Source organism: Oncorhynchus gorbuscha, linkage group LG22 (genome assembly GCF_021184085.1).
Source record: "Oncorhynchus gorbuscha isolate QuinsamMale2020 ecotype Even-year linkage group LG22, OgorEven_v1.0, whole genome shotgun sequence".
Lineage (NCBI taxonomy): Eukaryota > Metazoa > Chordata > Actinopteri > Salmoniformes > Salmonidae > Oncorhynchus > Oncorhynchus gorbuscha.
In genome coordinates, this window is record NC_060194.1 from 6,309,469 (window position 1) to 6,453,143 (window position 143,675).

The window sequence follows — 143,675 nt, forward strand, 5'->3', positions numbered from 1 at the left end:
AAAAAAAAGATCTCCGCTGTCAAGATTTCGCTTTGGGTCTCCAAAATGCTACGGCTGGTTCTGACTGCATATGTGAGTATGGATGAGGGTACGCAGCCCCTCATGATGAGTGCAGATGTTTCGTGGCTCCCATCCCTTTTAAAGTTGCCCATCCCTGGTCTACATCTATGTAGGCTGGCATGTACCCTGGCAGGCTATATTACTTTCATAGTGCAAAGCCAGTTCATCTTGAAACATGTGGAGCATGGATACCGTATTTCACTGGCTCACTGAAATGGGATCAATTATCAGCCTTTCATAGGTCAATGGCCAGTCTAATGCTGAGATCACAGGTGGCTTTGCACTTAGCCTATCTAGTTCATGGGGTCAAGTGACAGATACACTTTTCCACTTCCTGGTGAAATCCTGACTTGGCTTCCCTGTTAGCACTTCTGATCTCATCCCATCAAGCAGCTTAGTGGTCTTGCTTGAGGACAGACTTCCTTCACAGCAACCCTGTCATCAAATTACATCTGGAAAATATTCACAACAATGTACAAAATGAATGAATGGACAATGGCAGTGCTTTAAAGAGCAACTTAATGCAAGAACCAACTTCTCTGGTTCAAAATGGTCCGTGGAATCAATATTAGTCTGAAATATTTATTCCAGTGCCAACATTGACAAAGTGTAATAATAACTTGTCACAACTCAATTTTGGAATAATAATAATGACTTTTTGTCAGATTTGTGTAACTGACTTTGTCACGGTTTACATGGGGTTGGGGTTGGGTTTGGGGTTGGGTTTTGAGCATGCCCACTTGGGATTGTAACATCTAGGGATAATTATCGGAGAAACAGCAGTGCTGATTGTGTTCTATCCAATGCTACGGCAGAACAGACAGTAGCCACGTTTCCATCCAACAATTAAATGCAGATGAATTACCTGACACATGAAAAAAGTCACGACTGGGCTGATGGACACAACATGAAATTCTATAGATGCTGACAGACAATTTGTTTGTTCGATGTGGTGGGTTATTTATTTTTTTTGTGAAATTAATTATGCGAGAAATGCCAGTGGAAACTCCTTTATGGTCTAATAAACCATACAGTTACAAATAATTTATGAGGAACTTCACAGGCCGGTGAAAGTGCACGGTGACATGATGTAACTGTAGATGCTTGGCTGCCATTTGACAAATAAAAATATTCTCACTCTCATCCATAATAACCTCATGTAGACTAGCCTACCCGCACTGTATCTGTGAGCTGTTGGCAAGAGCACACGTGTCAACCAGAGTAGGTACATTTGTTATTTTACGCAACAGTTTTTGTGACAACTATCGGTGATGGAAACACAGGAGAACTTAAGCGAAAAAGTACATTTTTTTTTAGCACTACGTCATCACGCACTGATTTTAAAAAATCAATAACAAGTCCATTCGGTGGAAATACGCCACTGGTGGGGGGAAAACATGCATATTTTCTTTATGCTGATTTTGGAATATCCGCATGAAAATCTTAGCGCCAATTGGATTGATACCTAGCTAGTTAGAAAGACCTGTCCACGCTACGCAGTGCCACGGACTTGTTTACATAACACATCACCAATGTTATGTTGAAAGAACACTTGACCCCTAACCCTTTATGGAGTGGCCACCTGTCGATGTGTTTGATAGCGATCACTCCAGTCTGCCCAGTGCTTGACTTGGACTGAAATGGGTGGAAGCCCGGTAGCCTACTCATTTTGGGTGTCGGTACTGTTTACATTTAGGTGCAAGAACTCCATAATACCGATTAGCTAATACTCTATAAGAGGAGCAGGAAGTCGAGCAGTAGAAATTGACGTGTCAGTATTCAGTTCTATGACTTCCTGCCCAAGTCAAGCACTGAGTCCTCCACCGTTTTGGGCAAAATGAGAATCAACTGAGACAATGCTCACTTACTTGAATCCCAACTCGTACCCGGATCCCATCAGTTGAAACTCTTGCCACCTCAGTTTTAGTTTAATGTCCTTTTATAAAATTAGTAAAAAATATTAAATGATTGAGTGACAGGTTGGCACAAAATCTGTTTCTCCACTGCTCTGTGTCAGCACAATGGACATAGCACACAGTGGTGTGTGTAGGGGGCCTGTGGAATTCCACTGGGGCACAGGGTTTCCGTTAGCTGGTCATTTCTGGCTTTTGGCAGATAAAATAAATGAAAAACCAGATTAAATAAAATGATAGCAGGCCAAATTGTCCAGGGCTTCCCTGCTGCTGAGGAAAGAAAACGTGAAAGTGGAACCTTGGCCTAGGCTACTGTTGATTGTGCCTTTTTCATTCAAGTAAAACAAAGGTTTGAGTATGCCTAGAGTGAAAAGCCTACAAGGTAGGGCTCTAGACTGCGATCATTTAGTCACGTTTTGCGACCCTTTGACACCTGGCTATGGGAGTAAAACAAATATTGGTTGAATCGGTGTGTGCTGCGCATCCATTCACCTCACTAAAACGTCCTATTTTTTTAAGAGGCTGAAACCATGATTTGGTCAAACAGTTTTAGGTTGTAGTTATTATAGGAATATTTCTCTCCATACCATTTGTATTTCATATACCTTTGACTATTGGATGTTCTTATAGGCACTATAGTATTGCCAGCCTAATCTTGGGAGTTGATAGGCTTGAAGTCATAAACAGCACAATGCTTGAAGCACAGGAAAGAGCTGCTGGCAAACGCAGGAAAGTGCTGTTTGAATGGATGCTTACGAGCCTGCGGCTGCCTACCATCGCTCAGTCAGACTGCTCTATCAAATCATAGACTTAATTATAATAACACACAGAAATACGAGTCTTAGGTCATTAATATGGTCAAATCCGGAAACTATCATTTCGAAAAACAAAACAATTATTCTTTCAGTGAAATACGGAACCGTTCTGTATTTTAAGTCTGTAAGTCTAAATATTGCTGTTACATTGCACAACCTTAAATGTTATGTCATAATTATGTAAAAATTCTGGCAAATTAATTACGGTCTTTAGGAGTTAGGAAGAAATGGTCTTCACACAGTTCGCAACGAGCCAGGCAGCCCAAACTGCTGCATATACCCTGACTCTGCTTGCACAGAATGCAAGAGAAGTGACACAATTTCCCTAGTTAGAGAACTTCATGTTAGCAGGCAATATTAACTAAATATACAGGTTTAAAAATATATACTTTTGTATTGATTTTAAGAAAGGCATTGATGTTTATGGTTAGGTACACATTGGTGCAACGACAGTTCTTTTTTCGCAAATGCACTTGTTAAATCATCACCCGTTTGTTGAAGTAGGCTGTGATTCAATGATAAATTAACAGGTACCACATCGATTATATGCAACGCAGGACAAGCTATATAAACTAGTAATAACTACACATGGTTGATGATAACTAGTGATTATGTTAAGATTGATTTTTCTAAGATAAGTTTAATGCTAGCTCGCAACTTACCTTGGCTCCTTGCTAGCAACTTACCTTGGCTCCTTGCTGCACTCGCATAACAGGTAGTCAGTCTGCCACGCAGTCTCCTCGTGGAGTGCAATGTAATCGGCCTTTCTGATTTAATCGGTCGACCTCTAGTAGGAAGCTCTCTCATCCATTTATATGCAGATGATAGTCTTAGACTCAGCTGGCCCCTCCCAGGATTTTGTGTTAAACGCTCTACAACAAAGCTTTCCTAGTGTCCAACAAACCTTCTCTGTCCTTAACCATGTTCTGAACACCTCCAAAACAAAGGTCATGTGGTTTGGAAAGAAGAATGCCCCTCTTCCCACAGGTGTTATTGCTACCTCTGAAGGTTTAGAGCTTGAGAGTATGGCTAGACGGTACTTGGGAGTATGGCTAGACGGTGAGGCTAGGAGGCTGAAACCATGATTTGGTCCAACAGTAAAGAGCACTATCATTATGAAACCTGTTATGAAAGTGTCTGCCAGCCTGCCCCTTTATCTGTTTCGCCTGGGCCTTCTGCTGTGTTTAGAGAGCCACTCTGCTTTCCCAGGGCAAAAAAATGCTCTGGGAGAAAAGTGTTCTTATTTGTATAACATTTTAAAATCCAATTGCTGGGAATCCTGTTGTCGCAGATGGAGAGAGAATGTTCTCAGCTTTCTGTAGGTATACTTTTTAAAACACCTCCAAAACAAAGGTCATGTGGTTTGGTAAGAATGCCCCTCTCCCCGCAGTTGTGACTACTACCTCTGAGGGTTTAGAGCTTGAGGTAGTCACCTCATACAAGTACTTGGGAGTATGGCTAGACGGGGCACTGTGCATCTCTAAGGACATATCCAAGCTGCAGGCTAAGGTCACATCTAGACTTGGTTTCCTCTATCATAATCGCTCCTCTCTCACCCAAGCTGCCCAACTAACCCTGATTCAGATGACCATCATGCCCATGCTAGATTACGGAGAAGTCATTTATAGATCGGCAGGTAAGAGTGCTCTTAAGCGGCTAGATGTGCTTTAATATTCGGCCATAAGATTTGCCACCAATTCTCCTTATATGACACATCACTGCACTCTACTCCTCTGTAACCTGGTCATCTCTGTATACCTGACGCAAGACCCACTGGTAGATTGGCCTAAGGCCTATCTGAGATACCCCTTATCCTCCACATACAACATCCGTTCTGCCAGTCACATTCTGTTAAAGGAAAGTACACACATCCCTGGGTCGCTCTTTTCAGTTCGCTGCAGCTAGTGACTGGAACGAGCTGCAAAAAAACATTAAAACTGGACTGTTTTACCTCAATCTCTTCAAAGACTCAATCATGGACACTCTTACTGACAGTTGTGGCTGCTCTGTATGATGTACTGTTGTCTCTACCTTTATGCCCATTGTTGTGGTCTGTGCGCAATGTTTGTGCTGCTATCATGTTGTGTTGCTGCCGTGTCCTTGTGTTGCTACCATTCTGTGTTGTCTTAAGAGTCTCTCTTTATGTAGTGTTGTGGTGTCTCATCCTGATGTGTTTTTGCCTTGATCATCCTGAATCTGTATTTTGCCCCACAAATAACCCCTTGTTTCCCCCATTCATCATAAAGCTACCTCTGTCGTCTGATTTCACCCCCAGCTAAATCAGTTGGGCCTTGGTTTACAAGCATACGTCTACCGTGTGACAGCTGTTGGACAGAGCATGCTAGAGTCATGGACGGAATACATGGCCTTGTGCCATTTATTGAGCTCTGTGAGCAAGTATCAGTTTACATAAACAAACCATGTTTGAGCACACAAATACAGGTCAGTGTTCATGTCAACGTAGGTTTCCATCTGAGGGTCTTTCCTCAGTAACCTGAGACAATTCAGTGTGAAAGCTTGTGTGAAACAATTTGTTTGGATAAGGAGGCCTGGTAGTTTTACAATGTTACATTTTGTCAATTGTTCTCACTGATATGTTTCTTCAAAGATGAGAACGTTTGGAAGTCTAGGAACTTATCAATAGGGCCATTGCACAACTTGTACCCCCTTCATGTGGCCTATAATCTCCTGACAAAGTTGTCAAATACGTTGCTGTAACATACAGCTCATCATGTACACTATGTTTCCAGGTTGGTGAAGGTATATCATTCTGACATGATGGGCTCAAGATGAAATCCAAACACTTTGGGAAACATATAGAAAATATTGGATATTATCATTACTCAAGTGGAATAAGGTGTGTTTGATCCCTCTTGGAACCAGCCAATGCTCATGCGCCCTGAAACATGTTGTGGCTAAACAACCTGGCCTCAGAGCCATACGGAGCATACTTTACGTATTTCTGTGCAAAGCTGTCATCAATGCATCAGGGTGGCTACTTTGAAGAATCTAAAATATATTTTGTTACGTTTAACACTTTTTTGTTTACTACATATTTCCATGTGTCATTTCATAGTTTTGATGTATTCACTATTATTCTACAATGTAGAAAATAGTCAAACGAAAAGAAACCTTTCAATGAGTAGGTGTCCAAACTTTTGACTGGTACTGTTTATTATACTAAATGGATTGTCACAGATTTATGTACAGAAAAATACAAATTGCCCTGAGCCCACGTTGGGGTAAAGGTGATGGAAAATGTGAACAAGAACACTATATTTCCCTTGTCGTCTTGTCAATCACCATCTTCTCAAAGTGAGCCAAACAAGCAAACAGAGGTTAGCAATTAAAGCGGAAGAGAATTGAGACAAACAAACACGGGCCAGTGAGAGTGTGAAGAATGACTGAAATCATTGATTCTCCATGTGTTTTTCTGTTGCTCATAAAGAAAAATGAGATTTCAGTCCTGGGGGTGTGGTTCGATGTGGGTATGTTATCATACCCTGGCAGTTACTGTTGTTGGTTACTCTTGAGACATCGTAGCAAAAACATAGCCACTAGCCTACCACTTCCTCAAAATAGTCAGAATGATTCTAAACTAAATTTTAAAAATCTGGAATTCCTTTGTTTTTTTTAGTCATGCAATTTTACATCTAGCTAAGGTGTTTGACACAGTATTTCTCAAATGTGCTCGAACTGGTAGTGGATTGCAGACTATTGAGCAAGCTGTGAAACTATCCTAAATAACACACAAGCTACTCGCTGTTTATCAGTGCCCAAAATCCAACACTATCACAGCTTATTGTGAAATAGACACAAATTGGCTAAGCTAGGAGGCTAATGTTAGCTAGGCTAGGGGTTAGAGTTTAAGGTTGGGTTAACGTTAGCTAGCATGTTAGCTAACCCTAACTCTAGCCTTAGACTTAGATGGTGTCATGATGTTGCCCTGTTGGTGAGGTTTATGATCCCCATAAATACCTTTCACCCTTTTCTCTCTCTACTCCACAGAATGGACTATTGGAAAGCCCTTTGCTACCACAGAGAAAGTATGGCAACATCAAAAGGTTGGGAATGGAACATTCCAATGGAATATTTTGGGAATCCAACCAGTTGAAAGTATCCGTTGGTACTTAAAGAATATGATGTCAGATCAGTTGTCATCTGAGAAATTATTACTGATGATAGGATGACATAAACTGTATCTTGGAAAGTCTGCACATCAGATTCACATGGAATTGTTGTGCAATTTAAATGTTTAAATATGAAACTATTTGTCAAAAGATTAAATGTAATTTTCTTTTTAAAATAAGATAATTGTTTTCATAAGTAAAATATGCTCAGTGGCCACACCCACGTGAATAGGCATTGGTTGGAAATGATGACCCAACCCCTTTCCTATAAGAGACCCGTAACCCAAATCACAGTGAACTAAGCCAATCTCAGCGTGAGCTCTAATTGCACGACTACAACCTAACAAAATTAATATTGTGTTCCCGATGACGTGAGGACTGATGTCCATACGTTTAGAAGGGAGAATTTCAATGTGGAGGTGGCAATCGCCACGCTGGAAGGATGAATTTCGACTAAACCAGCCAGAATCGAGCATGAGCTTATAGTATGGTAACTTGGTATGAACTTTGAACTCTTCACTAAAGAAGTGATACATCCTAGACGTCGAGTTATCAGCTGCAGCTGTAAACGTGCGTGGCCTAGGAAAGGTTGGACAATCTCTCCAGACAACAGGGTACTACAAAATATCCGTTCGACCACAAGACGACAGGGTACTACAACATATCCGCCCAGAAATATTCTTCAAAGGACAAGAGACATCTCTGCTGGGCAACCCAGCCTTCCATCTACGACCATTCTATTGAAGAGGAGCTCAGAGTAAATATTTCTTGCATTTTCCTTTTCCAAATGGGCGTTTTTTTAGAATGCATAAGATTCTGTATTTACGATGGCTTTGCTTCATAAGTTCCGATAGAGACTCAATCCTTTTCTTCCTCAGTCTTCCCGCGCTTTCATTTAAACCCAACCCCCTTTCTTTGTGTAAACAGCCGTCATATCGGTTTTGTCCGCTAGGGATGTTTTATTTAATGACATAATTAGTAAATAATGTATGATCCATCCTGTGTACATATAATTGTGTGTGATTATTTAGTAAATAAATCATTAAACCAAATTTTGTATTGCTGATTCAACTTGTTAGCCAGGGTTCGTGAAGATAACCAAGAATTTTACGACGTTCAGATGAGACTGAATAAGGTGATTAATAATTGACTGTTATTGATATAAAATATTACCAGGTCTTTAAGAGTTTATTCGGAAGACAACAGCTCTATAAACATTTGTACGTGGTGCCCTGACTTCCTAGTTAATTACATTTACATGATTAGTTTAATCAGGTCATATCAATTACAGAGAATTGATTTTATAAAATAGCATGTCATATAATTTAATCCATAGTAAAGACACGACACCAGCATGTTACCTAACCCTAAATTGTTAAAGGGTTATTAAGGTTAGAGTTAGGGTTAGCTAACATGCTAGCTATTTAAAACCCTCTAAGGACACTAGCCTGTCATTTTATTTAAACCTTGGAATGACCCATATACCTTTGACGTGGAAATGCCCTTTTCCCTTCCATAAATGTTTCAGACCAGTAATGTTTTACTTTCAGGGTCTTGTGGGGCTTGTGGGCATCATACGGCTGGACACGAGATGCTCGCAAATGGGTTTAAAAATGTTGAATATTCATAAGTGGCAGTTGGGACAGACCCAGTGCCGGGATAAAGTCACTAAGGGGGGCAGTTGAAGTCAGCGACACCATAGAGTGCTTTTGAAGTTACAGGTAAACTACAGATTTCACAACGGACAACACCCTACACAGTAAAGCGAGGCAGTTTTGGTAATGAATATAGGCCAAAAGACAGCTGGGGTAATTCACCAATTACTAAACAGCCTATGAGAATGCAACCAAAATAATGGAACTAAATCAGGCCTAGTCATTCATGCAACCTAGCCTAGTATACTGAGTAGCAGTTTGGTTTAAAATACCAACAAATGTGAATGAATGCAAACAGAACAACAGTGGAACCAAATAGTAGGCCTACTCAACAAAATATCAGATCGATAAAAGGCACGACAATCCATATTTAAGCTGGTTACATTAACGGTGAACAAACACAGCAAACAAAAGGGTGAACGGGGATCCAATGGAGCCATGCACAGCTGTCTTGCCAAATAAATAGGTCTATAGGCCCACTTCAAACACGTTGTTGTCACGACTTCGGCCGAAGTCATTGCCTCTCCTTGTTCGGGCGGTGCTCGGCGTTCGACGTCACCGGTCTTCTAGCCATCATTGATCCATTTTTCATTTTCCATTGGTTTTGTCTTGTTTACATTTACATTTACATTTAAGTCACTTAGCAGACGCTCTTATCTAGAGCGACTTACAAATTGGTGCATTCACCTTATGACATCCAGTGGAACAGTCACTTTACAATAGTGCATCTAAATCTTAAAGGGGGGTGAGAGGGATTACTTATCCTATCCTAGGTATTCCTTAAAGAGGTGGGGTTTCAGGTGTCTCCGGAAGGTGGTGATTGACTCCGCTGTCCTGGCGTCGTGAGGGAGTTTGTTCCACCATTGGGGGGCCAGAGCAGCGAACAGTTTTGACTGGGCTGAGCGGGAACTGTACTTCCTCAGTGGTAGGGAGGCGAGCAGGCCAGAGGTGGATGAACGCAGTGCCCTTGTTTAGGTGTAGGGCCTGATCAGAGCCTGGAGGTACTGAGGTGCCGTTCCCCTCACAGCTCCGTAGGCAAGCACCATGGTCTTGTAGCGGATGCGAGCTTCAACTGGAAGCCAGTGGAGAGAGCGGAGGAGGGGGTGACGTGAGAGAAACTTGGGAAGGTTGAACACCAGACGGGCTGCGGCGTTCTGGATGAGTTGTAGGGGTTTAATGGCACAGGCAGGGAGCCCAGCCAACAGCGAGTTGCAGTAATCCAGACGGGAGATGACAAGTGCCTGGATTAGGACCTGCGCCGCTTCCTGTGTGAGGCAGGGTCGTACTCTGCGGATGTTGTAGAGCATGAACCTACAGGAACGGGCCATCGCCTTGATGTTAGTTGAGAACGACAGGGTGTTGTCCAGGATCACGCCAAGGTTCTTAGCGCTCTGGGAGGAGAACACAATGGAGTTGTCAACCGTGATGGCGAGATCATGGAACGGGCAGTCCTTCCCCGGGAGGAAGAGTAGCTCCGTCTTGCCGAGGTTCAGCTTGAGGTGATGATCCGTCATCCACACTGATATGTCTGCCAGACATGCAGAGATGCGATTCGCCACCTGGTCATCAGAAGGGGGAAAGGAGAAGATTCATTGTGTGTCGTCTGCATAGCAATGATAGGAGAGACCATGTGAGATTATGACAGAGCCAAGTGACTTGGTGTATAGTGAGAATAGGAGAGGGCCTAGAACAGAGCCCTGGGGGACACCAGTGGTGAGAGCGCGTGGTGAGGAGACAGATTCTCGCCACGCCACCTGGTAGGAGCGACCTGTCAGGTAGGACGCAATCCAAGCGTGGGCCGCGCCGGAGATGCCCAACTCGGAGAGGGTGGAGAGGAGGATCTGATGGTTCACAGTATCGAAGGCAGCCGATAGGTCTAGAAGGATGAGAGCAGAGGAGAGAGAGTTAGCTTTAGCAGTGCGGAGCGCCTCCGTGATACAGTGAAGAGCAGTCTCAGTTGAATGACTAGTCTTGAAACCTGACTGATTTGGATCAAGAAGGTCATTCTGAGAGAGATAGCGGGAGAGCTGGCCAAGGACGGCACGTTCAAGAGTTTTGGAGAGAAAAGAAAGAAGGGATACTGGTCTGTAGTTGTTGACATCGGAGGGATCGAGTGTAGGTTTTTTCAGAAGGGGTGCAACTCTCGCTCTCTTGAAGACGGAAGGGACGTAGCCAGCGGTCAGGGATGAGTTGATGAGCGAGGTGAGGTAAGGGAGAAGGTCTCCGGAAATGGTCTGGAGAAGAGAGGAGGGGATAGGGTCAAGCGGGCAGGTTGTTGGGCGGCCGGCCGTCACAAGACGCGAGATTTCCTCTGGAGAGAGAGGGGAGAAAGAGGTCAGAGCACAGGGTAGGGCAGTGTGAGCAGAACCAGCGGTGTCGTTTGACTTAGCAAACGAGGATCGGATGTCGTCGACCTTCTTTTCAAAATGGGTCTTGTCTTCCCACACACCTGTTTTCAATCCCATTCATTACCTGTTGTGTATTTTACCCTCTGTTTCCCCTCATGTCTTTGTCAGAGATTTGTTTATTGTCAGTGTAGTGTTTTTGTTGTATAGGTGCGCGACGGGTCTTCGTACCCATATTTGATCATATTCTTTTTCCTGTTTAGTGTTATGGAGCATGTTACTATGACATTATTAAAAGACTCCATTTTACACTCCGTTTGACTCTCCTGCGCCTGACTTCCCTGCCAACTATACACATATGCCTGACAGTTGTGATATCGCACAATACCCTTCTGTGGCTCAAATTCAAACACGTTTCCAATACATACTGTTCCATTTACAACCACGAAAACAAATAGGCTACCAAGAAAACCATAACAGATTGTATCCATTTCTATGATGAAACATACCGATATGTACCGATATACCTAGGGGCGTCATTTGGTTTCTTGCAATGGAATTATTATATTCTGCTTATATCGCACTATAATAAACATAACAGTTCAAATACTTTTGACCAAGAAGTGACAGGTTGGTGTGAAATCTCAGCGGTGCTCGATCTGCACCATGGACACGCCCTACAAACGAAAGCAAAATATTGATTAAAAAACAACCAGCGGGACTGTTTCTTACCTTTTCAGAAGAGCCACATTTACATGCCTTTAAAAACAGCCGAAACTAATAACAAAAACACTATTCCTTGTGCTTCTATCTGTAGCATATGCAAAACTGTATAGCCTTTATTGTCCACCTCAGGTTTAGCTCTAAATACATCAAGCCATTGCATGCATAGGCATCCACTGCATATGAGGGAAGAGAAGCGAAGGCCTAGAGAGAGAAGAGAGAGAAGCTAAGGCCTAGAGAGAGGGGAGATATATGCTGGTGGCATGCTACGACCCCGACATTAATTTCTTTATACATGCCATATAAAGGAGTAGAAGAATGTTCATTTGTACATTTTCTATTAGAATATGCTTTTATTAAAGTTAAGCATTATATTGTTAGGTTATAGGCCTAAACCATTCTTCAACACCTCAAGTTCAAGTGTCGGAGTCATTTGGAGCACCTGTGCACACTGCCTTCATACCATAGACCTGCATATAATAGGCTAATAGCCATACCACACCAAACCTTCACAAAAGTTTGTAAACTTCATTAGGGTAATATAATAATAATAATAATATATGCCATTTAAGTTTTATCAAGCCATTGTTTCTACGTATAGGGTGGTCCCGGAAATTGAACCCACTACCCTGGCATTACAAGCGCCAAAAGTAAGTCAAGCCATTGTTTATAGGGAAAATACGAGAAGGATATTATATTGCGGCAAACACAACACTATAGTTGGAACTTAATTTGGCCAAAGAAAATGGCTCAACAGAATGAAACAAAACACTTGCAAACTGGTTTAAAACTCGTCACAAAAAAATGTAACAGGCTAGTTTGCAGCAATAAGCAAGCAAGACTAGTGCCTACCGGACACAACAAATGACAGCAATATGCTAATGATATTAATTTTACAAACAGGCCTACTTAACCTATCTTAAAATAAATATGGAGCACACACATTTTTCCAACGAAAACGTCTCAGAATGAAACAAAATACATTTGTAATATTTAAAGAACTGGTTTGGATTCATAAATAGGCCTACAATAAAGACAATGATATGCAATAATAATACTATAGTGATAAAACAAATGATTATAAATACAAACAAAGTTCCAAAATGACATCCTTCCTGAATACCTAGTTGCACAATAGCATGCTTGGGCCGGGCCAACATTCCTCTTTGTCCACTACAAAATTCAAACTTTTCCATACGGAGGAAAAGTTTTTCAATTGGTGGCACCGGACCATAAATTGGTCGCACCAATTGTTTTTGTGGCATCACGCAATAGAACAAATTACTATGTCTATCATCTTATAAAGTCATTCACAGTGCTTTATTAAAAAGTGTAATAGACTACTGAGATGGTATTGAAGTTATCGTCTTGTGATGTTGCGATATAAATATTTTAATGTGCAACCAAATCCAGTGATTGTCATGCATATTGGGTAGACAATTATCCCATTGTTGTTATATTGTACTGTTAAAATAGGGCACCAGAATTTCAGATTATTTTGGGGTTCAATAGATATAAATATGCCTGCATTTTATGTGCTCTAATATCATAGGCACATTTATTTGGGGCTAATTTACCACCTGAGTAAGTGGAAACTCAAAATACATTAGCTAGATCACTAACTCCTAGGAAAAGACCCACTCATGGTAGCGATCTATAAATCAAACAGTACATTTTTTATTTAACCTTTATTTAGCTAGGCAAGTAAGTAAAGAACCAATTTTTTATTTACAATGACAAACTACCAAGATGCAAAAGGCCCCATGAGGGGACAGGTACTGGGATTTATTCTTTTACTAAAGGCTCTTACTCGCAAATTTGATTGTAAATTGTGCTTAGCCTATGTCACAATCAACCGTAATGCTTTAGAAACCCTGAACTTTGTGATGGTTGGTTTGATTTTGTATGTACATTTGTGATCTGACTGTAACCTGTAACTGTAACTTGTTTAACTTTATTAATGCGTTTAGAGACCTTAGTAAAACGTATTTCCTCACTTTTTAAGAAAATTATATTTTGCCTACATGTTGTATATCATAAAGCACTTAGTCAGTTTTTGGTGCTACTGTAAAGTAAGTGTAAACAATTAAGTGTTACCACAAAGTCAAAATCATAATTAAAATTATAGAGCGCAATCAGCATGGCTGTTTCTCCATGCAATACCATGTTCGTGGGAATGATCGAAATCAAAAACCCAACCCCATGTAAATCGTGACGACTTTAATTCACAAATCTCACAAAGCTCTGTTTTGGAATATACTGACTTTATGACAAATGTCCTACTTACACTTCTTAGTCCATTTTGACACTGGAACAAACTCATATCGATGCCACGTAGTCCGTTTTGAACCAGATATGTTGTTTCTTGCATTCAGTTCCCCTTTAAAGCATGAAGTCTAAACTACAGCATGAAATGACTTAATACCGTGGGAAACATTTTAATTGACTGTTGGTTTTAATACATGGTTGATGGTCCAACATATGGGCCTGGTCTCATTAGCTCTGATTATAGGTACTTGTGTTGTGGCCTTTTGAGTGAGAAGAGAGAAATCCTGTGGACAAGCAGCGTTGCATTTGAACTAGACATATTGGCAACCCACAGATATGTCGTCAGCATAAAGACGGGATGTTTCAGCTAGCTCCAGTTTGTAAAGTATGTGGCCGTTGGGGTGTTGTGTTGCTGCGGTTGTTTTACCTTGGCGAAGGCGTTCATTCTACAATGACATTACTGGTCATATCAAATATGGACAACTTTGAATACTGTTCAAATGAATTGCTATGAAACGCCATTTTAATCTGTAATTAGCAGTTGAAACGACGACAAAGTGCACTCCCCGCCCCTTAAAGTAGTCAGAAGTGTTGTGTTTGGTCCCATATTCCTAGCATGATTACATCGAGCTTGTGACAAACTTGTTGGATGCATGGGCAGTTTGCTTTGGTTGTGTTTCAAATTATTTTGGGCCCGATTTTAAAAATGATTCTTAAATAATGTATTGTGTCATTTTGGAGTCACCTTTATTGTTTATGAGAATAGAATATGTTTCTGAACACTTCAATATTAATGTGAAGGCTACCATGATTATGGATTATCCAGAATGAATTGTGAATAATGAGTGAGAAAGTTAGAGGCACAAAGATCATATTGTCCCTGTCAGGAGCCCAGACTTTTCCCATATATGGGTGAGTTCTTGTCTCTGACCAGGGTGGGATCCTTTCGATACACCTATGGGGCTTGGGCACATGAATGGTCCTAGAGAGAAGGGGGAATACTGAAGCATGCATTGATGACAGTTCTACTGTCTCCGTAAGAGGCTCAGGCTTTTGGAATAGACTGTAACATTGTAAGATTGCGCCCCCCACCACACTTCTCTCGCTGTATAAATTGATGGGTAAGTTACATTATATTTACAGTGCCTTCGGAAAGTATTCAGACCCCTTGACTTTTTCCAGATTTTGTTACGTTACAGCCTTATTCTAAAATGGATAACTTTATTTTTTTCCCCTCAGCAATCGACACAAAATACCCCATAATGACAAAGCTAAAACAAAACAATTTTTTTTTGCAAATGTATTAAAAATAAATCAAATAAATATCTTGTTTACATAAGTATTCAGACCCTTTGCTATGAGACTTGAAATTGACCTCAGGTGCAACCTGTTTTCATTAAGCATCTTTGAGATGTTTCTACAACTTGATTGGAGTCTGGAGTCTACCTGTGGTAAATTTAAATTGATTGGACATGATTTGGAAAGGCACACACCTGTCTATATAAGGTCCCACCGTTGACAGTTCATGTCAAGGCAAAAACCAAGCCATGAGGTTGAAGGAATTGTCTATAGAGCTCCAAGACAGGATTGTGTCGAGGCACAGATCTGAGGAATTTATACAGCATTAAAGGTCCCCAAGAACACAGTGGCCTCCATCATTCTAAAATGGAAGACGTTTGGAACCACCAAGACTCTTCCTAGAGCTGGCCACCTGGGCAAACTAAGTAATCGGCGGAGAAGGGCCTTGGTCAGGGAGGTGACCAAGAACCCGATGGAGCTCAAGAGTTCCTCTGTGGAGATGGGAGAACCATCCAGAAGGACAACCTCTCTGCGGCACTACCAAAAAGGCCTTTATGGTCGTGTGGCCAGACGGAAGCCACTCCTCAGTAAAATGCACATGACAGCCCGCTTGGAGTTTGCCAAAAGGCACCTAAAGAAGCAAGATTCTCTAGTCTGATGAAACCAAGATTGAACGCTTTGGTCTGAATGCCAAGCGCCACGTCGGGAGGAAATCTGGCACCATCCCTACGGTGAAGCATGAAGAGTGGCAGCATCATGCTGTGGGGATGTATTTCAGCGGCAGGGACAGGGAGGTTAGTCAGGATCGAGGCAAAGATTAATAGAGATCCTTGATGAAAACCTGCTCCAGAGCTCTCAGGATCTCAGACCGGGGCCAAGGTTCACTTTCCAACAGGACAACGACCCTAAGCACAGAGCCAAGACAATGCAGGAGTGGCTTTGGGACAAGTCTCTGAATGTCCTTGAGTGGCCCAGCCAGAGCCCGGACTTGAACCCGATCGAACATCTCTGAAGAGACCTGAAAATAGCTGTGCAGCAGCACTCCGCATCAAATCTGACAGAGCTTGAGAGGATCTGCAGAGAAGAATGGGAGAAACTCCATAAATACAGGTGTATCAAGTTTGTACCCAAGAAGACTCGAGGCTATACTCGCTGCCAAAGGTCCTTTAACAAAGCACTGAGTAAAGGGTCTGAATACTTATGTAAATGTGATATTTCAGTTTAATACATTTTCAAACATTTCTAAAAATATGTTTTTGCTTTATCATTATGGGGTATTGTGTGTAGATTAATAAGGGGTTTAAAACGATTTAATACATTTGATCATTTTACCCAGCAGCATACCATCCTGCATACCACTGCTGGCTTGCTTCTGAAGCTAAGCAGGGTTGGTCCTGGTCAGTCCCTGGATGGGAGACCAGATGCTGCTGGAAGTGGTGTTGGAGGGCCAGTAGGAGGCACTCTTTCCTCTGGTCTAAAAAAATATCCCAATGCCCCAGGGCAGTGATTGGGGACACTGCCCTGTGTAGGGTGCTGTCTTTTGGATGGGACGTTAAACGGGTGTCCTGACTCTGAGGTCATTAAAGAATGAAAAATGAAATACAGAAATATATCATTTACATGAGTGTTCACAGTCAATAATTTGTAGAAGCACTTTTGGCTGCATTTGATATGCTGATAAAGATGAGGGAGCCTTGTTTTCAGATTAGCCTTGTTATAATCCCCAGCTACAATAAATGCAGCCTCAGGATATGTAGTTTCCCGTTTACATAGAGTTCAATTAAGTTATTTCAGGGCCGTCGAGGTGTCTGCTTGGGGGGGATATACACGACTGTGATTATAATCGAAGAGAATTCTCTTGGTAGATAATGCGGTCGGCATTTGATTGTAAGGAATTCTAGGTCAGGTGAACAAAAGGACTTGAGTTCCAGTATGTTGTTATGATCACACCATGACTCGTTAATCATAAGGCATACACCCCCACCCTTCTTCTTACCAGAGAGATGTTTGTTTCTGTCAGCTCAATGCATGAAGAAACCGGGTGGCTGTACCGACTCTGATAACGTATCCCCAGTGAGCCATGTTTCCGTGAAACAGAGAATGTTACAATCGCTGATGTCTCTCTGGAAGGCAACCCTCGCTCGGTTTTCTGTCTACCTTGTTGTCAAGAGACTGGACATTGGCGAGTTGTATACTCTGGAGCGGTGGGTGATGTGCCCGTCTACGGAGCCTGTCCAGAAGACCGCTCCGTCTGCCCCTTCTGCGGCGCCATTGTATTGGGTCGCCTGCTGAGATCCGATCCATTGTCCTGGGTGGTGGACCAAACAGAGGATCCGCTTTAGGAAAGTTGTATTCCTGGTCATAATGTTGGTAAGTTGACGCTGCTCTTATATCCAATAGTTCCTCCCGGCTGTATGTAATAACACAAGATTTCAGGAAGCTGAAGAAATTTGTCTTGAAACCAAAAACACTCACAAACTTTTACAGATGCACAATCGAGAGCATCCTGTCGGGCTGTATCACCGCCTGGTACGGCAACTGCACCGCCCACAACCGTAAGGCTCTCCAGAGGGTGAGTCTGCACAATGCATCACCGGGGGCAAACAACCTGCCCTCCGGGACACCTACACCCCCCCGGTGTCACAGGAAGGTCAAAAAAGATCATCAAAGACAACAACCACCCGAGTCACACACCCGAGTGTGTAATTGTTTATTGTTAATGGTGTATGTTCATATACTTTTGTTTATTTGTGTTTTTTGGGCACTTAGATGTCATTTTGTGCCTATTTCATGACTCAACAGATGCAGCAACTGCTGATCGCCCCTTTTAAGTCAGGGTCAATGGATGGGATAACTTGATATCTTGGTGAGTGTCATGTGAGGCAACTGTGAGTAGGCCAAGTTAATCTGGTATCATTGAGTGGAAACCAACTGCTGGTCTGGGGATTGACGTAAGATTGGACATCCTGTGACGGCCATCTTGTGCACTGCTTATGGGAAGGATCTTCAAAATTGTCTGTAGCGTCCGAACAGTTTGGGCTACACGTTAATATTATGACCCCTTTGTAAAGGTGAGACTCTCACATGCCTCACAAGACTCGTCGGGAAGGTCCCCCTGGTACCACTTGAAAAAATTTGCAAACTATTAATAGCTCATTTGGAAACGTGAAAGAATAATTACAGGGGAAAGTGATTCTGGGCAGATCGGGCACATCGGGAATTCAGTTAATCACTTTTCTCATTTTAAACTTTTTTTTATTACAGACCTTTATTATTATTATTATTATTATTATTATTAGGTTAAGCAAAGGCTATTCTAAACTCTGGTAACAACCTGTTGATTGGGATCACTTTAAAGACTCTTTTTTGGAAAATCTAGCAAGAAGGTGCCTGTATTTTTGTCTGTAAACATGCAAAACCAACTCTAAAGGCCTACTGGTGGCAAACGTCAGCTAACTTTAGCTACCGCTAGATAACAATCAATGCAAGTAAAAGGGGCATGCGGCACATGTTTAAAAAAGGAGACAAATCACCTTTTTAAGTAACGTTAAATCAAATAATTGAGTTGATTTTCAGTTGATTTGTCCATGATGTTTTTAACATAGGCTGCGTGACTCCCATTGAATCTTAGCCAGCATTTAGTTGAAATTGGCTGAAATTTGTAGTGGCTTTTTAAAGAACCAAACCATGGATTACAGCTGACCATTGAATACTCAGTGTGAATAACGATCTAACATAACGTTAAATACTGAACTTCCCCTTTAAGTAACTTTCAATTAACATTGTGTCTACTTGGGGCACATGATGACTTGCAACTAAGGGGAAGAATTTAGTCAGCTGCGAATTCAATGCATCAATAGAGAATAGAAATATGTTTTAATATGTTAGTAACCGTTTTATAAAAGCTAGGCGGCACCTCAGGCGTTTGATATACGGCCAGTTATATTGAGTTGCCCTCATAACAGCCTTAATTTGTTGGGGCATGGACTTTACAATGTGCCGAAAGCGTTCCACAGGGATCCTGGCCCATGTTGACTCCAATGCTTCCCACAGTTGTGTCAAGTTGGCGGTCCACCTTTGGGTGGTGGACCACGGAAAACTGTTGCGTGTGGAAAAACCCAGCAACGTTGCAGCTCTTCACACAAACCGGTGCGCCTGGCACCTACTGCCATAGCCCGTTCAAAGGTTTTGTCTTGCCCATTCACCCTCGGAATGGCACACATAGACAATCCATTTCTAATTTGTCTCAAGGCTTAAACATCCTTCTTTAATCTGACTCCTCCACTTTGTCAACACTGATTGAAGTGGATTTAACAAGTGACATCAATAAGGGATCATAGCTTTCACCTGGTCAGTCTGTCATGGAAAGAGCAGGTGTTCTTAATGTTTTGTACACTCATTGTACACAAGGCAGAAACATTGTTTCCTTGCTGAAAACATCAATGCAACTTTGTAAAAGCTGACCCCGTTTTTCCAAAGTCAAACCCTCCCATTAGCCTCTGAGTCGACATTTTAAGGTGGGAAAATGATATTTGTTTAGCAATTGTTTTCAGTATCCTAATGTTTTTATGTTGTGTTTTCTGTTTCAGTGCAAATCTGCTTGAAAATTTATAGCAAGACTTGAAAATGGTTGTCTGGATATGATCAGCAACCAATTTGACAGAGCTTGAAGAATTCTGAAAATAATAATGGCCAAATATTGTACAGTCCAAGTTTGCAAGCTCTTAGAAATGTACCCAGAAAGACTCACAGCTGTAATCACTGCCAAAAAGTGATTCTAACATGTATTGACTCAGGGGTGTGAATACTTATGTACATTAGATATCGATGTATTTATTTTTCAACACATTTGCAAACATTTCAAAAACACGTTTTCACTTTGTCATGATGGGGTGTTGTCTGTGTGTGTGTGGACGAGTAAGAAAAAATATACATGTGTATTTCATCCATTTTGAGTTCAAGCTGTAACGCAACAAAATGTGGATGAATACTTTCTGAAGGCTCTGTATATCAGCCTGATTGAAGTGTAGGTTACATCACACATTCCAATGTTCAAACTTGCAACACGGCTGCATGAGATTTCTACTAATGCAATTCGGTGCATCCAACAGCCATGTCCGTAATAGGTATAACGCCGCAATGATATGTTATGCATTTGCCGCTTTGAATCCTGGCCATAGTTGAATACCGTGAGCAACTTATGACCAAGAATGTATCAGTTGCTCCTCGTCTTGTTTGTGTGCGGCAGGGTAGCCTTGTGGTTAGAGCATTGGACTAGTAAACAAGGAAGGTTGCAAATTCAAATCCCCGAGCTGACGAGGTACAAAATCTGTCGTTCTTCCCCTGAACAGGCAGTTAACCCACTGTTCCTAAGCCGTCATTGAAAATAAGAATTTGTTCTTAACTGACTTGCCTAGTAAAATATATATATTTTTTTAAATACACCTCAGAGACACAATCGCACACCTGCTTTGGAGTTGATTTGTCACCCTACTTTCCACACTCCACTCTAGAAGAACCTTCACTTATGGCCAACACATATCGCTGGCATATATTCCTACAAATACAAGTGATAAAAGTCCAAGTTGCGTTGGTCTCTGGTCTTTAGGCTGTTTTACCAGATGTCAGGCTGCTTTAAGTGACTTGAATTACGGGACAGCCATGCTAGATTGCGCCAGTCACATTCCACCCTCATCAACGCATTGGAAACACCCCTGGTGGTTTTCCACTGGCAATTATAAAATACAGTGCATTCGGAAAGTATTCAGACCCCTTGACTTTTTCCAAATTCTGTTACGTTATAGCCTTATTCTAAAGTGGAATAAATAGTTTTTCTCCCTCATCAATCTACACACAATACAATATTTTTTGCACATTTATAACAAAAATAAAACAGAAATATCACATTTACATAAGTATTCAGACCCTTTACTCAGTACTTTGTTGAAGCACCTTTGGCAGCGATTACAGCCTAGAGTCTGACTTGTCGCAAAGCCACTCCTGCGTTGTCTTGGCTGTGTACTTAGGGTCATTATCCTGTTGGAAAGTGAACCTTCGCCCCAGTCTGAGGTCCTGAGCAGGTTTTCATCAAGTATCCCTCTATACTTTGCTCCGTTCAACTTTCCTTCGCTGAAAGACATCCCCACAGCATGATGCTGCCACCACCATGCTTCACCGTAGGGATGGTGCCATGTTTCCTTCCGCCTGGCATTCAGGCCAAAGAGTTCAACCGTGGTTGCATCAGACCAGATAATCTTGTTTCTCATGTTCTGAGAGTCCTTTAGGTGCCTTTTGACAAACTCCAAGCCGGCTGTCGTGAGGCCCTTCTCCCCCGATTGCTCCGAGTTTGGCCGGGCAGCCAGCTCTAAGAAAAGTCTTTGTGGTTCCAAATGGAGGCCACTGTGTTCTTGGGGATTTTCAATGTTGCAGAACGTTTTTTGGCACCCTTCCCCAGATCTGTGCCTTGTCTCGGAGTTCTACGGACAATTCCTTCAACCTCATGGCTTGGATTTTGCTCTGACATGCACTGTCCACTGTGGGACCTTATATAGACAGTGATGTGCCTTCCCAAATAGTGTCCAATCAATAAAATGTACCACAGGTGGACTCCAATCAAGTTGTAGAAACATCTCAAGGATGATCACTGGAAACAGGATGCACCTGTTTTTGAGTCTCATGTCAAAGTGTTTGAATACTTATATAAATAATGTATTTCCATTTTATATTTTGAACACATTTTGCAAAAATGTCAAAAAACCTGTTTTCACTTTGTCATTATGGGGTATCGTGTGTAGATTGATGAGGGAAAAAAATATATGTAATCAATTTTAGAATAAGGCTGTAATGAAACAAAATGTGGAAAAAGGGAAGCTGTATTGTTAGCTCATGTCTGTATAGGACCCTTAAGGCCAAGTGATAAAGCAGCTCAAATAGCATGTGCTATATCATGGGGAAAATCTTAACTTCTACGGTTTAACTGATGGCCAGATTTACTAGGCGTTTGCAGATGAGTCATCACAGTCTGCCTCTTACATTATGAGGCATTAAAGTCTGCTTCCTGTTATCTCATATACTTAGAAGGTAAATAATAAAGTTTATGAGAAGGAAGAGGATGTGAAGTTTCATGTTTTGGCTTTGTTTTTTATATTGTACCCAGTGTAAATGCTCTCCTTTTTGCTATGTGAAAGGACAAATAGATAGCGTGTAAAAGTCTTTCTCACAGTTCAAATTGTAAAAAAAAAAATCTGTATATAGTGTGTCTGAAATGAAGTTTATGGGGGAGTTGTGATAAGCCAAGAAAGTAATACTAACCTATTTGAGACATTTTTAGATCCCATTCTTCAAAACAACAAGGGAAAGTATTTTCACAAGATGAAATAGATGAAATATTGCAGGTGACTCCAACACCTGTCTGTAGGTCTCCTGAGGACACGATCAATGCAGGTTAAAGTTAAATCCATATAGATTGCATATGGCTTATTATGGGTAAATAAACTCAGCAAAAAAAGGATCGTCCCTTTTTCAGGACCCTGTGTTTAAAAGATAATTGCTAAAAATCCAAATAACTTCACAGATCTTCATTGTAAGGGGTTTAAACACTGTTTCCCATGCTTGTTCAATGACCCATAAACAATTCATGAACATGCACCTGTGTAACGGTTGTTCAGACACGAACAGCTTACAGATGGTAGGCAATTAAGGTCACAGTTATAAAAACTTAGGACACTAAAGAGGCCTTTCTACTGACTCTGAAAAACACCAAAAGAAAGATGCCCAGGGTCCCTGCTCATCTGCGTGAATGTGCCTTAGGCATGCTGCAAGGAGGCATGAGGACTGCTGACGTGGCCAGAGCAATAAATTGCAATGTCCCTACAGTGAGACGCCTAAGACAGCGCTACAGGGAGACAGGACGGACAGCTGATCATCCTCACAGTGGCAGACCATGTGTATCAACACCTGCACAGGATCGGTACATCCAAACATCACACCTGCGGGACAGGTACAGGATGGAAACAACAACTACCAGAGTTACACCAGGAACGTACAATCCCTCCATCAGTGCTCAGACTGTCCACAATAGGCTGAGAGAGGCTGGACTGGGGGCTTGTAGGACTGTTGTAAGGCAGACATCACTGGCAGTTTTGTCTCACCAAGGGTGATGGTCGGATTCACGTTTATCATCGAAGGAATGAGCATAACACCGAGGCCTGTACTCTGGAGCGGGATCGATTTGGAGGTGGAGGGTCCGTCATGGTCAGGGGCGATGTGTCACAGCATCATCGGACTGAGCTTGTTGTCATTGCAGGCAATCTCAACGCTGTGCGTTACAGGGAAGACGTCCTCCCTCATGTGGTACCCTTCCTGCAGGCTCATCCTGACATGACTCTCCAGCATGACAATGCCACCGGCCATACTGCTCGTTCTGCGCGTGATTTCCTGTAAGACAGGAATGTCAGGGTTCTGCCATGGCCAGCGACAAGCCCGGATCTCAATCCCATTGAGCACGTCTGGGACCTGTTGGATCGGAGGGTGAGGGCTAGGACCATTCCCCCCCAGAAATGTCCAGGAACTTGCAGGTGCCTTGGTGGAAGAGTGAGGTAACATCTCAGCAAGAACTGGCAAATCTGGTGCAGTCCACGAGGAGGAGATGCACTGCAGGACTTAATGCAGCTGGTGGCCACACCAGTTACTGACTGTTACTTTTGATTTTGACACCCCCCCTTTGTTCAGGGACACATTATTCCATTTCTGTTAGTCACATGTCTGAGGAACTTGTTCAGTTTACGTCTTAGTTGTTGAATCATATGTTCATACAAATATTTGCACCTGTTAAGTAAACGCAACTGACAGTGAGAGGACGTTTCTTTTCTTGCTGAGTTTATATCTTTCCCATATCTTTTTTATGGCTATAATAACTGTTAAAGACAGTTGAACAAAGGCTGGCATTCGGCGTAATGATACACTATTATAATGTTTTTTTTGTGTGGCCGTTGCCCTTTATTTATTTTACTATAAATCCCCGACATTTAAAAGCTTTTTTTTACAGCCCAGTTTAAAGTAGGGCTTAATTGTTATTTGGCATGTTAACAATGTATACTTTCTGGTCCTTATTTAAATGTCTGAAATATAGTTACTTCATGTAATTAAAATAAAATATTAGGTCAAAAAAGAAGCATTACCACATGACTGTAAAAAAAGAAATGGCATATATTATTATTATTATATTATTAAAAAGGATCAACTTTGTGGCTTCTTGAGGTACGATTTCATCAAGAGAATTAAACAAGATATCACTTTCAAATGGACTTCTTACCTTCACACTATCTGCGGTGACGGAGCTGAGCCCTATACTACCGTGTGTGGGTTGAGGAGTTAGCGAGGGTAACTTTGGTCAACTCTGCGTTTAACTCCGGATTACAGGTACCACAAAAGTGGCTCACCTTTTAGCCAGGTACATTTCTATGGCAAAGAATCGTTCAGAGCTAACCTCTTCCCGGGCAGACAAAACTCAGGGCTAACTCCAATTGTCAGATTCCCTCCCCCTCGCCAAGGTCCCGTCATCATCCCCTTCATTTGAGGAAGAGGACTGATTTAAATAGTTTATTAATCAAATGTTGTTTTGTATTGAAAAAAACATGAACGTTAAAGTACCTATCACATTTTACATTTCGTGATGACAGAATGCATTTGAAACTCCACGCACGGTAAAACTCGTGTATGACAATTGCAATTATTTGATCAATAGGAGAGGCAAAAAAGGTGCGTGTGCATTGATTAAGACGTTACTAACGATAAGTAATCAAATAAAGACGGCATTTCAACAAGCCTATTTCACGCCATAGCCTGCTGAGTTTGCTAGATAACTTGGCTGTCATTTTGACCTCGGCACAAATGAAAATGTGGCGCTGAATCGCACATGGATTGATGTTTCAGCGTTGTCTCAATGAAGAGTTCGACATTCGACTTGCCACGTGTGACATGCAAGTGCATTTTACAAGCCTGCTCGGGTTGGCGGAAGAGCAATATCCACCTCCATAGTACGGATTAAGCCTCTGAGCTGGAATATGAAGCCAACTAAAGCTGGATAGCTTTAGAAAACCCTGAGTAGATCTCGCTTCAATCGTAGTGTTTTTCCAAGATGTTTTGTAAACATGACCTTTGACCCCTGTCAGGTAACTATGCACCTGGGAAGTAGCGGTACGTGGGTAAAATAACTGGGGAAGCTAAGCCAGCCTATGTGTTGTGATAAGTGAGTTGTTTGCTCTATAACCTGTTAGTTGATATGCCTTGCCACTGTGATATATAGACCTAAGGCTGGTAAAAATCTGTCGTTCTGCCACTGAACAAGGGAGTTAACCCACTGTTCGTAACTGACTTGCCTAGTCAAATAAAGGTAAAATAAATAAAGGCCAAGACAATAAGAATACACAGTGGCAAAATAAATTCAACCACACCTTTGTTTAATCACAAAACCGGAGAGTAACCTCTATCTGGTGAAGTTCACAAAGCATATTGTATGTAACAAACAGTTACATGACTTTTAGCATGGTCAAGTGTAACAGTATAACTTTAGACCGTCCCCTCTCCCATACCCGGGCGTGAACCAGGGACCCTCTGCACACATCAACAACAGTCACCCACGAAGCATCGTTACCCATCGCTCCACAAAAGCCGCAGCCCTTGCAGAGCAAGGGGAACCACTACTTCAATGTCTCAGAGCAAGTGACGTCACCGATTGAAACGCTATTTTAGCGCGCACCACCGCTAACTAAGCTAGCCGTTTCACATCCGGTACACAAGCAAGTTAAAGTTTTCAACATTTTCGTACTACTTAACAACTATTGATTTAGAACCACAGAGAGTTACCGCAAGTCGTAAAGAAAACAGGAGGTGCCTCCAATATTCCAGCAGTATTTCAACATCATCAAATCACCTATGCTTAGTCTAATACAGTGACAACTAAAAGATACCAGTTTTTGTTGTCCTAGTAGGCCACCTGCCTAAAATGCTTGCTCGCTAGCCTAACTTCCTTTCATGGGCAACGATGAGCCAGCTAGTTAACATTAGCCCACTACATCTAGCTACATAGTGAACCTCCATCCTCTCAAGCCAAGGGCACGATGTATGAATTTACGGTTGGATCAGAATCGCCGATTGCCGTTTACAATAATTAGCCAGTACAGAGAATTAAGTAAATCCACAAGTCCAAATCCCTATCTCCATCCATGACTAATTTAGAAAAGCTAGCGAGCCACCGGAGGACAACGACAATGAGACGCAACTATTTTTTTTAAAATTCGGTCAATGACGTTTTGTTTTTGATGTGATTGGAGCTGGCTTCCCTTGACACTTTTTTTGGGTGCGCCAGGACCATTCACAGTTGAGCTCGATGCTGATTGGCTATAAATGCTTGCTGGCTTCCTTTGCATTCAATGCTACGGTCAACAACAATGGCATACTCTTTTTGACCAGACACACCAGATAGGTGGGCTACACACGCAGAGACAGAGGAGTGCTTTTACGGCCCAATCGGAAGCTTTCTCCAGTGAGATACATTTAGCCTCTTGCGGATTGAAAGAAAATGATGAAACACAGAGAGAAAATAAAAACAGTTTTTTTTGGGGGGGGAGGGGCAGGTTTGATCTCATGTGAAATGTGACATTGGGATGCAAAACTTCAACATGTGATAACATGAAACTACACGTGACAACATTTGAGCAGATGTGAAAACCCAGGGCTCAAATGTGATTTCAAATATTTGACTTTGAAAGGCATAATTTACATTAATTCAATTGGTCATGGTCCCCTGCAGGTTTTGTCTATCTCCCGGGTTTGTTCCAAGGACGTCTTTAGGATGTTCTTAGAACATTGTGTCATGGTCCCATGGAGGTTTGTGTCTAGTTGTAGATTTACCGTATTTTCACCACAACTAGTTACTGTATTTTTACAGATAAATTCAGGTGTTAACAGACAGTATGCTGCTGTATACTAATTACTTGGGACTCTTGGTTGCTTGGTTGCTAACAATCTGAAATGTCCCGCAAACTGTGCAGCTACACCATCAGATCTGTGAGCATGCAAGAGATTTGGCCACATACTTATTGACAAGAATGGATTTCTGCACTTTGCTAAAAGCTGCCCAGAATCAAGTAAATAATTGTCAAATTATCATCAACGTTGAACGATCAGTGCTCAAGGACACTTGACGTAGAGGATAGAATCATGATTTGGGGATTTCAACGTGCAACCTTTTGACTAGGAGTGTATCGATGTTTCTGCAGTGCCACCTAGTTCATAAACTGTCAAAAAAGAAGGTTATGGGCAGTGTGCACTACAGTGTTGTAACCTGGGGGACAAAAACGTCAAAGGTACACTTCACAGGTACATACGGTTGAAGTCGGAAGTTTACATACACCTTAGCCAAATACATTTTATACTCAGTTTTTCACAATTCCTGACATTTAGTCCTAGTAACAATTCCCTGTCTTAGGTCAGTTAGGATCACCACTTTATTTTAAGAACGTGAAATGTCTGAATAATAGTAGAGAAAATTATTTATTTCAGACCCAGTGGGTCAGAATTTTACATACACTCAATTAGTATTAGCCTTTAAATTGTTTAGCTTGGGTCAAACGTTTTGGGTAGCCTTCCACAAGTTTCCAACAATAAGTTGGGTGAATTTTGGCCCATTCCTCCTGACAGAGCTAGTGTAACTGAGTCAGGTTTGTAGGCCTCCTTGCTCGCACACACTTTTTCAGTTCTGCCCACAAATGTTCTATAGGATTGAGGTCAGGGCTTTGTGATGGCCACTCCAATACCTTGACTTTGTTGTCCTTAAGCCATTTTGCCATAACTTTGGAAGTCTGTTTGGGGTCATTGTCCATTTGGAAGACCCATTTGCGACCAAGCTTTATCTTCCTGGCTGATGTCTTGAGATGTTGCTTCAATATATCCACATCATTTTCCTGCCTCATGATGCCAACTATTTTGTGAAGTGTGCCAGTCCCTTCTGCAGCAAAGCACCTCCACAACATGATGCTGCCACCCCCGTGCTTCACGGTTGGGATGGTGTCCTTCGGCCTGCAAGCCCCCCCCTTTTCCTTCAACAGAACGATGGTCATTATGGCCAAACAGTTCTCTTTTTGTTTCATCAGACCAGAGGATATTTCTCCAAAAAGTACAATCTTTGTCCACATGTGCAGTTGCAAACCGGAGTCAGGCTTTTTTATGGCGGTTGTGGAGCAGTGGCTTCTTTCTTGCTGAGTGGCCTTTCAGGTTATGTCGATATAGGACTCATTTTACTGTGGATATAGATTCTTTGTACCGGTTTCCTCCAGCATCTTCACAAGTTCCTTTGATGTTGGTCTGGGATTGATTTTCACTTTTCACACCAAAGTACGTTCATCTCTAGGAGACAGAACACGTCTCCTTCCTGAGTGGTATGACTGCTGTGTGGTCCCATGGTATTTATACTTGCATACTATTGTTTGTACAGATGAATGTGGTACCGTCAGGCGTTTGGAAATTGCTCCCAAGGATAAACCAGCCTTGTGGAGGTCTACAATTTGTTTTCTGAGATCTTGGCTGATTTCTTTTGATTTTCCCATGATGTCAAGCAGAGGCACTGAGTTTGATGGTAGACCTTGAAATACATCCACAGGTACACCTCCAATTGACTCAAATGGTGTCAATTATCCCTATCAGAAGCTTCTAAAGCCATGACATAATTTTCTGGAATTTTCCAAGCTGTTTAAAGGCACAGTCAACTTAGTGTATGTAAACTTCTGACCCACTGGAATTGTGATACAGTGAATAATAAGTGAAATAATCTGTCTATAAACAATTGTTGGAAAAAGGACTTGTCGTGCATAAAGAAGATGTCCTAACCGACTTGCCAAAACTATAGTTTGTTAACAAGAAATTTGTGGAGTGGTTGAAAAATGAGTTTTAATGACTCCAACCTAAATGTATGTTAACTTCCGACTTCAACTGTATATGAACTTACACCGTACAGCTTGGTACCTTGTAGGTATAACGGGACATGTTTCTGCCCAATATTTAGAATTTAAGGTATGATTATCACTGCGCTTTGATAGGTGGGGGCAATGTACCGGTGAGGCTCATCAGCATATTTGGGGGCATGGTCAAATATATGTGTATTTTTGCCTATCGTCAGTAGGGGTGGAGTAGCAGTTTAAGTGGTTGATGGTTATTCTGCCAGTAGAGCACCTCCTTTGACACTGTCTGCTCTGCAAATGGTGTACGAGAATATGTCAGTAATGAGCTGCACTGTGAAGAGGTAATTGTGCATTTTCTAGTAACATAATTGTAACAATATTTTTTTTCTTCCGTTTTTGTATTTTTCACCACTTTTTTCGTGGTATCCAATTGGTAGTTACAGTCTTGTCTCATCACTGCAACTCCTGTACAGACTCGGGAGAGTCGAAGGTCGAGAGCCATGCGTCCTCCGAAACACAACACAACCAAGCCGCACTGCTTCTTGACACAATGCCCATCCAACCTGGAAGCCAGGCGCGCCAATGTGTCAGAGGAAACACTGTACACCTGGCGACCGTGTTAGCGTGCTCTGTGCCTGGCCTGCCACAGGAGTTGCTAGTGCGCGATGAGACAAGGATATCCCTGCCGACCAAACCCTCCCTAACCCAGACGACGCTGGGCCAATTTTTGGGCCGCCCCATGCGCCTCCCGGTCGGGGCCAGCTGCGACAGAGCCTGGACTCAAACCCAGAATCTCTAGTTAACACTGCGATGCAGTGCCTTAGACCACTGCGCCATTCGGGAGGCCCATAATTGTAACTTTTTGCTGTGAATTTGTCCTCTCTTAACTGGAAACTACTTGTTAGTAACTCATTGTAAAAGTCACATTAACTTTCTGGCAAAATCAGATCAGTAACCTACAGGACACACTTGCTAGTAACATACTGTGCCTTCACTGACGCTTATGTTTACAACATACACATCACTTGCTGATAGTCACTGTTACAGTATGCTGCCAATCAGAAGATTGGTTTGTTCGAGCCTTTGCTTTCAGCTAGCTCTTTTTGGTCTCACATCAGTGGGAATGTTCCCCCAGTTAATGTGCTCTGTTCATAAACATCAAGGTTGGTGCATGTGATACCAAAGAACCATTTTATGTTTAATTTATAGCTAATCACAATGTAATTGTAATACTCACATTCCTACCAGAAATTCAGGTAAGTGAGTGTGATGGATTAGCTACAGTAAGTTACTGTGAGTTTTACAATAGCCCAGTTGTTGACAGTAGGTCATTGAAAATGCACTTCCTGTGAACAAGCTGCAATTAAGAGTCTGGAAAATGAACATGCCACTCTTGATTGTTACAAGTTCGTACAAAGACAAAGGAACTGGCAATGTCAAAAAATATGCTCAACCTTAATTAACAGAACAATCAAACAACTTAAACTGGTACAACATTTCCACTAATGGATAGCACAAAACAAAATATTTTAGACCATACCCCAAAATATGCTAATGAGCCCCCGCCAGTACATTGCTGGCCCTACCTACATTTCAAAGTGCAGTGACAATTGTACCTAATGCTGCATTCGTAACCAAGTGGGGATTTACCACATACGACTGGGAAAAACCCACTTGAATGGTCCTCCAACTCGTTATTACTATTGGGAAACGTGTCTCTCATCCCTGAAATCCGACTTCTCACACATGCTGACCTCTGACGTAACCTACTAAGGTAATTACCACAATAACCACATTTAGGTCTACAATTTTGTTTCTGGTGTCCTTTGACAGCTCTTTGGTCTTGGCCATAGTGGAGTTTGGAGTGTGACTGTTTGAGGTTGTGGACAGGTGTCTTTTATACTGATAACAAGTTCAAACAGGTGCCATTAATACAGGTAACGAGTGAAGGACAGAGGAGCCTCTTAAAGAAGAAGTTACAGTTCTGTGAGAGCCAGAAATCTTGCTTGTTTGTAGGTGACCAAATACTTATTTTCCACCATAATTTGCAAATAAATTCATAAAAAATCCTATAATGTGATTTTCTGGAGAAAAAAATATCATTTTGTCTGTCATAGTTGAAGTGTATGATGAAAATTACAGACCTCTCTCATCTTTTTAAGTGGGAGAACTTGCACAATTGGTGGCTGACTAAATACTTTTTTGCCCCACTGTAGGTTCTTGTAGAATACGTTTCATATTCTTCCATATTGTTATAGTGTCCTTAACTATGAAGTCATTAATGTTCTTAGGTTTATCCTTTAACAATAGACACATAAACAGATTCTGGGGATGAGCATGTGCATCTTCAATATGTACCCATTGTTCCTCTTTAATACATTTAACTATATGTCGCAAGTAAAAGTCTTGGGTAGCGAGTTGATACAATTCCAAGTCGGGAAGGTTAAATCCAGCCTTTAGGAGCCATGCCAATGAGGTTTATTTTACCTGTAAGATTTATGGGAAGATTGTTCCATTTAATTAGATCTGCTTTCATATAGTTGAGCAATGGAATATAGTTATCTTAATATACGCAACCTTGATCGAAAGTATGTGGACACCTGCTCTTCAAACATCTCACTCCAAAATCATGAGGATTAATATGGAGTGGTCCCGCCTTTGCTGCGATAACATCCTCCACACTTAAGGGAAGGCTTTCCACTAGATGCTGGAACATTGCTGCAGGGACCTGCTTCCATTCAGCCACGAGCATTAGTGAGGTTGGGCACTGATGTTGGGCGATTTGGTCTGGCTCGCAGTCATCATTCCAATTCATCCCAAAGGTGTTCAGGGCTCTGTGCAGGCCAGTCAAGTTCTTCCACACCGATCTCCACAAACTATTTCTGCAGTGGTGATTTAAGCATGTTAATCTTGGTGAGGCAAAAAAAAAATCTAAGGTTTTAGATGCATTCCAGCAAACCCACGACACAACACAATACTAAACAATACATGAGTTGTACTATAACGGTGACACAGTGCCCACAAACTGTTAGGGCCTACGTCAAGCTGTCCCAACAGCAAAGCTTTCTTTTCAGCACCAAGGAGTGAATCCTTACCACCGCTACCACTGGCTATTAGCGGAGCCTTGTCTGGCAGGTAAACAGTTCATTCAGCCTCATTTACTGCCTTTTTAACAAATGTGGTTCCTAATGGCAATTGAGATGCGCAAACTATGACAAGGGATGAGAAGCGGATAAGTGGCAATCCGTAAATTCGATTGACATTAATGAGCGAGCTGAGACGGACGTAGTCAATATAACTATTTGCTCAGCACTTTGAAATGTACAGCAACAAAATTCAGAACAATTCAGACCTTCTTACAGTATTCTCCCTGTACACTAAGTCAGAACTGTAGGATAAATAAAGTGGGCATATAAGTAGACAATGAAAGCTCTTACAATATTGGAATTGGATGACTGTTCAAAATGTATTTTCCCAGTCGGAGCTCATTTTGTCCAGAGTTCCCAGGTGTCTTGAACTCACTGAAGCCTGAGATTTCTCAGTTCCAGTTTCCAATTGTTTTGAATATGGCAGAAGTCATGCTGTATTGACAGCATGGCCAATGTATTGAACATTTTCTGGCCCATGGTGTTGCCTGTGCATGATTTTCCTTTTAAGCTTGGAAAAGAGACCTTTAAACACAAACTTGGACCACACACATTTTTCCACCAAATAGCAGGCAGGGGAAGCAAAATAGGGATTGCTTTGCAACGCTTGCAGTTAGCCACTGATTCCTTCCAAACCACTCATTGCTTAATTTGTCATTTTCAACTTGTTGTGTAATGTTTGTCGAATGAACACATATACACTTTTATCTATAATTTCTCTTCATATGACAAGGATTCGGGTTAAGGAATGGGAGGGCGCCCGTTGGACGAGAAAGGAGTTGGGTCCTTTCGGCTTTCCTCCGACCATGGTCTCCAATCGTGCTTCATCAAGAGTCTGGGGGACGAGTGAGATATTCCGTTCTTTTGATGCCGTTTCATTTCCTCCGGTGCGTCCGTACTGGAAGCAGATAGAGACATGACTCTTTGTTTTTGTCTATCTTGACTGATATCCTGATCTGCTTTTCTCCGTCCTGAGATTCATGTTCAGCACGTTCCTCCGTGTTGTCTGAGAGGTGAGGTCTGCATTCAGAAGTGAGATGTCTCCTCCGTTACTTTTCTCGGTTCCGTTATTTTGCGAAGGCATTCAGATGGATTCCTCTTCACGACAGCTGTCGTGATTGGCCCGTCCAAGGTCACGTGTCGAGTTGCAGCGCTTTAGGTTTCGCTAATTTTCTATCGGCGTTTTATTCGTCTTCGGTCGCCATGCCCCTCTCACAGCTCCTTCTGTCAAGACGTGTTTTAAGTGGTCCGTTCGTTCCCCCAGGGGAGCTTTTGATCTTCTAAAAGAACGTTTTACGTCCATAAGCTCTCCTGACCTCCGTTCCCTGACGTCACTAGACAATTCATTGTCGAGGTTGACGGTCAGGAGAGGCGTGGGAGCCATTCTATGCAGCGCTTCCTCTTGATGATTTCATCCTTGCGCTTATTTTTCTCTCGCCTGTGCGCCATTTGCCAGTAGATTGTCTACATGATTCATGATGATGACTGCTTGCCTAGCTTGCTAGCTACGGTAGATATAACGTGATTTGAAGTTATTTCATTTGTAGACAATGACCTTGAACCTTCTTGGATGGGCATTTCTAATGTATATTTTTTGCAGCGCCCAAGGGGGCTTGAACTTTCTAGCTCCCTGTTGATTTTGCGGTGACGTAGTGTACCCATGAGTGACAGAACACTGAGCCAATCACGGCACAACTAGAGAAGATTACAGCTTTATTAACTCAATGTTGTTGTTTTTTTTTACATTGTTTGCAAACTGATTTGTGACACGTATCAATGCCAAAATAACATGTAAAACAGGGGGGCGCTAGAGAGCGTGCTATGAAGTAGACGTGCTTTGCTAGAGCTCTGCTCCTTTTTGAAACAAATGAGTATTTATCTTAACCTCTCACGACCTATAACTTCAAACAAATATGACAAAGGGAAAAGGCACCAGAAAAGGGAGCGCTAAACAAGATAATTTGAATGAGATAGACAACGAACCAATTTCAACGTCGCCAACCCACGAGGAGTTAGCTGAAGAGGCTAGCTTCCAAGAGTTCCCCACAGAGCCTACGCAAAGTGACATACTGGCTGCCATAAACTCACTAAGCAAGAAGGTGGACACAGGGTTGGCTGATATCTCAAAGAGTATTGGGACTTTGGCCGAAACTGTGAAGGCAACTCGGAGAAGGGTGCATGAGGTTGAGCAAACGACAGTCGACCACGAGGCCAGGCTACAGGACATAGAGAAACAGTGCGCAATGTTCAAAAATGACAACAAAACCCTGAAAGCCCGACTGGAAATGCTCGAGTCGCATTCAAGACGCCAGAACATCCGAATATGTGGCATCCAGGAGGACACTGAGAAAGGGAAACCCACTGAATGTGTCTCGGAGCTGATACCGGCCCTGCTGGGGAGTGAACATTTCAAAACGGCCATCCTGATCGACCGCGCACACAGATCTCAGGCAACGAAGCCGGCCAAGGGCGGGTCACCAAGGCCATTCATTGTACGGCTGCACTATCCCCAGACCAGGGATCTCATCCTCAAGCTGGCTAGTCAAAAGTTCCCCCTTAACTTCAACGGAGCCAGGGTGTCTTTCTACCCAGATCTTACCTTGGAGGTGAGGAACCAACGGAAAGAGTATGATGAGGTGCGCAACAAATGCAGGGCGGCCAACATCCGATATGGATTTCTCTTCCCAGCCCGGTTTAAGGTGACAGTCGAAGGATCAGCATGTACATTTGACAACCCAAAAGAGGCCGATCTGTTCTTGACAAGCTCCCTGGCTGAGGATACAGAACGGCTGTCAGCCGGCTAAATGACCAAATACAGGCCAGGAATGGGTTAGGATCTCCGGACAACGTCTTTTTGATTAGAAGATCAAAATTTGGGACTTATGATTGGTGAGATGTTGTGGCTATTATATCATTGTTTGGCACATCATGTTTTAGCACCACTCACCCCCTAACGTGAGAGTTAAGTTAAGTGTTAAGTGTATTTAATATTAGCGTATATGTGGAGCAAATCAAATCAAATCAAATCAAAATGTATTTGTCACATACACATGGTTAGCAGATGTTAAATGCGAGTGTAGCGAAATGCTTGTGCTTCTAGTTCCGACAATGCAGTGATAACCAACAAGTAATCTAACTAACAATTCCAAAACTACTGTCTTATACACAGTGTAAGAGGATAAGGAACATGTACATAAGGATAGATGAATGAGTGATGGTACAGAGCAGCATACAGTAGATGGTATCGAGTACAGTATATACATATGAGATGAGTGTGTAGACAAAGTAAACAAAGTGGCATAGTTAAAGTGGCTAGTGATACATGTGTTACATAAGGATGCAGTCGATGATGTAGAGTACAGTATATACATATGCATATGAGATGAATAATGTAGGGTAAGTAACATTATATAAGGTAGCATTGTTTAAAGTGGCTAGTGATATATTTACATCATCTATAGACTACGAGTTAGTTCAAGCTGTATGTCTAGACACCCTAAGGTTTTTGTGTTAGCCAAGGAGTGCTTCGTTTGGGGAAGTCACTCAGTAAAGGTACGGGAGGGGGGATGGGGTATGTGTTTTATGTTCACGTTTATTATTAGTACAGGTGGCACGACAAGCTCCCGCACGGCGGGACGTTTTTCTTCTGAGTTTTGTACGACAGCAACAATTTGCTCTAAAATAAGAAATGCCACATAGTGACAGAGCACAGAGTAGACCAGGTGGAATAAAGATAGTCAGCTGGAACTGTAATGGCTTAGGGCATGTGGTGAAACGAGCGAAGGTTTTCTCTCATCTTAAATCACTGGGTGCTGACATAGTGTTTCTTCAAGAAACTCATATTAAACGCTCCGCTCAGGCCAAGCTACGAGTCGGCTGGATCGGTCAGATATACCAGTCTAACTTTGATGCAAAAGCGAGAGGGGTAGCAATCCTGATAAGGAAAAACATTCCGTTTGTTTACTCATCCTCGATTTCAGATCCTAATGGTCGGTATATTATTGTGGCTGGCACACTGAATTCGAAACCAGTAACCTTGGTCAATTTATATGGACCCAACTTCGATGATCCATTATTTTTTCAAAGGGTATTTAAGGACACACCAAATATCTCGGATACAAGTGTTATTGTTGGAGGGGACTTTAACTGTACGTTAGATCCTCTTTTAGATAAACAGCTATCAAGGTCACTTCGACAATCAAATGCCAGTGTCTGTCTAAATACATTGATGACAAACCTTAACATTGTCGATATTTGGAGACTGACGCACCCAACAGACAGGGATTACTCTTTCTTTTCATCAGTTCATAAATCATATTCCAGAATTGACTATTTTTTGTTGGACTCCAAACTAATTTCAGCAGCTGAGTCGGTTACCTATCACCCTATTCTAATTACAGACCACTCTCCTCTGTCCATGGTGCTGAAACTCGACAAACTAATTTCAGCAGCTGAGTCGGTTACCTATCACCCTATTCTAATTACAGACCACTCTCCTCTGTCCATGGTGCTGAAACTCGACAATATGTCGAGAGGTCGGTGACCGTGGCGCTTAGACTCATACCTGCTGAAAGATGAGGCTTTTTGTCAGTATTTGAAGGAGCAGATTGCCTTTTTCCTCGGAACTAACGACACGGGGGATGTTGACGACTCCACCCTTTGGGAATCTCTAAAGGCTGTGATTAGAGGTTACATTATTTCTTATACATCAGAGAGGAAGAAACACACCAATACTAGGCTGAGAGAAATTGAAAGAGAGTTAGGGGAACAGGAGAACGTTTTTAGGACGAATTCCTCGTATACAGTCCTTGAGAAGATCACAAAGTTAAAATATGAATACAATACCATCCTTTCGAAACGGGTGGGCTCTTTACTTGCTAGAACGCAACGAAGTTATTTTGAACTGGGTGACAAACCACATAAATTATTAGCAAGACAGCTAAGGCATGTACAGGCATCTAGAGCTATTCACAAAATAAAAGACAAGAAGGGTCAAATAGTAACAGATCCGCAGGATATTAATAAATGCTTTGCACAGTTTTCCTCAGAGCTACAGTATACCAATCAACATGCGATGCTACTGATCCACAAACTATGGAACGCTTTCTCGCTGAATGTGAACTTCCTAAACTAGACAGGGGGAAGCTGCTGCACTCGATGCAGGGATAACTTTAGAGGAAATTAACACAGCAATAGCACAATTTCCAAACAGCAAGGCCCCTGGGCCCGATGGATATGTAATAGAATTCTATAAGAAGTACTGCGCCAGTCTATCTCCACTTATGCTGTGAATGTTTAAACAATCCAAAGAAAATGCCAAACTCCCACCAACACTGTATGAGGCTACAATAGCACTGATCTTGAAAAAAGATAGAGATTCCATGGAGATGTCGTCTTATCGCCCCGTGTCGTTACTCCCCATAGAAAACAAGGTGTTGACAAAGATATTGGCAAACCGATTGAAAACATATATTTCTGACATCATACACCCTGACCAGACAGGTTTTATCCCGGGCCGACATATATACTACAATTTGAGACGTCTTTTCAACGTAATGTATCACGATCATAAGGTTGAGGCTGTGGTAATAGCTCTTGATGCAGAGAAGGCGTTTGATCGGATTGAGTGGAAGTATATGATGTCGGTTCTGGAGCACTTCGGGTTCGGAAAGGAATTTATTAATTGGATAAAAATGATTTATGCACACCCAATGGCGTCCGTGGTAACCAATCAAGAAATGCCGCAGTCATTCCGCTTGTTCAAGGGGTGCTGACAGGGGTGCCCTATTTCGCCTGTTCTCTTCGCTATAGCAATGGAACTCCTTGCTACTTGCATTCGGGCAAGTGCTGATATAGCTTCTGTTAAAATAAAGGACACACTGCACAAAATGTCCCTATATGCAGACGATGTTCTTTTGTTTTTGTCCAAGCCTAAAACTTCTATTCCACCCTTACTTAACTTGATAAACACATTTGGCTCCTTCTCTGGCTACAAGATAAACTGGCAAAAAAGTGAGTTGATGCCAATATCACGGCCTGTGGATATGCAATTTCTGCAATCGCAAGCCTTGGCATTGTAGTGACAAGACAACTTGATCAGCTATTGAAAGCGAATTGGGACATGAAAATATATCAGCTTAAACAAAATATAGATTTTTGGAAAACTCTGCCTATCTCCTTGGTTGGTCGTATAAACGCTATTAAAATGGTTGTCCTACCCAGGTTTCTTTACCTCTTCCAATGTCTACCCAACTTCATACCACAAAGATATTTTAAGAAACTGGATTCAATAGTAACTCCATTTTTATGGGATAACAAGGCAGACAGAATTTCAAAGAAGCATTTATGCAAGTACAAAATAGAGGGGGGCTTTGGCCTTCCTCACTTTAAACTGTATTATTGGGCTGCTAATCTGAACATTGTGTCTTTCTGGAGGGAAAGTTTACGTGCGATGAGACAGAAGGATATGCCTGCATGGCTTGGGATTGAGCAGGCCTCCTGTCAATGTTCCTCACTCCCTGCACTTGTTAATAGCCCATCATATGTGAAAAAATCCACTTATGACTCTAACCCAGTCATTTGTCATACGCTTAGGATCTGGAAACAGATTAGGTATTTTCTTAACATACCCACTGTATACATTGACAGCCCGATTTGCCTGAATCATGCTTTCCACCCCGCATTGGATGATGTGGTGTTTTCACAGTGGAGGGAGAAGGGGCTCACAACAATTGGTAATCTATACGTAGATGGTCAGTTAGCTTCATTTCAACAACTACAGGGAAAGTTCAACATGCCAACAACACATTTTTTCAGATACCTCCAAATCAGGAATTTCGTAAGGACAGATATCCCACTGTATGGCATGAAGCCAAATAGTCCTACATTAGATAGCTTGATCCTTGTCAAACCCCATTCAAAAGGGTCGGTCTCTAGACTGTATGATGTCCTATAGGCCCACATATAGGTATCCACAGACACCATTAAAGGGGCTTGGGAACAAGAACTTGGGTCAGATTCGAGGCGCATCGTCGCTTTTCCCACAGATTGGTTCACTCTTGAATTGAATGTTAATTTCACTTCCATAAGCTGCCTCCAATGTCATTATAGAGAAATTGGCAGTACATCCAACCGGCCTCACAACCACAAACCACGTGTATGGCGTCATGTGGGTGAGCGGTTTTCTGATGTGAACAGAGTGCCGCATGGTAGTGGTGGGATTATGCTATGGGCAGGCATAAACTATGGACAAGTCCCACTCATATTCTGAAATTCCATTTATGTCCCAGTCAATTAAGAAAGTAAACAAAGGAGCAATTCCTACTTTTCTGGTATTGAAAATAATTGAATTAGAATTAGAATATTTGTGTACTTCCTGAATCCAGTTTGTTGTTGTATATTTAGTAACAAAATATAGTTCAGCTGTAAAAATACATTAAAAGTTGTTTCCACTAAGATTACAGGAATTATTATTGTTATTATAATTTTTTACCATTTTGTGCCGTAAGAGCATCTAAAGTTTAAATGGAATTGCAAGGGAGGCATGCCAAGTTCATTTGCAGGATGGGCCAAAAAGTACCCAAGTGCATTATTCTAAAATGGATTAAATATTTTGTTCCCCTCATCAATCTACACACAATACCACATAATGACAAAGAGAAAACAGTTTTTTAGACATTTTTGCAAATGTATTCCAAATTAAAACTGAAATACCTTATTTACATATGTTTTCGGACCCTTTGCTTTGAGACTTGAAATTGAGGTCAGGTGCATCCTGTTTCCATTGATCATCCATTGATTGGAGTCCACCTGGGGTGAATGTAATTGATTGGACATGATTTGTTAAAGGCACACACCTGTCTATATATATATATATATATATATATATATATATATATATATATATATATATAAATTCGAGGGAATTTTCTGTAGAGCGCCAAGACAGGATTGTGTCGAGGCACAGCTCTGGGGAAGGGTACCAAAACATTTCTGCAGCATTGAAAGTCTCCAAGAACACAGTGGTCTCCTCCATGCTTTAATGGAAGTAGTTTGGAACCAGAGCATTCAGGATCTCAGTCTGGGGGCGAAGGGTCACCTTCCAACAGGGCAGCAGCCCTAAGCACACATCCAAGACAACGCAGGAGTGGCTTCAGGACAATGTCCTTGAGTGACCCAGCCAGAGCCTGGGCTTGAACCCGATCGAACGTCTCTGGAGAGGCAGTGACGCTCCCCATCCAACCTGACAGCGCTTGAGAGGATCTGCAGAGAAGGGGAGAAACTCCCTAAATACAGGTGTGCCAAGCTTGTAGCGTCATACCCAAGAAGAGTCTGTAATCGCTGCCAAAGGTGCTTCAACAAAGTGCTGAATAAAGTGTCTGAACTTGTTTTTCCTTTTTTATAAATTTGCTAAAATTTCTAAACCTGTTTTCTCTTTGTCATGATGGGGTATTGTGTGTAGATTGATTAAAATTATTTTTTCCCCTCATCAATCTTAGAATAAGGCTGTAACATAACAAAATGTGGGAAAAGTCAAGGTCTGAATACTTAACAGAAAGCACTGTCACAATACACGAATACAGTATTATATTACTGTATGACTGTAAAATCTACCACAAAATGAATAGCAATGGCTGATGGTGTCATTTCAGGTTTTCACAAGTTGAATCACATTATTTCATTTATGGGAAATCATATGATATCACACGTGAAGTTTCACATATGAAATCATGTAAAAACGTATTTTTGGAGCACACTTCTGAAATGTGACAAAAACACATGATTTCACTTGTGCAAAATGTGGAAATGTCACGTGAAATCATGTGGTTTTTCCATCAGGGAAGACCTGATAATTGGTCTTTGTTTAAGTAAGTATTTACCACAAGCTGTTTGTGTGTGTGGGCTTGTTCTTTCCCGTGTCCAATTTACACCAAAGGGTACATCGCGTCTCGGAACGATGCCGCTAAGATGATTACACTGCATGATATTTCAACTACTGAAGATAACAGCGAGTACGACAGACCTACAGATTAGGCATCACATCTTAAAATAGACCTCTTAGTTGCCATGGTCACCTAAACCTCTTTACCTTTTGTTAAGTCTGTAGGCTTGAGAACAGCTGGAGATGTTCCAGCTTCAAATGCCTTAATTAAGATATTACAGGGTAGCGTTTTATTTTAGTCTAGTTTCAGCTGGTGTTTGTCTGTTATTTACTAAGCAATAATGTAGTAACAATGAGTACTTGCTGTTAGTTGCTTTTAAACACAGTTAACTATAGGTATGAAATGGTAAGTCATAGTTTATTCTTTACATCATTATGTAAATAAATACCCCTTTCACAAGGTTATACCATTACCTTCACCTCCTCAGTTTTACCACATCATTGGGCTTAGATTAGCCTACTCCGGAATCACAATATAGATTAGAATGCAAATCAAATTGACAACCCAGAGAGTGCTTTTCCAAATGTTTCATAACTCACGGCTAGAATTGCATCACTGCCATACGTTGCACGCAGCTTCTTGCCAAAGGCTTTGAATGGAAACATATATTAAATCTGTTTTAAAGAATGCGGAAACATGTTTGGAGTCCCATTGGACTCTGTTTAAAAATGAAAAAAAGATTTGACCAAAAATGAAACCTCTGCGATACTAGAGTGAGGTCAATAGATGAAACATATTTTGATGTGCCCTTGAGCAAGACTTTAACCCTCATTGCTCCTCTAATTAAGATAAGAGTGTCTCTGGATAAGAGTGTCTGCTAAATGACTAAAATGTTAGTGGCTTTAACTAGACAGCATAAATCTATGATAAAACACAATTGTATTGTATCTTTGTTTGGGGTTGGCCTGGTTATTTAAAAAAATATTTAGTACAAATATGTAAATGTTTTCCTATTGGGCTATCTGCTTATCTGAATAGATTGATTCTAGTATTTTACTTTGCAATAATTTACAATTAGCATGATTGTATTCTTGTTTCTATTATTCTGTCACAATGCGTAATAATGTATGTTGTCCAAATGAAAATGTAATAGAGCTTTCATCACTAATAAAGTTAACACATTTCAAAATGATAACGACGTTCGATGAATGTGATCTAATAACATGAAATAGGCCACAGTTGTTGCTGTTGTCTTACATACATTTGAAAATCTTTGCATCTAGAGGATGTGTGGTTAGAGAGAGAACATTGCTATATGATCGTAACATTGATTAGTTATGGCCTTTTTCAAAGACAAGTCTTGGTTCGTCCACCTCAACGAGGCCAATAGGAGAACAGTTAGCCCAGCTGATAGGTTAAATTATTGTTTCATTAAATGATACAAGTATCAAACTTGGTACACTAATACTAGATACTTTCTAATACTAAATACCTGCAGATAATATAGATATGAATTCTGATTATAAAGTACTATTAAGACATTAATCGGGGTCTGTCCCACACACCCCATTAAAGAAGTTATATTGAAATGGCTTCATGTCCGTTGTTCCATTTTCACATTTTTAACTACAGGGAAGTAAGCACAGGGAAGGTTTCTTGTCACAGTTCTTGAAATTGACAAAACACAGAATATTATATTTTATGTCATTGTAATTAGTAGACTTTATGGAACACCCATTTGACAGTTTTAGGTGTTTAAATGAAAAAAATATAGAAAATTAGGATGAAAGTATGTTCAAGAATCAGGACATTTGGTAGATTTTTGGGCACTTCACCGGTTTTCTACTAATATCTAAAGGATACATAGATATGGCATACTTGGGCCATTTTATTGGGTTCTCCAGACCCCCTCAAACATTTTAAGCTATCATTGGTCTGTGTACCAACTATTTATGGAGATACGACCATATGAATCTTGTCCAATATGGAACCGGTTGGTGGACATTTTGGAAAACGATGTGTAATCAGCGATGCAGTGCTGCCAGAGCTTAATGAAGGATTCATTAGTATTCTGCACAACAGCCTGAATATAATAGCATACTTTAAAGTTACTGTAAGACCAAAAAACACCATGTAATTTCTAATAAGTATTTAAGGATGATTGTGCTGAATGGTCATGTTTTCTTCTCATGACGCAGCCAAAACTAAACAGTGTGTGCCATTGGCTGAATGTGCTCTGGTGGAAACAATACAGGCAGGCTAGTCTGTAGCGTGTTCACATCATCTGCTCAAAGTGCATTTACTCCCGCAAGAAGATCCGAATGCATATTCGGATGAGACTGAATGAGATCAAATGTTTATGGTTGGCATTCAGATGCAGCTTGGACGTTTCGCCTGTAAAAACGAGAATAATTATCATTCACGACTGGCAGAGATGATGGCCTATTTTGAAGTTAGTTAGGTCTTTATATGGTGGAAACGTTGGTTGAGAAATTATGACCTCATATTTTTTGGCCCACTACACCACTGACTATAGTAAGTTACATCTAGAATGCCACTAAAGCTAGACATCTTTGTTTAGACGTTTATTTACTTTTTGTAAAGGCTGAAAGGTCTCATCATCACAGCATTTCTAATGGACATAATATTTGGTTCTTATCCGCTGGACTAAATCTTGTGACTTGAAACACCCTGGCCAACAATAAATGTGTGATCACGTCAACTGCTGTGCATGTAGTGATTACTAATGATTGAACCAGTGATCCTGCATCTGATAGACTCGAGTATTGAGTGAGATGAACGGATGTGAAACGGCTAGCTAGTTAGCGGTGGTGCGCGCTAAACAGCGTTTCAATCGGTGACGTCACTTGCTCTGAGACCTTGAAGTAGTGGTTCCCCTTGCTCGGCTTTTGTGGAGCGATGGGTAACGATGCTTCGTGGGTGACCGTTGTTGATGTGTGCAGAGGGTCCCTGGTTCGCGCCCGGGTATGGGCGAGGGGACGGTCTATAGTTATACTGTTACAGATGCAGTTGGCCTATATTGACTAGAGCCTACAGTTAGCCAAGTATGAGACTGTTGATGTTGCCAAATGTTTTGGATCCTATCTGAAACTCTCACTCACTCACACACACAATGTTACTGGATTTCAAGTATACATCGTAGCCTACTAAACAGGGAATTCCAGAAAAACCTATGGGAGAGTTAACTAGGCAAAATAGTCCAATGTTGTATATCTCCTTTAAGTGTTCCTGAAACTTGTATTTTCTGGGTAAAACCAAACGTGAAATTCAGAAGGATTTGTGAGCGTAAGAGCTCCATTCGCAAACATAATGAAAAATCACCTGTTGCCAGGCATTTCAAAAGCCTGAATTATGAACTAAGTGCCTTGTGGTCATTGAAGGGTGAAGGTGAGACATAAGGGAGGAGATGGGGATAAATGACTTCTCCAAAAGAGAGATGCATTGGATAGGCTGCTTGGGCACTCTTGCCCCAGCAGGTCTCGGTGTGGACTGTTTTTGTCGTCATTTTTTTGTAGGCTATAAATACCCCGCTGACATTTAGGCTTTATTTTGTGTTTGCGTATAGATTTTGTATGTATTTGATTTTATTGCCCCCCCCCCCAGCTCCCATTGCTTGGATCTTTTGATTGGGCCATTACTGACTTTGTGAATCTGTAAGTATGCCCACCTGTGTGTGGCCTGTATTATTGTTGTAACATTGATTGCCATTGCGTCTTATGCACGCTGAAGAAGAGCACATACCCCAAACGTTAGTGCCGAAATAGAACTGTTAATTTAAGTTTATTCACCGGAGTGCTGTCCTATTTTAGATACTTTTGTATGTGTATGTGAAAACCCCTTCAAATATGTGGATTCAGCTATTTCAGCCACACCCGTTGCTGACAGGTGTATAAAATTGAGCACACAGCCATGCTTTCTCCGCAGACAAACATTGGCAGTAGAATGGCCTTACTGATGAGCTCAGTGACTTTCAATGTAGCACCGTCACAGCTTGCCACCTTTCAAACAAGTCAATTCATAAAATGTCTTCCCTGCTAGAGCTGCCCCGGTCAACTGTGTGCTGTTATTGTGAAGTAGAAACGTCTAGGAGCAACAATGGCTCAGCTGCGAAGTGGCAGGCTACACAAGTTCACAGAACAGGACCGACGAGTGCTGAAGCGCGTAGTGCGTAAAAATCATCTGTCTTCGTTTGCCACTCGCTACCAAGTTCCAAACTGCCTCTGGAAGCAATGTCAGCACAATAACTGTTCATCTGGAACTTCATGAAATGGGATTCCATGGCCAAATTGTCTGGGGCTGTTTGGCATAGTTTGGGCTAGGCCCCTTAGTTCCAGTGAAGGGAAATCTTAATGCTACAGCATACAATGACACTCTAGACGATTCTCTGCTTCAAACTTTGCGGCAACATTTTGGGGAAGGCCCTTTCCTGTTTCAGAATGACATTTTGTTTCTCCGTGCACAAAGTGAGGTCCATACAGAAATGGTTTGTCGAGATCGGTGTGGAAGAACTTAACTGGCCTGCACAGAGCTCTGACCTCAAACCCATCGAACACCTGTTGGATGAATTGGAACACTGACTGCGAACCAGGCCTAATCGCCCAACATCAGTGCCCGACCTCACGAATGCTCTTGTAGCTGAATGGAAGCAAGTCTCCACAGCAATGTTCCAGCATCTAGGGTAAAGCCTTCCCAGAAGAGTGGAGGCTGTTATAGCGACAAAGGGTGGACCAACTCCATATTAATGCCAATGATTTTGGAATGAGATGTTCGATGAGCAGGTGTCCACATACTTTTGGTCATGTAGCGTAAGTAGGCCTAAGGTATTGTTTAGCCTACATTTTGCCTGGCACCTGCACTTCATAGGTTAGGCTACTTAAAGCAGCTATCAGCAGTTGAAACAATAACAAAGTGAATTCCCCACCCGTTTTTGTAACAAGCTGGGTGATGGGGCTGGAGAAATGTAACCACTCTAAAATTCATAGACAGAGCAATGTATGCAAGGACTGACCGTACATTTTTTTTTACATTTACTTACTTTACAAACATTGGAGTGAAACATTTTGGGGTCCTGTTGGGGTATGACAGTTGAACTAACCCCATTAGGCATTTCTAAGTTATATTCTTCAAGAATCAATGGGTTCATATCATCAATTTCAAGTCCAAAAAATGGATGTATCAACTTCAGATTGCCCCTTTAAGTTACATCGATGGAATAGCCTAAACACAGGCAAAAGTTCACACCTAATTTTGTGTCTCAAGCAGCCTACTCGTCGGGCAGTATGCTATCCCTAAAGGAATGATCTCATCTTCGAGTCCCAAATCTCTTTATTGACTGCGCGTGCTATGGGATATTGTAAACGAGTCATGTAACAGTAGGTTAAATAAAATAGGGTTCAAGTGTAAATCCATTCCAACATGTGTATTACAATGTATTACAATGTAATAAATAGATAAGCAACACAGAGCGGTTCCGCATGACGCCTCGCCTATAGCCATATAACGTTAGCGCATAACCATTGCTGCCTTTGTAGCACTTGCGCAAAAGTTTTATTCACGCCTATGTAGGTGGAGATTTCTATACATGTTTTTGCCTATACTTACTATTAAATTACGACTAATAGAGTACAACCACCTTAGACTACAACGTTGGGCATTGTGGTGCTATAAACTACCATTTCCTGAAACTAGCGTGCGTTTCCGTCAAAAAGATTATAACTGTTTTTGTCCCCCACAATACAAAAATGAATGTAATTTCTCCTACTTCCACACAACAGTGAACGGAAAAAGGTTTTTACAATCCAAAGTGGATAGCTGAAACTGAAGACGTCTCCAAAAAGTAGTCTGAACATGTTCGGCAACAAATAGTAGTAATGGTAGGGTTGCGCATAAAATAAAATAAAACAAAGCATCTAATGACAGGCAACCCACCTACCTATCGCCTGATTTATAGATCAAATCTCTTTACGCAAAACCTTGCTCGTGTCCATCCTCGTGAACGAGCTCGTTTTCTTCGAGGTCTATATAGAATGGTCAGGTGACCTTGTATGTGGACAGTTACACTAAAGAGGTATAATAGAGCAAGAATGAAATAGTTGTCATAGTTAAAAATCCATGTCACCGTTTATTTTTTAAACTTAATCAATAGTATATCGTCTCTAATTTACGGTCTAAATAGAATATCCAAATATATGTCTTGTAATGACGATAAAAAAGACACACACAACACCATGTACCCTCCCCACTGATTTGGAAATGGTATGGCCCACTGGTAGAATTCCGAGAATTAAACCCTTGAGTTTCTTAGAACTTGATTCTCAGAACTGGTGATGCACGAAGTTTCCAGGAAAGTTTTATAAGGTGAATTTTTTCCCCTCATTATTTTACAGTATAACGATAGAAGTTGCTTGTAGTGGTAGACATTCGTTGTGGCTCATTGACCTCTATTGATACACTTGAAATACTTAAATTCTTATGATGGTTTTATGTTTTCTTTCGTTTTGGGAACAGTAGGGTCTCTTAGGCTGCAGTTGCTAGACTTCTTGCTGATGTTTATACTTGATTAATGGTCAAATCGTCTAGGATCTCCTCTGCTCAAGCAGCATGCTTGCCAGATATTCAGTCGGAAGTTCCTGGTCCATTCTGTCATTGGGAAACTGTATTGCCACATTATGCTTACTTTTTAGCATGTTGGTTAAATCGAATATCTAGATATTATCGAGAGATAATATATTAGGGCGAAAGTGCAATTCCTTTATAGCCTATCCTACTGTACATAAATATTACTTTTGGGTTTATGTAGTCAGAATGTTTTTGATTTATCAACAACAACAAAAAATCCAGATAAAATGAATTTGATATGATCAAAAAGTGCATCTTTAATAGTCGTTAAATATCAGTAAACTTAAGAGCAAGAAAATTCGCGCAACAGGGCGAGTCTGTCTTGTTAGATCACTGCGTACTACATTTGAGCTTTGAGCACTGTACTTTTCTCTCTCTTGATGTTGGTTTAACTTCGCTGGTAGATATCTACTAAGGATCTGTCGAATACTTTTTCGTTCAATGTTGAGACAAAACAAACAATATTTTGATGTAGTTCTACATTCTTGATTTGTTTTAATGGACCGTTATTATCAATAACTGCCTACTCGTTTTGTACTACATTTACAGTGGGAGCCTCTGTGCAATGTGTAGTCCTGTGGGTACATGCATTTGAAACTCCTAAAAATCCCACAACCTATTATTCCAATTTTTCTCGTTTATTTTTCTAGTTAAAATAAATTGGGTATAAGCCGTGTTAAATGTCATATGTTAAACAGGCTGGCTTTCCGCGTACAGACCTATCGAAGAGAACAGGAAGCGTATTTAGAAGCAACCTAATCTGTGCGCACCCCAAAACGGAATGTACTAAATGCGAAACATGTTCCACGCGTGAGCCGTCAGCATTTATGGGCTTGGCTATAGGTCAAAAGCAAATAGGAAACGGGGTTTAAATGTGTATTTTATTATTGTGTTTCTTAAGTAATGTATAGTAAAATATTTGCAGTGAAATAAAGGTCATAATTCCTAAATGTACAAATACTTTATTTGTACGTTTATTGTAAGGGTTAATCATATCTATGGTAAGTCTAATAGCAATATGTAATATTTGGGTACCAGCAAATGGCCTAACTTGTTTACTGTAGCCTGTATGAAGTCTACTTTTCCACAACAGTCATGGCTTGTCACTATCTTTATGTCATTAACATGAGTCCAATGCCTCGGAGTTAGCTATAGTTGACATAGTATTTTAGATCTGTAGCCTCCCTCAGACGTGGTCCCATTTCCAGCAATGCTTTTGACTTCGTTGGACATTGAAATGGTGCCGCCTACACCAAGTTCAATGGTAATAGGATTACAATGGTAATAGGATTATGATGCTACAGTATGTCCTCATATACACTATATATACAGAAGTATGTGGACACCCCTTTCAATTAGTGGATTCTGCTATTTCAGCCACTCCAGTTGCTAACAGATGTATAAAATCGAGCACACCGCTATGCAATCTCTATAGACAAACATTGCCAGTAGAATGGCCTTACTGAAGAGCTCAGTGACTTTCAACGTGGCACCGTCATTGGATGCCACCTTAAAAACAAGTCAGTTTGTCAAGTTTCTGCCCTGCTAGAGCTGCCCTGGTCAACTGTAAGAGCTGTTATTGTGAAGTGGAAATTTCTAGGAGCAACAACGGCTCAGCCGTGAAGTCGTAGTTCACACAAGCTCACAGAAAGGAAGCGTAGCACTCGGAAGCTTCATGAAATGGGCTTCCATGGCCGAGCAGTCGCACACAAACCTAAGATCACCATGTGCAATGCCAAGTGTCAGCTGGAGTGGTGGACTCTGGAGCAGTGGATGAATCACGCTTCACCACTTGGCAGTCCATCAGGCTGGGTTTGGCGGATGCCAGGAGAATGCTACCTGCCCCAATGCATAGTGCCAACTGCAAAGTGTGGTGGAGGAGGAATAATGGTCTGGGGATGTTTTTCATGTTTCGGGCTAGGCCCCTTAGTTCCAGTGAAGGGAAATATTAATGCTACAGCATACAATTACATTCTAGACGATTCTCTGCTTCCAACTTTGTAGCAACAATTTGGGGAAGGCCCTTTCCTGTTTCAGAATGACAATGCCCCTGTGCAAGCCAGGCCTAATCGCCCGACCTCACTAATACTCTTGTGACTGTGGAAGCAAGTCCCCGCAGCAATGTTGCAACATCTAGAGGAAAGGGGGGGACAAACTTCATATTAATGCCCATGATTTTGGAAAGAGATGTTCTACGAGCAGCTGTCCAAATACTTTTGGTCGTGTAGCGTATAACATATGACAAATATATGACTAGAGCAGCTTTGCATACTTTATGTTTACGTTAATCAGCAACTCTCACAGTCTGAGCTTGACGGATGGTCCTTTATCAATACTGTATTTTTCCATGTTTCTCCAGATTCTAACATCATGGCCTCATTGGCAGATGGCTGCATTCAATTCACCCGCCATGCTGGTGATGTTCTGCTCAACTTCAACCGCCTCCGCAGCAGAAATATCCTGACGGATGTCACAATCCAGATTGACGGTCAGCGCTTCTGCGCTCACAGGGCAGTCCTCGTGGCCTGCAGGTACGTTCAAGGCCCAACTACGTGTTTTTCGGCCAACCGTCCTTCTTGTGCTATGCGACTTCCATTGTGAGAGAAAAGGGCACAATCCTAACATGCGATTTTCACATTTTTTCCCGTTTTACAGTGGGCTCTTTTACTCCATATTCACCGACCCCCTGAAGAGTAACCTGAGTGCCATCAGCCTGGACCCCACGGTGGACCCTGATGGTTTTGCCATCCTGCTGGACTTCATGTACACCTCCACCCTGACCCTGAAGGACAGCCTGGTTTTGGTTACCATGAACACTGCGTCATACCTCCAGATGGAACATGTGGTGGACACCTGCCGCAGGTTCATCAAGTCCAGGTACAAACGACATTTACATAATTCCTCGTCCATTTATACTTGGTTGGTAGCCTCCTAGTGCCTGGAACATTTCCTGGTCGGGTCTGTGAATATTCCAGGCCCTATTATTTTTATTTTTTTACTTATTCACATCTGAATAGTATCTGTTTGGAACTAAATGGGTGTTTCTCCTTCTTTCCTGGTCCTTTTAGAGAGCAGTCTGTGACTCTGCAGAGAGATGAGGTACTGACTAGCCCGATGCGTCTCTCTCAGGACCTCTCTGCTTTCAGGGCTCTGGATGGGTTGGCGACCAGCCCCAGCCACACATCCATGTCTCCCCTCAGAGACCGGAGGAGCTACTGCCCCAGTGTATTCACTGGTATCAATGCCTCGGGTAGCTCCCACCACGTCCACGGAAAACACATCCCAATGCCCATCGGAAAGCTGCCAGACACCCTCAATTTCAGTGACCTCCACAAAGGGGATTCCATCTCTCAGAAGCTCTTCTCTCCCGCGAATCGCACAGAGGCCACCACCATCGTCCACCACCCTCTTTCATCCCAGTCCTCATCCTCCTCCGTTACGATCCTCCGCCCCCTCCCCTGCTCCAGCCGCCGGTCGGGGCCCTTTATGGGGCTCCAGGGACCTAAACACAGAGGGGCCTCCCCCATGGAGGAGGACAGCATCCAGCCCCCCCAGCCAGACTCCCTCAGCCTGTCCCCAGGCTGCAGCAAAGGTGTGATCTGCAGCCCGCAGAGCCCCCTCCGCTCTGACTGCCAGCCCAACTCCCCCACCGAGTCCAGCGGCTGCAGCAGGAATGCGACCCAGCCCTCTGGCTGCTCCCAGGAGCCCAAGGCCCGCAACTGGAAGAAGTACAAGTTCATCGTGATGAACCAGACCTCCAGGGAGAAGGACGATGATGAGGCCCAGGGAGGGAGCGCTGAGGCTGGGGACTGCACCACTCCTCAGGGCTCTAACAGGACTAGTGGATCAGAGGGACCGATGAAGGAGCTGCAGGCTGCAGAGATGGTCAATGTGCACGGAGAAGAGATCCTTGTCCCACAGGCCAGCCATCACAACATTAACCAACTGAGATGCTCCTCCTGTGGTACAGATGCCCCTCAGCACCTGATGGTGTGTCCCCGCTCCCCTGGCACCTACAGCGGGGAGGACAATGAGCTGCACTCTGAGTACTCCGACTCAAGCGGTGGTGAGTACTGTACTTCAATTAGTGGGGACAGTGCTATAAACATTGACGCAGTACATTTACATTCATGCTGTTCTACTTTTCATTGACTAAATCTCAATGTTTCTGTTGTAGAGAATGGTTGCAACTTCTGCAACTCAAAGTTTGCGGAAGCGGACTCCCTGAAAGGCCACATGCTCCAGGCCCATGCTGACAAGCCATACAAGTGTGACCGGTGCCAGGCTGCCTTCCGTTACAAAGGGAACCTCGCCAGCCACAAGACTGTCCACACCGGTAAGACATCTTAAAGGAGAGATTCGCCCATTTTCAAGGGTTTATCGTATTTGTGCATCTCTGTGCGACGCACCAGGATTCACCTGGTCAGTCTGTTATGGAAAGAGTCGTTCCTAATGTGTTGTGTGCTCAAGCACACATACAAGGTCCTGGAATGGTATCAGTGTTTCATGTTTTTTTATTTTTTATACTTCTTGCAATCCAGGCGAGAAACCGTACCGCTGTAACATCTGCGGTGCTCAGTTCAACCGGCCGGCCAACCTCAAGACCCACACCCGAATCCACTCAGGAGAAAAGCCATACAAGTGTGAAACATGTGGCTCTCGCTTCATACAGGTGAGGAAACCGCTATGAACTGTGATTCACTCATGAAGGACAGCTATGTCCAAAACTGTATGTGTTATTGTAATATAATTCATGTATTATTTTATATTTACTTATAATATATAATATAATATAATATAATATAATAATAATATAATATAATAATATAATATATGCCATTTAGCAGACGCTTTTATCCAAAGCGACTTACAGTCATGCGTGCATACATTCTACGTATGGGTGGTCCCGGGGATCGAACCCACTACCCTGGCATTACAAGCGCCATGCTCTACCAACTGAGCTACACAGGACCACGCAGAGCCCCCTTTATCTCCGACAAATCTAAAGTATCTTATGGATTTTCTTCCTAGGTCGCGCACCTCCGCGCCCACGTGCTGATACATACGGGGGAGAAGCCGTATCCCTGTGAGATCTGTGGGACACACTTCCGCCATCTTCAGACCCTCAAGAGCCACTTGCGCATCCACACAGGAGAAAAGCCCTACCATGTAAACACCTTGTCTTTCCGTTCACTTGACCCAGTGTGTATCGGCTAAAATGGGACTGGTCCACTTCCTCAATCCCTTCCTGGCTTCCTGTGACTGTCTATCAATAGCATAAGCAGAGTATCGCTATATACAAGCCAGGGCATCAGCTTAAATGAATATCGGCTATAGCCTCTGTCCTCCCGCTAACCCTTCATTGAATGCATGAATGAACCCGTTGACAGACAGTTTGATTGAATTAGTGACTCATTTAGTTCAATTCTTTTCTTCCTCAGTGCGAAAAATGTGACCTCCACTTTCGCCACAAGAGCCAGTTGAGGCTGCATCTCCGGCAGAAGCACGGCGCGGTCACCAACACCAAGGCTCAGTACCGCCGGGCGAACACGGACATGCTCGTTGGCTTGGCCAAGGCCTGCTAAATGGACACTGGGAAGATGGAGTTTGATTGGCAAACAACCGTCTTACGGTTGTAGTAACACATCATAGCGTCTCTGTACGTCTCTGTACGTCTCTGTACGTCTCTGTACGTCTCTGTACGTCTCTGTACGTCTCTGTACGTCTTAGTACCACACTGTCAGAGATTGTTGTGTTTGTTGGCAAATGGCAGATGGCTTCCCTCCAAATGTGAACATAGAACCATATTGTATAATTCATAGACATTCTACATTATGTTTGTATAGAAGTCCGGTACGTACTGATGGAATGTACATTTAGAAAATTATAGTTTTGGAATATGAATTCTTATATCGTGTACTACTTTTTTGCTGAATGTTTTCAATTGAAGGACAGTGTTCTTTTAGAAGACACTCACAACTGTTAGAGAATGAGAAACACTGTTACATGGGGTACAATTATATTATAGATAAAGTATATTGGGGCATGTTCAGCTGAAGATAAGCTAATTTATTATCCAGTTCTTTGTAGTTTCTTATATCTTGTATATTGTGAATACATATATATATATATAATATATAAAATATATATATATAAAATATATATATATATATTATATATATTAAATATATATATATATAATATAAAATATATATATATATTTTATATATTATATATGTATATTATATATTATATATAATATATATATTTTATATATTATATATATATATATATATATTTTATATATATATTTTTTATATATATATATATTTTATATATATATATATTATATATATATATATATTTATATATATATATATATATATATATAAAATATATATATATATAAAATATATATATTATATATATAATATATATATATAATATATAAAATATATATATTATATATAATATATAATATACATATATATATATATAAATATATATATATATTTTATATATAATATAAAATATATATATATATTATGTATATTATATATAATATAAAATATATATATATATAATATTATATATATATTATATTTTATATATATAATTATATATATATAATTATGTAATATCTATCCAGATTACCCTCTGCTGGCAGAGTATATGTCTGTAATTACTAAGGTACCAGCCGCTTTTGTCTTTCTACCTAGTGAAAGTTTGTTATTGCGTCTGTCATTTGGTCAAAATAATATATTATCCGACACGGGTACATATGCAATGTATTTAAGGTGCCTTACACTAAGTTTTTTTTTTTTTGTCTATTCAGTTCATTACCGCAAAGTCCTACGTCAGCACTTTCTACCATATTTGTTTTGTCTGCTTTTTGTCTCAGGCCAACAAGCTGTAAATGCGCCAGCTCTCAAGCTACAAGTCCTCAGGACCGTTATCAACATTTGTCTTTGTAAACTGCAGAGCTTTATGTGACATAGAAATAAAGGAATGTGTTATGAAAACACGAGTGCGTCTTTTGGTATCATTTGTCAATGTGACGATGCAAATAAGAACGTCTCGGAAATATCACATCCTATCATGATCTGGATTGATATGTGATAAACTTGATAGTATGTGTGGGGAGACGCAGACCGATGTATTACCCAGGGGGAAGGGAAACGGGTTAACCATGTATGTTTAAGAACCATATTTAAGTAGTTTCTTTTGTTTGTACTGATATTCTACCTTTGACCTGTTTCTTCTGCCAGTATCAAATGTCTGCCAGTGTTGACTGTTATGGTTCAAGTTTGATGCCAGACTGAGCAAAGGGCACACTGATAATGTTTTGGCGACACTGTTTCTGTAGCCACTGATGTGACTTCCTATACAAGCCTCTCGGTTTCTCGTTAAATTCACCTTTTAAAATCTCTATTACACAGTGTATTTCATTAAACTAAATAATGTGCATTCACAGAAAATCAATTTTTGGCAACCCAAGTTTATCATTGAAAAGTTATTTTGTTGCATTGGGAAAGATTCTGAAGATTTGTATTTATTTAAATGTGATTAGTGATTAATTTACATGTGTCAATCAAGTTTAAGGTCAACTCTGTAAGGTGAAAAAAAAAGCTTTTTTTTTTCTCCTTCCCAAAAGAAACATTGAACATCTAAGAGTCAAATGAGTGTCAAATTAAGAGTGCTAATTCTAATTTTGGCAATTGTCTGTTTTGTGGTGGAAAACTGAGTGTGCCGAGCATAACACGTCAACCCTGTTACCCATAGATAAGTAGGCTAGAAATGTTTAGTGAAGCTTGCATTCAATTGTCCATACCTGTTGCACACAAGCTTCCGTTCCCCCTGTTACAAGGGAATTTATGGCTGATTTAACTTTAATTTGAGTTTTTCTTAATTGAACCTTTTGAGATGGGAAAGCATGTTTAATATTAAGTTGTTATTAAGTGGAATGAAGTTAATGACAGAATGTCAAAATTAGGTGAATAAATGGTTATTTTTCACAAAATGACACTGCCCAAAAGGCACTCTATTCGTGGAATGACACAGGTAGTGAAAGGAAACAGGTACAGTTTGGCATTATAGTTGACTTATGATTGTGTAACAATATTGAATGTCATTGACCTCATTGGTCATAGACAGACAACACATTTTGTTGTCGAGGCTCTAGTCTTTGTTTTACATTTACTTTGTTCAGAAACATTGGAGAAAAACAAGCTTGTATTTTGGGTTCTGATAGGGTACGGCTATTAAACTAAGCTTATGAGGCATTTCTAAGTTATATTCTTCAAGAAACAATGGGTACATAGCACTAAGTCAAAAAAACGGATGTTCTGTAGCAACTGCCGATTGCCCGTTTAAATTGAGAAATTGACATGAAAAACTCGAATAACAAATAAAGTCAAAATGGCGACGTGACATTTCTCAACAAGTGAACCACTGGTGATGTCAGTCTGCCCTCTGCTGGCTTATTGGGTTGACTGACATGGAAGTGATTCCTATCTGTACCCATCAGTATTTCCATTGTGGTTACATGGTTAGGTAGTGTTGCAGTGGAGCTGTACATTGTTACATAATACTTACTATGATGGCTGTTTGTACACTTAAATAACACAATTGCATTCTCAGTAAAAAAAATAAAAAATAACTATAACTGGCTATAACCACTCACCCTTGAATTGAGCAATAACACACCAGGAGTTTAGCTAAAACTTCCTAAATGGCATATATTATATAAGCACATTTGTGATCATGGTAGCTGACAGAAAGCTTGGATGAAATCAAATAAATGTAATGTAAACAACGTCGAAGGAGTTTGGTCCGATACGGCAAACTAGTTATACCAACAACAACCGTTAGTACAAGGCTTGTGGTAGGCACAAAATGAAGAGATTATAAAATAGTTCAAAAGATATCAAAATCTCAGTGAGGAACAATTATATTGAGCTCTGTAGAACTAGCCACATTAGTCTCAGGGACCCGTCAGAAAACAGTTGAGAGACACCCTTGAAACAGCGTGACCTGTCTGACTGGAACTACTGGTGAGTTTGTCTGGCTCCGTAAATTTTCACCTGTCGGAAGTCTAGATTCTTAGGTTGACTGTTCCCTTGAAATTAGTGTGACCTTCTGTGAATGCTGGAATTACCTGTTTTGAGTGGCTCTATAAGTATTCACCTGTCAAAGGAAATAAAGCACAGACAGACACAGAGGGGGGGTATATTTGGTTTGTTTCTATTTGACGTTTTCTCCCACTTTACATGGCAACATACTCCGATTCGACAAAACTGGTCCTTCATCCTTTGTCGCATAATCAAAGATTTAACAAATAACACACAACAGAAACTTAACTGTCGGGAGCTGATCTTTGTGCACTTTTGTAATGACACATACATAACACAGCCATGTCCTTGTTGGAGAACAAGGTAAGCATTGGACTTCACATTTTCAGCCACACTACATGGGGCGACAAAACTTGTCCGTATTTCAGCATTCGGGAGAACACCAAATACTCTTTCATGTGCAGTGACACAAACTTGCAGATAGTCCCAAGTTTAAACTTGATTTAACAAGTTTAAGTTCAAAATTGGTCCCACACCGTATGTGCAGTAACAACTATCGTTGCCATGCCAGTTTAATCCACAAATTTGTAATACTGCAATCACGGCTGCTGTGACTTGATTCCCTGTGGTCCTATAGGACTGCTGTTCATATTTCTTCCAACATGAGACTGGTGCTTTCTATATTTTATTAGTACACAGGGGAAGGTCATAAGACAATGTTCATCTCTGAGTACCTGTTCCTCGAGCTCTACCGTCCTGTAGTTTCAGTCCAACCCTAATCTAAAACAAGGTTCCCAACTCAGTCCTGCCCCCCCCTGGGTGCAACCCTGATCTAATTAGCTGGTTAATAAACTGAATAAGGTTAGTTATAACTGGGGTTGGAGTGAAAATGGACAGGATGGTAGCTCTCCAGGAACAGGGTTGGAGAGCTCTGATTTAGTCCATAGAAGTGCTTGGTCGGTGAAAATGCACGTTTTCGCTTAGGGAACGGCTAACAATGGTGTTTACGCAGATTTTATCACAAAAAAACAACAACATTAATTTAACATACAGTACTGTATATGCCTCTGCTTGACAACAAAAATAAGTGCCTCGCCAAGCTAAGAGCAATTCTATAAGTCTTGTCCCTATACAAAGCCACTCGACTACAATGACAGGCTTGTCAGTTGGTGTACAACTACCGTAGTGAAACCCAGTGCGGTTGGTCAGTAGAGCATCTTACTACCCATCTTATTCACTCTTACACACACATTCAATTACACCCTTGGAAGAGCAGCTCGGCACTGACAAAAAAAAATATTTTTTTATTTTTATGTAAAAAGTAATTTGAATGGACATGTAAACTGAGTATAGTGTTGCTGCAGTTGATACAAAGACAAACGAAACGTAACTGTGAATGTTACAGTTGTTGGCAGTTGGCAGTTGGCGGGGATTTCAACCCTCTTTGTCCAGGATGGCTTTGACGTTGTCAAAAACCTGAAACGGAGAGGGAGAGAAAGAGATGCATTAGAGAAAACAAGAGAGACATTGTGTTTTTTGACAAGTGTGTGATTGCCGGAGGGTGCAGGGGAACAGAGAGAAAACCAATAGGGAAAGAAAACCCAGACAGAGGGAATTAACACAAAACTAAAATATAAGTTAAGAGTGAATAACTTTGCACTAATGAGTGTGTTCCAACTGGCCATCTTGTGTGCCTTCAATGGCTGTAAACTCTTTTGCTTACCTCGTCCACACCGCACGAGGCATCCACGGTGCGCACCTTGCCCTGTTTCTCATACAGTGAGATGATAGGCCGTGTCGACTGCAGGTATGTCTGGATCCTTCAGGGGAGGAAATGGAAGCTCAGAAACATGCCTGACCAGCACCCAGGACTCAGAAGAGACCCAAAATGGGGTCACAATGACGTATATACAGCCAAGCTAAAAACAAAAATCGCAATCTCAAAAGCAATGTTTTTTTCACTAGAAAGTTAATTATTAAAAGGTCCATTATGTCGTTTAGTGTACAACCCAACTGATTTCATACAGAAATACACGTTATAGATCTGTCACACTCATTGAAATAGTCTGATGAATGGTAGATCTGTTGTATATGCAATATTTCTATGCTTCCCATCTGTAAATTGTTTTAACGTCTTATTACTTTCAGTTTTGTATCACACCTTACAACTGCAGACTAAACTGGTGACTAAAAATATATTTCACAGCGGTTTAGATGGTACAATGATTCTCTACACTTCGCTTATGTGTCGTATGAACTGAAATCAGGCAAACATTTTAGAAACCAGGAAATGTAAGTACCCTTTTTTTTTTTATGAACAAGAGCGGTGTCTTCCAGTTCATATGAAAGAGGTCAATGGTCAGTGATCATTGAAAGCCTTAGTGTTTGGGCGCTACCTTTTCTCCAGGCTCGCTCGGTTGTCATCGGTGCGTCCGCTGCTCTTCCCTCTTTCTAGACATCGGTCGATACAGACCTGTAGACAAGCAAAAACACAGAGCTCTCAGCATAAAACAGTACACTGTCAGCTAAGCAATAAAGACATTAACAGTAGGATTAACACAAATGTGGCTTATATCTGTGGTATGTCTTCCCCTTCCATTTCATCCCCTCCCCTTCCTCTTGGGAGATCCCCCCCCCCCCCCCCCCAAGGCGTTTTATTACCTCACTAGTACAGTCGAAGAAAAGCACAAATTTGACGTTAGCCTTCCCTTCCATGACAGTGGTCCACCCCTGGAGGTTGTCTTCATTTCTGGGGAAGCCGTCGATGAGGAAGCGGAACTTCTTCTCGTCCGTCTCCATGGTTTCCTCCATGGCCTGAGGACAAAGGAAAGTGACCGTTAAAAAAGGGACATTCCGCCCCAAATCAAAGGCAGACTGTTTTTTATGTCTAAAACACGGTGAGTCTTTATTACACACCAGCTGTAGACCTTCCTGTAGATCGGACATCAAAAATATTTTGAGTTGAACTATTTCTTTAGAGTATGGATTAATTCAGCCCATGGAGCAATGAGAGAAACTATTTCAGTAAGAGGAGGGGGGAGAAAGACTTACTCAGACCACAATGACTGCATAGTGCTACTACGCTCTACCCCATGTTTGCTAAGCGAATAGTAATTCTGATTCCTAACTTACTGTACGTCAACAGCCAACACAAACCTTGTAGCCATAGGTACCTGGAGTTGGTGCATACCTTCCTGAGTAAGTTAATGGTGATCTCGACAGGGACGATCTTGCCATCCTTGATGTAACTGTCAATGAGCTGTCCGAACTCTGACCCCTCTCGGCTTCGCTCGGCCCTCAGCAGGTCTCCGGCAGACAGGTGAGTGTAACTGTAGTTCTGTGAAAAACGCAAATTAATGCTAGATTTTACTAAAACAACACACTCTGAAAATAATCACTGATCCAACCGCTTACGTGGGACAATAGTACAGAACAGGTATGTTTCTGTACTAACAAAGTATGTTACTTTCCATAGGAATCAATCGGATATGAGAATTCAATTGTCTGGGACTAATGTCATTCATAAAAAGGAGTCCAATAGTAACAATGAATTAAGTAGAGAATACACAGAAAATAACATTGTCATAGGCATCGTGGGTTATTGTTCTAAAATTACGCTGCTGTGCTCCATTGACACTGAAAGCAAGGGGAGGGATTTTTATATTTCGCTGTATGAAGACAGGCTTTATAAGTGGGTGGCTGGCTTAAGAACGCGTGTGGTTTCGTCATGCTGGAACAGGATGCTTGCGCAAACACAAGTGGCCCAGCTCTGTTTGAATATAGGTCTAAACAAAGTCATTTGCAAATGCAGGAAACAGAAGAAAGCCCATGGGGAGCTACAATGTAGTGGGTTAACAGTCAGACAGCTGAATAGCAGTTTATCTTTTGACTAAAACCCCACCCGGACTCAGATACACGTCAGCCTTCATTTCTCAAGAATACTTGTTCAAGGGCATTGGCTGGAGGTTTGGAGTAGGTGCATTGCAGATAAACTGAACTTTACATAATGTGAATTGCAAAACAGATGTAGACTACACATGGGTGTGACATCAAGAGCAGTGCATAGGTTACTCTGTGTATGTAGCTAGAAGCCTTTCACAACGAACATAGAGCTAGCCCATTCCGAGACGGTATATACCGTCCATTCACGAACCTGTCTGCCGGCTGAGGACAGCGCCCCGACGATGCCAAAATGCTCGGTCTAAAAAGTAAACACGTCTCCCACGGAAGACCGAGGCGACTACAGTTGCTAATGAGCTTTCTGCGGGCGCCGCACACCTGTGTGTAACGGAAGAAGGACGCCCACAAAAACGTTGTAACTGAAAAATAAGTGTCAGCTGCAACTGTTAAAACCGCTTATTAAAAAAGTGTACATTCTATCTCTGGGAAATTATTTTTGATGTCATATCTAAGTAGAGGGCTTTATGTATCTATGTACTGCAATTGAGAAGCACATTTAAATGGAGTATTTGGCTGCCAGAGGCAATTCGCCTCTGGACATAATAGGTCTTTGGACTAAAAGGAGTAGGCCTCTTCTGTCACTTGGTGAGTCATAGCCCACTGACTCCTGAGGGGTATACTACCAAGCAGGATCAATTAGTTTTCCAGATAAAATGTACTAAATATATACTAAATACTAAATATTCTGAAAGAGTTCATTTTTAAGAAAAACTAGAAATGGGCATGGTCTAATATACTCAACAACCAATAACAAAAAAAAACATTTCTGGATGTTTATCAATGTTTGCTAGCTAACACATTGGTTCTGCTTTGTAGTACACCCTTCTGATATTCAGGAAACATCTTCAGATAGTTTGCTTGTTGAAAGGTTGACTGATTGAAATATAATGTATTAATTTCTCACATGACTGGCTAGCTAGTGTAGTCTTGCATAGCTATGCTAGCTAACATAACAAGTAGATGACATTGAGGACAAGAAAGGGAAGTTGATCCATTTAGCTGGTCTCGCGTGGACAGAAGCCAACAAAAGTGAGCACAAACCCCTCATATCTGTTAGTGTTTCCCCCCCAACACAATTCAATGCCCTGTCAAATGATCTTTGTCCTTTTCATTGTTCTTTTCTCGCCATCTTACCTCAACGATTCTGGCACACTGGGTCCCTTTCCCCGCCCCAGGCCCTCCCAACACGAACACAACCTGCGGCTTCATGATCAATGCGGCCCTGTACACAACGCTCGGCACCTTCGCTGATAACCTACTCAGTAAATGGAAAATCATAAACCGACAAACCAAACAATACACTAAGTGAACCCGGTTCGATGAAGAACAGATCTAATGCCCGGTTGATGCGTGTCAGTGGGAAGTCCGCCAAAGCAACACCACTTCCGCGTTTGACGTGGCCAACCAATGGCAACAAATGGGGGAGTGTCCAATGGGTGTAAATCACGCCCACATTATGTAAACTTTTCAATACAGGCGTCTAATGACGCCTCTCCCTCTGTGGTTGCCGCTGTCTTATCCTCCCAGCATCAGCACCTAGCCGAACTGAACAGCGGCCGTTGTCGAGGAAATGATGCTCTACCAAGCGAGGGAGTTGGAGCAATAATGCTCAATCGGGAGACGGAGGTATTATATATGGATGATTCGTGTCACCAAAACATTTTAGGGATGTCTGTGCGTCTGGGTATCACACCTAGTCGCGGGCACGTTTGTGAATCTCTCTTTGCGTTCTCTCACCATTTATGATGCACCATTCATGATGCGAGCTTCCCTCATCATTGATCCCAAGAATGGAATGAAGAAAACGTTGAAATAGCGCTACGGCGATTTATTGTCTCAACAGGGAACCATAGCCTGCCACGCGCCGTTTCGTTGATTTATATAGCCTATAGGCTATACTTAGCCTACTATCATCGGTTTTTAGGTAGGATATGAGCCATTGTATAACGTCTTCTTGTTGTGACGACCAAGACTATCTCATTTGAGGGCGCCGTACAGATAACAGGGCTATGCAAGCCACCCAAACAAAGGCACCCGAACAACCCCATTGACACACCTGCTGCCCCGTCGCCACTGACATGACAACGCTGAGTCGAAGAAGCAGGTGCAAAGGGCACCGACCTGCAGCCGGACGCGTGGACTCGAAAAGGAAGTGGGACTTCGGGCTCGCAGAGAGTAAGCAGCATCCCGGAGGGGGACCTATTGCAGTTTCTGGGGACAAGCACCAAGGGCAGTGCGGCACACAACAGTCACACCGGGGAAGGCTGCAGGGGGCTGTTCAGTGTACCTTCCCCACACTCACTCTCCATACCGCATTAACGTTCCGTTTTCCCAGTGCAGAAAAATGCTTAACTACTGCTGTATTGATTTGATATCGAATGTTGCCTCAATGTCTGTATTCAAAATGATGCCTCTATTTCGTTTTCTTCAACCCAGTAATTTGACCGTATCAGTGATGGGTAAATGAAAAGATTGATACTGATTTAAAAGCTGGATGGGATCCGAGAGGGACTGATGTGCATACTGGTCAGGTATCGTCTTCTCCCTTCGTCTCTGGTTCTGCTTACTCTGCTACTTGCCAGCACCATGGGCTGTATCCAGAGCATCTCCTGCAAGCCTCGCATTAGAAGGGAGAACATTGTAGTCTACGAGGTATCGGCCTCCATTGACCAGTGCCCAACGGCGATAGAGGAGAACTCGCCCATAGTGCTGCGGTATAAGACACCTTACTTCAGGGCCTCCGCAGGGATCGTGATGCCTCCGGTGCCCCGCAATGAGACCTGGGTGGTGGGTTGGATCCAGGCTTGTACACAAATGGAGTTCTACAATACTTATGGGGACATTGGCATGTAAGTTCTGAGTTGATGCCATCCACCATCAGTCATCTCGAAGTGCCACTCATTCAATCTCTGACACACACACTCTCTCTCTCTCTATGACACACACACACACTACGCCCACAGCACTTAAGTGTATTGGCCTAGGATTTAGTTCAGTGGGCTAACATAGTCTTGAGTCACTTGGCCAGACAATCCTAGTCTGTCACATGTGAGCTGTAATATTGTCTGTTTGTATCAGTTGTAGACCTTGGTGAATTTCGAGCGCCGGTGAAATTCTAGCCGTGCATGGCCTACTATAAAAACAGAGTCCCATTAAGTAAGGTCTTTGCACATGTATCATGTTCTGTTGTATTGTTTTGTGTATTACTAAAGACATTCTGCATGTCCACTACCCCAGGTCCAGCTGGGAGTTACCAGAGCTCCGTGAGGGCCGGGTCAAGGCCATCAGCGACTCAGACGGGGTCAGCTACCCATGGTACGGCAACACCACTGAGACGGTCACCCTTACGGGTCCCACGTCCAAACCGTCGCACCTCACAGTCAGCATGAATGACAACTTCTACCCCAGTGTGACCTGGGCCGTTCCCATCAGCAACAGCAACACGCCAATGCTGTCACACATCACCCGAGACCAGAGCTTCATCACCTGGTTGGTTGCCATCAACTCTGTCACCAAGGTATGCTTCAGAAGATGGACTTTCTTGGATTTTGTGAACTGCTAAGTTAAATTGTATGTTTTTTTTATCTTAAAGGGATATTTCACTTAAATATCTAAGTTTGTCAGATGTTTTCAGACCTCTAAAGTGATCTAATCTCAAGATAAATCCACATCCCACACCATATGTTGTGTGGATCCAACAATATGTACCTCAATCCCAAATGAATGGTAAAGAGCCCCATCTAACTAGTTTGAGCGACACAACGGATGGTGTGCAATGTGGACTCATCCCAACATATTTGAGGTCTGACTTTTGTCTGAAAACATCTGACAAACTGTGATTTTGAGGTGAACAATCCCTGTACATTTTTTGTTGTCGCTCAGTGTTAATTCTAGACAAGAACAGAAATGTACAGCCTTGGGGTCAAAGTAGTTCCAAGATGGCGTAGCAGTAAGTCGTCCTGTCGTGTCGTGTCCCCTGTTTATATCGTTTCTTTGTCGTTTTTTACATATTTTTCTTCGCATATCTCTTTAAAAACTTTTTGCTAAACCTAAGCTTCCAAATACTCTCCTGCAACCCGCCTCACCCAATGTAGCTATTTTTCCTAAAGTATTTATGTTTACTTCGGAACCGGAACCCCTCAACTGAAGCTCAACTGAAGCTAACCAGCTAACCAACAGCCATGCTAGCAGTCTTCAGCTAATCGGTCATCAGCTAACCTTCAGCCCGGAAAGCTCTCGACAGTTCGAACAACGCGACTCTAACCAGAGCATAACGGACCTATGTATTTTTCATCCCCGGATTCTTCCCCGGATTCCCACCGCAAACGGAACATTTTTCAGCTGGATCTTCACAACTAGCTATCTAGCTATCTACGAACTGTTAGCTTGCTAGCACAGGCCTGCTAACCGTCTGCATCGCCGCGTCCCAAACACCCATATTTACTTTCTATCTCTTTTTGATTTTGAATTTGTTTATACCTTCCGGAAACCTGCCTCACCCAATGTGATACGGAATCGCTATTATTTTTAATTTTTTAGAACACACTCAAGAACCTCCAGAAGCTAACCAGCTAACTAGCTACAAGCTATTTAGTCATTGTTAGTTTTTTTTACCTGGATAACACTCGCCAGTCCAGCCCCCCTGCCCCATCCACCGCTGCCCCTGGACTCTGATCACTTGGCTACATAGCTGATGCACGCTGGACTGTCCATTAATCACGGTACTCCATTCTGCTTGTTTGTTTTATCTGTTGGCCCCGTTGCCTAGTCAACGCCATTTTACCTGCTGTTGTCGTGCAAGCTGATTGGCTGTTGCTGTCTAACCTACTGTTTTAGCTAGCTTTCCCAATTCAACACCTGTGATTACTGTATGCCTCGCTGTATGTCTCTCTCAAATGTCAATATGCCTTGTATACTGTTGTTCAGGTTAGTTATCATTGTTTTAGTTCACAATGGAGCCCCTAGTTCCACTCTTCATACCCCTGATAACTCCTTTGTCCCACCTCCCACACATGCGGTGACCTCACCCATTACAACCAGCATGTCCAGAGATACAACCTCTCTCATCATCACCCGGGGCCTGGGCTTACCTCCGCTGTACCCGCACCCCACCATACCCCTGTCTGCGCATTATGCCCTGAATATATTCTACCATGCCCAGAATCCTGCTCCTCTTATTCTCTGTCCCCAACGCTCTAGGCGACCAGTTTTGATAGCCTTTAGCCTCATACTACTCCTCTGTTCCGCGGGTGATGTGGAGGTAAACCCAGGCCCTGCATGTCCTCAGGCACCCTCATTTGTTGACTTCTGTGATCGAAAAAGCCTTGGTTTCATGCATGTCAACATCAGAAGCCTCCTCCCTAAGTTTGTTTTACTCACTGCTTTATCACACTCTGCTAACCCTGATGTCCTTGCTGTGTCTGAATCCTGGCTCAGGAAGGCCACCAAAAATTCAGAGATTTCCATACCCAACTATAACATCTTCCGTCAAGATAGAACTGCCAAAGGGGGAGGAGTTGCAGTCTACTGCAGAGATAGCCTGCAAAGTAATGTCATACTTTCCAGGTCCATACCCAAACAGTTCGAACTACTAATTTTGAAAATTACTCTCTCCAGAAATAAGTCTCTCACTGTTGCCGCCTGCTACCGACCCCCCTCAGCTCCCAGCTGTGCCCTGGACACCATTTGTGAATTGATCGCCCCCCATCTAGCTTCAGAGTTTGTTCTGTTAGGTGACCTAACCTGGGATATGCTTAACACCCCGGCAGTCCTACAATCTAAGCTAGATGCCCTCAATCTCACACAAATAATCAAGGAACCCACCAGGTACAACCCTAACTCTGTAAACAAGGGCACCCTCATAGACGTCATCCTGACCAACTGGCCCTCCAAATACACCTCCGCTGTCATCAACCAGTATCTCAGCGATCACTGCCTCATTGCCTGTATCCGCTACGGAGCCGCAGTCAAACGACCACCCCTCATCACTGTCAAACGCTCCCTAAAACACTTCTGTGAGCAGGCCTTCCTAATCGACCTGGCCCGGGTATCCTGGAAGGACATTGACCTCATCCCGTCAGTTGAGGATGCCTGGTCATTCTTTAAAAGTAACTTCCTCTCCATTTTAGATAAGCATGCTCCGTTCAAAAAATGCAGAACTAAGAACAGATACAGCCCTTGGTTCATTCCAGACCTGACTGCCCTAGACCAGCACAAAAACATCCTGTGGCGGACTGCAATAGCATCGAATAGTCCCCGTGATATGCAACTGTTCAGGGAAGTCAGGAACCAATACACGCAGTCAGTCAGGGAATCTAAGGCCAGCTTCTTCAGGCAGAAGTTTGCATCCTGTAGCTCCAACTCCAAAAAGTTCTGGGACACTGTGAAGTCCATGGAGAACAAGAGCACCTCCTCCCAGCTGCCCACTGCACTGAGGCTAGGTAACACGGTCACCACCGATAAATCCATGATTATCGAAAACTTCAATAAGCATTTCTCAACGGCTAGCCATGCCTTCCGCCTGGCTACTCCAACCTCGGCCAACAGCTCCACCCCCCCCCCCGCAGCTCCTCGCCCAAGCCTCTCCAGGTTCTCCTTTACCCAAATCCAGATAGCAGATGTTCTGAAAGAGCTCCAAAACCTGGACCCGTACAAATCAGCTGGGCTTGACAATCTGGACCCTCTATTTCTGAAACTATCCGCCGCCATTGTCGTAACCCCTATTACCAGCCTGTTCAACCTCCCTTTCATATCGTCCGAGATCCCCAAGGATTGGAAAGCTGCCGCAGTCATCCCCCTCTTCAAAGGGGGAGACACCCTGGACCCAAACTGTTACAGACCTATATCCATCCTGCCCTGCCTATCTAAGGTCTTCGAAAGCCAAGTCAACAAACAGGTCACTGACCATCTCGAATCCCAACATACCTTCTCCGTTGTGCAATCTGGTTTCCGAGCCGGTCACGGGTGCACCTCAGCCACACTCAAGGTACTAAACGATATCATAACCGCCATCGATAAAAGACAGTACTGTGCAGCCGTCTTCATCGACCTTGCCAAGGCCTTCGACTCTGTCAATCACCATATTCTTATCGGCAGACTCAGTAGCCTCGGTTTTTCGGATGACTGCCTTGCCTGGTTCACCAGTTACTTTGCAGACAGAGTTCAGTGTGTCAAATCGGAGGGCATGCTGTCCGGTCCTCTGGCAGTCTCTATGGGGGTGCCACAGGGTTCAATTCTCGGGCCGACTCTTTTCTCTGTATATATCAATGATGTTGCTCTTGCTGCGGGCGATTTCCTGATCCACCTCTACGCAGACGACACCATTCTATATACTTTCGGCCTGTCATTGGACACTGTGCTATCTAACCTCCAAACGAGCTTCAATGCCATACAACACTCCTTCCGTGGCCTCCAACTGCTCTTAAACGCTAGTAAAACCGAATGCATGCTTTTCAACCGATCGCTGCCTGCACCCGCATGCCTGACTAGCATCACCACCCTGGATGGTTCCGACCTTGAATATGTGGACATCTATAAGTACCTAGGTGTCTGGCTAGACTGCAAACTCTCCTTCCAGACTCATATCAAACATCTCCAATCGAAAATCAAATCAAGAGTCGGCTTTCTATTCCGCAACAAAGCCTCCTTCACTCACGCCGCCAAGCTTACCCTAGTAAAACTGACTATCCTACTGATCCTCGACTTCGGCGATGTCATCTACAAAATGGCTTCCAACACTCTACTCAGCAAACTGGATGCAGTCTATCACAGTGCCATCCGTTTTGTCACTAAAGCACCTTATACCACCCACCACTGCGACTTGTATGCTCTAGTCGGCTCGCTACATATTCGTCGCCAGACCCACTGGCTCCAGGTCATCTACAATTCCATGCTAGGTAAATCTCCGCCTTATCTCAGTTCACTGGTCACGATGGCAACACCCATCCGTAGCACGCGCTCCTGCAGGTGTATCTCATTGATCATCCCTAAAGCCAACATCTCATTTGGCCGCCTTTCGTTCCAGTACTCTGCTGCATGTGACTGGAACGAATTGCAAAAAATCGCTGAAGTTGGAGACTTTTATCTCCCTCACCAACTTCAAACATCAGCTATCTGAGCAGCTAACCAATCGCTGCAGCTGTACATAGTCTATTGGTAAATAGCCCACCCATTTTCACCTACCTCATCCCCATACTGTTTTATTTATTTACTTTTCTGCTCTTTTGCACACCAATATCTCTACCTGTACATGACCATCTGATCATTTATCACTCCAGTGTTAATCTGCAAAATTGTAATTATTCGCCTACCTCATGCCTTTTGCACACATTGTATATAGACTCCCCCTTTTTTTTCTACTGTGTTATTGACTTGTTAATTGTTTACTCCATGTGTAACTCTGTGTTGTCTGTTCACACTGCTATGCTTTATCTTGGCCAGGTCGCAGTTGCAAATGAGAACTTGTTCTCAACTAGCCTACCTGGTTAAATAAAGGTGAAATGAAAAAATAAAATAAATAAATAAAGGCTACAGATTGTGAAGCAATGCTCTAAGTGCTAACTGTAAAGCACTTTGGGTTGCAGCATATTACATATAAGTTGCTATAATAGTTAACTTCACTATTATGTTTCGGACTATCCAGGAGCGCATCGTGCTGCAGACTGTGCGGTGGCGGATGCGGGTGGACATCGCCGTGGACCCTGACATGCCCCTGGGCTCCCGGTCCTCCCTAGTAGGCCGTCCTCACCAGGAGCAGCCCCATATTCTCAACTACCAGGAACCAATACCCCCCAACGCCCTGGGACGACCCAATGCCAATGACGCCCAAGTGCTGATGTGGAGGCCCCGCAGAGGGGCACCCCTAGTGGTGATACCGCCCAAATAAGGTTGTAAAGACTGAGAAAACACAATGTGATTCGTTCATGGTAATGAGGAAGTGTGGCCCATCGAAGGAGAAGGAAATTAGGGAAATTTGATAAGGGAAGTTCCCTTATCAAACATGGCAGCTGCAGCTCTTCACTCGCACCTACTGTCAGGGTTCAATGGATGATAGAAATCGTGAAAAAGTTTAGGTCTTTTCTCTGGACTGGACTGCATTGGAATTGACACAGCGGAAGTCTATAGAGCTAGACTGGTTTCAGAGGCAGGTTCAGCACTGCATCAGCGTTCGATTGAGTCCGACTGTTTTTGGACGGCCACAGTGCTGTACTAGAGTTCTATCTATCTGCCTTTGGAAAGAAAGGGACAGAGCTATCGGAGTTCTACTGAGGTGGACTGAACACAGAATCTATCGTACAAGTAGGTCTTATTGCATGAGAGAGAAAACGGCCTTTGACTGGAATAAGAATAGTATTTTGTATCAGCTGATCACACTTAGGACATGGAATGGAACTTCTTACATTGGCCATGATATCCTGAAAGCTGGAAAACTCCCTCAGAGCCAATTATGGACGTAACAGCCTTTGACATAGAACATTTTAAGAACACTTTGTTAAGATATTTCAGTGATGAGGCAAATCAGATTATATGAATCTTCTGTTAGTTTAAGATAAACTCAACCATCAATCAGATTTTATTAAGAGCGTCTACTTGGCATAAAGGTCTAAAACTAAATGGGCTGATTGTGGTCTGATTTAAATGTGCCATGTCTATGCACTGTCTATGCACTCACATAGAAAGGTTTAAACGGTGTGGCTTTTCTGGTGTGAGTTGAGTATCTACATGGATGTCCAATGTCTCAATCCAACCTGCTAGCCCCTAACCATATTGCTTATCTATACAATCGTTTCAGATCTACACCAAGTGCCTTGTGTTAGGGGCAAGTGGTTGGATTTTGTGATTGGGCCATAGCGCCACAGGACACTATCAAGGCAATAGCCTGGGCAAGCGGGTTCATTCAGAGGGGCCCCTGCCATATGACACAATGTCACAAGACTCGTGCTCCATCTGTGCTGCTCACCAGTTTCAGTCGTCACCTTCCCATCTGTCTGTCCATCCCTTTTCATCGCTCCATCATTTTCTCCCCTCTCTGCATGCCTCCAATCCCTCATCTCCACTTCAAGACTATGCAAACACAGAGGGACTGTTGACCGAGAGAGATAGAAGGATACATGATCAGGAAAGACAGGGTGGTGGTAATGTTCACAATGACGGCTTTGTCGTGTCCCCAAAATAGCTGCCGTTGATTGGGTCTCTTTCTATCCACATTCACAAATTGTCCTTCTTGTGTAAGATGGAAGCTATTTCCATGTTAGATACACAATGAAATGAAAATTTATTATATGAACAGTTTATGAACTTTTGCATTGGTACCAAACATATTCAGTGATCTCGGGCTCGATAGGAACCAGGATTGCCTTCATTAGGGCACACCACAGCAAAATGTTTTTCCAACACAAAACGCATTTCTTATTGGACGGGTTCGGGCAGTCTGTCCCTGTTTCCGCCCATTTTGTTCCATTCAGTGCCTCATGAATATGACCCAGCTGTTGAGAAACATCAAACAATGTATGACCTCTTACTCATCAAACAATCCTGCTTTGGGATTTCATACCTAGATGAAACAACGTCCACAATACAAGCTCTTTCAATACAAAACATCGGTTTAAACCCTTATTTGACATTTGATCACTTAATTTTATTCATTTTATCTTGCACAACAGGCCATTTTTTAATAAAAACATCAGCAACTGGACGTGTAATTCTTTGGATCTGAATGGCCGGACAATGAGCAGCAAGTTTAAAGCATTCCTTCCTTTAATCTTTTTCTTCCTTGTCCCCAATAAAAGGACATCCAGTATCTCTACAGTCATTGGTCTCAACCCCTCCCCTCTGCAGTAAATGTGCTACAACCCAACGCTCCCACTAGGTGGAGCTGTCACTCAAAAACAAATGAGGGGCTGTAACCTGTGAGGCATTACATTCATTTAAATGTCCTCCCCCTTACTGACCATCAGTACCCCTAAAATACATTCATACTACAAATTCCCATTCCACTACTCCCCAAATACATGATCAAATATTTTTTTTAAATAGAGCATTAAAAAAACAGTAACGTTGGCAGTGAATTCTTGGATTCGTCGATGAATTCTCGTTGTTCCCTGTAAAATCCATTTTCCTATGATTCCATGCTTTGGTGAGTTTGGCTCTATCACCCCTGAGGTGAGAGGTCACATGTGAGCATAACCCTTCATATGCCCTGCATAGGCATCATAGTTTCTTCAGCTCCATGACGTGTGTGTGTGTGTGTGTGTGTGTGTGTGTGTGTGTGTGTGTGTGTGTGTGTGTGTGTGTGTGTGTGTGTGTGTGTGTGTGTGTGTGTGTGTGTGTGTGTGTGTGTGTGTGTGTGTGTGTGTGTGTGTGTGTGTGTGTGTGTGACGTGAATACAAGTGTGAACTGTGGAGTCACATTCATGAGCCTGTTCGGTCAAGAACTTGATGGCGTCACTATGGGAGAGTGTGGTTGCATTACTAACCCCATGCAACGTAAGGCGCTTCGAATTTCAACAAAGAGCTTTAGAAATGCTATGACCTCCATCTTGACTACTAGTACCAGTATTGGACAATCAAAACCTTGTTTTGAAACCAGGCGACTCCCACCTGTTGTTGTGTACATGAAACATCTTACGACTCCTTCCGCCTAGACTCCTTTCCCAGGAGTTCTGTTCCTCCTTGACTACGCGGACCTTCTCAGTAGCTCTGAGTGATTATTGCTTTTCGAGGTCGTTTTGGTTTCAGATTTTCAAAGAAAAATTCAAATAAAAGAAATGACATTAAATGCACTATGCATTACATCGAATCAAATGTTATTAGTTGCATACAGATATTTAGCAGGTATGTTATCTGGGTTGAATGCTGGAACGCAGAATATTAAAAAATAAAAAATAAAATAAAAAAGACCTATGATGGTAGTGACTGCACATTACTGCTTATTAACTATCAGTTATTCACATGACTTTAATAAAATATTTTAGTTGTGTATATTGCATTTGTTTTATTTGATGACTTTATTATTTCATTCCAAGTCATCATCTCATCTCTATAGAGCTGCTGCCTATGCTCTCTGACAAATCTCTATTTTGTAGATCTTCACAGTAAATAAGGCATGCTTTTATGACCACTAAATACCAATACCTCACGAAGCAACTACTCTCGGATGTATGCACTCTTGATCACTCATCCCTCTGTCTCTTACGTTGCAGGCGTAAAAAGAAACAGACCAGAAAACTAGCCGCGCAATGAATTATGGTCTTTGTAGTTAATTATCACGTTTTCTGCACTAAACTATGAAGAACATTGGCCTGTTGGAAACTACAACTCCTTACTACATCGCACAGTTCTGGCATGGTCTTATTTATCTCTATAGAAACTGCGGCGCATTGTGTGTATTGAGCAAAGAAATTAAAAATAAAATGGAATGAAATTCAAATAATTGAACTAAGGTCGGTCAGTTAGTTGTTTTAAAACTGAAAAATAACCGACATTTTGGTTAATTGCTCAGCACCACTTCCTGGCAACATATTCCTCCCTCCATCTTGCTCCGTGTGTCTCTTCTTTGGGGTTCCTGGGCTGTGGGGTGGTGGAGGGGAGACCCTCTATACTTTGCTGTGGTTGATGGCAGGCCTCTTGCCCTCATAGCCATAGAGGAAGGTGGCAGCAATGACCAGCATTGCTCCCAGGAAAAACACACTGGGAGAGAGAGAAAGAAGACGTTGTTAGAGCTATGGGCAGAGATGCATAATCAGGGCGTTTTCACATATGAATTCAGCTTCCTGGTGCGGATGCCTTGAAGAACTGCTGGTACTCTGGTCCTGGAAATTGGGCAGGGACAGGGATTGGTTTAGGCCAGGATTTGTTTGCGTTTCAAATATGCTTCATAGCACAGATCAGGGTATCAAATGCTCCAGGATCTAGATAATACAGGTATGTGTGAAAATGTCCTTGATTTGTATCGTTTCTTCTTCTTATTATTATTATCTATATTTTACCCCTGAAGTCTGTGGAGACGTGAACCTTTAGTCCAACATGGACCTGCCCAAATGATTTATGAAAGTGTGTTTGTGTACCTGGTAGGGTCAAAGTCCTTCAAGCAGAAGTAGGATATGAGTGTCGACAGGATGATGGAGAGTGACGTGGCGAAGCCCTTCAGGATGTTGTCTGCATACTTAATGACTGCTGCTATGACCAACCCGCCCAGAGCCTGGAAACACACAAGAGGACATGGGTTTGATGGAAGACACAATACACACAACCAGTCACACATAAAAATACACACAAATACATAGGCGTTCATGCATGAACACACGTACACTTACTTTGCCTCTTTCTCATTTACTCTTGCTTTCTCTCTCACACACACAAGTGTGTACACACACACCTAGAGTGAATAGTCAGAATAGGCAGAGTAAAGGTTGTTAAGGTATTTTTTATAAGGAGGTTCACTTCCTTTTACGCTGGCTTACCTCACTTTACAGTAAATCAGGTTTGTATGGGCTACGTCAGGGGTCGGCAACGTAAGGCAAGCGTGCCAGCCTTGGCATGCGACGGTATTTGCCTTGGCACACCAAGGCTTGGCACACCAAGGCTTGGCAAGCAACCCCACAAAATTAAAACAGTGGTATAGATATTTTTTCCTCACTTATTTTTGCCAGTTTATTTTTTTAACTGGAGAAAATATTTGAAATTGAATGCAATGGTTTTGATATTGCATTGGTACTGCAATGTAGTAGTTCCCAAGGTATGTAATTCCTGATTAGCCAATGGGCTTTCATGATTTTGCAGGAGTTTCATATTATTAGTTCAAGGCAAGACGACCCACCTCGCCTCTCCCGCCAAATTTAAATCCCAAGGCAGCGCTGAAGATGAGGTTCATTTTCACATTGCTAGCAACTAGTAAGCCTTCTTTAGTTATTTTGAAAAGTTCAGGGCACAAAATGTCATCAGCAAAGAAAAATGTAAATGCTTCTTGGACAAAGGAATATGGATTCGTTGAACTGAAGGACCGGTCTGTTGTAAACCTTGTTTGTTGGGCATTAAGTGTGTTCCCCATCCTTTTGAAAGGAGACATGAGGAAAAACGTCAAGGATGAGGGGGACAAGGCAGAATGAATCACAAGGGCGTTGTCCAGGTATGAAAAGCAAAGCAGTGTGTTTAGAAATCTACATGCAGTCAAAAATCAAGCGCTCTAGTGACTCCCAGTGGTGGGCTGGGCGCTTGCAGGCTGACCCCAGGCATCAGTTGAACTGTGTTTCCTCCGACACATTGTTGTGGCTGCTTTGATTAGTGTGGCTCTTGATGAGAGTGTGGATGTGAATGACATTCCACGTCTGACAGTTGTTGCAAGACACTGTGACTCCGAGCAGGTACGTGAGGAGCTGCTTTGTCTTAAACCCATGCATGGTACTACTGAAGGAGAAGACGTAGCAAGAGCCTTCACCGATCATTTTGAGAGGGGTTGTCGATATTAAAAACACATTCGCTATTACAACTGATGGTGCCCCCGCTATGGTGGGGAAACAAAGGATTCGCAAAGCTGATTGAAGAGAAGATTGGCCACCCCGTGGTTAAATGCCACTGCGTCACTCACCAAGAGAATCTGTGTTCCAAGATGAAGTCCGTGGAGCTAAAGGACAGCGCGCCTCTGTTCAGCAAGCTATGGAATTGTCAAATTGGCACTCCACACAAAAAAAGATTGTCGACCCCTGGCCTACGTTATAATTAAATGTATGCGCTTTTTGAAACTAGAACTTAAGCATATTTACAGTACCTGCAGGGCTACAACGGTCCAGGTGAGTGAGTTGTAGCCTTGGAACACTCCGGACTCCCTCACTCTCTCTCCATCGTACACAAACACTCCAATAAGACCAAACACCAGACCAAACAAACCTAGGAGAGGGAGATCAAATCAAAGTTTATTTGTCACATGCACAGGATACTTTATTTGCATCTATTTATATAACCTTTATTTAACTAGGTAAGTAAGTTAAGAACAAATTCTTATTTACAATGACGGCCTACCAAAAGGCCTCCTGCGGGGACGGGGGCTTGGATTAAAAATAAATGAAATAAAAAATATAGGACAAAACACACATCACGACAAGAGAGACAACACAACACTACATAAAGAGAGACCTAAGACGACAACATGAGGCCGCAAAACATGACAACACAGCATGGTAGCAACACAACATGACAACAACATGGTAGCAACACAACATTGTAGCAGCACAAAAACATGGTACAAACATTACTGGGCAAAGTCCACAGCACAAAGGTCAAGAAGGTAGAGACACCAATACATCATACAAAGCAGCCACAACTGTCAGTAAGAGCGTCCATGATTGAGTCTTTGAATGGAGAGATAAAACTGTCCAGTTTGAGTGTTTGTTGCAGCTCGTTCCAGTCGCTAGCTGCAGTGAATTGAAAAGAGGAGCGACCCAGGGATGTGTGTGCTTTGGGGACCTTTAACAGAATGTGACTGGCAGAATGGGTGTTGTATGTGGAGGATGAGGGTTGCAGTAGATATCTCAGATAGGGAGGAGTGAGGCCTAAGAGGGTTTTATAAATAAGCATCAACCAGTGGGTTTTGCGACAGGTATACAGAGATGACCAAAAACACTCAAACTTTTATAGGTGCACAATCGAGAGCACACTGTTGGGCTGTATCACTGCCTGGTACGGCAACTGCTCCACCCACAACCGTAAGGCTCTCCAGAGGGTAGTGAGGTCTGCACAATGCATCACCGGGGGTAAACTACCTGCCCTCCGGGACACCTACACCACCCGATGTCACAGGAAGGCCATAAAGATCATCAAGGACAACAACCACCCGAGCCACTGCCTGTTCACGCCGCTATCATCCAGAAGGTGAGGTCAGTACAGGTGCATCAAAGCTGGGACCAAGAGACTGAAAAATAGCTTCTATCTCAAGGCCATCAGACTGTTAGACAGCCGTCACGAACATTGAGTTGCTGCTGCCAACATACTGACTCAAATCTCTGGCCACTTTAATAATACAAAATTGGATGTAATAAATGTATCACTAGCCACTTTATATAATGTTTACATACCCTACATTACTCATCTCATATTTAAATACTGTACCATCTACTGCATCTTGCCTATGCCGTTCGGCTATCGCTCATTCCTTTACACTTGGGTGTATACGGTAGTTGTTATGAAATTGTTAGATCACTTGTTAGATATTACTGCATGGTCGGAACAAGAAGCACATGCATTTCGCTACACTCACATTAACATCTGCTAACCATGTGTATGTGACAAGTAAAATTTGATTTGACCAGTTTACAGAGGAGTGTAGAGTGCAGTGACGTGTCCAATAAGGAGCGTTGGTGGCTAATCTGATGGCCGAATGGTAAAGAACATCTAGCCGCTCGAGAGCATCCTTACATGCCAATCTATAAATTATGTCTCCGTAATCTAGCATGGGTAGGAAGGTCATCTGAATCAGGGTTAGTTTGGCAGCTGGGGTGAAAGAGGAGCAATTACGATAGAGGAAACCAAGTCGAGATTTAACTTTAGCCTGCAGCTTTGATATGTGCTGAGAGAAGGACAGTGCACCGTCTAGTCATACTCCCAAGTACTTGTATGAGGTGACTAACTCAAGCTCTAAACCCTCAGAGGTAGCAATAACACCTGTGGGAAGAGGGGCATTCTTCTTACCAAACCACATGACCTTTGTTTTGGAGGTGTTCAGAACAAGGTTAAGGGTAGAGAAAGCTTGTTGGACACTAAGAAAGCTTTGTTGTAGAGCATTTAACACAAAATCCAGGGAGGGGCCAGCTGAGTATAAGACTGTATCATCTGCATATAAATGGAGAGCTTCCTACTGCCTGAGCTATGTTGTTGATATAAATTGAGAAGATTGTGGGGCCTAGGATTGAGCCTTGGGCTACTCCCTTGGTGACAGGCAGTGGCTGAGACAGCAGATTTTTCTGACTTTATTACACTGCACTCATTGAGAGAGATAGTTAGCAAAACAGGCCAAAGTCCTCTCAGAGACACCAATACTCCTTAGCCAGCACACAAGAATGGAATGGTCTACCGTATCAAAAGCTTTGGCCAAGTCAATAAAAATAGCAGCACAATTTTGCTTAGAATCAAGGGCAATGGTGACATCATTGAGGACCTTTAAGGTTGCAGTGACACATCCATAACCTGAGCGGAAACCAGATTGCATACCCGAGAGGTTACTACCGACATCAAGAAAGCCAGTCAGTTGATTATTGACAAGTTTTTCCAACACTTTTGATATACAGGGCAAAATAGAAATAGGCCTATAACATTTAGGATCAGCTTGATCTCCCCTTTAAATAAAGGACGAACTGGAGATAGGCTTTGCGATGATAGGAGCAGCAACCTTAAAGGGTCTAAATCATCTGACCCAGATGCAGCAGGTGAAAAACAGTACAGTGAAATGCTTACTTGCAAGCTCTTACTCAACAATGCAGTATTCAATAAAAAAACGATATCGAAAAGTGTCTTAAAAAGAGCATAGAATCAATAATACTAAGTCAGGTAAAATACACACAAGAAAAAACGAGAATATACACTATATACAAGGTCAATAGCAGTACCAATATCAATGTGCAAGGATACTGGTGATAGTTGAGGTAGTTATAGTATGTAGATGTAATCAGAGGTAGAAGTGACTTAGCAGCAGGATAAATATTATAAATAGTATCAGCGGCGTATATGGTGATTGTGTGTGTGTGTGTGTGTGTGTGTGTGTGTGTGTGTGTGTGTGTGTGTGTGTGTGTGTGTGTGTGTGTGTGTGTGTGTGTGTGTGTGTGTGTGTGTGTGTGTGTGTGTGTGTGTGTGTGTGTGTGTGTGTGTGTGTGTGTGTGTGTGTGTGTGTGTGTGTGTGTGTGTGTGTGTGTGTGTGCGGGCACACACACACACACAGATTTCAGTGATGCTGACCTAACTGGATGTTGCGGACCCATACACTCTGTTTGGTTTCTTTGAGGATCTTCTCAAAGTAGACTCCAGCGAAGCCACTGGAGAAGCAGGCTATTAGTACGGCTATCACACCGACTAACTGGGAGCCTGCAGACAGAGGCTTCGAAGATGGCCCACCCAGAGACTCTGTAGGCCACTGTGGAGACAAACACACAGTACATCAACAACATTCAGTATGTAACATCCACAAACAAGGATGCGCATGTGGAGTATGGTTGCAAAATCCTGGAAACCTTTCATGGAGATCGTGTTACCACTGATTTATGCAAATGATTCGGAAAAACCTGTGAACCTGTGAAAAGTTTAGACTTCTGCCTCCCTAATGTGAACACTTGACTAGTCTGACAAAAACACATCCAAACAGACCAACCAATTAGATTTGGTATGAATGAGAAGTTATTGACTTGTGGGGTGTGTTTAATCTTGTCACCTGTACGAGAGCGATACCAGTCATGAGGATGAGCAGAGATAGCCACTGGTAGAGCCCCAGTCTCTTCCCGAGCATGGACACTGAGAACAGGGCCGTGGTCAGGATTTTCAGCTGGTACGTCACCTGGTTGGGGACAATATCAATTTAAATTCCTGCCAGTCAAAACTGGTCAAGAAATGCAGTGTGGAGTCCCTCAGGGCGCCATTCTTGGTCCACTTTTGTTCCCCTTATACATGTTGCTACACACAAGCGCGCACACGTCACGTCTCTCACCTGGTAGGTAGCAGCATCCAGGTTGGACAGGGCGACATAAAGCAGGTTGTTCTGGAGTGTGTAGATGCCTGATGGGATGGCCAGCTTCAACGTCTCCATGGGCTTGTTGAGAATCTCTTCATTCAGCACACGATTCAATGCCCGAACACTGAAGCCTGACAGGAAGAGAAACAGAGATTTAACACCCATACACTGAATCCTAAGAAAGAGATAGATAGACAAAGAGACTGTAGCATAGATCCTATAGATAGACAAAGAGACTGTATTTTCTGTGTTGTCATTGTTTATCCATTCACTGTGTCACAGACAGAAAGCCAGGCGGCCGGACAGCCAGATCGATCACTATACCCACTGTGGTCGTAGAAGACGAGCAGCAGGCAGGTGAGGATCTTGAGCAGCTCGGCCGAAACCACGGCTGAGGAGGCTAGGTAGCGCGGCCCCTCGCCCAGCAGCGTGCGCGAGTACCTCATGGTGAGCACCAACGAGGTGGTCTGCAGCACCAGCACTCCCAGGGACACGTACTTCAGCCGCGACTGGGACTGGGAGGCTGAGGGCAACGACATGGAGACGTGGCAGGACGACTCCTCAGAGCCAGGGGGCGAGGCCAGAGGGGACAAACCCTGGGTTAGGCTGTGGGAGAGATGGACAGTGAGACAGGCTGTGGGACACACATACAGGACAGTGAGGACACAGGCTGGGTTAGGCTGGAAGGCGGCTATTTAACACACGCAATCCCTTGGTAATTATAAATAAAAGTTCTGAATTTTCATAGCATTTCGAAAAGATTTTGTTTACGCGTGACCAAAAATCTAATTTATGTTATAGTGAGTTTAAGGCAGTTGGGTGGAATACTACGAAGCTGTGTTGTTCGTTTCGAGAAGTGCTACCAACTGATTGATTTGACTCGGTATGGTTTATGCATCAATATCCAATGAAAAATGTTGCTGAGAAGTCAAGCTGCCAAATACACATATTCGCAGGGAACATTGTTCATCAACCCAAATTGCACAATCACTTGTATTTAGGCCTTACACAGTAAACATGTGAATTAACGGTGGAGGAGTCTAACCCACAAGAAACATGGTGAACACCAAAAAAAGAGCTTGCCACTAGAAATGGAGGACAGACTATCCTGGGTGCCAGTTTCTGCTCTTTTTTCCCAACTCCTTATGGAATTGTCATGCTATGTTTGGCTTGACGATGACAACAGAGTAGGCAAAACACAAACAGACCACATGCATACTTGAAATACCAGTATGCATGGCATGCCAACTCAAACATGCATACAGTAAGTACTATAACATTCAGTCTCATCTGTGTACAGTGGTTCAAAAGCCCAAAAAAGACAAAACAGTCATTCAACTATTAACTACTGAGAGTTAGAACTTAATTACATAAATACAATGATAGACTTCAGGGCAATTCCACGGAAACAGAATGACACACAGAGACTCAAGATTGATTTTTTTATGAGAAAAGTATGCCAAACAAGAACCGTTGATAGCAAAGCTAAACCATACAACTGCCCATTTTACACAAACACATTTACTAAAAAAAAACAATGCAGATGTGAAGTTTGGTAACAGAATGACGGTCAAATCTCACTCAGTTTTTAACGTGACCATGTTTTCCCAAAAACTCTTAAATATCTACTCCAAATTAAGATTGAAAATATGTCTCAGATCACAGTACAGCATATTTCAGTACAGTACAGTACTGTGCTGTCCAAAATTGTGAAACGGATGTCTATGATTGGTTCAGAGTTGGACTGATAAAATGTCAACTTTTCCTTTGTCAGTTGGTGCTCAGTGGGTGAGAGGGGTGGTTACATAAAACAAAGGGGGGCCTCATGGGTAGGTGTCAATAAGAGCCATGGGTAGGTGTCAATAAGAGCCATGGGTAGGTGTCAATAAGAGTCATGGGTAGGTGTCAATAAGAGCCATGGGTAGGTGTCAATAAGAGCCATGGGTAGGTGTCAATAAGAGCCATGGGTAGGTGTCAATAAGAGCCATGGGTAGGTGTCAATAAGAGCCATTGGTAGGTGTCAATAAGAGCCATGGGTAGGTGTCAATAAGAGCCGGGAGAGGTGACATTAACTGGGGAAAGAGAAGAGAGAAAGGGGGAGGGGTTGTCCAGACTCACACTCTTGCTTTGACCACCACATAACAGAAAGAGAACAGTTATGAGCTGAACATAACAGTATTACAATGGAAGGGAGGACAGTAGCAAGTGACCAAAGGCGATTTGTGATTACCATGAATTCCCATTGTAGCCAATTCAGTCATTCTGTTACCGATTTCTTGGTGATTCTGTTATTACAAGTTTTAAATCACTTCATAGATCATAAACCAAATGATCAGTAAAAATACTATAACTATTTGGTAGGTCTACCTTTATATGTTACTTGTTTGAACTTTTCTTTATCCTCCCTGAAAAAAAATCCCAAAATGATGTGGGTTTTTGGTAACAGACAACAAGGCAAAATCTCTCAAACCTATAGAAGACAAATAAGGGCCCTGGTACAATGGTGACGCTGGGGGAGTGGTGTCAGGAAAATGACATCTCCATCAACGTCAAGTTTGGACACACCTACTCGTTCAACGGTTTATCTTTATTTTTACTATGTTCTACATTGTAGAATAATAGTGAAGACATCAAAATGATGAAATAACACATATCGAAATCATGTAGTAACCAAAAAATGTGTTAAACATATCCAAATATATTTGGGATTTTAGATTCTTCAAGTAGCCACCCTTTGCCTTCACGACAGCTTTGCACAATCTTGGCATTCTCTCAACCAGCTTCATCAGTTAATCACCTGGAATGCATTTCAATTAACAGGTGTGCCTTGTCAAAAGTTAATTTATGGAATTTCTTTCCTTCTTAATGTGTTTGAGCCAAATGAGCTATGGAACCATATGCAGCGGTCTAACACACTACCCAAACTGGACGTGTCGCGTGCGCAAGCGCTGCAAAATAAATGTTCACATACATGTTATTCAATCATTGCACCCACACTGCTTGTGCACGCCAACGATGCATCTGCGTTGCCAGGCGCTAAAATAGAAGTTGCTTCTATTTGTGACGCCAAACGCGATACAAGTCCTGCCTCTCCCATCTCCTCATTGGCTTTTAGAAAAATCCTGGAAGGAGGAGAGATGACTAGAAACGATTCGGCTAACCGTTTTATATATCCCATGATAAATTAGCTAGCAACAGCAAGCTAGCTAGCTAAATTGCCATATATGTTTAATGCTTTTCAACCTGTCCACAAATGAATATAATTGGTTCAGTGTTTGTTTTGATATTTCAACCTGCATGTCGCGATCGCGTTTGACGTGGGGGGGACAAAATCAAGTTGCCGGTTTGGGCATGGTGTTAAGACACTGCATCGGAGTGCAAACTGCATTGCTACAGATGCTGGTTCGAGACCCGTGCCGGCCACGACCGGGAGACGACCGGGAAACCCAAAAAGCGACGCACAATTGGCCCAGCGTCGTCCGAGTTAGGGGAGGGTTTGGCCGGCAGGGATGTCTTTGTCCTATCGCGCTGTAGCGACTCCTGTGACAGTGAATTAAATAGTTTCTTTGTCATCTTGCTAGGTAGACATCTAGCTGTAGCCATCTGGCTACGATCAACAAGGGCTTTCTACAAAATAGCAACATTAGCACAGCTAGCTAACATTTGTGATGGGGGGGGGGAGAAGAAAAAAAAACCTATACAGTTACATATCAGGATATTATTTTTGACGATATATCAAATGGACAATACCAAATATTATTTTTGCGCTAGTTGGCAGTACATGAACCAAAAGTTCAGTATGTTTCCTTCATAGCTTGTTCTCAATCTCAATCTTGGCTCTCGCTTATCCCTCTGCAGCAGACATTTGGTGAGCAATGTATTTGGAACATCGAATCGCAATAAAAACACGGTATTGAACCCCAATACATATAGTATCGGCACGTAAATATCATAATAATATCATACTGTTCAGTCGCTGGTAATTCTCTGCAATAGCTAATATTGGAATCCAGAACATAAGCAACACACACAGACTTGCATTGCCAAACAAAGGTACTGCCACCTTCTGGTTTGGAGTATTCTAACACGGCTGAGTGGCTGACGACTTCAGGTCTTTGCTGTGTGAACACAGAAGAGTACTGTCAGCAGGAAAATGTTTGACAATCCTACCGGTGTGTCTTGAGCTACAAAAAAACTCCCCAAACCTTTCCTGAGCAACTCATAACCTTAGGCTACGGTTGGCCTCACCTAGGAACATCCACTCCTGAGCTAATACCCTTCCGTCAACCCCCTACCCCACCCCCAATCAATAAAACAAGACAAACCATAGAAGGACGGCTGAGGAGGCAACGTGGCTCCTGGAGGTAAAGTCAGCTGTGTCACCTTGGCCAGCTAGAGAAGAGATTTGAGCAGAGGAGAGAGGCAGGCTGCCACTCCTTCCCATGTGCTTAGCGCTCGGTGACTGGTGAGCCGGATGGGAGAAGGATATTCAGTGGTGTTGCAAGAGCTATGTCAAAATCCTGTAAGGGCAGGGCCCCAGTCGTGGACTGTAAGTTGTTTACGCATGCTGACTGGGCCAGCTGTAAGCACACTCACAGGCAGGCACTGTTTTTAACTCTGTTACCCATAGTCCTAGTTTATTTCAGGCTCCCCTGTCTCAACCCACCACTACAATGTCACCAACCAAGATTGTCAGGCGTTGGGTTTCTTTTGAGTGCATTCAGGGAACTTAATTTCAAGGGCAAAATGTGATGCTCTGATGAAGGTCGACCGACCGAAAGCTTAGCAACCATTTGTGCACGGGGGCATTGTCATGCTGAAACAGGAAAGGGCCTTCCCAAAACTTGCCACAAAGTTGGAATCACAGATCATCTAGAATGTCATTGTATGCTGTAGAGTTATGTCCCCTTCACTGGAGCTAATGGGCCTAGCCTGAACCATGAAACCATTATTCCTAGCCGGAACCCCAGACCATTATTCCTTCTCCACCAAACTTTACAGTTGGCACTATGCATTTGGGAAGGTAGCATTCTCCTGGCATCCGCCAATCCCAGATTCAGCCGTTGGACTGCCAGATGGTGAAGCGTGATTCATCACTCCAGAGAACATATTTCTCTGCTCCGGAGGAGTCCAACGATGGCAAGTTTTACACCACACCAACCAATGCTTGGCATCGCGCATGGTGATCTTAGGCTTGTGTGCAGCTCCTCGGCCATGAAAATCAATTTCATGAAGCTCCTGACGAACAGTTCTTGTGCTGACGTTGCTTCCAGAGGCAATTTGGAACTCGTTAGTGAGTGTTGCAACCGAGGACATACGATTTTCACACGCTACGCTCTTCAGCACTCGGTGGCCACGTTCTGTGGGCTTGTGTGGCCTACCACTTCATGGCTGAGCCGTTGGTGATCCTAGACGTTTCCACAATACCAGCACTTACAGTTGACCGGGGCAGATCTAGCAGGGCAGAAATTTGAAGAACTGACTTGATGGAAAGGTGGCATCCTATGCCGGTGCCACGTTGAAAAAGTCAATGAGCTCTTCAGTACGGGCCATTCTACTGCCAATGTTTGACTATGGAGATTGCATGGCTGTGTGCCCAATTTTATACACTCGTGAGCAACTAATATGAAAGCGTATCCACATCCCTTTGTCTATGTAGTGTATATGCAAACGATGGAAATGAGTGCTCAACTATTTGTAAATCATCTCAGTTAAGTCTCACTCTCACTCTCAGTAAACCCAGTTGTGTAGGCTAAGTAATCTCCAGTTTAACTGCACACAACAGCCACTGGAACTTCATCTGGGAGAGAAGCAGCAATTTCATAAGTACATTTACATTTACATTTAAGTCATTTAGCAGACGCTCTTATCCAGAGCGACTTATATTAGTTAGGCCTACTTTGTAGCATAAAATGGAAAATAAATGTGTACATGCTCTAATATTAGTGAGTAGGTAACGTAGGTGCAGAGAGCAAGTCGGGCTAACGGTGAGAGAGCAGAGTGGTGACGAGGCAACAACACAGTGGCCTCATTATGTAGACACTCTCCAGCTGCTGCTAGTGGGGAGTGGCCACATAATCCCTCTCTGTGTGTGTATACCGGGAAGGGGAGGGGAAGGGGTGTAGGGATGTCAAAGCACTGGGTTGCAAGAAAGCTGACCTTCACACACACATATGCATACACAGTCATCTTAACACACACACACACACACACACACCACTCTGCCTTCTTAGGAACCAGACCTGGGTTCAAATACTGTATTCATTTCTTTCAAACATTTTGAAGTACAGTGCATTCGGAAAATATTCAGACCCCTTGACTTTTTCCACATTTTGTTACGTTACAGCCTTTTCTAAAATGGATTTAAAAATATATATTTCAACAACCTACACAATACCCTATAATGACAAAGCAAAAACAGGTTTTTAGACATTTTTTCAAATGTATAAACTGAAATATCACATTTACATAAATATTTAGGTCGGCAGGTGGTTAGAGCGTTGGGTCAGTAAGTGAAAGGTCGCTAGATCGAATTCCCGAGTTGACAAGGTAAAAATCTGTCGTTCTGCCCCTAAACAAGGCAGTTAACCCACTGTTCCTAGGCAGTCACTGTAAATAAGAATTTCTTAACTGACTTGCCTGGTTAAATTTAAAAAATTCAGACCATTTTCTCAATACTTTGCTGAAGCACCTTTGGCAGCGATTACAGCCTAGAGTCTTATTCGGTATGACGCTACAAGTTTGGCACACCTGTATTTGGGGAGATTCTCCCATTCTCCTCTGCGGTTCCTCTCATGCTCTGTCAGGATGGATGGGGAACGTCGTTGCACAGCTATTTTCAGGTCCGGGCTCTGGCTGGGCCACTCAAGGACATTCAGAGACTTGCCCCAAAGCCACTCCTGCGTTGTCTTGGCTGTGTGCTTAGGGTTGTTGTCCTGTTGGAAGGTGAACCTTCACCCCAGTCTGAGATCCTGAGCGCTCTGGAGTTGTTTTTCATCAAGGGTCTCTCTGTACTTTGCTCCGTTCATCTTTCCCTTGATCCCAGTCCCTACCGCTGAAAAACATCCGCACAGCATGATGCTGCCACCACCATGCTTCACCAGACCAGAGAATCTTGTTTCCTATGGTCTGGGAGTCCTTTCGCCATTTACTGAGGAGTGGCTTCTGTCTGGCCACTCTTCCATAAAGGCCTGATTGGTGGAGTGCTGCAGAGATGGTTGCCTCCATCTCCACAGAGGATCTCTGGAGCTCTGTCAGAGTGACCTTCGGGTTCTTGGTCACCTCCCTGACCAAGGTCCTTCTCCCCCAATTGCTCAGTTAGGCCGGGCAGACAGCTCTAGGAAGAGTCTTGGTGGTTCCAAACTTCTTACACTTATTACGAATGATGGAGTGCCTTTCCAAATCATGTCCAATCAACTGAATTTACTACAGGTGGACTTCAATCACGTTGTAGAAACATCTCAAGGATGATCAATGGAAACAGGATACATCTGAGCTCAATTTGGAGTGTCATAGCAAAGGGTCTGAATACTTATGTAAATAAGGTATTTTAGTTTATTTTTAATACATTTCTAAAAATGTCTAAAAACCTGTTTTCGGTTTGTCATTATGGAGTATTGTGTGTAGATTGATGAGGAAAAACATTTATTTAATCAGTTTTAGGATAAGGCTGTAACCTAACAAAATGTTGAAAAGGGGAAGGGGTCTGAATACTTTCCTAATACACTGTAAGTATTTAGATATTTAATGTGATTGAAATATTGTACCTTATTATTATTTGGAACTACATTTGTCGTACACCATTTAAAGCTGGAATCCTCAAAGAAAAATTCCACCCCAAAACTATTAGTGCATTGTTGACGTAGTTCAAAAATGTTTTGCTTGTCAGCAATCAAGTTGTCATGATATGTAACTTTCTAAATAGAGAAATCATTCCCGTATGATACATTTTGCGTCATATGATGCAAAAAGCTTCATACAGGGATGACTGTATTTTGAAAGTAAAGGCAGCGGAGTGCAACTGCGCCCTCGCCACGAAGATTTGACGTTGAAGGCAGTCCGCGGTACTGCAGGCATTGTTCCATAAAACAGGATGCCCCATTATCGTGATTGGGGAAATGGTGATCTTCATGGTCAATATTCTTGGATATAAAACAAATCATCAAACACAATCATGGTAACAATAATTGCTTCTATTTCACCAGATGTATGTCCTTGAACCGATCACTTTAAAATCACACACAGACTAAGTTAGGCCGTCATTGTAAATAAGAATTTGTTCTTAACGGACTTGCCAAGTTAAACAAAGGTTAAATAAAACAAAGTTTGAATAATTTAGTTGCTAATGGCAGCCTGCAGTACCTCAGTCGGCCAACTTGAGATACTCAATGAGAGGGGGAGCACTGAGCTGGCCTGCAACATAACTTCCTACAACTAGAACTGCGCATGTGATGATTCCAAAATCTCCTCCATATAACAAGATGGTGACATGCTAAAATGACACTTCCTGATCTTCAAATGGGCCACTGAGTATCCCAATAGGAAACAATTGGGTGACTTCATCGATGGCGGACAAGCAATATTTTTTTTACAGTCTATGAGTAAAGGCGAGGCACCTCCCGTTGGCGGCATTCAGTTTCATTCTCTATGCTAAAACTCACAATTCGCTCACTCCTACCAATTGATGCATTGACGTCAGTCTTTATTATGGCAATTCAAGACGGCGCTACCCATACCTGTTTCTATTCCCCTTTTAAGTCCCATCAGGCAGCCTGATTTTAGATGTGTCCATGTAAACAGGGTTATTATGGAAATCGTCCTTCTTGCAAAGCATGTAAACGTTTCAAACCAACTATGATATTAATCTGACTAACCACAATAATCGTGTTACTGTGTGCATGTAACCGTACTCATGTTGCAGATACAACAGTAGGCTTCTTGCTGGCGTGCGAATCTTGACATATACACGTGTTGAGAATGACAGTAAACACTTGAATAGAGTCGCAACATACCTGTAGTAGGAGAGGTGAGCAGGGGGAAATACTTATGATGACGACAATTTATTCAAATAACTCTCTCTCACTGTCTCACTCTTCCGACTGGTCTAACAGACTTCTGGCAGAAATAAATAGTCTAAATGGCAGAGATGCTGATGTCAAGACGTTCATTCCAGGAATGTGGGGTTTCTTTCTCAGTGTTTCTCTTTGCACATCTGGCTGAAACCTTCCTCCACAAACCATCAACATGTTTCAGTTTACTTTTCCCTAACCGAGGTTTAGAAACTATGTGCCTGATCGGAGTTCCCTCATCCGTTTTTCAGGGGAAACGTAAAGTCGGTTGAAAATACTTTATCCTTAAAAAAATATATTTTAAAAAGCGACACCAGAGTGGTATACTGCGAAAACGAGCTAGATGTACTCAGGCTTTTATGAAGCTACCCGGCTTCAGTTAGCGTCACATTCCAGGTCAGGCTTCATCCGTTCTACAATGGTGAATATTGCTTGTCCGCCTGCCGCAAACTCTAGCAGGGGACACACCCTTTTCGCGCTATTTCGCCCGTTGTTGGGCAATGTTAAAAGTCATATGGTGGACGTAAATTTCAGCGCGCACACGGTTATGCTGGCGATGTGCTGTACGCAAGTGACTCGTTCTTTTTGAACGACTCTTTTTACTGACTCAAGAGGCATGATTCGTTTTTCAGAGTGACCCGTTCATTTCAGTCATCTGTTTGACCAGCTGGCTGACCGCAATTACATGGAGTGTCTGAAAGTGTGTGTGGGGGGGGGGGGGGGGGTCGACTCACAAGTGTCCCATTGGAAACATCAAAGTGCGGTCTATCTTGGGTCAGTTGTAAACGTCTATGGTGGTGGGGATGGTGCCAGGTTTCCTCTAGACGTGACTCAATCTTGGTTCCATCAGTTCAAACTTGGTTTCATCAGACCAGAGGATATTGTTTCTCACGGTCTGAGAATCATTTAGCCTCTGGTCACTACCATAAACTCTACCATAAAAGCCTGATTGGTGGAGTGCTGCAAAGATGGTTGTCCTTCTGGAAGTTTCTCCTATCTCCACAGATGAACTCAGGAGCTTTTTTCAGAGTGATCAACAGGTTCTTGGTCACCTCCCTGACCAAGTCCCTTCTCCACCAATTGCTCAGTTTGGCCGGACAGCCAGCATTAGGAAGAGTCTTGGTGGTCTTCCATTTAAGAATGATGGAGGCCCCTGTGTTCTCAGGGACATTCAATGTTGCAGACACCTGCACCTGAGCTCAAATTCGAGTCTCATAGCAAAGCGTCTGAATACTTGTGTAAACAAGGTATTTTTGTTTTTTATTTGTAATACATTTTCAAACATTTCTAAAAATCTGTTTTCGCTTTGTCATTATGGGGTATAAGTGTGTAGATTGATAAGACATGTTTTTATTTAATCAATTTTAGAATAAGGCTGTAATGTAAGAAAATGTGGGGAAAATCAAGGGGGTCTGAATACTTTTGAAATAGCTCAATCCTGTGTAACACCTAGTAATTACATTGTATTTATACAGATATAACATGTGCTCTGTGATGTACTAGTGTGTTTATTCTCCCACTTGGATGGCACGTCCATAAGCTTTAAATTGAGGGCCAGGTTGTGAGGATGGGTAATGTACTGTAAAGTACACATTAATTACAAGTAAGTACTCCTCAAGATACACAGGATTTAGCTAGTTAAAATGAAGTGTAACACCTAGTAACTACATTGTACTTATGTAGATATTTCATGTACTCTGGTGTACTAGTGTCTTTATTTTTCACTTGGAATGGCGCTTTCAGAACGTACTTTGCAGGTACACTATAATTACTAGTAAGTACCCTCAAGATATACTTCATTTGAACTAGCTAAATCCTGTGTAAAAACTAGTAATTACATTGTACTTATGTGAATTTTGCATGTACTCAATGGTGTACTAGTGTGTTTATTCTCACAGTTGGATGGCGCTTCCAGAAATGTAAAAAATGAGGGTCAGGATGTCTGGATGGGTATAAGATCCCTTTTAGTTACAAGTAAGTACCCCGCATGATACACTTCATTTTAATTAGTAATTAGTGATTACATTGTACTTAGGCAAACATTAAATGTACTATGCTTTGAAATAGTATCTTAATAGTATCTTATTCTCGCTATACACCAAGTCACTTGGCTCTGTCATAACCTCACATGGTCTCTCCTATCATTGCTATGCAGACGACACACAATTAATCTTCTCCTTTCCCCCTTCTGATGACCAGGTGGCGAATCGCATCTCTGCATGTCTGGCAGACATATCAGTGTGGATGACGGATCACCGCCTCAAGCTGAACCTCGGCAAGACGGAGCTGCTCTTCCTCCCGGGGAAGGACTGCCCGTTCCATGATCTCGCCATCACGGTTGACAACTCCATTGTGTCCTCCTCCCAGAGCGCTAAGAACCTTGGCGTGATCCTGGACAACACCCTGTCGTTCTCAACTAACATCAAGGCGGTGGCCCGTTCCTGTAGGTTCATGCTCTACAACATCCGCAGAGTACGACCCTGCCTCACACAGGAAGCGGCGCAGGTCCTAATCCAGGCACTTGTCATCTCCCGTCTGGATTACTGCAACTCGCTGTTGGCTGGGCTCCCTGCCTGTGCCATTAAACCCCTACAACTCATCCAGAATGCCGCAGCCCGTCTGGTGTTCAACCTTCCCAAGTTCTCTCACGTCACCCCGCTCCTCCGCTCTCTCCACTGGCTTCCAGTTGAAGCTCGCATCCGCTACAAGACCATGGTGCTTGCCTACGGAGCTGTGAGGGGAACGGTACCCCAGTACCTCCAGGCTCTGATCAGGCCCTACACCCAAACAAGGGCACTGCGTTCATCCACCTCTGGCCTGCTCGCCTCCCTACCACTGACGAAGTACAGTTCCCGCTCAGCCCAGTCAAAACTGTTCGCTGCTCTGGCCCCCCAATGGTGGAACAAACTCCCTCACGACGCCAGGACAGCGGAGTCAATCACCACCTTCCGGAGACACCTGAAACCCCACCTTGTCATGTTTGTCATTTATTATCATGTCTTGTCCCTGTGCTCCCCATTCTGTTCGTTTCCCTCTGCTGGTCTTATTGGGTTCTTTCCCTCCTTCTATCCCTCTCTCTCCCCCTCCCTCTCTCACTCTCTCGCTCTCTCTTCTCTCTATCGTTCCGTTCCTGCTCCCAGCTGTTCCTATTCCCCTAATCATCATTTAGTCTTCCCACACCTGTTCCCGATCCTTTCCCCTGATTAGAGTCCCTATTTATTCCTTTGTGTTCCGTTCCTGTCCCGTCGGTTCCTTGTTTTGTATTCACCATGCTGTGATTGTGTTTCGCCCTGTCCTGTCGTGTTTTTTGCCTTCATCAGATGCTGCGTGTGAGCAGGTGTCTCTGTCTACTACGGCCTGCGCCTACCCGGCGACCTGCAGTCTGTGGCCGCTTCTCTTGTTATTCCCCTCTACAGACTAGAGGATTTCTGTTATTCCCTGTTTGGACTTGAATAAACTCTGTTTCTGTTAAGTCGCTTTTGGGTCCTCTATCACCTGCATGACAGAAGGAACCGACCAAGGAATGGACCCAGCGACTTCAGACGCTCGTTACACTGCCGTCGAGATCCAAGGAGCCATGCTCGGCAGACACGAGCAGGAATTGTCTGCTGCTCGCCATGCCGTGGAGAACCTGGCCGCTCAGGTTTCCGACCTCTCTGGACAGTTCCAGAGTCTACGTCTCGTGCCACCTGTTACTTCCTGGCCTGCCGAGCCTCCAGAACCTAGGGTTAATAACCCACCTTGCTACTCCGGGCAGCCCACTGAGTGCCGCTCCTTTCTCACGCAGTGTGAGATTGTGTTCTCTCTCCAACCCAACACATACTCTAGAGAGAGCTCGGGTTGCTTACGTCATTTCACTCCTTACTGGCCGGGCTCGAGAATGGGGCACAGCTATCTGGGAGGCAAGGGCTGATTGCTCTAACAAGTTCCAGAACTTTAAAGAGGAGATGATTCGGGTTTTTGACCGTTCAGTTTTTGGTAGGGAGGCTTCTAGGGCCCTGGCTTCCTTATGCCAAGGTGAACGGTCCATAACGGATTATTCTATTGAGTTTCGCACTCTTGCTGCCTCTAGTGAGTGGAACGAGCCGGCGCTGCTCGCTCGTTTTCTGGAGGGACTCCACGCAGTGGTTAAGGATGAGATTCTCTCCCGGGAGGTTCCATCAGATGTGGACTCTTTGATTGCTCTCGCCATCCGCATAGAACGACGGGTAGATCTTCGTCACCGGGCTCGTGGAAGAGAGCTCGCATCAACGGTGTTTCCCTGCTCCGCATCGCAACCATCTCCCTCCTCTGGCTTTGAGACTGAGCCCATGCAGCTGGGAGGGATTCGCATCTCGACTAAGGAGAGGGAACGGAGGATCACCAACCGCCTGTGCCTCTATTGCGGAGTTGCTGGACATTTTGTTAATTCATGTCCAGTAAGAGGCCAGAGCCCATCAGTAAGCGGAGGGCTACTGGTGAGCGCTACTACTCAGGTCCCTTCATCTAGATCTTGTACTACTATGTCGGTCCATCTACGCTGGACCGGTTCGGGTGCTACATGCAGTGCCTTGATTGACTCTGGGGCTGAGGGTTGTTTCATGGACGAAGCATGGGTTCGGAAACATAACATTCCTTTCAGACCGTTAGACAGGCCTACGCCCATGTTTGCCTTAGATGGTAGTCATCTTCCCAGTATCAAATTTGAGACACTACCTTAACTCTCACAGTATCTGGTAACCACAGTGAGACTATTTCTTTTTTTGATTTTCCGTTCACCGTTTACACCTGTTGTTTTGGGTCATCCCTGGCTAGTATGTCATAATCCTTCTATTAATTGGTCTAGTAATTCTATCCTATCCTGGAACGTTTCTTGTCATGTGAAGTGTTTAATGTCTGCCATCCCTCCCGTTTCTTCTGTCCCTACTTCTCAGGAGGAACCTGGCGATTTGACAGGAGTGCCGGAGGAATATCATGATCTGCGCACGGTCTTCAGTCGGTCCCGAGCCAACTCCCTTCCTCCTCACCGGTCGTATGATTGTAGTATTGATCTCCTTCCGGGGACCACTCCTCCTCGAGGTAGACTATACTCTCTGTCGGCTCCCGAACGTAAGGCTCTCGAGGATTATTTGTCTGTGTCTCTTGACGCCGGTACCATAGTGCCTTCTTCTTCTCCGGCCGGGCGGGGTTCTTTTTGTTAAGAAGAAGGACGGTACTCTGCGCCCCTGCGTGGATTATCGAGGGCTGAATGACATAACGGTTAAGAATCGTTATCCGCTTCCCCTTATGTCATCAGCCTTCGAGATTCTGCAGGGAGCCAGGTGCTTTACTAAGTTGGACCTTCGTAACGCTTACCATCTCGTGCGCATCAGAGAGGGGGACGAGTGGAAAACGGCGTTTAACACTCCGTTAGGGCATTTTGAGTACCGGGTTCTGCCGTTCGGTCTCGCCAATGCGCCAGCTGTTTTTCAGGCATTAGTTAATGATGTTCTGAGAGACATGCTGAACATTTTTGTTTTTGTCTATCTTGACGATATCCTGATTTTTTCTCCGTCACTCGAGATTCATGTTCAGCACGTTCGACGTGTTCTACAGCGCCTTTTAGAGAATTGTCTCTACGTAAAGGCTGAGAAGTGCTCTTTTCATGTCTCCTCCGTTACTTTTCTCGGTTCCGTTATTTCCGCTGAAGGCATTCAGATGGATTCCGCTAAGGTCCAAGCTGTCAGTGATTGGCCCGTTCCAAGGTCACGTGTCGAGTTGCAGCGCTTTTTAGGTTTCGCTAATTTCTATCGGCGTTTCATTCGTAATTTCGGTCAAGTTGCTGCCCCTCTCACAGCTCTTACTTCTGTCAAGACGTGTTTTAAGTGGTCCGGTTCCGCCCAGGGAGCTTTTGATCTTCTAAAAGAACGTTTTACGTCCGCTCCTATCCTCGTTACTCCTGACGTCACTAGACAATTCATTGTCGAGGTTGACGCTTCAGAGGTAGGCGTGGGAGCCATTCTATCCCAGCGCTTCCAGTCTGACGATAAGGTTCATCCTTGCGCTTATTTTTCTCATCGCCTGTCGCCATCTGAGCGCAACTATGATGTGGGTAACCGTGAACTGCTCGCCATCCGCTTAGCCCTAGGCGAATGGCGACAGTGGTTGGAGGGGGCGACCGTTCCTTTTGTCGTTTGGACAGACCATAAGAACCTTGAGTACATCCGTTCTGCCAAACGACTTAATGCCCGTCAAGCTCGTTGGGCGTTGTTTTTCGCTCGTTTCGAGTTTGTGATTTCTTACCGTCCGGGTAGCAAGAACACCAAGCCTGATGCCTTATCCCGTCTGTTTAGTTCTTCTGTGGCTTCTACTGATCCCGAGGGGATTCTTCCTTATGGGCGTGTTGTCGGGTTAACAGTCTGGGGAATTGAAAGACAGGTTAAGCAAGCACTCACGCACACTGCGTCGCCGCGCGCTGTCCTAGTAACCTCCTTTTCGTTCCTGTTTCCACTCGTCTGGCTGTTCTTCAGTGGGCTCACTCTGCCAAGTTAGCTGGTCATCCCGGTGTTCGAGGCACTCTTGCGTCTATTCGCCAGCGCTTTTGGTGGCCGACTCAGGAGCGTGACACGCGCCGTTTCGTGGCTGCTTGTTCGGACTGCGCGCAGACTAAGTCGGGTAACTCTCCTCCTGCCGGTCGTCTCAGACCGCTCCCCATTCCTTCTCGACCATGGTCTCACATTGCCTTAGACTTCATTACCGGTCTGCCTTTGTCTGCGGGGAAGACTGTGATTCTGACGGTTGTCGATAGGTTCTCTAAGGCGGCACATTTCATTCCCCTCGCTAAACTTCCTTCCGCTAAGGAGACGGCACAAATCATTATTGAGAATGTATTCAGAATTCATGGCCTCCCGTTAGACGCCGTTTCAGACAGAGGCCCGCAATTCACGTCACAGTTTTGGAGGGAGTTCTGTCGTTTGATTGGTGCGTCCGTCAGTCTCTCTTCCGGGTTTCATCCCCAGTCTAACGGTCAAGCAGAGAGGGCCAATCAGACGATTGGTCGCATACTACGCAGCCTTTCTTTCAGAAACCCTGCGTCTTGGGCAGAACAGCTCCCCTGGGCAGAATACGCTCACAATTCGCTTCCTTCGTCTGCTACCGGGTTATCTCCGTTTCAGAGTAGTCTGGGTTACCAGCCTCCTCTGTTCTCATCCCAGCTTGCCGAGTCCAGCGTTCCCTCCGCTCAAGCGTTTGTCCAACGTTGTGAGCGCACCTGGAGGAGGGTGAGGTCTGCACTTTGCCGTTACAGGGCACAGACGGTGAGAGCCGCCAATAAACGCAGGATTAAGAGTCCAAGGTATTGTTGCGGCCAGAGAGTGTGGCTTTCCACTCGCAACCTTCCTCTTACGACAGCTTCTCGTAAGTTGACTCCGCGGTTCATTGGTCCGTTCCGTGTCTCCCAGGTCGTCAATCCTGTCGCTGTGCGACTGCTTCTTCCGCGACATCTTCGTCGCGTCCATCCTGTCTTCCATGTCTCCTGTGTTAAGCCCTTTCTTCGCACCCCCGTTCGTCTTCCCTCCCCCCTCCCGTCCTTGTCGAGAGCGCACCTATTTACAAGGTACATAAGATCATGGACATGCGTTCTCGGGACGGGGTCACCAATACTTAGTGGATTGGGAGGGTTACGGTCCTGAGGAGAGGAGTTGGGTTCCGTCTCGGGACGTGCTGGACCGTTCACTCATCGATGATTTCCTCCGTTGCCGCCAGGATTCCTCCTCGAGTGCGCCAGGAGGCGCTCGGTGAGTGGGGGGGTACTGTCATGTTTGTCATTTATTATCATGTCTTGTCCCTGTGCTCCCCATTCTGTTCGTTTCCCTCTGCTGGTCTTATTGGGTTCTTTCCCTCCTTCTATCCCTCTCTCTCCCCCTCCCTCTCTCACTCTCTCGCTCTCTCTTCTCTCTATCGTTCCGTTCCTGCTCCCAGCTGTTCCTATTCCCCTAATCATCATTTAGTCTTCCCACACCTGTTCCCGATCCTTTCCCCTGATTAGAGTCCCTATTTATTCCTTTGTGTTCCGTTCCTGTCCCGTCGGTTCCTTGTTTTGTATTCACCATGCTGTGATTGTGTTTCGCCCTGTCCTGTCGTGTTTTTTGCCTTCATCAGATGCTGCGTGTGAGCAGGTGTCTCTGTCTACTACGGCCTGCGCCTACCCGAAAAGCGACCTGCAGTCTGTGGCCGCTTCTCTTGTTATTCCCCTCTACAGACTAGAGGATTTCTGTTATTCCCTGTTTGGACTTGAATAAACTCTGTTTCTGTTAAGTCGCTTTTGGGTCCTCTATCACCTGCATGACACACCTCTTTAAGGAATACCTAGGATAGGATAAGTAATCCTTCTCACCCCCCCCCCTTTTAAGATTTAGATGCACTATTGTAAAGTGACTGATCCACTGGATGTCATAAGGTGAATGCACCAATTTGTAAGTCGCTCTGGATAAGAGCGTCTGCTAAATGACTTAAATGTAAATGTTTAACCTGGGTCAAACGTTTTTTTGGGTAGCCTTCCACAAGCTTCCCACAATAAGTTGGGTGAATTTTGGTTCATTCGTCCTGACAGAGCTGATGTAACTGAGTCAGGTTCATAGGTCTCCTTGCTCACGCACGCTTTTTCAGTTCTGCCCACAAATCTTCTATAGGAATGAAGTCAGGTCTTTGTGATGGCCACTCCAAAATCTTGACTCGGTTGGCCTTAAGCCATTTTGTCACAACATTGGAAGTATGCTTGGGGTCAATGGCCATTTGGAAGACCCATTTGCGAACAAGCTTTAACTGATGTCTTGAGATGTTGCTTCAATATATCCATATAATTTTTCTACCTCATGATGCCATCTATTTTGTGAATTGCACCAGTCCCTCCTGCAGCAAAACACACCCATAACATGATGCTGCCACCCCCGTGCTTCACGGATGGGATGGTGTTCTTCGGCTTGCAAGCAACCCCCTTCTTCCTCTAAACATAACGATGGTCATTATGGCCAAAAAGTTCTATTTTTGTTTCATCAGACCAGAGGACATTTCTCCAAAAAGTATAATCTTAGTCCCCATGTGCAGTTGCAAACCGTTGTCTGTCTTTTTTATGGCGGTTGTGGAGCAGTGGCTTCTTCCTTGCTGAGCGGCCTTTCAGGTTATGTTGATGTAGGACTCGTTTTACTGTGGATATAGATACTTTGTACCCATTTCCTCCAGCATCTTTGCAAGGTCCTTTGCTGTTGTTCTGGGATTGATTTGCCCTGTTCGCACCAAAGTAATTTCATCTCTAGGAGACAGAATGCGTCTCCTTCCCGAGCGGTATGAGGGCTGCATGGTCCCATGCTGTTTATACTTGCGTACTGTTGTTTGTACAGATGAACGTGAAGGTAGGCCTTGAAATACATCCACAGGTACACCTCCAATTGACTCAAATTATGTCAATTAGCCTATCAGAGGCTTCTAATGCCATGACATTTCTTCTAAAGCCATTTACAAGCTGTTTAAAGGCACAGTCCACTTGGAAAGGCACACAGAACCCAAACTGGCAATGCTCGTGCGCCATCGTGCATAAATTTATTTTGTCCCCCCCACACCAAACGCGATCACGACACGCAGGTTAAAATATCAAAACAAACTCTGAACCAATTATATTCAATTAGGGACAGGTCAAAAAGCATTAAACATTTATGGCAATTTAGCTAACTAGCTTGTACTTGCATGCTAATTTGTCCTATTTATCTTGCTTACTGTTGCTAGCTGATTTGTCCTGGGATATAAACATTGAGTTGTTATTTTACCTGAAATGCACAAGGTCCTCTACCCCGACAATTAATAAAACGGTCAACTGAATCGTTTCTATTCATCTCTCCACCTTCCAGGCTTTTTCATCTTTGAACTTATATGGTGATTGGCATCTAAACTTTCATAGTATTACCACGACGACCGGCAACAAAGTTCATATTTCAATCACCCACGTGGGTATAACCAATGAGGAGATGGAACGTGGGTACCTGCTTCTATATACCAATGAGGAGATGGGAGAGGCAGGTCTTGCAGCGCGATCTGCATCAGAAATAGGAATGACTTTTATTTTAACCATTGGCAAAGCAGATGCGCGAGCAGTGTGGGTGAAATAATTGAGTAACATAGATTCCTAAATTTATTTTGCAACGCGAGCGGTGCAGTCAGGGTATTAGGCGTTCAACAAGCCATGTGCGACATGCACGCGCAGTTACAAGCCTGCTAGAGTTAGTGGCAGGCGGACGAGCAATATCCACCGGTATAGTACAGATGAAGCCTGATCTGGAATGTGAAGCTAACTGAAGCTGATTATCTTTATAAAAGACTGAGTAGACCTAGCTTGCTTCGTAGTATGCCACTCTGGAGTGGCCCTATAACATGAACTGTCTGTCTGCAGCAGAGGAGACTGTGGGAGGAGCTATAGGAGGAAGGGATGATTGTAAAGATTGGAATGGAGTAAATGGAACAGTAACAAACAAATCAAACATATGGAAACCATGTATTCCGTTCCTGCCATTACGATTCACCTGTCTTCCTAAAGATCCTCCCACCAGCCTCTTCTGGTCTGCAGTGTAGTTGAGTCTCTCACATTACATTGTCTTGAAGTCTATTCCCAGAGCCCTGTACTACATATGTGGTTTGAGGAGTTTGTGAGGTAACTTTGGTCAACTCTGAGTTCAAATTGGGATAACCGGTACCAAGACATTGGCTCAACTTTTAGCCAGGTACATTTCTATGATAAAAAATCCTTCAGAAATAATCTGCTCCCGGGCAGGCTAACTCCATTTCTTGTATTTTTTTAAATTTTATTTACGGATAGCCAGGGGCACACTCCAACATTTAGACATCCTTTACAAATGAAGCATGTGTGTTTAGTGAGTCCGCCAGATCAGAGGCAGTAGGGATGACCAGGGATGTTCTGTTGATAAGTGCGTGAATTGGACCTTTTTTTTTACTAGTACTTTTGGATGTCAAGGAAAATGTATGGAGTAAAAAGTACAATATTTTCTTAAGGAATATAGTGAAGTAAAAGTGCACGTAGTCAAAAATAATACATAAGTAGTACCTTAATTAAAGTATTTTTACTTAAGCACTTTACACCATTGGAATTAATACAATTATTATAATGATAGGAGTGGGGCAAAAGAGTACTTGTGCATTGATAAGCACACCAAAGGACCTCAAACACGTTATTAATGTTAAGTAATAATAAAAAGAAGACAGCATTTCAACAAGCCTATTTCACATCACACCACAGCCTGCTGAATTAGCCAGATAACTTTTATTTTATTTAAATTTAGGCACAAATGAAAATGGGGCACTCACTCGTCCACGGATTGGGGTTTCTGCATTGTCTTCATAAAGAGTTCGGCGTTCGACATGTACGTGCAGTTACAAGTACATACTCCTGCGCAGTAGATGGCGGTAATCACACAATTGATTAATTTATTTTTGGAGGTATGATTCTCTTTGTTTGCGAATCAGCACCAGGTCGCCGAAGAAGAAAAACATGCGCTTCCTTTTGGTCCGGAAAGCGTGGAAGTAAATGTATCTTGATAAATACATGTTAGTTTTCTAGTCACAAAATTATTACGGCAAAATGGTTCGAAAATTGAAATTTCATGAGCAGAAGCTTTTGAAGAAGGTTGACTTTATCAACTGGGAGGTAGACAACAACCTGCACGAGGTGAAAGTATTGCGGAGGTATCACATCGAGAAGAGAGAAGACTACACCAAGTGAGTATGCAGTTTTATGGCCTTTAGTTTGTCTCCAGCTATATGTAAAATGTGTTTGAAGTTTATCAGTTTAGGTTTTGATGCGGAAGTTATTGTTAATTTGGTATATAGTATAATAAGGGTGACTATTCCTAATTCTAAAATGGCCTACCTACAGGAAGCATTCCAGTTTAATTATGATGGCTTCGATATGAGCAAACAACCAACCATATTATTCCATCTATTGTATTCAAATTTGTTCTATGTGGAGGCATTTTTAGCACATTGACAACCCCTAGAAGACTGTCCCTACTCAGCAGCCTCCGTGTGTTTTGATTAGCCACAAACTGCTGACGTTATATCCATAGGTACAATAAGTTGAGCCGTAACATCAGAGAGCTTGCTCAGAAGATACGTGATCTGGACGAGAAGGATGGCTTCAGAGCCCACAGCACAGGTCAACTACTTGAGAAACTGTGAGTATCAGTGGAACTGAATTCGAACCCGGGCCCATAGGAAATTGTCTGTCCTCTAAAAGTAATGTGGGTAACACACGTACTAGAGTGATGATGGTGTCGAGCATTTTGCATCTCTTAAAGGTACGGTACTGGGCTGATCCCCACCAAACAGAACCTGGCCCTTACAGAGAAAGTCACCGCCTCTTCATTCTGCAGGTGAATAAACAAACCCATTCCATCTCCCAATAACAACAGTAAAAGTAGATGTTGCATTCTATCCATCGCTTGCAATACCTCTGGCTCAATTCGGTCCTATCTCCATCTCTCTGATTTCCAGGAGGCGGCTACCCACCATAATGGTAAGCTTACGAATGGCTCAAAACCTGAAGACAGCCATCACCTTCATCGAACAGGGACGTATCCTTCACATGGTAACAGTACTAGTGATGTAGCGCCTGTGCACATGCTGTGGCAATGGTGTTTTTTTTTTACCCTCTTGTAGGGATCATAGACTGAAATGTCAATTAGATTGTTATTCTGTGTTGGATTATCTATGTAGTGCTTTGTGGCCTTGACTGTACCTTAGATGTACGTGTGGGACCAGAGATTGTCACAGATGCAGCTTTCCTTGTCACTAGGTAAGTGTAGGGTTTTGTCTGACTACTTTTGGTACTTTTCTTCCTTTCTGACATCTTGTCAGCCCCCCCAAATCCTAAATGTTTTATTTCATCAGAAATATGGAAGACTTTGTAACATGGGTTGACTCTTCAAAGATCAAACAGCACGTCATGACCTACAATGATGAGGTGAGAGACCACGGTCTAAGATAAGAAGTCTGACAAAGTACAGTTTGTTTGAATAGCTCAAAGGTCCCAGGCATATTTGTTTGGATATAAGATGCGTCTAGTCAGATGGTAAATCATGTTGTACAAATGGGGATTCTGACTGTCTCATTGGTGCCCTTTGTTTTCCAGAGGGATGACTTTGATCTTGTGGTATAGACCTACAGTATTCATCGCCCATGGGAAGGACAAGAGGAATGTGCAGAGGCTTGCATGTGTGTGCATAAGAAGTATGAGCATTTGTATGGGTGAGCCCATGGTGTGTGTTTGACTGATTGTGTATGGGACTTTTTTTGAGGAGGGAAGGAGTGTTATTTCAACATGTAGTGTTCAACTTTTTATAAACATTAAGATAAATATACATTTCAACAAATCCTTTTTTACAGTTATGTAACCTTTGAAAACAATATACAACTTTTTTGCCATGGTAAAGAGTTGTTTCACACTTAAGACCATTTGCATATAGATAGAATTGTCCTTCAGTGACATTGTAAAAAAACGAATTAAACGGAATAATGTAAACTATTGAGTTTTCAATCCCTTTTATATTCCAACTAATGGGATTATACCTCTACTGCGAATTCAGAAAGCTCTACTTTGCTCACATTACCAACCACAGGGCAGTATCTTTATACAGGTGTTGAAGAATTGTGTTTGGTTAATCATGTCATCTGGATTTTAACCTTTTATTTAAAGCATTTGTCAGATGGTCCAGCACCATCCTCAGACAATTGATTTATTTTTTTTGGTCTAATTCTCATTTCTGGAAAAGGCTTCAAATTAAAATCCAGGTCATTTGACATTGTTAACCAAACAGTGCCCTAGGTACAAGACATGACAAAGCTGAAGAAGGCACAGTTCCATCCACTACTTACAAGGTCTCTCCCTAAGGCATCGATGTAGGAACTTAAGCTTTTCTGTTAACAGAAACCACCAATATGGCATCCTATAATTAATAGGTACCGGCGAGTTTAAATGGGAATTCAGACTGTCACCAACTTCAAAGTCCTTATGCCAATCAGATCCACCAGAAACGCATATAGACGATGAGTGTAATGAAGAAGACTGCCCCTGCTGCTATCTTGGCATAGATGGATCGCGTGTTGAGGTACTTGGCGTCGCTGCGGTACTTCTTTGAAAGGCTGGACAGATTGCTGGCTTTGGTGTCGAGAGCTGGAGGGAAAAATATTAATCAAAAATGAGGACTAGTGTGACCAATAATAGCTGTATATTAGTGTATTCAGACCCCTTGACTTTTTCCCACATTGTTACGTTACTGCCTTATTCTAAAAATAGATTTTTTTAAAATTCCCCTGTCAATCTACACACAATACCACAATGTCAAAGCTAAAGCAGGTTAAGACTTATGCAAAAAAAAATATGTAAGTATCATATTTAGATAAGTTCAGACCCTTTACTCTGTACTTTTGTTGAAAAACCTTTGACAGCGATTACAGCCTCAAGTCTTTTTGGGTATCAAGCTACAAGCTTGATACGCCTGTATTTGGGGAGTTTCTCCCATTCTTCTCTGCCGATCCTCAAGCTCTGTCATGTTGGATGGGGAGTGTTGCTGCACAGCTATTTTCAGGTCTCTCCAGAGATGTTTGATCATGTTCAAGTCCAGGCTCTGGCTGTGCTACTCAAGGACATTAAGACTCCCAAAGCCACTCCTGCGTTGTCTTGGCTGTGTGCTTAGGGTTGTTGTCCTGTTGGAAGGTTAAGCTTTGCTCCAGTCTGAGGTCCTGAGTGCTCTAGAGCAGGTTTTCATCAAGGATCTCTATACTTTGCGCCATTCATCTTCCCTGCCACTGAAAAACATCCCCACAACATGATGCTGCCACCACCACGATTCACCGTAGGGATGGTGCCAGGTTTCCTCTAGACGTGGCACTTGGCATTCAGGTGCAATAGTTCCATTGTGGTTTCAACAGACCAGATAATCTTATTTCTCATGGTCTGAATCTTATTTCTCATGATCTGAGAGTCCTTTAGGTACATTTTGGCAAACTCCAAGCAAGCTCTCCGGTGCCTTTTACTGAAGAGTGGCTTCCGTCTGGCCACTCTACCATAAAGGTATGATTGGTGGAGTGCTGCAGAGATGGTTGTCCTTCTGGAAGGTTCTCCCATCTCCACAGAGGAACTCCGGAGCTCTGTCAGTGACCATCGTGTTCTTGATCACTTCCCTGACCAAGGCCCTTCTCCCCCCGATTGCGCAGTTTGGCCAGGTGGCCTGCTCTAGCAAGTCTTCGTGGTTCCGAACTTCTTCCATTTAAGAATGATAGAGGCCACTGTGTTCTAGGGGACCTTCAATGTTGTAGACATTTTTTGGTACCCTTCCCAGATCTGTGCCTCGACACAATCCTGACACAGACCTCATGGCTTGGTTTTTGCTCTGATGTATTGTCAACTGTAGGACCTTTATATAGACAGGTGTGCCTTACTAAATAATGTCTAATCAATTACATTTATCACAGGTGGCCTCCCAAGTTGTAGAAAAATCTCAAGGATGAGTAATTGAAACAGGATGCACCTTAGCTCAATTTCAAGTATCATAGCAAAGGGTCTGAATACTTATACAAATAAGTTATTTCTAAACCTGTTTTCGCTTTGTCATTATGGGGTATTGTGTGTAGATGTAAGATTTTTATTCATTTTAGAATAAGGTTCTAACTTAACAAAATGTGGAAAAGGGGAAGGGGTCTGAATACTTTTTGAATGCAATGTATGCAAGCTTCAATCTTATATGGGAAAGATAGGCACCACTTAAAAATATGGAAATAGATGTTTGCCCATCTTGTCCATTCATTTGGGATTGAGGCCTGCAGTTTTACCTTAATTGATATTGTGGTTCAACAACTGATAGCATTGAATATGGACTCAGCTCAATGTTCGACAACATCTGACAAACTTACAGACCCAGTCAAAAGCTTGGACACCTACTCATTCAAGGGTTTTCCTTTATTTTACTATTTTCTACGTTGTATATGCGTCATTTAATAGTTTACTATTCTACAATGTAGAACATAGTAAAAAATAAAGAAAATCCCTTGAATGAGTAGGTGTCCAAACTTTTGACCAGTACTGTAGATTTGACTGAACCATCCCTTTAAATTAATTAGGTGTATTTTATGTCTATGGCAGGTTTGATGCCAGGGCATGATGATTACCAGATAAGGCCTCTCCTCGTTGCAGGACCTCTTCAATGTTTGCCACCATGATACGCTGGACGTCCTGCAGTTCTGTGTTGATGCTGCCCAGGTTCCTCCGTGCCCTGCTGTCAATGTAGTTCTTCTTTGTCTTCTGGATGTACACGTCTGAGGAAGGAATATACACAAACACTACGTGTTGGTTTAGGGTGCATCTCAAGTCTAATGTGGCATCCGCTCGTCATTACTTACATTTGCGCTGAATTGAAAAACAAGGGATGGGGAAATGCAATATGGTGGACGTCTACTGGGATTTTCTTTTGCCAGTCTTATCTAGTTGTCTTTTACATCAGCTATGATGCACCCTTACTTCAAATATGTTTTGTTTGCCTAGGGTGTCTTGAATTGGATGTTAATGATTGAAAAGACAAGTTCTCACCAAACTCAATGAAAGAGTACGGCCTGGAGACTGTGGGGACTTTCTTTCCATGCTGTTCATTGAATTCTGTTTGGAGGTCTTCCAGGTACCCAAATACCAGTTTCTTGGGAAACACAGCTTCACACAAGGCCAAGTAGCACACGCCATGTTCTATTACATAGCTGGTGAGACGAACACAGATGTGAACCATTAGTGGGAGAAACACTTAGTACAATACATTAGTTTCTCAAATAGTCCGATTTAAGATTTCTACATACAGCACAGCGGCCGACCAGTCACAGACTAGACTAGTCAGTCACATTATTGAGACAGTTTTTCCTGAACACGTAAGCAAATCAAATGTTACTGGTCACATACACATGGTTAGCAGATGTTAATGTGAATGTAGCCAAATGCTTGTCCTTCTAGTTCTGACAGTGCAGTGATAGCTAACAAGTAATCTAACAAATTCACAACGACTAATACACACACTGTAAAGGGATTGACAAATAATTGGTACATAAATATATGGATGCGCAATGGCCATGCAGCATAGGCAAGATGCAATAGATAGTTTAAAATACAGTATATACACATATGAGATAAGTAGTGTAGGATATGTAAACATTATTAAAGTGGTATTAAACCCGAGTTTTGCCTTGTTAGGAATGGAAACTCGGCACCAATGACACAGAAGACTCCATAGAGCTCATACTTACTGGAAGGACATGACCCCAGCCTCCAGAGTACATCTATTGGGACTCTGGGCATTTAGTTTGCGGCACAGCTGCTTAGCCTGGCTCTGGTAATGTTGCAAGTCTCTTCCTGACTAAACAGGGAGAGCTAAAGGGTTATGAAATCATTCTTTCAGTTAAAAAATAAACTACACTATGTATGATAGAAGTGCCTCTAAAACAAGGCAATATAAGTGTTAGTAGTATTCATCAGAATATTATGTAATTTAGCTAGCTAAATAGTTTGTAAACCGTTAAGTTAGCAAGGCTAGCTAGGAAGAAAATGTGGTTCATTCAAACCTGCTCGTCTTCTTGCATCGATGCAGCAAGCGGCAGACCATCTGCTACTCGAGCGATCATTGTCAGTAAAATCATATTGATTGAAACCTCTACAATCCACACTTCAGAGTCGTATGTTTTTGCTGGCTGTGTAAAAACTTCAAATAAACTTGGCTGCGTGGCTTCTGCTGTCAAATCAGACGCCGGAGTAGCGCGATGCGGGTGCTGACACCGCGTTGACAATTTCCGACTCGCTGATTCGTTGGAACGCGGCACGTGTGTAACTATACAACCAGTTAGCAGGTCGAACATTTTAGACTTTTCGGAATTTACTTTTTCGTAGCAGGTTAGGATAATTAACGTGGCAGGTTAGGGTTAGCTAAAATGCTCTCCTAACCTGCTACGAAAAGTCACTTCTGGTCGTAGCTGTAGTCCAGATATACTTTTGGGGAGATTTGTTAATACGATTCCACTCTCTTCTGTACGTTGCCCATGCGTCGGCAATGGGCCGCGCGGTGCATTCTGGGACAAGGAGAGTTCTCCTTCAGGGAGTGAATGGGAGTCAATTGGGCGCATTCTCAAAAACCCAACATTAGCATGCATTTCGTCAACAATAATTACAACATTACAAATCTTTTCCGAGATGTGAGATAATTAAATTGTTCTCTGTAATATCGTATAGCTTTGGAATCGTGATATGACGTACTTTTTAGGAAAATAGCCAGGTTTCTCGACTCATACACTGACGTCAAGAAGTGGGTGACGCAGCATGACAACTTGGACACGATTGGTCGACCGTCTTCTGGGTGAGGCGTTACGTTTTTCAATTTATGGCGCAATTGGATTCCTATCTTCACATTTCTCCAATATCTCTAAATGGCATATATTATTATTATATTATCTCTGTGTCCTCCCTCAAGACACACAACCCCTCAATGCGCGAGGGGTCGTCACTAGGTATCATAGCCACAAATAAACCCCGCCCATTTCTACAATTTATCTTTTTTAAATGTGATTTTGAAGCATACCCTAACCACACTGCTAACCGTATGCCTCGCCCTTACCTTCAATTAAGACCAAAAATATAATAAGATTATATGTAGGCCAATTTTACTTTGTGGCTGTGGTAACTAGTGGAAGATCTTGTTGCGCCCTCGAATTGGGTCCGACGGCAACTCTGATAGAGAGGCCTGTAGTGGCCAAAGTCCTTTTTAGTATGAGCATGACCATTGAGTGTAATGTAGTCAACTGGGTGAGACGTCCAACTTCATTAGCTGAGCCCTCCCGGTTGACCCTGTCGGAGTCATGCCCGACCCGGACATGAAGGGATCAGCGAATCGAGAAGAATAAAATTGACTACTTTAAAATGGAGATAGCCTCAATGGCGCTGCCCATGCTCTCACATAAATTATAATGGCACAGATACAAAGACGAGCCCTCTATCTATCTCTATGCTCTAAACTTCTTATTCTTAGTGTGGTTTTCCAGCTGCCTTTCGCAGGTCGGAGTGTGAATTGCACATTTGTTCAAAATTGTACCCTCTAGATTTCACAAAAAAGGGCAATGGGAAAAAGAAATGGCCCCACCATCTAACTTTACATAAACGCCACTATCCCCAACAAACCCACCACCCTTTCCCACTCTTTTGGCCCTAACAGATCCCCTCAGAACCTCCTGTAGTTCTTCTTCACCAAAATCTCTGACACCCAAAGCTTCTCTGCTGCTGCTATTACCTCATCAATCTTCTTGGATTTTCCGTTCCATTTATGAGGTACAATGACTGACCATGGTTAATTTCCTCACTGCTTCAGCATAACACTTTCTGCACTGCTCGAAAACTGGCAACCTCAAACGGACTCTCTTGACCCACACAGCTCTTTCCACCGAAACTACACTCTCCACCGAAACTAAACACAAGTCAGATGTTTTATGTGAATGTTTTTTTCAGCCATAATATTAGAATATAGTTAAGTCTCATGAGGCTCGATTACATTTTTAAAAATGTTCTGGGTAATATCTGAACATCATCAAGAAACAACCATTTGTGTCATCAGTTTCACTAATTCTCCAGACCCGACAGTGAGCCAGGCGGATAGCATCTCGATTGCTAATGTCTGACGGTGTATTGAGAGATGCAGATGCTGTCCCCGATGCGGGCGCCTGTCGTTTGAAGCCGGTCGAAACTCCCAAGAACCAATACAGGCAGAACCATGGACAGATCCTGTAAAACATGGTAAATTTGCTAATGTTTGTACTTGGAATAACATTGGATATTTGTATTGGTCCAGTCGTTTTGTTTGTTTGTGGATGTTGCTTGGATCGTTGTGCAATGAAACCGTGCTCTATTGCACTATTGCATTTTCTTTTATTATAGTCGATAGCAAACATTCAGCCTTCAGTTTTTCGATGATATTCGAGTCAATATTGGTGCCGTTTTTTCAGTTTTCTGTTATTAAATGAAATAGCAATGGATGCTGCCAGCCGCCGGACTATAAATAAAGATCAATTGATAGCATCATCGATGCACTGAAATAGCATGATGATAACACAGCCTACATTTTCATATAGCTTTCTAATGTCATCGCGCTAAGTCAGTAGAATACAGTAGAATATCGAAACGTGATGACAGTCCAATCGGTCAGCTGACACCGCAGCTGGACACAGCTCGTCAGATCAGTGCGCTCAACCAGAGACCCGTCTGTCCAATAATAATCAGGTCGTCAGACCAGTCTCCATTCGAGGGCTTATGCTATGAAAATGTATCTGCTCTTGACTAACAACAACAATGCCTCAATAGCTACACAGCAAGCTATCATTTGCATACTCTCTCGGTCCACCATGTCAATACTTGGACGGTAAATTGATTGGGTCACGAACGCAGTCATAATTGTCACATCCCCCTCATTCGCTGGTGCCCAACAATCTAACCGGTTCGCAGTAGATTATACGGTGCCGTGGCACCATTGGCATCGCGAGCACCTTTGAATGGCCTATTGTGTGAGGTGCAGCTGGTACGATCGTGTGTTGTGATTGTAATTCTCAACTGCGCATCGCAAAACTAGGCAGGCTTAGTGAAAGGCCTTGGCCAGTGCGTTATTCTTAGACATTTATGATTAAAACAAATTTAAAAAAGATGAATGATGGTGTATTGTTCATTCGGGTGGAATGCTTCTAGGCATGTTGCCACTGACACAAGGTCAGATACTCCCTCATCCTTAATATCCTTAAAATCTCCTCCTCCCTATCAAACCAACCTCTCTCCATCCCTTCCTTCCTCTAGGTCAGCCTGTGGTGTGCGTGGGTGAGGAGGAAAGCGGGTAAGGAGATGGGCTGCACCTCGGCCAAGCAGGTGTCGGCAGTGCCAAGTGGTGAGGAGGGCCGCAGTAAAGCCTACAGCAATGGGGACCTTCTTTCCGGTCAGTACACATTCACCTGTACAGGCCTATTCTGGAGGGTTAAAGAATGTTTTGAATGTTCAGACTTGCAGAATCTTCATATGGGACAATGTTTTACTGTGTGGCTCATTCGCTAGAGCATGGCGCTTACCATGCTAAGGGTTGTGGGTTCAATTCCCGATGGGGCCACCTGTACTTAAAATGTAGGGTTATGCGCAGATGACTGTAAGTCACTTTGGATGAAAGTGTCGTCCAAATGGAATAAACAGATATGCTTGTGTGGAAAAATAGAATGTTGAATGGTATGCTAGCTTCATTTGTTACATTTCGTACACATTTTGGCAATGTTTTGACAAAGTCAGCAAAGAAAAAAGAAATGGCCCTTTTTCAGGAACCTGTCTTTGAAAGATCATTCGTAAAAATAGAAATAACTTCACAGATCTTCATTGTAAAGGGTTTAAACATTGTTTCCCATGCTTGTTCAATGAACCATAAACAATTCATAAACATGCACCTGTGGAATGGTCGTTAAGACACTAACAGCTTACAGACGGTAGGCAATTAAGGTCACAATTATGAAAACCTAGGACACTAAAGAGGCCTTTCTACTGACTCTGAAAAATGCCCAGAGTACCTTAGGCATGCTGCAAGGAAGCATGAGGACTGCAGATGTGGCCAGGGCAATAAATTGCAATATGAGTACTGTGAGACGCCTTCGACAGCACTACAGGGAGACAGGACGAACAGCTGATCGTCCTCGCACTGGCAGACTACGTGTAACAACCCCTGCACAGGATTGGTACATCCGAACATCACACCTGAGACCAACATAGCATACAGCAGTAAAAAAGGACTCAGTAAAACACTTGTTGTTAGGAAACTATTTTGTTTTGGTCGGTTTGTTTTTACAGGATGGCAGGTACAGGATGGCAACAACAACTGCCCGAGTTACACTAGGAACGCACAATTTTTCTTAGAAGGAATGAGCGTTACTCCGACACCTGTACTCTGGAGCGAGATCGATTTGGAGGTGGAGAGTCCGTCATGGTCTGGGGTGGTGTGTCACAGCATCATGGGACTGAGCTTGTTGTCATTGCAGGCCATATCAACACTGTGCATTACAGGGAAGACATCCTCCTCCCTCGTGTGGTACCCTTCCTGCAGGCTCATCCTGACATGACCCTCCAGCAATGCCACCAGCCATACTGCTCGTTCTGTGCGTGATTTCCTGCAAGACAGGAATGACAGTGTTCTGTCATGTCCAGCGAAGAAGCATGGAGCTGTCAAGTAAAAATGTATTGTCACAAGCAAAAAAGAAGTGGATGTCGCTGGTAGTGTTAACAATCGCATAAGAACAGAAATATAAAGGCACTCGCGTGTCGAAAAGTTAGAAAGTCTCTCTTGCAACTTGGTTGCCAACGTTAATAAGACCCACCCGTTCTCACCTACACTGCGTTTAGCTTCTGCATCAGGAGTTGGACTGAAAGGCATGTGTTCAGTTGTAGTACTAGCGCCACGTCCTCCTATAGCTCACTGGTTTGATTTTGGTTTGTTTGTTTTTTACAGACGAGTACAAAAAAGGAGTGGAAAAGGTCAAGTATATCAATGGAGAAGAGGACAGACTGAACACCTGCAACCAGGACAGCACGGTGAGAGCTGCCAGAATTGTATATATATATTTTTTAAATTAACCCTCAAAAGTTAGTAAGGGAAGTTAGTCAAGGGTAAACCTCTACACCTACATACTGTACACTTACAAAATGATTCTGCCAGTGATGTATGATGTCCCCCTGTGTGTTTCAGGAGAAAACTGCCCTGCTCACTAGGGTCCAACGCACAGATGACACAGGATCAAATGGCAATGGGAAGACACAGTAAGTTGAACAATTTTTGTTGTCATCGTGACACAAATGAATGCAGTGTTTGTTGTCCCATTCCATCCCTGAACGAACGGAGTTGAAATGCAACTAACCATAACCCTTTAGTGTGAATGACTCATTTCTTTCTCCACAGTATCCATTCTTCAGAGAGCCAGCAAGAGTTCTTCAGGATGCTGGATGAGAAGATAGAAAAGGTGAGGAGAGAGAGCCTAGTTCCAGATCTGTTAACTTCAGCATGACAATGACCTTAGGGTTTGGCAGGAGAGCCAAAGTGATCTGGCGCAGAGCTGAAATCATGCGTGTGTGTGTGTGTGTGTGTGTGTGGGGGGGGGTCAGTGTATGGGGACAACTCCATCTTCTGCTTTGCTTTTTCAGGGGCAGGACTACTGCTCAGAGGAAGAGGATATGACATAGCGCTGACGTCCGCTATCTGCTCCCCTGAGAGGAAGGATTTGTCCAATGGAGGCTGGTGTCATTCCAGCCATTACAATGAGCCCATCCTCCAATTTCTCCCTCCACTTGCCTCCACTGGATTTTTCCAATGGTACGGACAGACTGTACCACATATACCTTACCCAATGGCCCCTCCCCCCTTTTGGACTGGCCCATTTCGTGGATGGAGTGGGCGACACGTTGACCCTCAAGCACCTCTGCTTACCACACTGTCTATATCTACAACCGTCTCCCCGTAACAGATGTTTGAGTCCATTGCGACAATGCCCCCCCCCCCCCCCCAAAGGAGCAAGGACCACTTCCATGCACCAGGCGTATAATTTTGAACAACTCTCCAAGTCTGTCGCCATGGTTACCCTGCACACGAAGTACAGCAGCTGCTCTAGACTCTGTGACTGTGGTCCGTTAAAAGACACGGATTGACTAAAGCCACGATCAATAACCATGATGGTATCAGTCTCAAAGAACATTTGTCAATCCTTATCTGATTCTGATTGGATTATGAACAGTGGAGGTAATGGAGAGCAGAGGAAAATGAATCTGGGAATTATTCCAGGGGTCGTATTCATTGGGCACCAAATGGAAGAAAACGTTCTGAAACAGGGAGGGCCTTCGAATAAGAAGCGGCAGTTGACATTTTCCATGGCAAAATGTTTTTTTTCTACAGTGTTCCCTAATGAATGCGATCCAGGTGGCTGAAACATTGAGCATTGCAGATAGAAACACGAATACCGCTGCTGATGCTCCTTATCATTGCATTATATCCCTATCTCTATGTAGTGTATATCTATCTGCAACATTCCAAGCGTGCCACCCCAATGAACACACCCTTGGAGGGGAAACCGGGGTTACTTACTTCCTGCATTCCAATACACTTTTTGAATCTTCTTTTCTACAGTATGTTCATATGTGATTCATAGTCTTATCTATGTCTTCTTACTTCACCACGTAGGGTATTCTTGTTTAATTTTAATGCTCAGGGTTGAAAGTGTTCTAGTCATTGTCTTTTGTAGGAGAGCCTACCTCTTCATTAGGCTTTGTTGTCCCATTTGTGTACACACACACACAGTTATTTCCCTAGCACCCTACTGTCACTATCTGTTCTTCTTACCTGTTAATAAGACCATCTCAGTGTTAAATCTACAGGCAGTATACTGTATTAGGAGCATAGATCATGCAATGGTCTTTGCATTTGTTGTCATGGTCATTTGTCTGTGCTTGTTTTTCATGTTCAAATGTTTTTTTATTTTATTATAGTCAAATAAAAAACAAGAAATGTTTTCAGGTCACTGTAATATAATTTGACATGCAGTTCTTGTGGTGTTACTATTACCTAATGATGCAGAGGCACAGCCAAGTTCTTTTGTTTGTTACTATAGTCGGGATCTGTCAATGTCAAATGATGGCGTAGCAATGATCTAAATGAAGCATCCACGGTAGGTTTAATGCTGCCCTCTACAGTTTAAAAATGCGAAGTAATTGGGTGGAGAGACATCACACAACAAAACGTCGTGTTACAGTTATTCTAGCTCGTCTTTCCCAGTGGACTGTACATGTTCTGAGTGGTGCCATTTGGTAGTGGCCTACTGCAGTCTGCTACGTTAACCTGTTGCTTAATGGAGGTACTGTATGGACATTTAATTCCAGACAGCTTTATGTATCCTCAGGGGTAATGTCCAACTGCATTTCACAGTGTCTTTGATGATCGATTATGTGTCAAATGTCAGAGAAGTTAAAACAACGAACCCTCAGGCCCACAGAGACTGTAGCACCTTGTGACGGCGGTTCTGGCTGCCTTAGTATTTCCGTCATATTTCATATTTCCGCAGCCTCAGTGTCTTATATTTTATGTAGGCTTTTTATTACATGTTTTAAAAGGAACCTTTTATTGAACCAGGTAAGTCAGTTAAAGAACTAATTCTTATTTACAACAACGACCTACCAGAAAGCAGAAGACCTCCTGCGGGGACGGGGAATAAAAAAATATAGGACAAAACACACATCACGACAACACAACACTACTTAAAGAGAGACCTAAGACGACAGCATAGCATGGCAGCAACCCATGACAACACAGCATGGCAGCAACCCATGACAACACAGCATGGTAGCAAAACAACATGGGAGCAACACAACATTGCAGGAGCAGAACATGGTACAAACATTATTGGGCACAGACAACAACACAAAGGGAAAGACAACAATACATCACGCAAAGCAGCCACACTTGTCAGTAAGAGTGTCCATGATTGAGTCTTTGAATGAAGAGATTGAGGTGACTGTCCAGTTTAAGTTTGTTGCAGCTCGTTCCAGTCACTAGCTGCAGCGAACTGAAAAGACGAGCGACCCAGGGATGTGTGCGCTTTGGGGACCTTTAACAGAATGTGATGGGTATACACAGCTGACCAGTTTATAGAAGAGTATAGAGTGTAGTGATGTGACCTATAAGGAGCATTGGTGGAAAATCTGATGGCCGAATGGTAAAGAACATCTAGCCGCTCGAGAGCACCCTTACCTGCCGATCTATAAATTACGTCTCCATAATCTAGGATGGTCATCTGAATCAGGGTTAGTTTGGCAGCTGGGGTGAAAGAGGAGCGATTATGATAGAGGAAACCAAGTCTAGATTTAACTTTAGCCTGCAGCTTGGATATGTCCTTAGAGATGCACAGTGCACCGTCTAGCCATACTCCCAAGTACTTGTATGAGGTGACTACCTCAAGCTCTAAACCCTCAGAGGTAGTAGTCACAACTGTGGGGAGAGGGGCATTCTTACCAAACCACATGACCTTTGTTTTGTAGGTGTTCAGAACAAGGTTAAGAGCAGAGAAAGCTTGTTGGACACTAAGAAAGCTTTGTTGTAAAGCATTTAACACAAAACCCAGGGAGGGGCCAGTTGAGTATAAGACTATCATCTGCATATAAATGAATGAGAGAGCTTCCTACTGCCTGAGCTATGTTGTTGATGTAAAGGTCTGGTCGGCTAGCTGTTGACCCTATCAAAGTTGCTATGCCCGGGTTCCCAAAAACAGTTCTGGTAGAGAGCAATGAAAGCTAGGCTAGGGAGGCCCTCCCTGACAAATTTGAGGTAGGGAAAACACTGGCAAATTCTCAACAATAATCTCCTAGGTGCACTTTGGTTAATCATTACGAGACCACAGCTTGCTATTCAGTCTGTGGTTCACTTCTGATCACTGCAGTGTTCATTCCCAGACCACAGCCATCTACTAACGGGCCCTGTCCCCAGTGGGTCACTTCTGATAACTGCAGTGTTCATTCCCAGACCACAGCCATCTACTAACGGTCCCTGTCCCCTGTGGTTCACTTCTGATCACTGCAGTGTTCATTCCCAGACCATAGCCATCTACTAACGGTCCCTGTCCCCTGTTGTTCATTGCAGAATGAATAATGAGAACGCAGTGGCCACTTCCATAGCCATCTACTAACGGTCCCTGTCCCCTGTGGTTCATTGCAGAATGAATAATGAGAACGCAGTGGCCACTTCCATAGCCATCTACTAACGGTCCCTGTCCCCTGTGGTTCATTGCAGAATGAATAATGAGAACGCAGTGGCCACTTCCATGGCCACTTTGGTTCTTCTGCGGTTCACTTCTGCTGGCGTCTCTTGCGGTGCTGCCAGCGGCCCTGGTCCTGGATGCCCACGGTTAGTACAGGGGTCAGCAGGCCATCACACATCCTCTGGTACACCAGGCTGGAGTCAGGTGCCACCACACACAGCAGCATGGTCGACCCTCTGACCAGCACTGACCGCATATTAGGAGAAGGAGGAGAAGAGGTCAGAGATGGACCGAATTATGAAGAAAATACACTGTAGGCACACTCCAGTTTCAGTGTGCCTACATCCTTTGGGGGTGCGGTCATTATCCGCGGGTGTTCCGCAAGTGTTGCCAATTTTGCCATTCTCAGTATAGTTTTGCATCAGTCTTATGTTGTCTTCTTGCACATTCATTCCTTTAAACCTTCCCTGCATTTAGAGTTCTTATAACGTTGTGGTTATTCAATAAAAACACCCGGTCTTATCTCACCATCTGTGGCCCAGGCCTCTGTGTTCAGGTAGTAGGGCACCGGCTGGGCTTTTCCATCCTTCTCCCTTGACTCCGGCAACACCAGTCGCAGCTCAGAGCACCCCACACAACGTCTTTACACTGACGCGCTATGGTGAAAAGGACAGAGATGATTCCCCCGGCTAACTCCCAGATAGCACGGACCCACTCGGAAAGCTACGCTATTGCAATGTATTAAGGTTCCTTGGTGAAAAATTGTTGGTGTTATAAATCCCGGGGCACTTCTAACTCCCTTTATTTAGCTAAATGTGTTTATTTTTTTTTTTTAACTAAGATATACTGTGTAAAGGAAATAATTAAACTACAAAAGCAAATGTTTGATTAGGTGTGAAACTTCAGTAAACTGTGCTAGTGTGGACCACCTCCATCAATCATGGTCCTGGTCTGCAGCACCAGACAGGCAGGTGCTTCTCATAGCTCTTCTCTTCAATTTGTGCGTTGGAAGACTCACTTCTTACTGAAAACCTGCAATGATATTATACTTGCCAATTGTATTTATTGCAGTTAGTGTGCTCCCCCTTTTTTGATAGTCAGTACTTATGGTTTCAGTGAAAAACAAGACACATTTGCAAGGAAGACACAACTTGAATTAACATTCTTTCTCAATGTTCAAAACAGTTTCTGATAGTGTCAACTGAAAAACGTATAGGCAAATATGAAAGGCTAGCCTATAACAGTAAATGTAACACTTAAAAGGCATTTGGTACATCACAACAAACAAAAACACAGCCAACAATTACCCGGGCCAAATTGTTCATAAGTTAACATGTTAGATATCATGGCTATTTCTACTCAAAATCCACATCGACGGCGCTGTAGTGGGAGCGGGTTGAGAGCTTCAAGTTCCTAGCTTCCACATCATAAGAGCTTAACATGCTCCACACACAACTGCACAGTCGTGAAGAGGGAACGACAACGCCTCTTCCCCGTCAGGAGGCTGAAAAGATTTGGCATGGGCCCTCAGATCCTCAAGAACTTCTACAGCTGCACCATCGAGAGCATCTTGACTGGCTGCGTCACTGCTTGGTACGGCAACTGCACCGTCATCGACCGCAAGGTGCTACAGATGGTGGTGCGGACGGCCCAGTACATATCAGGCAGTGTCAGAGGAAGGGCCGAAAAATTGCCAAACATGTCAGCCCCCCAAGTCATGGACTGTTCTCTCTGCTACCATCAGGCAAGTGGTCCCAGAGCATAGGGTCTAGGACCAACAGTCTATGACACAGCTTTCATCCCTAAACTATAAGACTGCTGAATAGCTAATCAAGTGGTCTACCCGGATTATCTGCAATGTCTCTATTTTGCACGGACTCTATGCACAGTCACGAGACTACCCCCACACACACTTACACTGAACATCTCACACTTATACACACACGCATACTGATGACAAAAACACACACACACTCACTTTCACTCATTATATACGTACACTCATTATATACGTACACTCATTATATACGTACACTCATTATATACGTACATTATATACGTACACTCATTATATACGTACACTCATTATATACGTACACTCATTATATACGTACACTCATTATATACGTACACTCATTATATACGTACACTCATTATATACGTACACTCATTATATACGTACACTCATTATATACGTACACTCATTATATACGTACACTCATTATATACGTACACTCATTATATACGTACACTCATTATATACGTACACTCATTATATACGTACACTCATTATATACGTACACTCCTGCTACTTTGTTTTTTGCTTTTTAAAATCTTATTATTATATATCCTGATCATCACTTTATCTCTGCCTACATTTCAACCTCATACCCCTGCACATTGATATGGTAATTTGTAAGTCGCTCTGGATAAGAGCGTCTGCTAAATGACTTAAATGTAAATGTAAATGTACTGGTACTACCTTTGGAAAGTATTCAGACCCCTTGACTTTTTCCACATTTTGTTAGGTAACAGTTTTACTCTAAAATTGATTCAATAGTTTTTTCCCCCTCATCAATCTACACACAATACCTCATAATCACAAAGCAAAAACTGTTTTTTAGAAATGTTTGCTAATTTATAAAAATGTAAATCTGAAATATTCCATATAAGTACCCTTTATTCAGACCCTTTACTCATTACTTTGTTGAAGCACCTTTGGCAGCGATTACAGCCTCAAGTCTTCTTTTCTTGGGTATGAAGCTACAAGCTTGGCACACCTGTATGTGAGGAGTTTCTCCCATTCTTTCTTCTTTGTCACCTCCCTGACCAAGGCCCTTCTCTACTGATTGCTCGGTTTGGCCGGGCGGACAGCTCTAGGAAGAGTCATGGTGGTTCCAAACTTCTTCCATTTAAGAATGATCGAAGCCACTGTGTCCTTGGGGACCTTCAATGCTGCAGAAAATATTTGGTGCCCTTCCCCAGATCTGTGCCTCAACACAATCCTGTCTCGGCGCTCTACGGACAAATTGCTTCGACCTAATGCCTTGGTTTTAGCTCCACCATGCACTGTCAACTGTAGGACCTTATATAGACAGGTGTGTGCCTTTCCAAAATCATGTCCAATCAATTGACTTTACCACAGGTGGACTCCAATCAAGTTATAGAAACATCTCAAGGATGATCAATGGAAACAGGATGCACCTGAGCTCAATTTCGAGTCTCATAGCAAAGGGTCTGAATACTTATGTAAATAAGTTATTTCTGTTTATTATTTGTAATACATTTGCAAACATTTATAAAAACCTGTTTTTGCTTTGTCATTATGGGGTATTGTGTGTAGATTGATGAGATAAAAAATATGTATATATTTTTAGAATAAGGCTGTAATTTAACAACATGTAGAGGAGTCTGAATAGTTTCCAAATGCAATGTATATGTTAATAGAAATAAAAATTGCATTTGGTTTCAAAGGGTCAAAAAAAGGAGTGCTCCTCACCTCCCAGTATCCAATTAAATTAACAACACCTGCCTATCAGATTATAACAAGGCTTACAAGGTCAACAACAAAAAAAGAAGACTAAAATCATTTGTTTTTTTTGGCATGCTACAAGTGGCTGTGTGAACCGCTAATACAGGACTGGTAAAGGCCCAATGCACTACTTTTGTGAAATTGTCCATAAAATGCATATTTTTGATTTTTTATTTATTTCTTTGTTTTAGATTTTTCAGAGGCAGCACCCTCAGCACCCCTACTTCCCGCGGCTATGCTTGAACCTGTCCTGCACAAGTTTTTGTTGCTGAAGCCCAAAGTTCTGATCAGTAGCCTATCCTGGCGCACAATGCATAGCACAGTCTTCCCTACTTCTTGGGCTACGTTGACAGGTTAGAGTATCCTATGAATCTTATCGCCATGGATTTGAACCTTTTGTTCCATATTGCTTTTTACTTCACAAGTTGAACCCTTTTTCAAAACCCTTAAAATGATCTCTCACATCCATGGTTAGCTAGAGTATGGATAATGTATGGAGTGATGTAGGCTCAAGCAGTGACATCATATTGTCTCATTAGTTCCAGATGACACCACAATACATATTTTTTGGTAAATTTGAGTTTTGAACTGAAAACAATCCTCAGTTACTCTACTGAGCTGGAGTTCATCGATTATTTATCATCCAGCCCTATAGGCTAATGGTCACTGCATTTCACCATAATAAAATATTAAAATATGTATCAATCCCGGAATGGAGGAGACTTTCATTGGGCAAAACCTATTCAATACCAGTTGCTGTCAGTGGACTAAGTTCAGCCCCTCTACTGAAATATTCAGAGATGTGAGAGGAGTAAACAGTGGTCTTAGAGCAGAGAGGGTGAGACACTGGGACGCTGTAAAGTCCATGGAGAATAGGAGCACCTCCTCCCAGCTGCCCACTGCACTGAGGCTAGGAAACAGTCACCACCGATAAATCTACGTAATCAATCATTTCAATGAGCATTTTTCGACTGCTGGCCATACTTTCCACCTGGCTACCCCGGCCAACTGCTCTGCACCCCGCACAGAAACTTGCCCCCCCCGCTTCTCCTTCATCCAAATCCAGACAGCTGATGTTCTGAAAGAACTACAAAATCGGGATCCCTACAAATCAGCAGGGCTAGACAATCTGGACCCTCTCTTTCTAAAATGATCCACCGAAATTGTTGCAACCCAGATTACCAGCTTGTCTAACCTCTCTTTTGTATTGTCTGAGATCCCCAAAGATTGGAAAGCTGCCTCAGTCACTCTAGTCCCAAACTGTTATAGACCTATAGCCATCCTGCCCTACCTTTCTAAAAATCTTCGAAAGACAAGTTAACAAACAGATTACTGACCATTTCGAAATCCCTTCTCCACTATGCAATCGGGTTTCCGAGCTGGTCATGGGTGCACCTCAGCCACGCTCAAGGTCCTAAACGATATCATAACCGCCATTGATAAAAGACAGTACTGTGCAGCCGTCTTCATCGACCTGGCCAAGGCTTTCGACTCTGTCAATCACCGCATTCTTATCGGCAGACTCAACAGCCTTGGTTTCTCAAATGACTGCCTCGCCTGGTTCACCAACTATTTCTCAGATAGAGTTCAGTGTGTCAAATCAGAGGACCTGTTGTCCGGACCTCTGGCAATCTCTATGGGGGTGCTACAGGGTTCAATTCTCGGGCCGACTCTTTTCTCTGTATATATCAATGATGTCGCTCTTGCTGCTGGTGATACTCTGATCCACCTCTACGCAGACAACACCATTCTGCATACATCTGGTCCTTCTTTGGACACTGTGTTAACAAACCTCCAAACGAGCTTCAATGCCATACAACACTCCTTCCGTGGCCTCCAACTGATTTTAAATGCTAGTAAACCTAAATGCATGCTCTTCAATTGATTGCTGCCCGCAACCGCCCGTCCGACTAGCATCACTACTCTGGACGGTTCTGACAGAATACAGTGGGGCAAAAAAGTATTTAGTCAACCAGCAATTGTGCAAGTTCTCCCGCTTAAAAAGATGAGAGAGGCCTGTAATTTTAATCATAGGTACACTTCAACTATGACAGACAAAAACTAATTATCCTACCGATCCTTGACTTTGGCGATGTCATTTACAAAATAGCCTCCAACACTCTACTCAGCAAATTGGATATAGTCTACCACAGTGCCATCCGTTTTGTCACCAAAGCCCCATATACTACCTACCACTGTGACCTGTATGCTCTCGTTGGCTGGCCCTTGCTACATATTCGTCGCCGAAGCTGGAGACTATTATCTTCCTCTCTAACTTTAAGCATCAGCTTTCAGAGCAGCTTACCAATCACTGTACCTGTACACAGCCCATCTGTAAATAGCTCACCCAACTACCTCATCCCTATACTGTTCTCTTTTGTTGTTGTTGCTATTTTGCACCCCAGTATCTCTACTTGCACATCATCATCTGCACATCTATCACTCCAGTGTTAATGCTAAATTGTAATTATTTCACCTCTATGGCCTATTTATTGTCTTACCTCCCTAATCTTACTACTTTGCACACACTGTAGATAGACTTTTTCTATTGTGTTATTGACTGTACGTTTGTTTATACCATTTCTAACTCTGTGTTGCTGTTGTTTTTGTCGCACTGCTTTGCTTTATCTTGGACAGGTCGCAGTTGTGAGTGAGAACTTGTTCTCAACTGGCCTACCTGGTTAAATAGTGGGCATCAAGATTAAATAATACAAGTCATGACAGCACAGTCATTCAGGACATTCAGGATATATACATATAGATCATATGTGGATGGGTTGGTGCCTAACTCTTGATTCATCCACATGATGAAGCTAAAGCAGGCTGCTCTCAAATCAGCCAGGGCTCTTTGGGCTCATTACATACTGGTGAGGTCACCCATAACTCAACCCAGTGGGATATCAACATCCCAGTGGGATGTCATGCACCTCTTAAATTTTGAGATTTTGGCAAAATATAGTGACATAGTATTTAGGCTTCACTGTAAGAGTAACAACACATTTTCACAGCTGTAACTGGACGAAAGTACCACAAATAGCCAAATGTGAGTTCACCTCACTTCTTTTGAACCAGCCCAGAACGACAGAACGTTCTATATTTCCACTGAGATGAATTCTACATCACCCAGTTTGTGGACACTGACAACTTGCTGACCAACCTGCGGGTGCAGATGGAGATGATGGCAGAGAATTCAACAGTTGCGACGTCCATTCAGCGCCCTCTACCTCTGGTGTGGCATGACCCCCACAGGTACACCCTTCATTCATTTCACTCAATGGCACCATTTCTACACCTCCGCCTTTTTATTGGCCCACTGCTGGCCCCCTTCTCGGGAAGACAACTTTATGGTTTGTTGCCATCCGAATGTTAATTCAATCTGAAGCATTGCACTTGTCTGTCTGTCTTGTCTGGCTCTGTTAGTGTTATGATGAGTAAGGGTATTGTCAGAGGGCAGGAAAACAGATGGAGCCAATTTCATGATTTGCCTTCTGCCATCTTGCTTCACACCACCACTCCCTTGGCACTGTCCCTCAGTGTTATGTGACCGTATGGCGAGCTCTTCTGTCCTTTCCCAGTTTCATTTGAGTTTTGCTGGTTTGTTTGCCACTTCAGCGTGATTTTGCATTCAGTTTTCTATCTATGACATCAGTATTAAATTCAATTAGCGAGTGTCTTTTTTCAACGTCAACAATGTTTGTCACGCATGATAATTTATACAATTAATGCAAATTAAATGTGTTTCCTTTTTGATTCATTGTATTACATCATGTTCTTTCATGTGTGCTCAATGCCCACCATTGTATTTGAAGACTTGAAATATGCAAATGACCAGGGAGGATATTAAAAAAAAATAATAATTTCAAGGGCTACATAAAATGTCATAGTGGGGCCTGATTTGGCCTTTGGGCCACTTCTTAATGCTCAATTTAGTCTACTGTGTCTCTGCTTGCCCTCTCAGGCTTACTACAAGTGCACCCCAGAGTACATCCCCATCAGAAACGGGAAGAACCAGGGCTGCTTCGGTGTTCCCATGGTGCACTCTACCTTCCTGGTGGTCTCCGCCCAGGCGCTGGCCTTGCACCCGCCACACCACCATTACACCTTTCCCCTGGATGGCATCATGGTCTTCTCCTTCTCTGCGCGGCGGGTAGGTCAGACATGGAGTCTTAATGAATTGTGTTTACATGCACCGTTCATTACTGCATATTGAATGGGGGATCTGGGCTTAAATAGCATTTCTTCCTGCTTTCTTTCTGGTGCAATACACACAACAGAATAGTCCCAAACGTGCAAACCCCACCTACAGTATCTGCCACACCAGGCATACTCAATCAAACATGCAATACATGTAACGTGTATGTGTCTAATGTATTAGGTTATATTATGACCCTGTGATTCCGTGCAGATGTACATATGCAACAGAGAGCACTATGGGTATCTGCCACGGCCCCCGAAGTAACAGCAAGGTTAGGAGGAGGTGGAGAGATTTAGCCACACCATGACTGAGGCTCTGATTGAGACGAATCCTTTCTTACATTTCTGCACAAATCTTGGAATGACATTAATGCATGATTTCCACAAACGTTCGAGCAAGGTCTGAGCATTCTGATTTAGTATAGGATATTCTCTCTCTCACACACACACCCCCCTCACTATCTTTAAATATATCCCTCCACGCTTGCCTTCTACATCCTTTCGTGCTTTCCCCACGCCTACAGACCAGTCCCTGTGAAGCTGTTACGACTCCCCTCACTTTAACAGCCTTGTCAGAATGCCCACTCCTCCGTTATAGCTTACTAGCTATCTCTTTCTCTCCTTCATTTTCTTGAGAAAATCCCCAACATGGTCATTAATGAGAGGCTGAGGAATTCCTATGGAAATCATAGATGACCAATGTCTCAACACAGTGTGATCTGCTTTTATTTTATAATAAGAGTCTAATACATATATTTTTCTCCGGTCGATTGTCAAATCAAATTCAAATCAAATTTATTTCTCTAAAGCCATTTTTACATCAGCAGATGTCACAAAGTGCTGTACAGAAAGCCTAAAACCCCAAAAGAGCAAGCAATGCAGATGTGGAAGCACGGTGGCTAGGGAAATCTCTCTAGAAAGGCAGGAGCCTAGCAAGAAACCTAGAAAGGAACCAGGCTCTGAGGGGTGGCCAGTCCTCTTCTGGCTGTGCCGGGTAGTGATTATAAGAGTGCATGGCTATATTGTTCTTCATAATGTTCAAAAGTTCATATATGACCAGCAAGGTTGAATAATAATCACAGTGGTTGTAGAGGGTGCAACAGGTCAGTACCTCAGGAGTAAATGTCAGTTGACATTTCATAGCCAAGCATTCAAAGGTTGATCATGAAGCATTACAAATACATGCACCATGCACCTAAACCTGGAAAAGATTGTATTTGATGAGGTTCTGAGAATGCCCTTACAGTGCATCCACTGTATACTGTGTCTTTAGTCATCCACTGTTATTCATTTCATACGAATCATGAGAAAGGGGATAAAGGATGGGACTGTCTATTCTCCCCACCTTCATTCTATTTCTTTCGGATTCATCCGAAGCGGCGCTTTGTGCGGCGGGATCGAATGCTGGGCAACCCTCTCCGTTCTGGGCATCCATATTACACTAACAGTGGTGGTGGATGGCAAGTACGACACCACAACCAAAAAAGCACATTACGTAACGCCTGCACCTGTTACTTCAGAAGGGAATAAAAGAAATGGCCTGCTATCCATACTGAATCCTCACTCCACTCCACTATTGCTCCAATTAGTGAAGCATGGATTCATAAAGACCGTGAAACTTAGATTTATTATCTATATCGTAATCTTCCTTTGATCTTTTGTCTGATAAAGAACAGGTGCCAATGCTGCACAGGTGCAAACCTGAAGTAAATCTAGACCTAAGCATCTGGGCTGGGTTTGAACATTTGGAATGATGTTTACTAATCTTTTATTTTCTTCTCTTTTGTTCAGAGCTCTGAACACCTCCAAGCTGCAGGCAATGGGCATAGACATGTTGCCTGAGTACAAAGACTCGTATTCGGGGGGGGGGGTGTCCTGAATCGGCTGCTTCCCCAGTCACTACAACATCTGGAAACAGTTGCAGATCTAGTCTATACATGCAAATCGATTCTATACACCTGCAAAACATTGCATAAAAAATCCTAATAAACATTGATAGCTGCTACATTTATTGATTGTGTTAAGGATCTGTAACATTGCTCAAACTACTTTACTACAACTAGTTTGTTACTTGATAGATGGAAAGATACAGGACACAATACATGACCAAAGGTATGTGGACACCTGCTCGCCAAACATCTCATTACAAAATCATGAGCATTAATATGGAGTTGGTCCCCCCTTTGCTGCTATAACAGCCTCCATTCTTTTGGGAATGCTTTCCGCAAAATGTTGGAACATTGCTGCGGGAACTTGCTTCCATTCAGCCACAAGTGCATTGGTGAGGTCGGGCACTGATGTTGGGCGATTAGGCCTGGCTCACAGTCGGCCTTCCAATTCATCCCAAAGGTGTCCGATGGGGTTGAGGTCAGGGCTCTGTGCAGGCCAGTCAAGTTCTTCCACACTAATCTCGACAAACCATTTCTGTATGGACCTCACTTTGTGCACGGGGGCATTGTCACACTGAAACAGGAAAGGGCCTTCCCCAAACTGTTGTCACAAAGTTGGAAGCACAGAATCGTCTGGAATGTAATTGTATGCTGTAGCATTAAGAATTTCCTTTACTGGAACTAAGAGGCCTAGCCCAAACTATGAAAAACAGCCCCAGACCATTATTCCTCCTTCACCAAACTTTACAGTTGGCACTATGCATTAGGGGAGGTAGTGTTCTCCTGCCATCTGACAAATTCAGATCCGTGAAGCGTGATTAATCACTCCAGAGAACATGTTTCCACCAGCAGACGCTTGGCATTGTGCATGGTTATCTTAGGCTTGTGTGCGGCTGCTCGGCCATGGAAACCCATTTCATGAAGCTCCCAACAAACAGTTATTGTACTGACGTTGCTTCCAGAAGCAGTTTGAAATTCGGTAGTGAGTGTCGCAACCGAGGACAGACGATTTTTACGCGCCACGCACTTCAGCACTCAGTGGTCCCGTTCTGTGGTCTACCGCTTCGTGGCTGAGCCGTTGTTGCTCCATGACGCTTCCACTTCACAATAACAGCACTTACAGTTGACTGGGGCAGCTCTAGCAGGGCAGAAATTTGATGAACTGACTTGTTGGAAAGGTGGGATCCTATGACAGTGCAACGTTGAAAGTCACTTAGCTCTTCAGTAAGGCCATTCTACTGTCAATGTTTGCCTGCGGAGACTGCATAACTGTGTGCTTGATTTTATACACCTGTCAGCAACGGGTGTGGCTGAAATAGCCCAATCCACTCATTTGAAGGGGTGTCCACATACGTTCGTATATATATAGTGTAGAAGGCGATGTAAATTGTTTTAATGTATAAAGCATTTGGAGATTCAAACCCTGGCTCAGTGGCCGTCCTGTGGTGAATGTCACCCTCTAGATGTTGAAACAGGGACTGCAGCATATGCTGGTGCTGGAGTACGATGTTCGGACCGAGCAGCAGTTTCGCAGCAGACTGGTGACCATCATGGAGAATGTGGACCAAGAGGGACTGGATTGGGATCTGATGTGAGGGCTGATTGGCTGCACACACACACGCGAACACACCCAGATAAACAGACAGCGCAGCTCAATAGTCTCAATAGTCTAAAATGTATTTATTTATTTTTCTAGGAATACTTAATAAAACAAATGGAACTAGGTTGAAGCGTCTCCCTCTCTCCCTCAGCTAAAGTGCATTCGGAAAGTATTCTGGCCCCTTCCCTTTTTCCACATTTTGTAACGTTACAGCCTTATTCTAAAATGTATTAAATTATAATTGTTTTCTCATCAATCTACACACAATACCCCATGATGACAAAGCAAAAAAACGTTGTTTTTTTTGTAGAAATTGTTGCAAATTTATACAAAATAAAGAACATAATATCTCATTAACATAAGTATTCAGACCCTTTACTCAGTACTTTGTTAAAGCACCTTTGGCAACGATTACAGCCTCGATCCTACTTGGGTTTGACCCCACAAACACAAGCTTGGCACATCTGTATTTGGCGAGTTTCTCCCATTCTTCTCTTCAGATCCTCTCAAGCTTTGTCAGTTGGATGGGTTGCGTCACTGCATAGCTACTTTCAGGTCTCTCCAGAGATGTTCGATCGGGTTCTAGTCCGGGCTCTAGCTGGGCCACTCAGGGACATTCAGAGGAGTCTGAATACTCTCCGAATGCACTGTATGTGGGGCATAAGCGGCTAGGGGTGAAGCAGCCAAAGCGCTGGGTGGAGGGGGTCTGTAACCCGGTACGCCCTGTTTGCTCCCACTGGATCTTGATCTATACCCTCTCCCCGCAGAGAGGCAAGAGCCTCCTGGGGGCCCCGTTGCAAGATGCTGCCTGTGGATGAATACCTGCCTTTCATGTTCAATAAGCACCCAAGATGAGTTCCAGTGGTTGGACAAAGTATATTTTCATACAGGCGTTTGCTTTTTTAAACTGCCGTGTTCACTCTTTTTCACACTATCTTTCTCCGGCAAGCACCTTATTTAGCAAGTAGATGCTTGTTGAGTAATATTTGCCCTTGTAAACCCTGTGTTTGCTGATCTTAAAGGAAAACTTCACTCAACAACTATCTTTTGGCATTTTTGTCATTCGTCCACTGTTGCTACTGTCCCAAAATGTATTGCATGTCAGTAGTCAAGTTTTCAAGATATTGGACTATCAAGATGCAAAGTGTCACCTGCCACATCTTCATGGTGATGCATTTTGTGGCTGTATCAACAGTGGACGAATTATATAAATACCAAAAAGAGAGTTTTTGAGTGGATTTTTCCTTTAAGAGACTAGATAGTGACCAAAACGGTGCAAACAATATGGTGATGGTTCCAGTTGATTGTTTCCTTGCTCCACAAGGGGAAGGGGTTGTTTTCAGACCGGGCATGTCTGAAAACGACTGTCCTTGCCCTCAGAGAGGAGTAGAGGGACGTCCTATGCCCCCCGGGCGTCGCCAAAGAAGGAGGCATGCCTCCACCCTTGCCCGCCAGCATACACAGAGATGAACTCTATCCATTAGCCAGCTCTCTCTCTCTCTCTGTCGAACCATCTGGTTTCACAGCACCTCAAAATGGAACTTGAATGGGCGTCTAATGGCAGGAGCTGCGAAAACAGCCGCCGGTTTTACCGTTTTTTCCCTGATTGCTTAGGCACCATCTTTGAAACTGCAGGCATTTTTTTTTTCAAAACTCGACACACTAACCAGAACACCTTACGCCAAACCAGCAAAACATTATACAAACAAACAATTCTTGCAAAACTCTTCAAACTCTTTTAGAAAATGGTGTTTTTGCCTCAATACAGGACACACAAATCATCACTTGTATAAGCACACGAAGCACCAACTAGGCACTGATAATATAAATTCCTTTTTCTGTGTGCAGGGCACGGCAGTTTGCAATAAAGGTTTGTCATACATGTAGTAAACTCACATACACACAGGTATCCAAATGTGTAAAGTATTGGATGTGTACTCCGAACTTAACACACTATCAATACAAATAAGGGGCTAAAGTAAATATTTTGTCTCTCTCCAAATGTTCCAACACTCCTCAAGCAACAAAAGCGCAGTAAGGAGAAAACAAAAACATTTGTGCTAGAAAAAAAAGAACAGATTTATTTATTGTTGTTGCCTTTGTGAGTCTGACCGTTAAGACTTCATCCACATCACATGCGATGTTGTCTTGAGCTAGGCAGCGTGAAAAGTATCGCCTGGAGTGTCGTGCAGTGATGTATGGGCCTAGGATCGCATGATGGTAAAGGACGCCGTTTTAACATTATGTTACCACGTTGTCCTGGGACGTTGATGATGACACGGTGTCCAATGATATTTCTGCCGCAGCCCCTTGTATTTGCAAGGTTGAAACCTGCCTTGTCCACATATATTAGCTCATGATGCACTGCAATCGGCTTCTAGCTCCACGACTCTCTGAAAGAGACGAGACAAAACAATGTATCACGGTACGAAAAGACAGGGATCAGTCAATATGATGTAGCATCACACACTTCTAGATCCAGTACATATTCACATCTCAGTTGATTTACACGGTCTGAGTTTCTTTCGAAAGGGAATCTGTACAGCTGCTTCATCCTAATTCTATTGTGTTTCAGTAGACGAGACAGTGCAGAAAGACTCACTCTGTTTCAGTAGACGAGACAGTGCAGAAAGACTCACTCTGTTTCAGTAGACGAGACAGTGCAGAAAGACTCACTCTGTTTCAGTAGACGAGACAGTGCAGAGAGACTCACTCTGTTTCAGTAGACGAGACAGTGCAGAGAGACTCACTCTGTTTCAGTAGACGAGACAGTGCAGAGAGACTCACTCTGTTTCAGCAGAGAGAGAGACTCACTCTGTTTCAGTAGACGAGACAGTGCAGAGAGACTCACTCTGTTTCAGTAGACGAGACAGTGCAGAGAGACTCACTCTGTTTCAGTAGACGAGACGGTGCAGAGAAGACTCACTCTGTTTCAGTAGACGAGACGGTGCAGAGAGACTCACTCTGTTTCAGTAGACGAGACAGTGCAGAGAGACTCACTCTGTTTCAGTAGACGAGACAGTGCAGAGAGACTCACTCTGTTTCAGTAGACGAGACAGTGCAGAGAGACTCACTCTGTTTCAGTAGACGAGACAGTGCAGAGAGACTCACTCTGTTGACGTTTTGGAATATGGTGTTATCTGCCATTATGTGGTGCTACGGTTCTCTGAGTCTGATGCAGTTATTTGCAATGACCATATTTACAATGTGGGTTTCCTGCTCTGGGCTGAACAGTCCACCTCTTCCACCAGATCATGGTTTTCTTGCACTTCTGTAAAAACATTTGAATGGTTTTAGTGATAGATCCTTCTCATTGTGAAAGTACAGTACATATTACTGTACCAGTAAGACTACAGCACATACAGTTACTTACCGGTTTTCATTTTGAAATATCCGGATGATACCTGCACCAGTTTAGCGGCTCAGATTTGGTTGAACCCGTTGCCCAGCCTCCCTCATGCTCATCCCATGGTTGACAACGTGGTCAACCACAGTCGCTCTGATTTCCTCCATTTTTGTGTTCCTGACTCCCCTTCCTCTTCCCCGCTCTACTTCACCTCTTCCTTCTCCTCCTCTAGTTCTCACCCCTCTTACTCTCTTGTCCAATATTGGCCTCCATTGTTGTCCCAAACAAATGTTTAGCTGTGGCCTATTTAGTGCTCCAGCTCTGATTTGTAAGTGAACTTGTGATCTAAAAGGGTTTTCCCGTGTCAATGATGGAAAGGCAATTGGCAAAATAGTGTAGCAATGTAGAGACCAATGTTTACAGTTTTGCGAGAGGTATGTTATTAAATTGCAAACTGAGTGTAAAGCAGTGAGTTGAGTTTACAGCTTTGAAAAACGTGTGTTATAAATCTACAAAGCAGAGAACGTGCATTTAGTTTGGCACACTTGGTTATTGCTTTGGCTACAAGTGTTAATGGTTTCAGAGAACGTGCATTCAGTTTGGCACACTTGGTTATTGCTTTGGCTACAAGTGTTAATGGTTTCAGAGAACGTGCATTCAGTTTGGCACACTTGGTTATTGCTTTGGCTACAAGTGTTAATGGTTTCAGAGAACGTGCATTCAGTTTGGCACACTTGGTTATTGCTTTGGCTACAAGTGTTAATGGTTTCAGAGAACGTGCATTCAGTGTGGCACACTTGGTTATTGCTTTGGCTACAAGTGTTAATGGTTTCAAAGAACGTGCATTCAGTTTGGCACACTTGGTTATTGCTTTGGCTACAGGTGTTAATGGTTTCAGAGAACGTGCATTCAGTTTGGCACACTTGGTTATTGCTTTGGCTACAAGTGTTAATGGTTTCAGAGAACGTGCATTCAGTTTGGCACACTTGGTTATTGCTTTGGCTACAAGTGTTAATGGTTTCAGAGAACGTGCATTCAGTGTGGCACACTTGGTTATTACTTTGGCTACAAGTGTTAATGGTTTCAAAGAACGTGCATTCAGTTTGGCACACTTGGTTATTGCTTTGGCTACAGGTGTTAATGGTTTCAGAGAACGTGCATTCAGTTTGGCACACTTGGTTATTGCTTTGGCTACAAGTGTTAATGGTTTCAGAGAACGTGCATTCAGTTTGGCACACTTGGTTATTGCTTTGGCTACAAGTGTTAATGGTTTCAGAGAACGTGCATTCAGTTTGGCACACTTGGTTATTGCTTTGGCTACAAGTGTTAATGGTTTCAGAGATAGTGCTTCAAGAATCACTGTTGGTGTTTAAGCATTCAGAAAAAAATTGAATTGGCTGATCTCTCAGAGCATCACCATCTAGCGCAACCTCCCCCATACATTGTGGACTTCAAAGCGCAAGCGATTTAAACAAGGAAGTGAATTTGGAAAAGCTGAAAGTAGGCTTACGCATCTTAGAAATAGTTTTCACAAATAAACATTATATGCCCGAACTCAGAATCAATTGGGCTTCCCCAAAATAATATTGTGAAGTCACATCTAATGCAACTATTGCAGGCTCGATCCCTCTCCGTTGCCACTAGCTTCCACAGCCACAAAAGTCAAAATTGGCTCTGTCGAAAGTTCCAAACAGTCACACATTGTTACCAGGCTCTATGCCCCCACAATCTGAGCCAGGGGCCACGGTTAAGGTCATAAACAATCATCCCAAAATGTATTGTGTAACTCATTGAAGTTCCTTATAGATGGTGCTGAGCAATTAGTTCTTTATTTTTTTTTAAAGAATTACGATTTTTCGATCATTTAAAAAAAAAAAAATGCATCATGCAATATGTGGGTTGAGTGCTGTATAACAGAATAAAAATGAGTAAAAGTCACATGATTGCTTATCACTTTAACCATCAGTTATTCACAGTACTTTAGTCACATATTTCAGTTGTTTTATTTGATGACTTATTTCATTCCAAGTCATCTCATCTCAAAATCACTACTTTAGCAGTTCTTCGAAGTAAATAAGGCATATTTTTATGACTGCTGAATACCAATATCTTACAAGGCAACTGCTCTCTACGTATCTCCTCACAGACCGGACATATAGCCACGCAGTGGATTATGCTCAATGTAGTTAATGATCACATTTGCTGTGCTAAACTATGTACAACATTGGCCTGTTGGAAACTACAACTCCTACTACATTGCACAGTACAGGCATGATCTGATTTCTTTCTAGAGAAACTGCAGTGCAATGTGCGCATTGAGCTCACAGAAACAAACAAAGAAATGGAATACTAATAAGTGAACCAATGTTCATGAATTAGTTGTGTAAAAAGCGAAAAATAACTGAACATTCGGTTAATCGCTCGGCACTACTTATAGATGATTTGGACAAAGCGTAAACAATACTAATATAGGAACCATTGCTTTGCATTGTGCCACAGATGCAAATCAATTAGCAGTGGCCAGGTAAACAACCAAGGCATGCATTTCTTTCATATCATACTTCGTCTATAGACTGCTTACAGGGTAAGAAACCCAATGTAATATTGTCATTTGAATTATACATTTCAAAAAGGGATTGATCAAATGTTCCTTACTTTAAATGCCATCTCAGACAACCTTCCCTTTAACAATAAATGTATGTCAAGTATAACTGAACATTTAAATACAGTTTCAAGTTAATAGCATCTGTTAAGTCACCTATTAAGAAGAACATGACCCACACAACCAAAACATTCAACTTAAGGTTTGTATTTATTAATTATTTTTTTTAAAAGCACTGGCAGTTTTGTATCAAGCAAACAATGGAACCAAATTATTAGCATTGTTCCATATCACAAAAAATAATGAGCGATAAAAAGAATGAAACCACACAAATGATAAGTCATAATAAATTAAATCAGCGAAATAATAGAAACACATGCTTAGACGTGGGTGTTGCACAGGAAATATGGAAGTTCCAGCGCTCAATTCTTAAGACACCTGAGAGTATAAATATCAGAGAGCATGTCGCAGCTGTATTCAATTATTTCCACAGTTCCTCTCATCGACGTAAAACAAAGCTGTAATAAAGCCGTTTCTTAAATAATTAATTCATGTAAAAACGTAGCTTTAAAAAAAATCTAAAAACATTGGTTTTGTATGCACAATACAGCTGTGCCTATTTGTATTTATTCATTGGTGTATGGTGAGAAACAATAGGCATCGTTTGCCCTAGGTGTTCAGCGAAGTGAATTAAATAGTTAGAGATATGATTGTTTGTCCCCCCCAAAGCCAGTTTAAGTGGTTTGTCAAATCTCTATTGATTAATTGGTAATTTTATGTGAAGGATTACCGACATAAAGGACTTCATAACTCATACATTAAGCAGGTAATGAGTATTTCATAAATCCCTATGTTAAACGGAAAATAGGGACATAACTGAGATATCAATTTGCGGTCGTTGACATTGGAGTTGATGAAATGTATGGGTTATGAAGTTCTTATGTAGGTTACAGAACTCATCTATTGATACATCTAACGTTGTAGGTCCAAATTGAAATCTTCAATATTGTGCAGGGTAGTGATACATAACAGCACATTTGTATAAGGCGCATGCCAAAACTGATGATCAGCACTACTGAACACCCTGGGGTAAGTAAAAAATACTATGAAAAAAATATTTAAAAAATATTAAGCACAATCAAAACTCTGTACACACAGCATACATAAGAAGATAGACAAGACAAACTAAAGAGACGTTTTCTCTGGCAGAGTGTAGTTTTCAATTGAAGAACAGAAGAAGTTCAAACCGAAGGCTCGATTGGCTTTAGAAGCATTTTGATCCAACTACTTTCCAAGGGAAGATAAATATTACACAAAACAAATTGTGAGGTAAATTATTGTTACTCGTATGTGAAATAATCATTTTGACGAGGCAGACTTGCTTAGTCACCATGTCAGAAAATGACGAGATCCATGGAGACATTCACAATTCATTCAAAAACATAGAAGTATCCAAGTAATATTGTGCCTTTGAAGTTATATAGTCCATGTGTGTTTGAGATAACTGCCAGCAGTTACCATCAGCTGTCAGATTGTAATAACTTGTGAAAACGTGTACAAATGGCAAAAGCGTTCCAACTTAAAAAGTTGAATACATCCCATTACAATGGAACGAACAGTGTTCGAATAACGCAGCAAAAATGAACAATTAAAGTCAGTCTGTTAGTGGAGACATGAGAGAAGGAAGACATCGGAGGGTCTCTACGAGGAGGTGCCTTAGTCATGCAATTGCAATCTTTCCGTGGAGGAAATGACCGTTTTTAAACAGGGCTCTGAGAGCACAGGGTACAGTGTTATCGTGTCTGAGAAAAGCCAGATATGATGAGAGAGGACCGGAATGACCAGCAAACAAACAAAAATACACGTAATAATACAAGTAATAAACCCCCAATCCATCCTTTATAGCACTTCCTAAAGCACTTGGACAAATGTGGCTTACTAACCATTGGTTATAATAAATATAATGAGATAACGTGTATCTTTATCAAATTCCACAGTGTTCAATTGTAGAAGCATATTAACACAGTGAATACCTATCACACAAATTAGCCAAGTAGCGTTCATAAAACCTGTAAGAAAAAGTGTCATATTGCATATGTGTATTTGTGACGTGTCGACGAGTCGGAGTAAACCTGTAGAATTGATTCAAACTGTAAACATGGTAAAAAAAAATTAAAAAGGGAGAAAAAAAAAGGTATGAAATTGTTTAAGGCTTTCTGAGTTTCCTGAAGTGTTGTTCACTGAGACAAAGTAAGAATGTCCATTTGCTGGACAGACAGTGGAAATAGTAGAAAGTGTCTTCTCTTTCTCTAACATAAAGGAAATAGAGACAGACACACGCTCTCTTACGCACACTCACAAGCAGCGCTATCCTATCCAAGCGTATACTCCGTCACCCCTAATATAAGGACTACAATTCATCACAAGCATTACTTCCTCTAATAGAATTTAAGGATATTCTCTACAATAGAAGCTTAAAGCACTTGCATCAGTATCCGACACAATACGACATGTATCATGTGTCAACCTTTCATGGATGGTGGAAACAAAAACAAACAGTTGATCTAGAATTAATAAGGATGGCCTGCAAACTGCTAGTCTTGAGCGGTTTAAACCATTTCATCATCATTACTATGAAAGTGAAGCTTTAAATGATAATAATGCAGTAAATACAATATTGCAAAAATAAATAAAAGACCTAAAGCCAACTAAATTTATTTGAGCGACAAAAACTCATACGACAAAAACACATGGGAATGTGCAACCTCTAAAACTGTGGCTGTGGGATCGGCAACGCGGCTCCCCTTCCACTCGACCTCGACACGCCTCTAGCTAAATATCACTAAAATGGCGCCAACAAAGAAAAAACGGGCACAGTAAAAAAAAAAAAAAACGTGTAGCGCCATCTCCTTAACATAAACCGAGAAAGGAGGAAAACATTTGGCTGCTGCGTGCGGAGACAGCGGACTAAAGACATTGACAAGTCCCTGCATGCGCGAGTGCTTTTCGGGGAAAGGGTTGGAGAGAATTGAGGTTGTGTTGAGGCATTGAGAGTAGTGTCGTCTTCGTCCATCGAGGGCGGGTGGTGGTGAATGCAACCCCATCCAGGTCCTGTTTGTGATGAGTGGTGGACAGGCTGGGGCCTGGCTCGTGGATCTGATTGCCCTGTGACCCTTGCTGATCCCAGCCCTAGATGTGGGAGTGAACCCACTGACCCCTCCACACTACTGGCCCGTGGCGGGGCTGGACACCCCCTGGCCCCCAGAGGACGAGCTCTTACGGCCCAGCATGGACGGCTGGAAGTCGGGGTGGCGGCGGGCGTGCTTGATGAGATGGTCGCTTCGCATGAAGCGCTTGTCGCACAGTGGGCACAGGAAGCGCTTCTCGCCCGTGTGGGTGCGCATGTGGCGAGCCAGCTCGTCAGAGCGGGCAAATTTCTTCTCACAGTCGGACCAGGTGCAGGGAAAGGGTCGTTCACCTGGTGAAGGAAGACAGAAAGAGTCTAGGTCTACACCAAACATTTGAATCAAAATACTGAGTCCAGTCAGACTGGGGGTCAAGCATTGCCCTGCTTGTGCCAATCACTTACACAAGCCATTAAGGTAGAAACACAGAGGTTGGTAGTAAGGTAAATTCATGGGAGACCCTTATGTACCCACCAATTTAGTTTAAAAAAGTTCACAATATTATCAGCACCCTTTTTTAATGCAAGGAAATCAACCTATTTTGAAACGAAAAACTTTAATCTATCCGGTTATGGTTCATATGGGTAGTGAAGAGTGAAATTTAAAAAAGTGAATGCGAAATGTAGACCGCAATAGATATTGACACTCATATGGTAGGCTACCTCCAACATATGGTGGGCGGCCATAGAAGAGGCCTCCCTCAACACCTCCACGTCTCCTAGGAAAGGCTCGAACTGGGTTCAGAAATGTGAAACCTTCAAAAGGGCTGCCTTGTTTTCAAGTGATTAACTTGACACAAAGTTGTGAAATAGCGTTGAATTATCCACATTAAAAGTGTGAAAATGTTCATTTAAAGCAGGCATTCCCAAACTACCATTATTCACAAATGGGTAATAGCCAGGCTAATAACCTACAGTAAAATGGTTTGAGGAGGGGTGAGGACACTTTTTACGTTGACTATTAACGTTAGTTAAAATGATAACCCCAAGGTGACGTCTGTAAGGCTATTTCGTGGCCCTAGAACAGTGCCGTAATTGAGTAATAGGAGTCAAACGAGGGGGTGCCAGGGGCTATATTCAAGACCGCAAAGAGGACCAGCGTTTCGCAACACGCCCAACTCGGTCTGTGCTAGGAGGGATCCCTACCCCTCAACCCACTCCCGTTTTGTGGGCGTTCCCCGACGACTTGTTCTTTTCAATACGATTTCCTCTTCTAATCCATCTGCGCCTGTTATTTCACTGACCCCTGAACCTCAAGACCGTGCGGACACCTGATGCATGTACACAAAGTAACAGCGCTAAACATACAACTTTGACGTGGAAAACAATGACAGACGTGGGTGGTTTCCAACAAAGAAAACGGCGTTTTTCATACAAAAACCTGACTCGCACCCAATGGCCACATTGACGCGAGGTGGGATTAAACGAGTTGTCAGCTCGAGCTAAAAGAACCACGGTGCCTGCGCAAACGCCCCCGAACGCTACGTTTCTCTCTCTCGAACTCACTCGTCGTATGCAAATCTAGCCTACACGTTCGTCACTAGTCACTATGCTTTTTCGTCCAGCCCCATTCTTTTGTTCGTTTACTTCTTTGTTATGAGCCCTCTGGTTGGAGAGTTTTTCCCTCTTTCGGAGAGTATTGTACAAACTCGCGGGTAAACGACAGCCACCCCAATGTACAGTATATATCCCTGTGACGAAAAACACCTTTCTTCAGGGGGAAAAATGTGATATATATGTAGAGAGGAGAGTGACACTAAAAGGAGGAGTGTTTAGTGAGTATGGCCAAACTAGAAGTTCTGGAACAACTTGGATAGTAAAGGGTTGTTTGTTCAGATTACATGCCCAAAACATTTTTATTTTTACAGTTAGAGCTAGCTACATAATTGTACCTGTATGGGTTCTGATATGGGCTTTCAGATGAGACGATTTCCCATAAACTCTGTCACAGCCGTCGAAAGTGCACTGGTGTCGTTTTACTGGGGACCGAGGCGCTCCTCCTCCCCACTGTTGCTGAGTGGCATTGTACTGTCCAGGAATTGGAGTAGCAGAGGGGGTCATGGTAGGGGTAGTTGAGTCAGACAACGTGGTGTAGCCGCTCTCCCCACACGAGGAGTTGCTGCTTTCCGAGTAGGCCGACATGGGCCGGAATTTACTGTGGAGGTCCGTGAGGATCCCGGCCACCTTCATCATGTTGGCCCCCTCGAGTCTCATCGTCTCGCGCACCTCCCTGTCCTCGTTCGACCCTTCAGGCTCCCCAGGAAGAAGGGCCTGGGGAGGGGGCTGGGCTGCAACTGGGGTGGGTCGGTGTAAGACGGGACCGCTAGATATCGACACCAGACATTCGGCGGCGAAGTAATCGGAATAGTCCATCATCGACATAATGTTTTATCGTTGACTTTAGCAAGTCCTTTATCTTGTAAAATTCCGTCTTGTTTTCGGAGCGGACGAGCCAGAGATGTCGACCTCGTTTTTAGCAGACTAACTCGTTGGACCGACCTTTCTAGCTATCCCTATACCGTCAAAGTCTGATACGTATGCTCGAAAACATCCAATTATATAAAACAAAATAAGAATATATACTGCCCAAACTTGCCCGTGCCTTCAGCCCACATGCGTGCTTTACATCGTCCGACGGTTCATTGTGTCTGCCTCTGGAAAGCCGGTCAAACCTACGCCCCCCTGTACAGAGCACCACGCACAAACTTACGTTACGGACTGACGTGAACGGCGGGCGTGGTTGAAGCAAACGACCGATACAAACAGCGTGGAGTGGTGGCTGAGTTGATGGGGGGAGCCATAGCCAGTGGCGGACTGGAGCATGAATTCGGCCCTGGCATTTTATCCACACCAGCCCACATCATTGGGCACACCGCCAACTCACCCCCACCATCAGATGTACATTATAAAATCCAACATAATGACTTAGGCTTTATTGCAAATTAGGGCTTGTCATATTCCCCTGAATCATCACCTACCCTAGGTGTTCAAATCAAATTTTATTGGTCACATTACATGTTTAGCAGGTGTTATTACATTACATTACATTACATTACATTTAAGTCATTTAGCAGACGCTCTTATCCAGAGCGACGTAGCGAAATGCTTGTGTTTCTAGCTCCAACATTGAATTAACATCTAACAATTCACAATAATACACACAATACACACAAACCTAAAAGTAAAATAATGGAATTAAGGAATATATAAATATTAGGATGAGCAATGTCAAGTGGCATTGACAAAAATATAGTAGAATAGAAACCAGTATAGACGTATGAGATGAGTAAAGCAAAAATATGTAAACATTAAAGTGACTTGTGTTCCATTATTAAAGTGGCCAGTGATTTCAAGTCTATGTATATAGGCAGCAGCCTCTAAGGTGCAGGGTTACGTAACCGGGTGAAAGCCGCCTACTGATGGCTATTTAACAGTCTGATGGACTTAAGATAGAAGCTGTTTTTCAATCTCTCTGTCCTAGCTTTGATGCACCTGTACTGACCTCGCCTTCTGGATGATAGCGGGGTGAACAGGCAGTGGCTCAGGCGGTTGTTGTCCTTGATTATATTTTTGGCCTTCCTGTGACATCGGGTGCTGTAGGTGTCCTGGAGGGCAGGCAGTTTTCCCCCGGTGATGCGTTGTGCAGACAGTTGCCGTACCAGGTGGTGATACAGCCGACAAGATGCTCTCAATTTTGCATCTCTAAAAGTTTGTGAGGGTTTTAGGTGCCAAGCCAAATTTCTTCAACCTCCTGGGATTGAAGAGGCGCTGTTGTGCCTTCTTCGTCACACTGTCTGTGTGAGTGGACCATTTCAGATCATCTGTGAAGTGTAGGGTGGCACACAATTAGCCCAGCGTCGTCCGGGTTAGGGTTTGGCGGGTGTAGTCCGGCATTGTAAATATGAATTTGTTCTTAACTGACTTTCCTAGTTAAATAAAGGTCAAATAAAAGAAAAAAATACGCGAAGGAACTTGAAGCTTTCCATGTGCTCTACTGCGGTCCTGTCAATGTGGATAGGGGCATGCTCCCTCTGCTGTTTCCTGAAGTCTACGATCAGCCTGTTTCATTTTAGTAACCGAAAGGTTGCAAGTTCAAATCCCCGAGCTGACAAGGTACAAAATCTGTCGTTCTGCCCCTGAACTAGGCCGTCATTGAAAATAAGAATTTGTTCTTAACTGACTTGCCTAGTAAAATAAAGGTAAAATAAAAAAAAAATTGTCAACATTGAGTGAGAGGTTATTTTCCTGGTACCACACTCCCAGGGCTCTGGCACCACCTGGGGGCGGCCCTTCAGGAAGTTCTGGACCCAGTTGCACAGGGCGGGGTTCAGAACCTGAGCTTAATGATGAGCTTGGAGGGTACTATGGTGTTGAAGGCTGAGCTATAGTCATTGAACAGCATTCTGACGTTCTTATTCCTATTGTCCAGATGGGATAGGGCAGTGTGATGGTGATTGCATTGTCTGTGGATCTATTGTGGCAGTAAGCAAATTGAAGTGGGCTAGGGTGTCAGGTAAGGTAGAGGTGATATGATCCTTAACTATCCTCTCAAAGCATTTCATGATAACAGAAGTGAGTGCTACAGGGCGATTGTCATTTTTTGTTCAGTTACCTTTGCTTTCTTGATTACAGAAACAATGGTGGACATCTTGAAGCAAGTGGGGACAGCAGATTGGGACAGGGAGAGATTGAATATGTCCGTTAACATGCCAGCTGGTCTGCTTATGCTCCGAGGACGCGGCTAGGGATGCCATCTTGGCCCGACAGCCTTGCGAGGGTTAACACACTTAGTTGTCTCACTCATGTCAGCCACGGAGAACGAGAGCCCACAGGCCTTGGGAGCGGGCTGCGTCGTTGACACTGTGTTATCCTTGAAGCGGGCGAAGAAGGTATTTAGCTTGTCTGGGAGCAAGATGTCGGTGTACACGAAGTGGCTGGTTTTCTCTTTGTAATCCGTGATTGTCTGTAGACCCTGCCACATACATCTCATGTCTGACCCGTTGAATTGCGACTCCACTTTGTCTCTGTTTGAGGGGTGCTGAGGAGGAGTATTTCTGTCTGTAATAAAGCCCTTTTGTGTGGAAAAATGTCATCTGATTGGCTGTGGCTGGCTCCCCAATGGGTGGGCCTGTCCCCTTCCAGGCCCACCCATGGCTGCGCCCCATTGCCCAGTCATGTGAAATCCATACATTAGGGCCTAATTTATTTATTTAAATGGACTGTTTTGCTTCTATGAACTGCAACTCAGTAAAATCATTGAAGTTGTTGCATGATGTGTTTAGATTTTTGTTCAGTGTACATAGAGTACATGAATACTCTATGATATTGGTATTTCAACAACCATGCAAATGTATGATGCTTTTTTTTCTTAATTCCATCCATCGTAGATCATCATTTATACGCTGTCAAAAATGATCAATGTTTTCGGTTCCTCTTTCAATTCATCTGAGAATGTCCCTATTCTATTTGAGGTCTATTACCTAAGAGATGAGGCAAGACAAGGACACTAGATGTCCCTCTACTTCAGCCAATGACACCCATCATATATACTGTAGCTTCACATAACCCAGTCACAGCCCATGTTCTCTGGCTGTCTGTTTGTGAAGCCATCTGTCACACAATAATTACTCACTAAAGCAAATCTGACCTTCATAATAGTGGATATCATGCTGTAATAGACTTATAATAGGGCATATAGGCAATAAGATTAATCGGATAGACCTTTATGTACAGCACTTTTGTCCTCATAACCCACACATTACATTGTAAGTCAGCAAGGGTTGCCCATGTTTATTATGGGGTTCATTAGGATGGGCGATCCTAATGACGGGGATCCTAATGAACCCCATAATAAACATGGGCAACCCTTGCTTACTTACATTTACATTTACATTTAAGTCATTTATGTAATGCGTGGGTTATGAGGACAAAAGTGCATTGCTGTAAGACTCACAGAGAATAAGTCTACTGTATCGTATTTGCAACATTTTGACAACCAAACTGCCATAACATTGTTGATTCTCACCAGAAAACAACAGATATAAAACGTTTAAATCCCAAAGTGTGTTGTGCTTTTCTGTCTGGAACCCGTCTTTCGCCATATGGGGGTTTTATATACCATAGAGAGGCGTTGCATTGATTGGGGGCCCAATGTTATGTCAAGTGATTGGCTCAGTGGTATGTTTGTAGCTCCAGGCTGGAAGGTATTTCCTGATTGGATGTTTTGAGCAGTGCGGGTCACTGTGGCAGCAGGGACAGGCACAAGCATAGGCATTCACTGGCTGTGCGAGAGAACAGTGACTGTTCTTCAGCCCAACTACTTACATGTGGAGTCTTGGAAGCCTGGGCTGCTGCAGTGACTTGAGACTGCTATGGCCGTGCCTCAGCTTGGATTATTATGCTCTCTCATCTTCACAGCTCTCATTTTACTACACAGTAAGCTCTCTATGGTTTGTGACTGGATTTGTGATTTGACTTATTCACATAGCTGGTTCTCGTTTCAGACAGGGATAACTGACCGGGCTTATCAGGTGAATAATGGACAGTAACTGATGGTCCTTTTTGACAGCGGAGAACATGAGCGAATTCATTAGAAGTTAGACATGGGTATGGAGTGAATTAAAAGTTATGTTGGAGACTGTCAGTGAGTTTTCAGGCTTGTTCGAAGGGTTTTGTGTGTAGATGTTGCGATTTTGATGTTTTTCTGCAGTAGGTAATTGCCTTCAGATGGATCAACAACTCTGCCGCCCAGAATGCATTGGTGAGAGCAAATAATTGAGTGATAATTCCCTATCTTATTCCAAGCTGAAGTAAATGTATATTTTCTGATATAGTCACAATGTTTTCCATGATTGGACAATAGATCAAAAGCCTTAGTAAACTATGAATAAATAATTATGTCATGATATGTAAACCTTTATAATATAAATCATTTATAATGGATTATACATGAAAGTTATTTTAAAGTGTTACCAGATAATGATGATTCAAAATAGGTATATGATTTGCTGGTTACAGCTTCCTCATCCCCTGACAAGTCGTACCAGAGAGGGGTGAGATACACGTACAGGTACAGCTCGACGATAACCACGACTCTACAAGGCTCTACCTCAGGTAGAAATGGACTGGCTCTCGACTGTGTGGTGGACATTGACGTGATTTCCAAGTGTCACCTTATGATGCAGGTCAGATATGCAGAAAAGTGACGCCAATATGGTGATTTTTGATGTCGTTGAAAAAAGTCACTCTGCAAATCCACCAATGTAAAATCCTTTGAATTCACCTTAAAATGCTGTTTTAAAATGTTGACATGTAAAAAATAAATGGGAACTCCAGTTCCCCCTGGTTCCTCCCCATTTCCAGCGTTGAATATCATTTTTAAAAATGGGAAATGAATATGATGTGGGACTTTTTAGTGATGTTCTTTTCTACGCTCCCTGTAGATCAGGAATCCACAGATAAAGCGTCTTTCTCCCCAGAAGGAACATTCTGTGCAACGCCTAAAGAGTTTGAGGTAATCTGAAATCACAGCATCAAAATTGCTTGCATTGTGCGTTTTATGTGTGTTTTGTGTGTATTTTCTTTTTTACATGTGTGTGATCTTTCTTTCCCTTGCTTATGTGCGAGTTTCCCCAAAAATTTCATGTGTTTTGCTTATTCTTCGTACCTTTTGCGTCTTAGACCAAATTAAAGTTGGCATATTACAAAAAAGTTGGCATATTACAATGTGCACATCGATAATTTCTTAAGTGTTTCTGCTATCAAATCATGATTGATAATGGATGATTTGAGTTGCAAAAATACAAATGCTCCACAACAATGCATGATTTGATAGCACAATAGTGCAGAAA

General features: G+C 42.9%; 9 protein-coding genes and 1 pseudogene across 16 annotated transcripts in view; 6 read left to right on the forward strand and 4 right to left on the reverse strand.

Moving 5' to 3' along the window:
* The first annotated feature begins 47,524 nt into the window (after positions 1-47,524).
* LOC124009602 (B-cell lymphoma 6 protein-like) lies at positions 47,525-53,942 on the forward strand. Its single transcript, XM_046321543.1, has 8 exons — positions 47,525-47,572; positions 50,193-50,364; positions 50,489-50,710; positions 50,902-51,899; positions 52,011-52,169; positions 52,375-52,505; positions 52,865-53,002; positions 53,275-53,942. Exons 2-8 carry the CDS (start codon positions 50,204-50,206, stop codon positions 53,416-53,418), a joined length of 1,953 nt encoding a protein of 650 aa, XP_046177499.1. The 5' UTR covers positions 47,525-47,572; positions 50,193-50,203; the 3' UTR covers positions 53,419-53,942.
* A 4,241-nt stretch (positions 53,943-58,183) lies between these two features.
* On the reverse strand, positions 58,184-62,253 carry LOC124009321 (UMP-CMP kinase). The gene is made up of 6 exons (XM_046320987.1): positions 61,999-62,253; positions 60,095-60,241; positions 59,566-59,718; positions 59,301-59,377; positions 58,628-58,724; positions 58,184-58,380 (listed from the first exon to the last, which is right to left on the reverse strand). Exons 1-6 carry the CDS (start codon positions 62,140-62,142, stop codon positions 58,339-58,341), a joined length of 660 nt encoding a protein of 219 aa, XP_046176943.1. The 5' UTR covers positions 62,143-62,253; the 3' UTR covers positions 58,184-58,338.
* A 15-nt stretch (positions 62,254-62,268) lies between these two features.
* LOC124009320 (protein FAM78B-like) lies at positions 62,269-71,358 on the forward strand. The gene is made up of 3 exons (XM_046320986.1): positions 62,269-63,713; positions 64,102-64,381; positions 69,506-71,358. The coding sequence occupies exons 1-3, from the start codon at positions 63,379-63,381 to the stop codon at positions 69,746-69,748; spliced, it is 858 nt and encodes a 285-aa protein (XP_046176942.1). The 5' UTR covers positions 62,269-63,378; the 3' UTR covers positions 69,749-71,358.
* A 273-nt stretch (positions 71,359-71,631) lies between these two features.
* On the reverse strand, positions 71,632-89,207 carry LOC124009318 (UDP-N-acetylglucosamine transporter-like). Of its 2 annotated transcripts, none has more exons than XM_046320985.1 (8): positions 88,581-89,207; positions 79,898-80,175; positions 79,546-79,700; positions 79,273-79,395; positions 78,804-78,978; positions 75,628-75,746; positions 73,928-74,061; positions 71,632-73,550 (listed from the first exon to the last, which is right to left on the reverse strand). In XM_046320985.1, the coding sequence occupies exons 2-8, from the start codon at positions 80,106-80,108 to the stop codon at positions 73,457-73,459; spliced, it is 1,011 nt and encodes a 336-aa protein (XP_046176941.1). In that variant the 5' UTR covers positions 80,109-80,175; positions 88,581-89,207; the 3' UTR covers positions 71,632-73,456. The 2 variants fall into 2 exon arrangements, with proteins under 2 accessions (XP_046176941.1, XP_046176940.1); XM_046320984.1 differs by lacking the exon at positions 88,581-89,207 and adding an exon at positions 83,895-84,085.
* A 10,913-nt stretch (positions 89,208-100,120) lies between these two features.
* imp3 (IMP U3 small nucleolar ribonucleoprotein 3) lies at positions 100,121-102,180 on the forward strand. Its single transcript, XM_046321478.1, has 7 exons — positions 100,121-100,376; positions 100,724-100,831; positions 100,955-101,029; positions 101,151-101,230; positions 101,400-101,451; positions 101,547-101,619; positions 101,788-102,180. Exons 1-7 carry the CDS (start codon positions 100,240-100,242, stop codon positions 101,812-101,814), a joined length of 552 nt encoding a protein of 183 aa, XP_046177434.1. The 5' UTR covers positions 100,121-100,239; the 3' UTR covers positions 101,815-102,180.
* On the reverse strand, positions 101,980-106,788 carry LOC124009570 (vesicle-trafficking protein SEC22b-B-like). Its single transcript, XM_046321477.1, has 5 exons — positions 106,254-106,788; positions 105,939-106,048; positions 105,241-105,401; positions 104,823-104,969; positions 101,980-102,828 (listed from the first exon to the last, which is right to left on the reverse strand). The coding sequence occupies exons 1-5, from the start codon at positions 106,542-106,544 to the stop codon at positions 102,674-102,676; spliced, it is 864 nt and encodes a 287-aa protein (XP_046177433.1). The 5' UTR covers positions 106,545-106,788; the 3' UTR covers positions 101,980-102,673.
* LOC124009572 (uncharacterized protein C1orf21 homolog) lies at positions 106,150-113,240 on the forward strand. 5 transcript variants are annotated; one of them, XM_046321481.1, is made up of 8 exons: positions 106,152-107,038; positions 107,891-108,003; positions 108,304-108,465; positions 109,513-109,648; positions 111,194-111,276; positions 111,431-111,501; positions 111,641-111,701; positions 111,883-113,240. In XM_046321481.1, the coding sequence occupies exons 3-8, from the start codon at positions 108,463-108,465 to the stop codon at positions 111,919-111,921; spliced, it is 393 nt and encodes a 130-aa protein (XP_046177437.1). In that variant the 5' UTR covers positions 106,152-107,038; positions 107,891-108,003; positions 108,304-108,462; the 3' UTR covers positions 111,922-113,240. The 5 variants fall into 5 exon arrangements, with proteins under 5 accessions (XP_046177439.1, XP_046177437.1, XP_046177436.1 ...); XM_046321483.1 differs by lacking the exon at positions 107,891-108,003 and having other exon boundaries at positions 106,150-107,038; positions 108,371-108,465; XM_046321480.1 differs by lacking the exon at positions 107,891-108,003.
* Positions 113,241-121,814: 8,574 nt separating this feature from the next.
* LOC124010246 lies at positions 121,815-127,548 on the forward strand (annotated as a pseudogene).
* Positions 127,549-132,110: 4,562 nt separating this feature from the next.
* Positions 132,111-138,570, reverse strand: LOC124010191 (Krueppel-like factor 9). The gene is made up of 2 exons (XM_046322594.1): positions 137,718-138,570; positions 132,111-136,119 (listed from the first exon to the last, which is right to left on the reverse strand). The coding sequence occupies exons 1-2, from the start codon at positions 138,205-138,207 to the stop codon at positions 135,866-135,868; spliced, it is 744 nt and encodes a 247-aa protein (XP_046178550.1). The 5' UTR covers positions 138,208-138,570; the 3' UTR covers positions 132,111-135,865.
* Positions 138,571-142,119: 3,549 nt separating this feature from the next.
* The window catches only part of LOC124010189, a 70,301-nt gene continuing 68,745 nt past the window's right edge, over positions 142,120-143,675 (forward strand). For all 3 annotated transcript variants that reach the window (XM_046322589.1, XM_046322591.1, XM_046322590.1), the window contains exons 1-4: positions 142,120-142,260; positions 142,535-142,585; positions 142,843-143,009; positions 143,268-143,338. In XM_046322589.1, the coding sequence (XP_046178545.1) occupies positions 142,197-142,260; positions 142,535-142,585; positions 142,843-143,009; positions 143,268-143,338 (353 nt within the window). In that variant the 5' untranslated portion in view covers positions 142,120-142,196. The remainder of the gene's footprint in view (positions 142,261-142,534; positions 142,586-142,842; positions 143,010-143,267; positions 143,339-143,675) is intronic.

Coding starts and splice junctions, on each gene's coding strand:
- LOC124009602 (XM_046321543.1), top strand. CDS start 50,204: ATGGCCTCATTGGCAGATGGCTGCATTCAATTCACCCGCCATGCTGGT. Junction 52,170..52,374: donor CCACAAGACTGTCCACACCG/GTAAGACATCTT, acceptor CTTGCAATCCAG/GCGAGAAACCGTACCGCTGT. Junction 52,506..52,864: donor GTGGCTCTCGCTTCATACAG/GTGAGGAAACCG, acceptor TTTTCTTCCTAG/GTCGCGCACCTCCGCGCCCA.
- LOC124009321 (XM_046320987.1), bottom strand. CDS start 62,142: ATGATTTTCCATTTACTGAGTAGGTTATCAGCGAAGGTGCCGAGCGTT. Junction 59,378..59,565: donor TCTTCGACTGTACTAGTGAG/GTAATAAAACGC, acceptor GCTTGTCTACAG/GTCTGTATCGACCGATGTCT. Junction 58,725..59,300: donor CGAGCGAGCCTGGAGAAAAG/GTAGCGCCCAAA, acceptor CCTCCCCTGAAG/GATCCAGACATACCTGCAGT.
- LOC124009320 (XM_046320986.1), top strand. CDS start 63,379: ATGTGCATACTGGTCAGGTATCGTCTTCTCCCTTCGTCTCTGGTTCTG. Junction 63,714..64,101: donor ACTTATGGGGACATTGGCAT/GTAAGTTCTGAG, acceptor CCACTACCCCAG/GTCCAGCTGGGAGTTACCAG. Junction 64,382..69,505: donor CCATCAACTCTGTCACCAAG/GTATGCTTCAGA, acceptor CGGACTATCCAG/GAGCGCATCGTGCTGCAGAC.
- LOC124009318 (XM_046320984.1), bottom strand. CDS start 84,013: ATGGGAAGGAGTGGCAGCCTGCCTCTCTCCTCTGCTCAAATCTCTTCT. Junction 80,176..83,894: donor TCCTCAGCCGTCCTTCTATG/GTTTGTCTTGTT, acceptor TCTCTCCCACAG/CCTAACCCAGGGTTTGTCCC. Junction 78,979..79,272: donor CTGGTATCGCTCTCGTACAG/GTGACAAGATTA, acceptor TTGTCTCCACAG/TGGCCTACAGAGTCTCTGGG.
- imp3 (XM_046321478.1), top strand. CDS start 100,240: ATGGTTCGAAAATTGAAATTTCATGAGCAGAAGCTTTTGAAGAAGGTT. Junction 101,231..101,399: donor CACCTTCATCGAACAGGGAC/GTATCCTTCACA, acceptor ACTGTACCTTAG/ATGTACGTGTGGGACCAGAG. Junction 101,452..101,546: donor GCAGCTTTCCTTGTCACTAG/GTAAGTGTAGGG, acceptor TTATTTCATCAG/AAATATGGAAGACTTTGTAA.
- LOC124009570 (XM_046321477.1), bottom strand. CDS start 106,544: ATGTTCGACCTGCTAACTGGTTGTATAGTTACACACGTGCCGCGTTCC. Junction 104,970..105,240: donor GTACTCTTTCATTGAGTTTG/GTGAGAACTTGT, acceptor TTCCTTCCTCAG/ACGTGTACATCCAGAAGACA. Junction 102,829..104,822: donor ACGAGGAGAGGCCTTATCTG/GTAATCATCATG, acceptor TTTTCCCTCCAG/CTCTCGACACCAAAGCCAGC.
- LOC124009572 (XM_046321483.1), top strand. Junction 109,649..111,193: donor CAATGGGGACCTTCTTTCCG/GTCAGTACACAT, acceptor TGTTTTTTACAG/ACGAGTACAAAAAAGGAGTG. Junction 111,277..111,430: donor CCTGCAACCAGGACAGCACG/GTGAGAGCTGCC, acceptor TGTGTGTTTCAG/GAGAAAACTGCCCTGCTCAC.
- LOC124010191 (XM_046322594.1), bottom strand. CDS start 138,207: ATGTCGATGATGGACTATTCCGATTACTTCGCCGCCGAATGTCTGGTG. Junction 136,120..137,717: donor CCATATCAGAACCCATACAG/GTACAATTATGT, acceptor TTCCTTCACCAG/GTGAACGACCCTTTCCCTGC.